Source organism: Stegodyphus dumicola, chromosome 7 (assembly GCF_044657685.1).
Source record: "Stegodyphus dumicola isolate Sdum_Otavi_A_Nest chromosome 7, ASM4465768v1".
Lineage (NCBI taxonomy): Eukaryota > Metazoa > Arthropoda > Arachnida > Araneae > Eresidae > Stegodyphus > Stegodyphus dumicola.
Genome location: NC_140774.1, coordinates 85313968 through 85458146, shown reverse-complemented (window position 1 = coordinate 85458146; position 144179 = coordinate 85313968). Strand labels below are relative to the sequence as shown.

At 32.4% G+C, this 144179-nt stretch overlaps 1 protein-coding gene across 2 annotated transcripts; it reads right to left on the bottom strand.

The window, feature by feature from the left end:
• Positions 1-73472: 73472 nt before the first annotated feature.
• LOC118182552 (uncharacterized) lies at positions 73473-137976 on the bottom strand. Of its 2 annotated transcripts, none has more exons than XM_085820551.1 (2): positions 137744-137976; positions 73473-80776 (listed from the first exon to the last, which is right to left on the bottom strand). In XM_085820551.1, the coding sequence occupies exons 1-2, from the start codon at positions 137783-137785 to the stop codon at positions 79580-79582; spliced, it is 1239 nt and encodes a 412-aa protein (XP_085676677.1). In that variant the 5' UTR covers positions 137786-137976; the 3' UTR covers positions 73473-79579. The 2 variants fall into 2 exon arrangements, 1 of the variants encoding a protein (XP_085676677.1); XR_015042154.1 differs by lacking the exon at positions 73473-80776 and adding an exon at positions 113527-120783.
• Between the last annotated feature and the right edge of the window lie 6203 nt (positions 137977-144179).

Sequence of the window (144179 nt, the reverse complement as noted above, 5' to 3'; positions counted from 1 at the left end):
GCTGTAAATAAATTTTTTAGCTGAGAGCTAATCGCCACAGCGCACCTGAAAAGTTCTGTTAAGATAGTAAATGACGAGATTTATAAAACTGTGATTAGGATGAAATCATAGCTTATTGATGAAGGCTGCATGACACACTCTATCGAAAACCTTTTCAAAATCCAGGTAAGGTGCAATTAGCCCATTCTTTTCTGAAATTCTTGAGCAATATATTCTATGAGGTTTAGAATCTGGTGAATACTGCTGTCTTACGCTGATCAAAGACTAGAAAAACATTATATAGCCTGTAGGAGAAGAAAATTTCACTTAGATTATTTGCAAAACTGAGATCTATTTCTAGAACTGGAGGTATTTTCTACGATATATGCTTTACTGCAACATTTCATTTATTATCAAATTGTTTTAGATTATGGCAAATACTCGAAGATTATCTACTTAAGTGAATGTATGAATTCGCGGAGGGCGTTTTAAGGAAAACTGTCTTGTATTCACATTACATATACAGAAGACCACAAAAAATTTCATGGAGGATTATTTACCGAAATTTAAGCCTAGGTCGAACTACCAGTGTTCAGAGATTTTACCGCTTGGCCGCTGGTGGGACATTCCTCGTAAGTCGTGGATTCACATCCATAGCCTGAGATGTTTGATTACCATAAGTACAATCTAAAGCTTACATCCATAAAACACAGAATCCAATAGCAGTTGGGGCCAAAAACGCCCATGCGAATGTATCCGAAAATCTTTACCAGTCTCTCCCTGCTACCACCCACTCAAAAGATTTCAGTATCGTTTCCATGTACCCCTACTTCGAGCACACATGACAATCACAAGCATCTAAATCTTAACTGAGATTCTAACTCAGACCCATCAACTGTCACCGCAAAACACCATATCAGTCGGGAGCTTGGGATTGTTACCCGAATGAAATTTAAAAGATCGAAGTTAAAATAGATCAAAGTGCATTTCACGTATTATCGTTTTATATGGCCAATTTGTGTCCTTTGAGGTGCTCTTTTGCGGCTCTCAAGAAGGTTAGCAAAATTTATTATAGGTGATAAATGTGAACTTTCCGATTAGATTAATTTTCAGGATTTGTTTAAAATACGAAACATATCACTGAAAACTGAATTTTGTAGACGTTTGCTTTCCGTAGACACTTCCGCAATTCACATTAACTCTGCTCCATTTTAAAATTTAAAATTTAAAAATATCGATATGAGAAAAAAGAATATTCAAGATGGTATTTTATATTCTTTTATGTAAATAAAATCATATTCGGTCTTGATATTGTCAAATGTTAGCAAATATGATCTGAAATACATATTGTTATTATCTTGAAATGAATTAGATTTATTATTACAGGGTGTATTTTTAAGTGTGACCTCCACCCCACCAAATATACTACCCATGCCACAAGCATAAATCGTAAATAGGCTTTCGCATGAGCAGACGTTGCCCATCTACGTTAAAGGCGATGTAAAATTTGATGGAAGTAAGACTTAACTCCTAGAGACTTAATGAAAGCGATCTTTTTTTTTTTTTTTTTTTTTTCGAATAATTTATTTAAAAATAAAAATACTGAAGGGGAATTCGGGATATGCTGTTATACGTCTTAAAACAAAAGTGTAAATTTCAATTTGTATTTCGTTTGCAAGACGTGTAATTTCTTCAATAGACCGAGTTTTTAAAAATTCACATTTCGAAGTAATTTTAAAGATCTGATTACCTCTAAACCGTAATACGTAGATAAATCTATGTTTTTAATATCTAAGTTAAATCTGCGTTAATCAACGTAGTTAAATCTGTAGTTTGTTACTGTGTATGCAACTGGTATTAGCTTCATGGTTTTTACTGCGGGTGTAATTAATAATATATAATTTATATTTTCTAGCGTATTTTTGCGAATAATAGATTCAAGAAAGTATTTTTGAACCGCGTTTCCACATTGCAGCAACTTGAATTATCTGAGTTGCAAACACTTTTTAAACATAAACAAAATTTCAGCAGAGTCTTAAGTTCCCCCCCCCCCAAGGCATATTCTTTTTGTAAATTATGAACCTCTCACTGAGGTTCGTAATTTACAAAACCCTGATACGCATTTTAAAATCGTCTGATACGCATTTTAAAATCGTCTTTATAAAAACAATGAGTTCGTTTTATTTTCCTGTTTACAACTTTTAAATGTATGAAACATTCTGCTAAACGTCTTACAAAGTCATAGAACGTAACTTTAAACACAGAAACGGGATCATTATCGAACGCTGCTGCGTTCGCAGCGCCGTCGTAAAGATCGGCCATAATGGCCGCCATCTTCCCCGAATCGAAATCGCCTGCTGGCAGCGACCGCTAATGGCGCCTCTTCCGAAATGTCAGCAGACGAAAATAACGGTAAGCGCAGTGCAGCGGGCGTTATTAAAACCTCGCTTCGTCTCTTAGCAACAGGAGGGGAACGTGAACCACGTGCACAGACTGGCTCGGTGAGATAGACTATGTTAAAACGCTCTTTCGCTAGGATTCTAAGTAATTTAAACGGCAGTCGTCTGATCCTATATTCAAAGCACACTTTACTAAATCTCGATAAGTATACTTGAACTGATGTTTTAAAAATTAAGGAATCTTGATATTATTTTGGAATATGAAGAGGATTTTATTTCTTTTATGCGGCTAGGTATATAAAAATCCAGTAATATTATTAACATATAAATTTACTGAGATTAACATATTAATTTGCTTATTATTGTGGCAAAGTTATTCATTTAAATTCGTACATTTATATTTATCGAATCTGTACTTCTGAATATTTTGCAACAAGTATTATTAAATTTTTATTATTAATGCAATGAAAGATATTTCTAACCCCTGTACCCCAAAAAAACAGACTTTTTCTCAAACTCTTCCCTATTTGTATGCTATCGTCTACAACAAAAATTAAATCTAATTATATTTATTAAAATACGGTTAAATTCCGGTTCACGAACTTAATTGAGTACCTGAAGACCGTTCGTCAAACGTAATTTTCTTAAACCGAAATATTTTTCATATAGGAATTAACATGAAATTAATTTATTCCTGGACTATAGTAGATGATTGCTCATAAAACTTCAGTTCTTTGCACACAAGTTCCTAAGCTGACTCAACAGAAATTATTAAATATTAAGTCACCACGAGTATTAAACAAATGAAATTCAACGAAAACTTAATTTAAATTTATTGACACTTATACAAACAAGAATATGCAAACGAGACTGGCATTAATGGAAAATGATGAGGAAGCTGTAATTGTTTGGGATTCCCTTCCACAAAGACATCAGAAAACTGTCTTTATGAGGCATCGTCTTTCATCTTTTCTTTGTCTCTAAGCGACACGCGGCACTCAATTATGCTTCAGAGTCATTGGGCTTCAATTTCACTCGAAATATATCTAATGTGATTTTTTTGTTATCTATGTTTTAAAATGTTTCTGAAGTGTCGTATGACATTGACATCGAAACTGCTTATACTATAGCTTGCTTCTGTTTTATATTACTCCTGTTGCTTCTGTTTTATATTATAGCTTGCTTCTGTTACTTGAAGATTTTGCATCTTATCCTATTTTTCAAAAATTTTGTGAATCAGAAATTAAAATCATTCTTCTTTATTTTCTTCTGAAGACATTTATTCTACAACCGCCTTTGTTGCTATTTCTGAGATTGCTGAAGTTTTTTCTTGTTGAGCTCATTTTTATTGGTCCTCTAGTAACTTCTTTACTTCTTCATAGCTAACTTCCTAGCCCGTGGTTTTGTCTAGAGACACAGTATCATAAATAACGAAAAAGTGCTAACCTTTTTCTGCAACTCAAGCCGACCGTAATATCTTTCAGGCTGAATTCATGATCTTGTGAGTTAGTTGCTGCCAGGCTTTGTTAATGAGAGTTAAGAGCTGCAAAATATTAAAATCATGCTTACAGACGCTGCTGAATAATAATTATGTGGCATAGATTACCTTAAAATACAACAAAAATCATATGTTATCCGACTTGAATTTTCGTAACTCGAGAATCGTTCGTCTTCTCATGTGATATTTGCTCAGATAATTTGCTCGTGAATCGAATCATTCCTGAAGTGAAGCTTTTGCCATTTGAGGTTCCGTTGAACCATAGCAGCATATAGGTTTTTCAACTTATTTTGTTTATACTAGCTTAACTATCTATTTGGCGACTTTAGTAAACTGCGCCACGGGATTACTGTTGACTAGGAATTAATTAAATCTCTTTCAGGTATAAAACGTAGCTCATTCTTGAAAAACTCTTCGTATTTTGAATAAGGTGCCTTACTCAAGATTTTAGTTTCACTATTAAAGGCCAAAATTTCCCGTTGAGAATTATCTTATTAAAAAGAGACAAAATGAAAGGTGGTTAATACACTCGTCACAACAGAAAATGAGCACGGCAATATTTGGAAGATAGTTAAATTCTTTTCCATCCTTTATCAAAAAGCCTAGTTATACAAAGCTAAACTCTCTGTTCCAAATCCAAAATTCCAAAATTCCAAAAGAAAGAGGTTCCAAATCATTTCAACAACAGGGTCCGCATTAGGCACTTTTCCAACCGGTGCAATATCTGCGGACGTTAAATTTTGCTGCTCAGTGCCTCTTCTAAATTATACTGCTCGGCACTTTTCTAAATTCTAAACGTTTTGCCGATCTTAAATTATGCTACCCTGTTCGGCTGCACTGGCTTTGGCGCCGGCCCCGACTATCAAGGTCAAGCAATGTGCATGTTGTGTACTAAAGCAAGTCATGGCTAACATGAATGCTCTCCAGTATGAGAATTTTAATTTATTTTCTCAGAGGGATCAAAATGATTAACAAGACGCAGATACTTTTATTCTGCATGCCCTGGAGATACGTGATATATAATGTTCATAACATAACCTCTTTAAATACTCTCTAATACAGCTCAGAGTAATACAGCTCAGCTAAGAGAGTTTGACAAAACCGAAGTGATCAAACAACAGGAAGCACAATGAAAATTTTCAAGGCTCTTTCAGTCGACTCTAAACCTGCTGCCCGACTAGCAAAAAAACTGAAGGAGGTTCCAAATCATTTCAACTCAGTGCCAGCGATAGATTTTCCCATCTAAATGAAGAACCCTGCAGCATCAAACACGAAAATGCCGGAAGAAACCCAAGACGCCGACCAATCAGCAAACCGGTTAATTTCACCAAATTCTGTCACCTCACTAGGTAATACCACCGCTACTCGATCCGCTTCTGTCCAGACAAGTTTGCCAATACGAATGATTATAAGTTACGGAGTGCCTAGGGTTCAAAACTATGTACCTCCACATCAGAAAAATATCTAAGTAGGAAATAAGAAAACTGCATAACTGGTTATCATGATGCACCTTCTCAGCCAATGATCTCGTCAGCCTGCATGCTTCTGGCTGTGCACATTCAGTCAGCCTCCCGAAACAATGAAAGCCCCATCCATCTACATCGATAATTTAAACTTTCTGACTACAAGACCTTTTCTTCATAACCGGGCAAAAAATATTAGGGAGACCTAAAGGAAATTGTTTAAGATTACTCTAACCACACATTGATTCAGAAAATAATTGGAGAAAAGAGCATATTTTCTTACATTTTCGAATCACCATAGAATAAAATGCTTAAAATTGAAATACGTGGACTCTCTATCAACTCTACTGCAGAAAACATTAGTATTGAACTAAATAATCTGGATTATATCTAAAATATATAGCTCAATTTTACAACAGAAGAGAGCGTCAGCTTCGACCTCTTTTTCTAATCTATCTGTCTAAAACCGAAGCAAAGGAAAGATCTTCAATTGTATCCTAAGCTAAAATAAAAGTGGCTCTGCAGACAATCTAGCACTGTCCAATTCTACAGGTTCCAGGAATTCCAGCATACATAACCTTTTACATTGTGCCAGATCATCACGGTGCGTCCGCTGCGATAGAAACCGTAACACAAGAAAGTATGAAGCTGGCCGAACAGATCCGCCGAAGACTGTGCCTTTGACAGCACACAGCCAGTTTCTCAGGTTTTTCACGGAACCCAAGGAATTTCAATTATCCAAAGACCTTCAACAACTGAAGACGCAGACTCGAGAAGGGTTAAAATACCCTTTATTTTACTCAAGAATAACAGTCGGCCCCTTCTCAGGCTTACGGGAAGTCTCTACTCGGGCTTTAACTTAGAATAAGAAATAAGAAACTAAACTATAATTAACTAAAGGCGAGTTACCCGAAGCTAAACACAAGTATCTAACGTAGTTGACCCTTAATTTAAACTAGCCGGCGAATATCAAAAGGCACGTAATAATACGGCCGAGCGTAACAGCTTCAAGAATGACTTAGCCCGAAGGCAAATACTCGCTACTAAGGATTCCAAGCACTCTCTATCGAATTAAGCTGAACCTTCCTTAAATACTTCTTCTAACTCATTTGCATTCAACCCGATTCTAAAACCTCATTGTGGTAGGGAATTGTAAATGTAAACAAGAACTGATAGGAAAGGGCTTTGAAATTAAAATAACTGTTATAAAATTAAAATATGTCTTACAATATTTTTGCGATATGGGTAAAAAAACTTAAGCTTCGGATTTCTGCAGCCAAGACAAAAATCCTACAAATTGGTAAAAAAGTAGCCTACCAGTAAGAACCTGAAACGAAGCTCACCACTATGCGGTATACCCCTATTAAATGCAGGCCTCAAATATTTAGAATATATAATTAATAATAGGTTTTCCTGGATCCCACATCTAAAATAAATTAAACAAAATGTAGTAACGCTTAACAACTCAATGTAACGCACAACTGCCTTGAACTGGGGAGTACAGGTCTACCCGGGAAAATAAATAAATAAATTAATTAATTAAATTTAAAAAAAAAACTATTACAAACACAAACGGGGTACAAAACTATAACACAAAGAACCATACTCCGTGGTGTAGCGATTTGAGGATTGAGGCTGACATTACACATGAGAAGATTGTCGTTAAATATACAAAGACTACAATTGCTGATGATCTGCATAGGATATACAAGATCATCAACATCGGCATTTCATGTGTTGGCTGGGCTATTGTCCTATGGACGCAATACTACGGAACCTTAATTTGATCCACACGTATTATGGAACCTGTAATGTAACATCAATAGGTCACTCAACAACTCTTGACCTCTAAAATGATATTAGAATACAATATGCAGCTCCAAAGAAATATAGCATCTTGTTGTATAACGGATGGATCGAGATGTAAAAAAGGTACCGACAATGCATTCTGCTCACTAAAAGTAATATACACTTGGAAAAGAAGACTAAACGAAAGCAACACAGTCTTTCAAAATAAACTTGCCGTATTAAAAGCAGCAGTTATTTATGTAAGTAATAATATCTCAAAAAAAAAAGTTACCATTTACAGTGATCCTACCTACAAAACATTCCCGTTGGCTACACTTTGTTGTTCGTATATATTGACAGCTAAACATTCAATTTTCCAACTGACATCTTTTTAAATAATTCTAACATGTTTAATTAATCATAAAGTCCTTACTTAATTTAAACTAAAAATAAGCAAATTATGAAAACTTCCTACGTTTCCAGAGAAATATTTTAAATGTATTTTAAATGTTAAAATAAATAATGGCAACCTGCACTCTTTATATTATTTATTAACTATTTCTTCGACCCATTCTAAAAGTACATATGCCTTGTGTATAAATAATTATAGACTTCTTCCTTTTCTTATTACTGTTTGATGTTTGACGGCATTTCGATTCTGATAAGTATGAAGCCTTGGAGAGAAATTACTGGAAATTATCTTCATCGTGGTCTCTAGATGGTCATGGACCATTCAGGTTCTTATTAATCATGAACTGTGAAAAACAAAGCAGTTCAAAATTAAATGCATTTCCAAACGAAAAGATTATTATTAGCGTAAAAATGCATAACTGAGCTTATCAATTTTTTTGGCCGAAATCCGAATAAAAATCAAGCAAATCTGTGTCTTCAAATCTTTGAATAAGTTTTATATCTCATTGTAAATTAACTAGTTTCATTTATAGACTTTTTGGTGCGTTATACATATTCGTTTTAATGGTAATGAAAACAATGTAAATTCGGCTTTCAAATAATTGAAATTCTGAAATGTTTGCAGCGCCGCATTTGCGGTAAATGCATAACTGAAATTGAAATGCATTCTCAGGACGCATAAAACTGCTTCGAGGCTGTATGCCGTCTGTAGACCACCAGTTTGAGACACTTCTGTAGACAATTTTAGCGTAAAAATTTTTTAAATATTAAAAATTATTGCATGCATATTTTATTGAAAATTCTTTACTATACATATGCATCTTATCAAAATAAAAAAATTAGCAGAGACAGACTCTTCCCTTTTAGGGGAGAGCAAGAGTTTGTTTCTGCTCTGCATTAAAAACTTCCGTTCATTTTCCACCTTAATAGTCTTATAAAAATTATATAAATCCGCTTTAAAATAAACAACTTTCATTTCATATGTTTACTTATTTTAAAAGCAACAAAATCGAACAGAAATAAGCTAATATGTTTTCTTGTTTAGATTTACTTATTACACCCATACCACAAGCAACAAAATTATCGCGAATGACATACAGAATTAAACAATGAGCGATCTATGGATGCTTGTAGAAGTTACTTACCAAAAATTTAGAAACTAAAACTTATATACAGCTATCCTTGATTTATATATTCAGTAACTACCCGAAAATTTAAGCGTTTAAATAAAATGATGACTAGTAAAAGCATACACTACAAAAGACCGCAAAAGGGGCCTCACAGTCAGGATTGCCCACATAAAAAATATTCACATGGATAAAAATCCACATAGCATATACTATATCCATACAAGTATAGTATATGCCATGAAAATATAGTACATGATAGTGTCTCAACCTGATGGCTCCCGAAGAAATTTCCTGCGGACCCACGAATATATTTCCCGTAAATTAATGAACATTATTATGAAAAGAAGATTTAAGATATTATGAAGTCATGAAGAGAGGTTTACGATTTTAATGATTTCGAGTCTAATTTTACATAATTTTCAATGCAATGAAAAACGAGCAGCGAGTAAATGTCCCAGTAAATCTACAGACGTATCTAATTAATTAATACTGTGATATAAATCTTGTTCTAACATTTAAAATTACAGATTTGATTAATATTTTTTCGTACTTGTCGAAAGATAAATATCTTCAGTTACAAATGTTTGCAGGAAACATAATCGCTTTGTTTGGAAGTACATTTATATGTGGACAACATTGTTTTTCCACAGCTGATATTAATAAGTCTAAAATTAAACATTTTGCAATCAAAACACTTCTGTTGTTAAAAAATATCTGTTACTAAACATACTGTTACGAATTTTGATAATGTAACACGAAAACCCTGGAAAGAGTGAACTCTTCCGAAAAATTTCAAGGACAATTTTTTTCGCCAAATTTGGCAAAAGTCGCGAAACATAGCGACCATTTGGCGACAATTTGGTCCGGTCCCTATATCACTGTAATTGGTACTGCAATTGAATAATTGTAATAGCAAACCGATTCAACGGTTTAGAAAATGATTTGAGGGAAATGAACTTACAGACAAACCCAGAACCTATGGAAAATAAAACTAATGAAATTAATGAAAATCAACAAACAACTGAAACAACCGCGCAACAAAAAAAAAAAAAAAAAAAAAAAAAAAAAAAAAAAAAAAACAGCCCCTAGAGGGATGTAAGACAGAAAAAAGTCCCACCCATAGTGATAGATGACGTTCCTAATGCAGACCAGTTTCTGGCTACACTTAGTCATCAAACGGGAAAACGTATCACAGGCCAACTTAAAGGAAATAAATTACATGTCAGCTCTCCAGATCCAGACTCTCGTCATGGTACAAACGTCGTAAAGGAAAAAAAATAATAATAATAATAACTTAAATCACACCTTATCAACTTCAAGACGAGAAAGTTCTTAAAATTATCATTCGTGATCTTCCGTTCACCACAGATCACAAATATATTATACAAGAACTACAAAATCAAGGCTTCAGACCCTCCTTCATCACCAATTTAAGAAATCGGCGCGAAAACAAACCGATGCTGCTCTTCCTCACCCACCTCCCGAAGGAAGGACAAAGAACATTCAAAACATCGCGCATATTGGATACCTCCGTGTAACAGCGGAAAGTCTACGCAGGAAACTGGGCCCACCTCAGTGTTATAGATGTCGAGGGTTTTTCCATAGCCTCTCTTCTATGCACTCGAAAATGAGTCTGGGTCCGCTGTGGAGGACCGCACAGATCAACATCCGGCGAATGTAAGTTAAAGCCTGAAAATCCTGCAGTGTGTTGCCATTGCAAAGGCCGGCATCCTGCTTCATTTTTCGGGTGCCCAGTAATGCCAAAAAGCAAAACAGACAGTTTCACGCCAAGCAAACCTCCGGCAACTAACCCCTGGAATAATAATAGACTAAAAGAATTTTCACCACTAACAGAACAGCAAGACGCTGGCATTACGCAAGAGCCATTACAAACAAATAAAGACTCAAGCGAAGAACTATTCAGCATAAAACTGTAAAAGTATTATTTAGTGAAATATCTCAAGGAATAAAAAACTTGAAACAAAAAACTTCCATCCTCGACAAAATAGATGCCATAACAGGAATTCTAGAAAAAATCTGCCAATACATTTAATCTTTCTAGCAGAAATAATAATAGATATTATAGCATTCTCATCTGGAATGCAAATGGACTATTAAACAAAAAAGAAGAGCTAAGGGACTTAATTATTGATCTGGAACCTGATCTTATACTCGTGCAGGAAACGCACTTGAAGCCGGCAAAAACAGTGCTTTTCCAGATTATTTTGCTTATAGACAGGATCGGCGCATCGGACGTGGCGGCGGGGTCATCACGTATGTAAACATAGTTTAACTCACTATCATAGACGACACGACACACAAAGCTTCGAAAGTAATACAGTAATAGTAAACATGAATAACACTTCAGTAGCCATCACAAATATCTATCTTCCCTCCCAAAAAAATATTCTCAACACTACAGAGTTTGCTAGCCGGAGGTGACTATAACGCAAAACATCCCAGCTGGAACCCCGGCTGTGGAAATCGTAACGGCAATCTCCTCTTTGACATTATCAATCCAAATCATTTTTCAGTTTTAGCACTCGACGAGCCCCCACATTTCGCATTAAACAGAACCACCATTATTGACTTCTTCATGGCTCATAATTTACCATTTACACTCATGTCCATAAACTAAGGATAATGCAAAATCAGGCAACTGAAGAGTTAGAAGCAAAACAAATTTGACTTATTTGTAAAGCTTATTTATTAAACAAAAGGTAAAGAGCAAAAAAAGATGCTGTATGTTTGATATTATTAAAAAAATTAGCGATTTTTTCTCCCTGGAGCAAATTGGAAAAAAAAAAAAAAAAACTATTTACAAAAAACCAATATTACATGGTTGGTAATACATTGGTAATACATTGGTACGATTGGTAATACATTGTATGTCTCCCAGACGATGCAATACAGTCCGTACAACGCCTAGACATGCTGAGTATCAAATTATCTATCTGATCTCGGGGGATATTACACCACTCAAAAAGCAATGCTCTCTGAAGTTCCGGTAGACATGTAGGAGGAGGTTGACGGGCTGCAACTCGTCGGCCAAGCATGCCCCACACGTGCTCTACTGGATTAAAGTCCGGTGAGAATGCTGGCCATACGCCAGTCCATACGGGTGATATCCACCGATTGAAGGCATTCGCTTACGATGTTTGCACGGTGAGGACGGACGTTTTCATCCATAAACACAAATTGTGCGCCCATGGCGCCCCGAAACAAACGTACATGTTGTTCCAGAATGACGTCCCGATAGATTAGGCTTGTCATGGTTCCACTTTGAACCTGCAGGTCAGTTGTGAAACCCAGAATAATTCCACCCCAAACTAGCACTCCTGCACAACCGTAACGGTGTCGTTCAATGATGTTTTCTTGGTGGTAACGGGTACCTGGAGCTCTCCATATGAAAGTCCGGCGAGAATTATACTGCAAACTAAACCTGGACGCGTCGGAAAACATTACACAAGCCCACTGTTGCGGTGTCGACAATGCATGCTCTCTACTCCAGGCTAACTGCAGGGGATAGTGAGTTGCAGTAAGTGAACGCATCTGACAGGTCTACGAGCATATAGACCAATCTGCCCTAAGCGTCTGTACACGGTCTGCCTTGAAATTGTCGTACCAGTGGCTGAAGATATCCGACGAGACAGGTCTGCGGCTGTGCTCCGCCTGTTTCGTTTGGCAGTAACTGCCAAATAAAAAAGGAGACGACCTGTGCTGTAACATCTACTCACATTACCATCATCTTGGAATCGTTGCCAAAGCCTGGAGATGACACTCTGGGCAATTCTAAGTTCGTCTGATACTTCCAGTTGGGTACTCCCACATTCCAGACGGCTGATAATTCTGCTACGTAAAAAATCATCCAAATGCGTCTTTTGTGTCATAACTATTTGGTTATTGCACTGAAATGCTCATAAAGCGCCTGCGAACGATTTTACTTCTTTGCCTGTATTCCTTATATATCATTCTCTTACACTCTCGTCATTGTGACGTACCATCGGTGTCATCTGGTTACTTCCTGAAATTTGCATATGATTCTTGAAGATGTGTGTAGTGATTTTACAGGTGATATATTTATTTTATAGAGTTTGATTTCCGCGTAACTCTGAATTATTCTTAATTTATAGACATGAGTGTAACTATGATATTTCGTCTCTCTCTGCACTTTCATTCGACCATAACCCGGTTCTCCTAAAAATCTATTCGTCCATTCATCCACCCTCCCTGTTTCATACAGTTGGGGTAACGAACTGGAATAAATTCACGAAAATCACATCCAGTACAATACCCGGCAACCCAGTCATAAATACATGCAAAGATATTGACAATGAAATAATTAAATTTACCAATCAAATACATTCAGCCATTAATGATGCGACAAATAATTTTCAGATTAACAAACGCTTCCTCCCTCTCCCGCGAGAAATTAGGGAAAAAAATATTATCAAAATCGAATTCGCAAGCGCTGGCAAGTCACGAGAGACCCAGCAATAAAACGTGAACTCAACAATATGCAACACCAGATCAAACGTCCCATACAAAATTCTAAAATAAAAAATGAACAAATTTTCTAAACACACTAGCAACTGAGGATGACTCTCTTTACGACATTTCTCTCAAACTCAGAAAACCATATAAGCCTATTTCCCCCACTACATGGCCCCTCCGGCATGGCATACTCTGACACAGAAAAAGCAAACACATCAGCAGATGTGATTCAAGATACATTCACGCCAAATACCTCAACCTATGATAACAACCACATCAGACATGTGAGCACAACAGTACAAAACTACCTGAGCACACCTGGCCCACTTAATTTTACATTCTTCGCTACCCCGCTACTCATTGCTCAGTTCGTTAGTACTCTAAAAAATAAGAAAGCCTCAGGGCATGATCGTATCCCAAACAAAGCCTTTAAACGTCTACCAATAAATGCACTAACTTGTCTCACCAAAATAATAAACTCAATAATTAAATTCTCCTATTTCCCCTCCGTCTGGATAAACGCAACAATAATAGTTTTCTTCCCTAAACCCCATCAAAATAGTACCTTCGCACAACACTATAGACCAATAAGCTTACTTAGTAATCTCTCAAAAATCACAGAAAAGGTCATACTCTACTTCATACATAAAAACATCCCGCCCACACCTATAATCCCCCGTTCAATTCGGCTTTCGATACAGGCATAGCACAACACACTAACTGTTAAAGGTAGTAAATTACATCACAGATGGCTTTAATGCAAAAATTCCTACAGGTGGCATATTTCTAGATATTTCCAAAGCGTTCGATAGAGTATGGCACATCGGCCTCCTCTATAAAATTATAAAACTCAACTTTCCCAACTACCTTATCAGGTTACTGGCTTCCTACTTAGATAATATAACATTTCGCCTTAAAATACCCACCATCCGCCCCATTCTCGCTTTCGTTCCCCAAAGTTCCGTCCTCGCCCCTCTCCTTTATAACATATACACACACGACATTTCAACTGACACAAATATTTCACTTGCACTCTTCGCAGACGACACAGCAATTTTAACCAGGGCAATACACGCAAACAACATCAAACTGCAATTCCAAAATTATATGATCACACTTGAGCGCTGGTTCACACTTTGGCGGTTAGCCATTAATACTCAAAAATCGAATGCTATCATCTTCCGGAAAGAAAACTCGAACTACAGGCCTCCTCTCCTCCCATTCTTTTTGACGATGACATCGAGTGGATCTCCGAGGTTAAATATCTCGGCGTCACACTCGATTCCAGACTTACATTCAGGAAACACTTTGCAAATACTACAGAAAAATTCAAAATCACATCAGCCATTATGTGACCCCTCCTAGGAAGGAGCAGCAATCTATCAATAAAAAACAAACTTATCCTTTATAAAATGATTCTACGGCCTGCCTTACTTTATGCTTGCCAAATCTGGGGACAGGCCGCAAAGATAAATCTGAAAAGGCTACAAATTCTCCAAAATAAATTATTACGTGAGATCGTCAATGCGCCCTGGTACATTCCAAATCACACTACACACACAGATCTTAACGGCAGCACTATACAAGAATACATACACACACTAGCCACAAAATTTTTCCACACAATACAATTCTATCACAACACAGAAATTGCTAGCCTCGGATACTCACCTATTCCACATGAAAAGCACAAATACCCAGCTCATATCTTAGCACCATAACATTAAGTCTTTTACAGATACTTTTTTAAACTTTTACATTTCAACTTTTTCGCTAGCACCCGCACACACATGACTACGTGCCCGCCCCCCACTGAAAATCGCCGATCGATAGCGGACTCGGACATCTTTTCATCACTATACTCGAGCAGCATAATGATTACTCTACCTCACAGAAAAGAACTTCAATCGAAACATAGTAAACTATGTAAACTATGTAAAAGCATAAGATCTCATTGAATAATTATAATTGATCCCTGTGTAACTTAAAAAAGCATCCGGCCCTTATACATATCTTTAATCGTATATGCCTTCCAGTTACTTTGAGAAATGAAAGGTGCTGGAAATTCTTCGGCAACCTTCCCCGGACTACATAAGACCGGAGAGAGCATTAGTTCTCAGTTTTTAGTTCAGGGTCGACTTTGGAATACTGAGATACCTCCGTGCGAGTTCCGTTCTGTAGAGGTGTTTTCCATTGCTTTGTGTTTAACATTCTTAGTAGTTTGAACTGGTAGCTATTAATTGTATTGTGTGATATTGATAGCATACGAGTATTTTTGTGAAAAGCTTCACAATTGTAAAGCGTTTCTTTTGTGAAAATAAATTGTATCAAGCTATCATTGGTTGTATGTGCATTCAATCTATAACAATGTGAAATTATCACAACTTCGCAAAGGATGCTGTTCATTTCCTCATAACACACAGCATTTCCTAAAACGCGTCTAAAGAATCATTTAATCATTTGAACCATACACTCCCAAAATCCACTCCTCTAAGAAGCAGAAGGATGGATGTATTTCCATACAATTCTAAAGATATTGGAAGAATCCAAGTTCTGAAATACTTTTTCCGACCTTATAAAATTCTTATTGCAAAATGTTAAAAAACGTTGCTTTTAATTTTTTTTTTTTTTTTTTTTGTTTTTTGTTTTTTTTTTTTGTTTTGTTACGCTGATAAGTAACTTACTTTCATAATTTTAAAAAAGACAATAGATTATTGACTTGTCAATTGGAAACAATTTTATATTATTGTGAAGGCACACTTTTTACCTTCTCGGAGCAGAAAATACTATTTAAAGTGATAATTTTTTAAAGGCCTTTCACATTAAAACAGAATAAATCTAACTGTTTTAGTTCTGATCAAAATTTGTATATTCTATATTTTACGAAGCCGAAAGGCAAAGCGAAAGTTGCTGCGCCTGCGCGAGCATTTCATTACTAGCGTCTGCGCATACGCCTTGAGCTCTTAGAGTTTGTGGCATGAGATTATGAACTAAGAGGGTGTGAGAGAATTGGTGGCTTCGAGTGGTCATGAACGATGTAAATTAATGAGAATAAAAGTCCATTGTTCCCGAGTTTATTATAGTGTAGTGCCAGTGCAAAACATCGTGGTCCGTCCTGGGCCAGAGATCTATGGATTATGAGTTAATTACAAGTAACGAATAAGTCAGCAGTTTCGATTTAAAAATAAAGTGCCATTTTATTAGAGATGCTGTGTAAGAGTTTTGAGAAAATTTATAGTATTTATATACTGTGTTACTGTGCTTAAGTATTTGAGAACAATTACTTATTATCTTGTGTTATTTTATTAAGAGTGTAATGTTGATAAAAAGGTGCACTTAAAGAAGATTTAAAGCTATTAGCTTTAGAATTGAATATAGAATTAAGTGAAAAGATAACTGTTACAGATTTAAATTTAGCTATTAAAAGTAGCGAAGCTTTTAAATCCGATCCAAATTCGGTAATAGAGTTGGGTAATTCCATAGTATAGCATCGTAAATCTGGAGAAACTAGAGTATTAGACTTAGAACAAATTAAATTGGAGAGATCTAAAACAGAACTGGAAATTGCTCGGTGTTGGTGTATTTAATTATGGCAAAGCACACTAGGGCTATCTGCCTAAGGGGAGGGATGCCTTCGTGGAGGACTTTCTAAGGGAAACTGGCTCGTATACACGTTACACATGGGGAAAACCACGAAAACACCCATGCAGCCAGCCCGTTCACGGGATTCGAACCTCGGACCGAACTACCAGTGTTCAGCGACTTTACCCCTCAGCCGCTGGTGCGCGGAAATTGCTCGGCTGCGTGCTGAAAGCAAAAGTGATAATAATGATCAAAACGGGGAAACTAAAGGAGAAAATTTTCGATTCCTTAGATTCCTTTATTTAAAGTATAAGAACACTAACATTGAAGGTTCAGAGTAAACCTGAAAACTGGAGTTAATTTTTCTCGTCTTTAGAAAGAGCTTTCACGGCAAAAAATGTTCCTAAGAAATCTAAAGCGGAAATATTGTTAAACTTGTTAGGGGAACGGGCTTCGAATATTATCGTGTATATTAGAGATGAGGAGCTAAGTGACTATGAAAAAGTAAAAGCTATTGTTCTAAAAGAATTCGAACCTACACCACAAATTGTTTTAGAGAATTTTAAAAGGGCTCAACGCCTAAATAAGTCCCATGTGCAGTTCGTGTCACGATTAACGATAAATTTTGAATATTACTTAAAATTGAGGAAAGTGTCTGATTTTGAAGCTTTGAAGCAGTTAATAATATCAGACAAATTGTTTGGGACATTAGATCGAGAAACGTCAGCCCATCTTTCTGTAAGGCAAGCTGAAAGTTGGTTTCCGCCTCAACAAATGGCAAAGGAAGCAGATTTATTTCTCACATCTAGCGGAAAATCCCTTACCGAAAGTGTAAACAGCTTTCAAAAATCACGCTACAATTACAAAACTTCAAAAAATGTTTCAAAGGTATTCCTTGCCGATGTAAAAGTCTTTTGTGAGGAAAATCATTTTTTTTTTTTTTTTTTTTTTTTGGCAAAATGCCCAAATTTCTTGAAACAACCGGTGAATGATCGAGTTGAAATAATCAGCAGTAATAAATTGTGCTTTAATTGCCTAGCATTAAATCATTCTGTTAAAAAGTGCAAATAAAAGTTTTCGTGTTCCTTTTGTGGGAAAAGACACCACGTGACACTGCATTTTCCAGCAGAAAATAAATCATCGAAGGTGATTGAAAAAAATAAAAACGAAACAACGAGAAGTTCCAGTGTGCTTTCCCCCCTCGCGCTAGACTTCCTGTCTAACAACGGTAATGCTCTGCTTACAGCGACTAGTGTAAACAAAAACAAAAATGTTCTTCTGAGCACGGCTATTTGCTTTATTAATGATGGTATGGGTAAGCTACATCCAGTCAAAACATTACTTGATGGCGGGAGTACTTCATCGTTTATAAGCAGAGACTGTGCGAATAAATTCAACTTTGAGAAGGTGAACATCGTGATTTCCGGATTAAATGATTCCTTGTTTACAATTCGAACGAGAGTTTCGGCATGCATTAGCAATAAAGATAAAAGTTACGTGAGACATTTAGACTTAGTATAGTTCGACCGTCTGAAGCGCAACCCTGTTTGGCATTTTCCCAAAACACATAGACTCGTCCAAAAGGGGCGGTATTACTCGCTGCGACGTGAAAGGTCTTCTCGTCTCCAGAAAGAGCTATGCTGGAGTGAAAGAAAGTCCCATTCTTCCACCCTATTTTGAGAATAATTTGGTCCGAATGGCGCATGCGTGTTTTCGCTCATGGTCGCAGATGAGGCGGTCGAACTATAGTACCAAAAATTGCGCAAGATTTGATTCCTTCAAAGAAAATTGATACTAAAATGCAGGATTTTTGTAACATAAAATTAGCCGATGAGAGTTTTAATGTTTCAGAACGTATAGAGATGCTTTTAGGAGCTGAGGTTTTCTTTGAACTAATTAAGTCTGAACAGATTCGCTATGAAAACTCGAGTCTTATCTTACAAAACAGCGTGTTCGGGTTTATTGTGTCGGCGAGCGTTACATCAGAAGAACGGAGCCGCGTACATTGTGGGTTAATGAAAATATCTGATGACTTAGAACAAACAATGAGAAAAATTTGGGAAATAGAGAATGTTGAAACAGAAATAAAGAAACAGCAATATGTGAAGAACACTATGTGCAAACTCATAAGCGGAATGAAGAAGGGAGATACACTGTAACAATGCCACTAAAGGAAGGTCCTATTTGCTTAGGAAATTCAAAGGATTTTGCCCTTGAAAGATTAAATTCATTATGGAAAAGATTAGTTAAAGACCCTAATATTTAAGTCTGTATCAGGATTTTTTAAAGGAGTATGAAGAGCTAGGGCATATGACTGAGGTTAAAGAGAAAAATGAGCCTAGGGTAGTGTACTATATGCCATATCATGGGATATACCGATCTCAAAAAACAATAACTAAATTGAGAACAGTGTTTAATGCACATGTTTGACATCAAAGGGAATTTCGTTAAATTCTTTAAAACGTAATGGAGGTGTTATTCAAGATGATTTCTTTTCCATCATGCTTAGAAAGTACCCATTCGCATTTACGGCAGATATTAGAAGAATGAATAGAATGATTAAAATTAACCCTGAACAGAGATGCTTGCCGCGAATCCTGTGGAAAAAAGAAAGTGATGCCCCTGTGAAAATCTACGAGCTAAATACCGTGACTTACGGTACAGTTAGTTCGCCATACTTAGTTATGAGAACTCTTAAACAATTGTCAATTTATGAAGGTCCCCAATTTCCATTAGCTGCGCCAGTCTTACTTAAAAATTTTTACATGGATGATGTGCTTAGTGGAGTGGAATCTTTGAGTACAGCCAAGGAGCTTAAATTTCATTGCAATACTGAAGAGTGCAGGAATGACATTGCACAAGTGGTGCAGTAATCATGCTGAACTTGCGGAAGAAGATCACACCTACCCCTTTTCTAATGAAGAAGAATCTATAACACTTGGAGTGTCCTGGAGGTCTAGAAAAGACTGTTTCTGTTTTAGAGTGAAACTCGATAATGACATAGTTGTTACTAAACGACAGATATTGTCCACAATTGCAAAATTGTTTTACCCGATTAGTTTACTAGGGCTAATCATAAGTAAAGCCAAAATATTTCTCCAACAGTTGTGGTTGTTAAAGCTAAACTGGGATGAACCACTACCAAAAAAGGAAGCTGGTGAATGGAAGAAGTTCTCTACTGAAGAAGTGGAAGTTATAAGTAAAATAGAAATTGAAAGGTTTATTCTTATTGCAGAAGTACACCATGTGGAACTTCATGGATTTGCAGATGCCTCTGAGGTAGCATACGGAGCAGCCATATATTGGGCTGTTCAAGAGATGTAGAAGTGAAGACAAGGCTAGTGACTAGTAAATCCAGAGTCTCGCCTATAAAACGAGTTACAATCCCGAGACTAGAGCTTTGTGCGGCAGTCCAACTTGCAAGGTTAATTGTTAGAGTAACATCTGCATTAAAGATTCCTGTGAACAAAGTGTATCTGTGGAGTGACTCCAAGATCGTGCTTTCGAGAATACAAAAAGAGCCTTATCATTTGAAGATGTTTGTTGCAAATCGATTGGCAACAATTCAAGAGTTGACTAATGATTATCAGTGGCGTCATGTGTCATCAAAGGAGAATCCGAGTGATCTTATATCCCGAAGCTTTAACCCCAGTAAACTTCTACAAAATAATATGTGGTGTAAACGACGAACTCTCTGTTCCTGAGAAACAACGAGTATCCTAATAGAGAGATTCCGGTGGAAGTCATTGTGAAGGACTTTCTAGACGAACTTAATATCCTTAGTGACTCTAATATTTTTCTTAATGTGAAAGCTAACTCTTAACCTTTAACCTTTCTTAAATTTAAGTAACAATTACACTAAAATTATTCGTGTTTTAAGTTTGATTTTTGGGTTTGTAAACAACTGCAAGGGAAAGGACAAGGTTTCAGGTCCTCTTCAGAGCTCAGAATTAAAATTAGTTGAACTTAAACTGATTAAGCTAATTCAAGATAGTGAATTTAAAAAATAAATCTCAATCATTGAAAAAGAAGGTAAGGTACCTCCAGATAGCAAGGTAATAAATATTTTTCCATTTTTAGATCAAAATGGAATTCTACGAGTTGGAGGCAGATTAGCTAATTGTAAGTTGAATTTTTGATAGAAAATTTCTAATAATCTTACCAAAAAATCATAAGTTGACTAAGCTAATTATTGTGAAGTTTCATAAGAAATACATGCATATTGGCCCACAAGGCTTACTGTCTATTGTTAGACAAGGGTTTTGGCCCTTAAACGGGGGCAACATTCGCAGAAAATATAAAAAATATAAAATAAAATTTGAACTATAGTAATTTTAAAGACTGATAATGTTCCTGTATGTAACTGGCATCTTGGCAGAACCGTAGAGATATTCTTAGGTAAAGACAATAAGGTTAGAGTAGTTTCAGTGAAAACGAAAAGCGGTATTTTTAAGAGCTTCATTAATAAAATTTGTCTTTTACCTATGCCAAATTAAACAAAAAGTATGTTTGTAATTAATTATTGTATTTTCTTATTATAGAAGTTGATTTATTATTTGATGTTTACAATTATTTACCTGTATTTCGTATTGTCACATTGTGTAATTTTTTATTGTAATATTTACAATTTTGAATAATTACATCATGTCAAGGCGGGCTGTATGTTGCGCCTGCGCGCGAGCTCTTAGAGTTTGTGACATGAGATTGTGAGCTAAGAGCGTGTGAGAGAATTCGTGGCTTCGAGTGGTCATGAACGATGTAAATTAATGAGAATAAAAGTGTGATATAATACAGTCCATTGTTCCCGAGTTTATTATAGTGTAGTGCCAATGCAAAACAAGTCATGTTTTTAAAAACAGGCAATAAATACATAAAACTTCTTCAGTTTTCATCATATTTTTTTTACGTAATAATTATATTTCTGCCGCATTGCTGTTAAAATAAGTTGGTTAAAAATAACTAACTGCCTATTTAAACAGCACTTTTAATGCAAACTTTGACTACATAGGAAGGTTAATTAAATATAGCTCAATGGAAACATCCCGAACGAAAACATATTTATAAAAGCAGCTGATAAAGTACTACCGTCTGCAAAAAAAAAAAAAAAAAAAAAAAAAAAAAAAAAACCATCATATAAAACATGCAATAATAAAAGAAAGCAATAAAATTTCGTTATTACTATTAACGGTGTTACAGCAAGTTTCAAGAAATTGACTATCTGATATTTTTTGACTCCAAAGTTTATTTGCATTTCACAATATAATAAATATCTTATGCAGCATCTTTATTTTACAGGAGGTTTTATTTATCATCGGCTTACATCGGAATACGTAAGTATGCATTCCAAAAAAATTCTAAACTCTGCTTTTGGAATCACAACATTTCACCTGTGATGCCAATATGAGAATCGTAACAATAAAATTAAATTGTTGATACGTGAAAATGAAAATACTACATGGTTTACGTAATGCTCCCATCTTTTGATCACGCAGCTTATAATATAAACAAACCTATAGTTATACTTATGTAAAACTCACAATTAGTGATAAATCTTCTTAAATCCTCCTGAGAAGGCTCTATATTTGAAGTTTTACTAGAACTCATATCTGAAGAATAGGGGCTAATTTCCAAAGGATATTTGCTTTTGGCTGGCCGTATAATATCGTCCGTTGAAGTCTTTACACGCACAACAGGAATGTTCCCATCTTTTCCAGGATACATTTCAATAACCTTTGCTAGAACCCAGAAAATTCTCTTTAAATCACTTTCTGTGAGAACAACATCGCCAGCTTTTAAATTATAGCAATTGTCCTACTTTTAAATTGTGTCAGTTGCCCGAGGTTGATTCAAAGTACCCAATCGGAATCTTTTTCTTAGATGTCTCTCAGGGTCTGTTGGTATCTGCAACTTTTGAGCACATCGACCTTATGCAAATGATCGGGGATTCCCTCCGTCGAATTATTCTGCAAAAAACATTGCAGGGGTTAAGGGAGTCAAATCATCGAGGTCCTCCGATAATCAAGTCAATGATCGTGAAATTCTCACAATTTTACAATCGCCAAAGGATGCTTTCATTTCCTCATAACAGACAGAAGAATTTCCTAAAACATGACGAAAGAATCATTTAATCATTTGAACCATACATTTCCAAAATCCACTCCTCCAGGAAACAGAAGGTGGGATGAATTTCTATTCAATTCTACAGATATTGGAAGAATCCAAGTTTTTAAACACTTTACCCGACCTTATACAGTTATTGACGTTATCTCTATATACAACTTTACAACTTTGGGCATACTCTGCAGGCAATAAATCTTTTAAGACTAAAAGAAAAGCCTTACTGGAAAGAAAAAGGATGAGCTCTAATGTATAGCTCGGTACACAGTGCATGCGTAAAGAACAGTTTAGCTTTTACCACGAGAGTGAACCTGTTTGTACTCACTGTGGAAGTGTTCTGACAGGCGTCAATTTTTAATTGACTGTTTATATTTTAACACACTTCATTAAAAGTATTTTAATAACCGTGACTTGCCTCTTGATCGAATTATCGGGAAAGAGGTCAGTACTAATGTATTTCAGTATTTGAAAGAAACAGGGTTTTATCTTCTAATTTGACAATATCCTCTTGTATGACAATACCCTATTACTTTAATATCTCATGTTTTAAGATTTTATACTTGCTTCACATTTCATATTTTTATATAAATCAGTAACTTCATTTCAATATTCATAATTTTATTACTTCTTATAATTTTATATATCTGAAGTTTGTGCTGATTTTTAATTGTTTTGTGTGTTTTATTACTGTATTCTAAACACATGTCTGGTGCTAATAAACTTTCCATGTTGTGCGCCATATAAACATTAATCCAATCCAATCCAATCCAGCTTTTACCACCTTCTTTTAAATTAAGTGGACCAGTTAACATCCACCCCGACAATTTTAAAGACAAAAATCTCTCTGTCAGAAAACTCTATCGGCTGAAATGCGGTTTAGCCAAAGCCCTCTGAAGATAACAGTTTGGCTGGGAGGCCTTCTGTTTCAGGCGGTTTGGGTTTAGTCCACTGCTTGGCGATTTTTTTTTAATGGGCAATAAACGCGCCAACATGGCTAACCCCATATTTTGAAGCTGTGTTGTTATTCTGCTGCCGCTAAATGTTATCGCCCTATGTTATACTATTTAAAGGAATTAAATATTGATAAATCTGCCTAAATGTTTCTCGCATTGTGATAAAACAACGGTACCTAGAGCCATCAAATTTTGAATAACATACATTTCCAACCGAATATGGGCATCTGGAAGCCCAAATTTGGAATTTGTTTTATTATCTGTTTCATATATTGTAAAACTTTAACGAATTTTTGAGTAATAAACTCAAGAATTTTAAAGCGAGTAATGGCAACACTCTACGGGGGGGGGGGACCTTTTCATCTCCAGCGCGCGGAACTATGTATCGGAAATTCTAAGGATATGCTCACTTTAAAATTATTTTGAGACATTGCTATTGAACTGAATTTTATGGTTTAAGTCCAAAGAACATGATATTTAATAAGTAAAGGTAACACGCAAAACGTTAAAAAAAACGTCCCTTTAAGGTCCGTCCATACGAGTACGCTCGCGACGTAGTTGACGCAACTTTTATGACGCCGGCGTAAATTCGCGTGACGCAGAAGACGTAAAACTGAGTTCGTTCCTGTTCAGCTTTTTCGCCCGCGACGCGCGCGAATAGCCAATAGCCAGCCGAGTTCTTATCACGTGTATTAATCAGAAAACCTTCTTGCTTACCCGTTTCAATATGGCATCAGAACCACACAGAGATGAGTTTTTGCTTAGAAATATCATAATTGTATACAGCAATAAAATAATCAGCATTGTTCACGCCATCTTCAGATTTCTCAAACCGTATATATGGGTATAAATTTAAAATTCTCATTAAAGGGGAAAACTGTACATTTATAAAGCAATGATCCGACCAGTATATCCATATGCTTCACCTGTTTATAATACCGTAAGTAATAGGAACCTAAATAAATTACAGTTTCTACGAAACCAAAGTTTCTGCCTTACAAAATTCTCCTTAATTATTATAAATATTGGCTATATCATGTGTAATAAAAAGCTCTATAAATATCCCCATATTAAAAACACCAAAAGCTAACTTCAGCAATATAACAACTTCTAAAATAAAGCAGTTGACTGTGAAAGAGTATTCAATAAAATACAATTACGAAATTTTGGAGGAAAGTTACAACTTGTGTCATACAGCAATCATTTATTGAAGTTAAATTAAGTTACCTTTGCAGTGACTTCTGCTTGTTACATTATTTTTCAAAAACACTGCTATCACAGATAGCTGAGTGGTCAGCGCGCTGCTTTGCAAACGGAAAGGGGGCGAGTTAGAACCTCACCCGTAGACAGTATGTAATTTCAGTTAGATTTTCTCATTTTTAAACGTGTTTCTTATATTTAATCATGAATCATTATATTCTTATTTTACCTATTATTATTATTATCGTTTTCATTTCTTATTTCATTCATTATTATTATTGTTTTTAATTTAGTTTAAAAATGTGCATTGCAAATAGAAACACTTATGTAATAATATATCTGTATCTCTTTATCATATATTATCTATAAAGTCTCTCTTTATTTTTACTTTATTGCATATTTTATTACTTTTACTTTACTTTACTTTTACTAGATTACGCAAAGCACTCGAGGGCTATCTGCCTTAAGGGAGGGATGCCTTCGTGGAGGACTTTTTAAAGGAAACTGGCTCGTATACACGTTACACATGGGGAAAACCACGAAAACACCCATGCAGCCAGCCCGTTCGCGAGATTCGAACCTCGGACCGAACTACCAGTGTTCAGCGACGTTACCGCTCGGCCGCTGGTGGGCCTTCATATTTTATTATGCACATAATTTCTCCTAAACTGCTCAAAGTTTGAACCTCATTCTAAATTTAAAAAAAAAAAAAAAAAAATCAAGGGAGGGGGAGTTAAAAATATATGAAGTTGGTTTTACTATATGGTGGATAGAGAATTAAGTAATTTCATTCTCTTTATATACTGTATTCCAAACCAATTTTATAAATCCTAATTTTCATACGATATAGAATCTGCAAGTCTGTCAAACTACTCAATACTCATCCTGAAGTAATTAAAAAACAAGTAATATACAACAAAAAAAAATGAAGTCAATTTCTACTTAGGTCCACAAAAAAAAATTTAAAAATTACAAAATAAATAAATAAATAAAAATACAAACAGAATTTTTTTTAATTAAAAATTTAAAAAATTTTAATATGTGAAAAAGCTGTATTAACATCAAGTGTCATCCACTGCAAGTTTAAAAAATTGTATTTGAGTGGATGAAAAAAAAAAGTATTTTATCAACGACTGAAAATTTGAAAAAGATATACGGAGAGTGTGAGCTAATAGTAGGAATTTAATAATTCCGGATATTCATTTCGCAAACGAGGCAGTGAAGAAAAAAAAATCTCTTTAAACAGGTCGCTCTAAATAAATCTTTCGGAACCATTCTCGTCATTTTTTTGCGGTTTTGCCTCTGCTTAATGAAGTAAAGTTTCAGCTATCAAAAAAATCATCTGATTCGGGCAACTTGCCGCAAACATACGGCTCCGTTGACGCTACATTAAAGTGCCACGTGATTTTTGCGCAAAATAATTCTATCGGTTAAACGCACTCTTCGCAAGCGTACTCGTTTGGAGGCTTTTTCGCTGGTAACGTAAAAGCGCGTTCGTCAGCTACGTTTCGAGCGTAGTCGTGTGGACGGGCCTTTAGACGTAATGTAAAAGCTGAAACCTTTCACTTTTTTTTTTTTTTTTTAATTTTTACTTGTTAATTTGAGAAGTTAATTCAGTTGCGGTTTGAATGTTCTTATGTGATGGTTCTTAATCGAGTGTTTTTTCCCTTGTGGGTTTTTTTGCCATTTATCTGCATATATTACGGAAACGGCAGATAAAACGTTAGTAAATTTTCTTAGAGATGGGGTGGGGGCAAAAGGGTTTCTTAGAGATGGGGTGGGGGCAAAATTCAATATATAAAATCCCTCAAAATGACTACATTTTTCCTGAAAAAGGTAAGTGAAAAATTTTTCCTTGTATGCTTCCCTTTAAAGTTACTTATTTTTAATATTTTGTTATCTTTTTGGCTCAATCCTAGAAGATGGGAAAAGCTGAGGTTGTGCAATTCTCTGATGCTTTTTAAGTGAAAATAGATCGATGTTTACATGCGCAAAGCCAATGCAGTGTGCAATGCCGAGGTTGTGCGCGATGTCGAGTTTGTGCAACTCTCTGAATTTTACTTCCTTGTACGAAGTAAAAAGGAACTATTGTAATCGCGAAAAGTTTCAAGCAGCATATTTCAACGAAAATATATCCATTTTGACCGCTATCGAATGCAATTTAACGATGTTTTTGCGTGATATCTGTACGTAAGAACAGAATAAAATACTCTTTTCCTTCAAAAAGATTATAAAACTGCTTTAAAATTAATTCTGAAGAGAATTTTTCGTGGCGTCTGTACCAACGTATGTACGTATGTGCGTACGTACGTACGTATCTCGCATAACTTGAAAACGAGTAGCCTCAGAACGTTGAAATTTTGTATATAGGACTGCTATAACATGTAGATGTGCACCTCGTATTTTGGTTGCAATCGGCCGCACCAAACGTATATAAATATATTTATATATATATATTAACTCTATTACCTGGCTCAGTGATCTCAGTCTCTTTACTCTTATATATTTGTAAATTGTACATTTTTTGCTTTAAAAATGATTGAATTATGTTGTTTTTATCTTCCGGTTAAGGATTCTATGCCTTTAGTAAATCTGTGTGCAATATTTTTAGAATTATCAGCAATTTTAAAGTTGTTTAATTGCCGCTAAGCCTGTTTTTACTCGATGTTTACATTTGAAACAAGAGACTAGTGGATTTGTTGCCAATCTAGAGAAACTTAGCTTCGCAGCAACAAAGATAACGCATTCATTTATTATTGCCAATTAAATCATGCTTAATTCTTTCTGGAATTTTTTCGAGGAAATAAGTGTTTGAGATTTACTTCGTAATTTTTAATATAGGTATTTTGAGTTTTTATGTATTTTTGCCTTCTCGCGAAATGAGAACTGAATTAATTAAATGAGAAATACTCAATAGTCTGTGCAAAACTGTTTCTTTTTTGTTTTGTTTGCTTAATTTCTTTTATACATCATTCTAGCTTTATTATAGTATTTGAATAGAACATGTGGCAACGATTAGATAATTCTATTCTTTAAATGATATAAATTTTGTGCATTATGAATTATAATATGAAAAACTGTTTCTTTTTTGTTTTATTTACTTAATTTCTTTCATACATCATTCTAGCTTTATTATAGTATTTGAATAGAACATGTGGCAACGATTAAATAATTCTATTCTTTAAATGATATAAATTTTGTGCATTATGAATTATAATATGAACGAAGTATATACGTTAACTGTTATATAATTATTAATACTGTTAAGTGAATCTAGCGCCAGAGTGTCGCTATGGTAAACAAATACTAGAGTGAATTTTAAAGAATGCATTTATTCTATTGTGGTTTATGCGCTGTCGGCGAAGTAGATTTAATTCAATCCAATAAGTTTAAATGAAATGCAAGAAAAAATGCGTATAATTCAATATTCCAAAGTCATGTGGTGTACACATCAGATTTTTTTTAAAAGTGAAAATAGATCGGTGTGCACATGGTAAAAGCCAATACAGTGTGCAATTCCGAGGTTGTGCGCGATGCCGAGTTTGTGCAATTCTTTTCTTTTTTTTTTTTCTTTTTTCTTTTTTTTTTTTTTTTTGAGTGAAAATAGATCGATGTGTACATGGACAACAACATTTTGCAATTCTTTGATGCTTTTCAAGCGAATACAGATCATTGTGCACATGGGCAAACCTTGAAATTTATGCCGAGCAGTAATGTAACGTATTTTATATGCAATGTTTAAATGTATCGTTTGTGTATTTCAAATTTGTACTGTTGATGATGATCTCCGTGTTTCACCTGATGTCCGCAAGAGTTGTTGTTTTAATATCAAGTTATACTTTAGACATCTTTTTTTCTGTATTTAAATTGTATTTTTAATTGTTTGGTTTTGATACGTTGATAATGCTTTCCGAAAAATATCGATAATCCGATGATCTACTCAATAGTGGCAAAACTGTAAACTTTGACTCTATAAATAACTTTTACTTTGTTATTTTAATAAGTAGTATTTGCTATCGCAATTGAACTTGATGAGTTCATTGATAATATGTGTGTGTGTGTGTGAAGCATTGCTTAGTGTTCCAAATTTGTAGTGCTTATTTTCTTTCATTGTGAGAAATTAGATTTTTTTATCTGTAGAATGTGTAGAATTCTAGTATGACTACAGAGAATATGGCGTGATTTAAGAATTTAAGAAACAGTGATATAAAAGCTGTGTATGATGTTGATATGTATTAAAAATGTTTTTCATTTTTTTATTAATGTAAAGTTTAAAATTTTAAAAAAATAATGAAGATTGTCTATTTACTAGTATCTAAGGAATTGTGTCGTTACGTAGCAACAACGTAATTTCTAAAAATGATAAAATTAAAATGTTCGATAATATGAATTTAAATTTGTTGGCAACTACTCCGGTAAAAGAAAAAGAAAAAATAAGAGGAAAATAGTTATTGATTCGAGCGTTTTGGCAACAAAGAGAAACCAGACGAAAACCGTAGAACTAGCATTTTTTTTTTAGAATTTGAACTCGATTTTTGGTAGTTTTTGAATCGGCTGTAATCGGATATTGTTGTTTAAATGATTATCCTTTTAAACTAAAAATGTAAATAATATTATGTCAATATAAAACTAAGAAAAAGCAAAGTCATGTGTATGATTAATTTTACGTTATGAATGATTCACAAAAGAAGACATTAGTTTTTTCCTAGCAGCTATCCTGAATATAATCCAGCATCAAGAAAATCATCAAAGGGGGGGGGGGTAAGTCTTGAAATTTATTGAGCCCTTATATTAATAGATTTAACACAAATTGGAGTAAATACTATTTCATTTAGAAAACACGCAATAATTTGCAACATTCTGATATGATTGCCGCAATAAATTTGATAAAAATCTTTTTGTATTTGTATAAATTTTAAAGCTTAAAAATCTTTGAAAATACTGAAGCTGCATGAAATAAAAGTATGAGAGACTGCGACGTTGTTTACCGTTTTAATAACTGGTACAATTCACGTACTGTATTATTATAATTGAAAATATAAATAATTTATTATGCTTATTTCTATATCTATAGAAAATACATTGTGATGTCACAAGTTTAGTCCCACCCATTTATGGACATCACTTAGCTCCACCTTCGCAACTTTGTTTATGCAACGTATTCTGAGATTTTACTGGCGATTTTCAAAAAGTCGCCACTACTGAAAATTGCCAAGCAGTGGGTTAAAGCACATTTTTACCATTGTTCGTTCATTTATTTCAATATCTACATATTCCGCATCATATTCCTCGTCCCCTTTAATTTCACTTAAAGTCTCGTTATTTATTTCTTTAAGTTGTGCAAAGAGACATTTTAGTGTAGCCCATATCGTTTGTACGACTTCAGCGTGTGTTGTCTTTTTGTTTAATTCTTCAGATAGACATTAAATTTCTACTAAATGATGCTCTAACAGGCTTACATTTCCTTAGTAATTCATTCTTTGTTTTACAATGAACTTAATTACTTTCAATTCGAATTGTAAGAAAGGCTGCTCTATTTATCTGACTCCAAAAGATCACATCCGATTCACTATACTGTTATAGCGAGTTTCAAGAAATTGACTATCCGACAATTTTTGTCTCATGGACTTATATAACGCCATATACATTCAAAAAAATTCTAAACTTCTGCTTTTAGAATCAAAACATTTCACCTATGTATATGTTGCCAATTCGAGAATCTTAACATCAAAATTAAATTATTGATGTAGAAAAATAAAAATACGATATAGTTTATGTAGCAAACGCTATATAGAGTTTAGTAAAGATGATTTGCAGATTGGCATAACTGAATATTTGGAAAGCAGAAATAAGTTTGAATTAGTTAAGCCAATATTATTTTATGTGTAAAAGATTTAATTTAATTTACTACAAATCTAATTGTAAGCAAATAAATTTCGATTGCATAAGACAATCTGATCGCAGCTTAATTATGATTTTTAGTTGTTTTTATTTCTTGCTCGATAGAAAAATAGCTCAAAACACATTATTTGAATTAAAAATTGTTTTCTCTTATTTTAAACATCTCAAAAAGAACTTCGTTTCCACTTTGACAAGAAATTTGTTTTCAAACCGCATCGCATAACATCTTTTGTTTGCCTTTTAAAATAATAACTGTATATTGCTTATCAGGATAATAAATTTGAGCTATTTGAGAACAATATTTATTTCTTAAACTTGTATTGACCTTCTTGGATGGCAATTTATATCGCTAGCATAGTTAACAAAGGCCAATTTTAATATCATACATTAAGATTAGTGTATGATATTAAAATTGTAGTAGTTGCCATTTGATAAAACATACTTTGGATACTATATTATTACGCGACTTTAACTAACGTATGTGTCAAAAATAAAACTTGTTGATAAAAATATAATTCTGTAGCAATACATAAATTGCAACCGTCTACATATTTATTTCTTTTTACAGTTTTACTTTAAAATGAAAGATCGGGTTTTATCAAATGGCAACAGTGTTTTTAGCACCAGAAGTGCTATTAGTCTCGAAACTCGCTTTTTGTCCGCCCTACTTTTGTGTCCGAATCACTTTTCAAATATTTGCCACCAGACGTGATCACGATGTGTTATCTTAAATAGAAATCAAATAATGAAAAACCTGTAAGTATGTTCCGCGTATTATGAAAAAGCGAAGGCCTTTTTGAGCCACCGAATTTTTAATACACGTAATCCTCCACCTAAACATGGGCCCCTCGAAGTGAATTGAATTGAATTGAATTTCGAAATTATTTTTGATTTAATTCATATTTTTCACAAATTTCACAAATTTTTATTTAACATCGGCGATTTTAAAGCGGGAAGTGGCAGTATTGCTGCAAATAGAACATTTTTAGCGAGCCAAACTGTTACCATTTTTCAAAATGTAAGATATTTATCTTTCAAATTTAATCCACAAATTCCGCTATTTGAAAGCAACGTGTTGCCACTGCCTCAGATAGAATACCTTTTATTTCCAAGTACCAGCGTGTTGTCATTTAGCAAAGCTTGAGATATTTAACTTTCAAATTTAATCTTTGTGTTACTGAGTAGCAAACGAAGTGACTGAAAAACAGTAAACTTAGTTCCTAAAAATATTTTTTCTACTTTTTAATCTGATTGATTTAAATAAAAATGCATTTAAATAACGAGATGTCTAATTAGAAACACTAAATATTTTTATGAAATCACACTAGCTAGATTCATTATAATAATTATGTACTTTTTTCTTTTTTATGATAACACTTTTAAGTGGCTGGCAATTCGAAAGGCTAGTTTTCATAGAATATAGTGAATATAAAAGAATGTATACCAACCCCTAATACTCTCTCAGGAATTCTAAAAGATATGATGTTTTTAAATATTTTGTGATTTTACTAATAGTGCGTGGCGTAAGTGCGAAAAAAAGCAATGCTCAATAACAAAGCTAAAAGGACAAAAAATTGTGTTTGCAGGAGTGAGTCCAAGGAAAGGTTAGTAACTGCGCTGTTTTGTGAGAGTACAAGAAACCTTAAGAAAGCTTTTAGTGTTAAAATCTGAGACCTTTCAGATTTTTTTTCCTTTCTTTCTTTTTTAATAAAAAGGATACACGAAATATTTTAATTTTGTGCTATTTTGGATTTCATGAAGTTTGGTTCATAGACTTCGTAATCTTTTTTATTCCTATTCATTTAACTTGATAGTTGTATATCAGTAGAGCTACGATAGCTATCATTTTGACCTCCATAAAAAAACTTTTATTTAATTGATTAAAATTTTCAAAAATCGCTTCAAATTACTCTTAAATTGTCTACTAAGCAGAAAAGTGAACCCAATGTGAGAGGTGCAGGTTTCGAAACCTAGCTGTGGGGGTTTACTTTTAAAACTCAAACAATTACATAAAATTTTTCCATCAGAAACTGCTATATTAAATTAATTAATACAATCAACCTAAAATGTGATTAATAATTAAAAAGACCAAATAATGAAAAATACTAAACAAAAATTAATGTCATCTCTAACACGTGGTTCAAGAGGTCGTAGCCACAAAAAAAATGAGCTTTGAAATCTTATTATGGTTGCCATAAAATAAAAACGAAACTTTAAAAAACCATGACGTCGTTCAAGTCACTTCCGATTGTCGCAGGATTCCAAGATGCCAGCGGCCATGTCTCTTTTCTGTGACATCACTTCCGCCATACGAGTACGGCTGCTACTACTCATATCCTATAAATCTGTCTGCGAAACGGTGCCTACACAGTTACATGATAAAACATTTTTATGCGTACCATCACATCCTAGTGCATCCAGAATACCACAGCATCGCCTCCAAAGATGATCATCCAATCATTTCAGAAAGAGGAATATCGTCGTTAATCGATAATTAAAATCTGGAGCTGAAATTCGTATTCATTCAATGCATGACATGTGATTTGCTTTGAGGGAGCAGCAAAGTCTAAATTCTAAGATTGCTCCCAGTGACAAATTATGAAATAAAGGTTCCTCATCGTAAGAAAAATTATGTGTTTAATATTGTTTAATCAATTATGGAGGCCTTTTAAAATGATGGGCCCTTGCGAGCCTCACAAATCCTTCGCTTTTGCACCTGTTCAATGAGCGAAGGAATCAATAGAAGTAAAATGAATAACATTGGAAAAAGTAATAGATAATAGTTGTATAAAGGCCATGTCACACGTTCAAAGCATATCTATCTATTCAGGCATTGCTGCGAATATCGCGTATAGTGTAACTTGTCAGCTCATTATATAATGCCTCAGGGGCACTTCAGGTAAGTTGTTTTAAGTTTCCCAACTGGAAATCTGAATTAAGGGATGAAAGTGTGGATGCCATAAAACCACTAGCCTTAAAAATTCTGAGGCCAATTAGAAAAGAAAATTAACAGAAAATGAGCTGGAATGCGTGTGTTAAATAAGTCGGAATTTTAAGTGGAAGTATAATAAAAACCATTACCTATTGCCATATATGCAGAGTACTGACCTAGAATGAAATATCAATAATACAGAGACTACATTCGGAGCATTTCCAGGACAAATGTTAAGCACAATTTTTCTACTTTCTCAAATGTGTTAAAACAGCCAATCACCACGGATCACTTTAGAGTTATCAAATAAAGAGAAAACTAGTTCTCTTTTATATGATAGTTAATGATAGGGGATTCGATTGGAATTGATGATGGGGGGATAACTCACTGGTTATTGAAAACGAACAGCTTACAAGTTTTTACAAAGGGATGGAAAAAAATGTACATCTTTCTTTCAGTTTTAAAGCAGGTAGAAAATTGTTTGAAACAGTTGTTCGACCGAAGCAAATGAGTGTGTGATAACAGTGGTTTCGATAGCCTGGAAAATTTCCTGTAAAATAATGAGACATTAAACAGAAGTACCTTGAGTTAAAATCATAAGCAATACCGATATTTCAAATCCTAATCTCTGGCACTATATGCGTATACGCTTTTAAAAGCATTGAAACTGTATACGTTACGTAAAGATTTTAAAAGTGTGATATTATAAATAGAGCGACACTATTATCCTGGGATTTTATAGTGAGGTTTCACTGTGTAAGTCATCTAAACACATTTTCGAAGTTATGCTAAAGTGTGATACTACAACAGTTACTACAAAATTTTCAAAAGATTTTTAAGTTGTTAATATCCATAGCTCGAGAAAGAACCTTCTAAATCTTAGTTCCATTCCCTCATTTAGCAAAGAAGAATTATACTCCGCAAAACGCTGCCTCATTCCCGGTTACTTTGTTATCTCCTGCATTTTTGTTACTTTTTTATTTCAGTATTTTTCCTTATCCCCTTCCTGATAGGCCGATCGATATGCAGCAGTCTCGAGGGAGGAAAGGCTGGCTCCCTGGAAGATTTCTACACTATCTTCCGAATTGAAGATAACGCCATCGAAAGGACTTCACAAAACTCGCGGAAGCGAATTTAACAGCCCCCGAATACTAGAAGGTTGACGAGTTTCCATTTTTTCGGACATGAAATCAGCTGTCGCCGCTAATGATTCATAATAATCTTTTTCTTCTATACTTATTCATAAACTGGTTTGAAGCGCCCTCTGACGGTTCCTTTCCATTTTAAACAAGCGCCGCGATGACGCTCGTAAGTTGAAGGGAGCATCGGCGTTTTCCGCTAATTAAGAAAATACTAGAGCAGTGAAAGTTGATAAGTTAGTAAATTTGCGAACATTTCCGACTAGATTATATCAGTCTCAACTGTCTATCAAGCTACCCCTCTGCAGTAATCTAACATTGTACTTTAAATTAATTATTCTCTTCCATTGCTGAATTGGTAAGGTTTCCATACTTTATGAAAAATTAATTTCGATGTTAATAAAGCCTTAAATTTAACGCGACATTGAAAAAAATGACAAGAAGTAATAAACGTAAATTAAAAAGCAAGGAACTCGAAGCAAAAATTCTCAAAATGTTGAAAAGTAGTCTGTATTCTTCGGTGGTTCCGTTGCGAAGATATATGAGATATAAATTTGTATTTATGAAATTACCTACTAAAATTATCTGATTTTATCCTCAAATAACTGCATCCCCTAAAGATTCGCAATCTTTCCTCCCACCTATAAATTAATAAATTTTTCTTCTTCAACTTTTCTAGCTACTCCTTTAAAAATCCTGTAATTTTTTTCCAGCCAGGAGAGAGAGCCCTGGTAATAATTAGGAATACAGGATTGTCCGAGACAGTCTGAGTCGCATCGCAACTCTGATATATATACATATATATGTATAATCTTAAATTCACTTAGTGCGAAATCGAGTTATTCTACTACTTGCGCAATAGCTGCAAAGTAAGGTAATAATAATTTATTTACAAAAGAAATATTGATTCTATTACCTCCTAAGATTAATTTTAATAGAATTATCTAAAAAGAATGAATCCATAGTTAGTAAGTTTAATTCCGAAAATTGTTTTAAAGTAACTTGAATGTAAATTGTTAAAAATGTTTAACGGGGACTTGAATTAAATCATGAATAACAAAATTTCAATTGTAAAAAGAAATTAAATTAAAAGCAAGTAATTAAATTAAAAGCAAGCAATTAAATTTAAAGCAAGTAATTAAATTTAAAGCAAGTAATTAAATTAAAAGCAAGTAATCATTGCCATTGATCGGAAATTAGTTGACTTTTCAAGGGGAACAAACCAACTCCCGTTCAATGAACAATCATTAAGAAATAAATACGAAGGTGTTTCGTCCTTTACTCAAGTAATAAGGCGATGCCAGACTGGCAATTTAAGTTAGGCCAAATATTACCGTGAATTGAAGGGATGCAGAGCACTAAAGAACACATTCTGATTAAGCATTTTCGCTAATTCAGTTTTGAGTGAAAAGCAATTTATGCAGTAAAATTGATAAATTACTTCAGTAATTGTCATTGAGTAATTACAGTACTTACGTAGATTCTCATCACCAGCACATAATTACTGGGAACCTGAATATCATACAAAACCATCAACTAAAAACACTAATGAGTTATGGTGCAAAATTTAGATCAGTCAGAAACATAACTAAAAATTACTGTTGCAAAACTTTCGAAAACAAAATCAACGAATTTATAGTTAAAGCAAGCTATCAACTGAATTTACCTATAGATACCTTTTTAAAATGGAAAGATGAAATTCTTCAACGCATATCCACCGACATCAATCACCTCAAGTTTAAAAGTACATTGAATTGGTCGCAACTTACATCAAATATTAAAAATTTAAAAAAAAAAAAAAAAAAAAACTTTTTACTATTACAAAAATAGATAAAGCAAATAATAACTTCCGCATTATATGAAAACAATTCTACGCAGAAATTATTCATAAAGAACTTTTCAGTGCAACTACTTATCAATTAGAGCACCTTACAGAAACATCTATAATAAACAGAATTAAAACTTTTCATAAAAAACTAAATATTACTTTAAATCCAAGCTACAACAGATTTACTAATCTTTATGCAATTCCCAAATTCCATAAAACACCATTAAAATTCAGATTTATAGCAAATGGAACTAATAATTACGAGAAAAATGTAGACTATTATTTTTCAATTCAACTTAAAAAAATCTGTAAATTTATTTTCAACGACTGTAACACTAATCATAACTATTGCTGGATCATCCATAATAACATTCTTGTCATTAATGCCATTCAAACAATTAACATACAGAATGTTAACTGCTATGACTTTGAAAACTTATATACCTCACTTCCTCTAGAAGAAATCTATACTAGTCTACTAGATCTGCCTAAACTCTTCCCCTGTATGCTCACGATTATGAATCTTAACAAATGGAAAACCTACCTAAAAGGCACACTTTTTCATAACTACATTAAATTAGTTTCAAAATCAAATTTTTAAACAAGTCAGAGGTCTTCCAAGGGGGTCCCATTCCAGTACCTCGTTCTGTAATATCTTTTTATTTATCAAAGAATTTAACTTCCAAAAAAAACTACAACCACAAGAATTAAATTACTACAAGCACACTTACAGATATATTGATGATCTTATTACAATTAATAATTTTAATAAAATTGAATACTCTGAGATTTATTCAAATTGCCTTACACTTAATAAAACTAATAATTCACAAAATAGCATAGACTATCTCGATCTTCAAATCATTAACTACAAAAAAATTTTACTTTTTGACTAAACAAGAAACTTCAGTTTCAATACTAACAAATTAATAAATTGGAATTCCAACATATCCAAAAAAGTAATTAACAATACAATAATAAATCAAATACAACGAATTAAAAATATCTGCACAGATACGATAGATGTACAACGCGAAATTTTGCTCCTCATTAAAATTCTCAAAAATAATCTAATACCTAATCAATTTATTAACCACTGCCTTAAAAGAGCAGGCGTTAAATATTCATTCTAAATCATTTAACTGATAGGGATATGTTAATTTGTTCCTAAACCTGAGAAGGCGGTATAAGTTGGATGACTATCAGTTAAAGGATTTGTACATAATGTAATTACAAAGCTGTATATAATGTAAAAAGCTAATTGTCTTCAGATTTTTCTTATGCTGTTACTAAAAAACAATGGGCCTATTTCATAATCTTTAGTCTGTCAAAGAGCTCTTTGACAATGAAAATTCATTTTTCCTTTTCTTAACTTCTTCCTCGTTACGACACGACAATTAGCCAGAAATTAATTAATTTCCATTCACTATTATATTCAAAATTTAGCAGACGGTTTCACTCACATAAAAACTCCACAACATACGTCCCTCAAGCATTCTTAGTCCCTCCCTCTCCCATAAATTACTTCCCACAAGTTTCGCAGACTGAAATAATTCAAAGCCCCTGCTGCCGATAAAGAATTTCAGAAACACAACCCTTCTGAGTAAGATGCGAAGAAAACACTTTGCCCACTTCCCACTAGAAAGAACGTAAATTAATTAATGCTTTTTCTGGCCTTTTATATCTTCATGTACATTCCCTTTTCTTATTATATATATTTTAAGTTTAAATTTTTATTTTTGGATTTGTTTGTGCAAAGATTGCATTATATTTCGTAATTTTCTAATGTTTATTTCAATTTACTTCGAGTTCTGTTTCATAATGCCAATTTCCAACGTTTAATTTTTTTACAAATAGTTTTTAATTAAAATGCATAAACACGAGGGTGTCGGGGGACAATTACTGAAGTAATTTATCAATTTTACTGCATAAATTGCTTTTTACTCAAAATTGAATTAGCGAAAATGCTTAATCAGAATGAGTTCTTTAGTGCTCTGCATCCCTTCAATTCACGGTAATAATTGGCCTAACTTAAATTGCCAGTTTGGCATCGCCTTATTACTTGAGTAAAGGACGAAACACCTTCGTATTTCTTTCTTAATTATTGTTCATTAAAGGGGAGTTGGTTTGTTCCTCTTGAAAAGTCAACTAATTTCCGATCAATGGCAATGATTACTTACTTTTAATTTAATTTCTTTTTACAATTGAAATTTTGTTATTCATGATTTAATTCAAGTCCCCGTTAAACATTTTTAAGAATTTACATTCAAGTTACTTTAAAACAATTTTCGGAATTAAACTTACTAATTATGGGTTCATTCTTTTTAGATAATTCTACTAAAATTAATCTTAGGAGATAATATAATCAATATTTCTTTAGTAAATAAATTATATATATATATATATATACGCAAACCGTACTCTCGATTATCCGGACTAATATCGGAGAAGTAGATCACGGATAATTTAAAAGCGTGGCTAATCCAAACTATCAGTTTTCAAGCATATTGTATGGATACATTTCTTTAAAAATTAGTAACTTTATTTTTGAGAACTTTCAAATATTTATTAAATATTCGTTAGAGTTGTGGATTCAATATCTTTATTGTCGATTCGCCATGTTTAGATATTTCGATTGATGTAAGTTTTCATTTTAATGTTAAAACATTTTTCTGGCACTTAGTACCTGCATCTGTTCTTTATTTATTTCTTGATTTAAAATTTTTAATTAATGTTTAACGAAATAATAAGAAAATATACATAAAAATGCGTATGAAACAAAAACAAAAAAAAAAAAAAAAAAAAAAAAAAAACCCAAAAAAAAAAAAAAAAATCCGTGTGATCAACCGAAACTATGCTATCGACTATGGACATGGAGAAAACATTGTACGAGATAATTGCTGAAACTAAACCTAAAAATGAAATTCAGAGGTTTCTAGAACATGTTCAGACTTGATGGGGTTTGTTTTTTTACACACCCTGTCGCATAGCGTTGAGTGTGCTTGCGTGGGAATCGCCACACCGTGCGTGGGCCCATGTATATGCAAACCGGATAATCCGCACCCGGATAAGCGAATGTTCACTGTAATATTAATGCGCAACTAGTTTTCTGAGCGCTATACCGTCAAAGAATAATAAGAATTTTATTTTAGAGACCCCTAAGACACGCTTAAACGAAATAAAGAATTAAATACACATTTTTACAAAGGCATTTACTTTATATTTGCAATTATTAATTACACTAAGCAATCAAAATATGAAAAACTGTTAAAAACAGTACTACTGTTAGATGTTAAAAATTATTGGAACTAATTAAATTAAATTTGTAACTTTACTGTATGCTAATTTAACTTTCTACTACTGGTATCGAATAAAAAAATAAATAAATAAAAATAAATAATAAAACAAATAAATAAATAAATAATAAAAATGTGAAACTGATGATTGACTAAAATTAATTTCATAAACATGTTATCTCTCATTAAAATACTATAATCTTAAGTCACCAAAGCTAAATACACAATAATTCTTAACTCCCTAGAGGTAGCAACAAATTCATTTCTTGAAAAACAGAACCCCACAAAACACCAGGGATGAAATATCCATACATAATCAAACAAATATTTAACAGAAATAATAATAATTCAGTTAAATCAGTTATAACTGAAAAACTACTACCCTCTAAAAATAAAAATGTTTCAATAAATAATCTAAAAAAGGTATTGTAATTAGTACTGCGTTATGTTCAAAACTTTAAAAATATAGCCAAAGTTCTACATAAGCTCAAGGTCTCTAAAAACCTTACGGTTCAAACAATACCGGTATTACGGTATTTGTAGAAAATTATTGTTATTTTTTTTTAATTCGACGTTGCCAAAACATGAATATTTTCGTATTTAAAACACTTCTAAAGTGGAAAATATACGACTACGATCCGCGATTGTGAAAATAAAGGCCGGATAAGGGGATGAATATACACGTTTGGTACTGCCGATTGCAATAAAAAAAAAAGAGGTGCACAACCAGATGTTATAGCAGTCCCATATATAAAATTTTAACTGTCTAATCGTTTTTGAGTTATTCCAGATACGTACATACTTAAGTAAAATCCCTTTAGAATCTATTTTAAATCCATTTTACAATGGATTTTGGAAAAAAAAAAAAAGTCAGTTACTCTGCACGGAAAAAAATTATCCAGATGGAATCGGGAAAGGTCAAAATAGATATTTTCGTTGAACTATTATATCCGAGATTTTTCGCGGTTACAATACTTCTTTTTGAAATAAATAGTAAACAGGATTACATACCTAAACAGTATAAACGACCTTTTTTTTTTTTTTTTTTTTTTTTTTTTTTTTTAAGTTGTAAGGATTATGTTATTTTTATTAACAGTTAAATTTTGAGTTAAACTTCTTTTCCTATCGCTTCTTAATTTCAACTTACCACTTCCGGTCAGAACGTAGTTTTAGAATCACTTCCGAATGTAAATTGAGGAAGAATGATATTTAACCGCGAAGTTCTCAGGACTTAGAAGAGAAGGGCTAGCTCCAAGGTTCTTTAATATACTAAGGTTAGGCCAGGAACGGAAAAAGCGTGCCATTGGTTGCTGGTAGTGACGTCACCCGGGAGACAAGAAACATCGGCCGACGCGTCTGCTACATGATTTTGGTAATGGAAAAAATGTAAACTAAAGCAAAATGATCATTTTATATGTGGTAGATACACCGGAAATACCGGGTATATACTTTCCGATTAAATATTTTGTTAAAGAAAATGTTTATTTTATGCACAGAATTCGTACGAATGCTGAAAATAATTGTAAACATTAAATTCTTTTCGTAAAGGAAAGTATTAGAAAATGAAAAACGATATTTAAGTTAATTAAGGGAAATAAATATTGTAAAACAAGGTATTTTTCAATATTTTTTCGTAGTATTGTTTGCACTAAATAAATCTTGTTGAACAGAACACATGATGGCATAACTGCTAAGACCATGGTAAAAACATAATCAAAAAGTATTATTCTATTTATTTTCATTGCTCATGCACTTTTTTTAATACAAATGAACTTTGACATTCCATGAGAAATATATGATCGTCATTTTCAGTTTAAATTACATATCTCAAGCAAAAGTATATATAAAAAGATTTGACTTAACAAATTCATATTTAAATACCATAAAATTCTACAAATTTCTTAATATCCGTCATTTATACATTTAAATAGTATACTTATCGCATTCATTATAAAGTGAAAAGTCACTTCATACTGATTCACTTCAGACTTTAGCGGAAGTGCGTATATTTTCAGTATAATCTAGAAGTACTCTTATAATCCCTTACACTGCCAAGATTTCTATATAACATTTATCCTGACGTGATTATTTGCTATAGTAAATAATCTTCGATATTGGTATCCTATTCTTCCTTCCATACATTAAAAATGGAACAATTAAAATACATTTTCTTACACATATACGCACAATAATAATAATAATAAACTTGCCCTACATCTTAGTTTCGGCCCACCAGCGGCTGAGCGGTAAAGTCGCTGAACACTGGTAGTTCGGTCCGAATCCCGCGAACGGGCTGGCTGCATGTGTGTTTTCGTGGTTTTCCACATGCGTAACGTGTATACGAGCCAGTTTCCCTGAGAAAGTCCTTAACGAAGACATCACACCTATTACGCAGATAACCCTAGTGTACTTTGCCATAATTAAATACACCACCACATCTTAATTTCAATTCAGCCTGTACACAAATTAAATATTTTTAATTACTAATGTATTTTTATCAGGTTGTTTCTTAAAATACTTTTGTTATACTCGAAATATGTGTTCAATATTGAATTATTTTTCTTTCTCTTATAATTAAAAACAAGTTATAAGGAATCAAAATTAAAACATATGCAGCAGTTAAATAACACTAAACAGAATATCTTACTCTTTCGCTATTTGTATTCTAGCATTATACATAGATTTGTTTTCCTTCAGGTTCAAGCATGTGTAAGTTATATCAATTAAATTACATCACACATACCTGTATGCATCAGTTAAATAACACTGAAGGAAATATGTCACTCACTCATTCGATGTTTGCATCATAGTGTGGTCGAGAAATTGTTCTTTCCTCACGGTGAGGCATGTATCAGTTTACTTAGTTCGCAAAGCTTAACCCAGACGCTGCTTCAATACATAGAATTACGTTTGGGATGTAAAGAAAATAACCAAAACATGTGAATGAAGTTGGGTACGCGAATTTATTAACTAATCATTCAGGTACTCAGTAATGGTAAACATGACATTGAGTTTAAATATCTCACTACGATGTAAGTCTCATACACAAAATGAAGATTATGATAAAAAATGATTTAAAATGAGAAATTTTTCAATTTAAATGTAAAATAGCAGTAAAATGAAATATAAATGTAAAATTACATCACAGTTTTGTATGAAAACTACATAAATTCATTAAAAAAATAGTTATTTTATCTGGTTGTAAAGAGTGTTTTCCGCCATATAACGTATTAACATGTATAATTCTGACACAACGCTATAGCACAATTTGCCACTTCCGCCTAGGTATAATAGCAAATTAACAACAGAAATCAAATCAAACTGTTGATGCAACGAAAGTAAACAAACGCCAAGAACTAACGCTGTCACCCACATGACGTCATGCGTATGTGGCATAACTTTCTCCCTGCACTGCGCATCGCTCTTGGGCCCCCCCTGGGCTAGCTCCATGGAGGTAGGAAGTAAGAAGGAGTCGCCCTAAACAAGTTTCTCCGTACCCTGCTCTGAAGCACCGGCGATCCCTACGTGGTGACCAAAACATTGGGTCATTTACCATTCAGTTCTATGGGATTTGACGCGTTCGGGTGTAAATATTTTGTAATTACGTCGCAAATATACATATAAATGTATATATTTTCTTTTTCTACAACACTTCAGAGTCCTAAGTATGTGAAAACAACATATTTTTAAACAACATTTCATTCTGAACGGAATTAAATGCTATACTTTTCTCAGAATTTCTCAGAATATTTTCACAAGTTTTCGTTAATTACATTAGAAAAAAAAATTAAGGTAATTCGATTTTATTCGGTTAAGGTACAAAAATTAAGATCAAAGTTTATTGTATTATTAATATTAAAATTATGCATTATTTCTTTTCTATTTATAGAGCTTCTTCCTAAAATACTTTCTTAAATATGACATGATTTTTTGGCTTCTTTTAAATCGAAAAATGTAAGTCAATTTATAATTAATGCTCTATTCGGTTCATTTTAAATTAGAGAATTATTAGGAAAATAGTATTTGACTTTCTCTGAACATTTCTGAAAGGGAATAAAATAAGTTTTTTTTTTTTTTTTTTTTTTTTTTTTTTTAAGTATTATTTAAAACTTGTAACTGAGTTATTATAAAATGTAAAGGGAATAATTCTTTTAATTATACTTATCAGATTTTTTTCTTTTTACCCTTCATTTCAACAATACATATTCCAAAACTCTTTATTACGTTCTTAAGTGCGCATCTCATAGCATTTGCTTTACAATACCTTTTAACAGATTGCTTTCCAATACGAACAATTCTTGCTTAAATAGTTTTATAACTTATTTGTCAAGAGGATTTCAATTTATGTTTACAATTCAATATTAAGGTTATTATATATTTAGATAACATTTATAATCATTATAAATTAGATACATTTAATCATTAGATTTCTTCACAGTACTATCACAGTTGTTTATAAGTGAATAAATTCTTCATTTCAAATACATTTATAAATAATTTAATGAATATTTAAGTATTTTGTCAAAGGCAGATACATGCTTTTTGCAAGCACATGCATAAATACCCATACATATTTCCTATTTATCATTTCCGGCATGTGCAAATCTTTAATTTCTGTGCATTCACTATATTTTTCGTGTAAAGTAATTTACACTAATTTAGCATACACCCGAAAGTTTTACATAAAAAATATATATGAATATAATTTGAATGAAAATTATAAGTATTATTTTTAATACCCACTCAAAGGTCAGTTTTTCTTCAAAATTCCTCCACGATGGCATCTCTCTCTTTAGGCAGATAGCCCTTGCATGCGTTACTCTATTTAATAAAAACTTAATCTGACCTATGTGCCTAATTACAAATATTTTAACATACATAATTTTATATTTACATTTAGCCATCAAGTTTCAAACTTTTCAAATCTTCTAGAAAATAAATTTTGGCAGATCTCTTTTAGCAATTTTCTTAAAATCTATATTTTTGTAGTGCAACAGCTTAGAATTTTATAAAACAAATTCATAATCAAAATCGCTGTTGTTAGTTATCGAAAAATAACCAAGATGTGATTTTTGCGTAAATGTCAGTAAACTATACAAATTGTTATTATCCATCACACTATGAATGTTTCTTTCATGCGAGAGTGTCCCTTTTTCGATTTCTATGGAACTGTCGTGTGTCGAAATACTATCAGAATTTTGTCAAGCGAGGTTCTGAATGTAAACAAAAAACACCCCGTCTGGTGACCCAAGCTTCAAAGCAGTGCTTCACTTCTAGCGCGGAATGGCCCCTCCTCCCTTTCCTACCCTACCCTTCCTACCCTTTCCTATTTTTCGATAACTAACAACAGCGATTTTGATTATGAATTTGTTTTATAAAATTCTTAGCTGTTGCACTACAAAAATATAGATTTTAAGAAAATTGCTAAAAGAGATCTGCCAAAATTTATTTTCTAGAAGATTTGAAAAGTTTGAAACTTGATGGCTAAATGTAAATATAAAATTATGTATGTTAAAATATTTGTAATTAGGCACATAGGTCAGATTAAGTTTTTATTAAATAGAATAACGCATGCAAGGGCTATCTGCCTAAAGAGAGAGATGCCATCGTGGAGGAATTTTGAAGAAAAACTGACCTTTGAGTGGGTATTAAAAATAATACTTATAATTTTCATTCAAATTATATTCATATATATTTTTTATGTAAAACTTTCGGGTGTATGCTAAATTAGTGTAAATTACTTTACACGAAAAATATAGTGAATGCACAGAAATTAAAGATTTGCACATGCCGGAAATGATAAATAGGAAATATGTATGGGTATTTATGCATGTGCTTGCAAAAAGCATGTATCTGCCTTTGACAAAATACTTAAATATTCATTAAATTATTTATAAATGTATTTGAAATGAAGAATTTATTCACTTATAAACAACTGTGAAAGTACTGTGAAGAAATCTAATGATTAAATGTATCTAATTTATAATGATTATAAATGTTATCTAAATATATAATAACCTTAATATTGAATTGTAAACATAAATTGAAATCCTGTTGACAAATAAGTTATAAAGCTATTTAAGCAAGAATTATTCGTATTGGAAAGCAATCTGTTAAAAGGTATTGTAAAGCAAATGCTATGAGATGCGCACTTAAGAACGTAATAAAGAGTTTTGGAATATGTATTGTTGAAATGAAGGGTAAAAAGAAAAAAATCTGATAAGTATAATTAAAAGAATTATTCCCTTTACATTTTATAATAACTCAGTTACAAGTTTTAAATAATACTTAAAAAAAAAAAAAAAAAAAAAAACTTATTTTATTTCCTTTCAGAAATGTTCAGAGAAAGTCAAATACTATTTTCCTAATAATTCTCTAATTTAAAATGAACCGAATAGAGCATTAATTATAAATTGACTTACATTTTTCGATTTAAAAGAAGCCAAAAAATCATGTCATATTTAAGAAAGTATTTTAGGAAGAAGCTCTATAAATAGAAAAGAAATAATGCATAATTTTAATATTAATAATACAATAAACTTTGATCTTAATTTTTGTACCTTAACCGAATAAAATCGAACTACCTTAATTTTTTTTTCTAATGTAATTAACGAAAACATGTGAAAATATTTCATTCAAATTAAACCATTCTGAGAAAACTGTCCTGTGAAAAGTATAGCATTTAATTCCGTTCAGAATGAAATGTTGTTTAAAAATATGTTGTTTTCACATACTTAGGACTTTGAAGTGTTGTAGAAAAAGAAAACATATACATTTATATGTATATTTGCGACGTAATTACAAAATATTTACACCCGAACGCGTCAAATCCCATAGAACTCAATGGTAAATGACCCAATGTTTTGGTCACCACGTAGGGATCGCCGGTGCTTCAGAGCAGGGTACGGAGAAACTTGTTTAGGGCGACTCCTTCTTACTTCCTACCTCCATGGCTAGCTCATACAGCTTTTCCCCCTGAAACAGAAAGTGAGAAGTGATGACGTAGTAATGATGACACTGAGCGCGCAGATGCAATTCACAGCTTGAAAATTAGCGATTTTGAACCAGCGTTTGAAATGAGCTGTGTGTGAATAATAGCTATAATTTGGAAGAGACAATGTTACTGCTTTATGCATTTTAGACTGAACCATTAAAAATTTAATAATACTTACTCAATTTTAAAATAATAAATAAAATGTGCTACTCTTTTAACATAAAGTTCCGTAGTTTTTTTTTTTTTTTTTTTTCTTTCAATTTTTATTTGCAGGTTTTTTATTTAATGAACGTTTATTTCTAATCATTTCTTTATCTGCATATGAGCTGAGAGAATTTTTATACTGCTTCTAAGATAACTATAATAGCAGCTATTTAAATTTACTCAAAAAACAATTTTGCATTGACGTAGTTTTAAACATATATGACATATATGGCAACATTCTGTTAACCTACGTTTGATTTTTTGCCTAATTGTAAATTTTACATTGTTATAATTCTCTGCCGATTCAATATAATAATTTTTTTAAATAATTTTGCAATTTATACTTATATCTATATTACAATTAAATAAATGTATGTAAGATTGTTAGCTTAATTTTGACAAAATAGCTTTACTCAGAGTACCTAATACAGTTATTTAATTTTTCAAAAGTGTGAGTAAAGGAAGCAAGTCTTTTAATGCCAATTACTTTAATGTTTTATACTATTATATTTTATCTAGAATGCTAATTTAGCACAAAATCTAATCAATAATTAATTACAAAGGATACAATAAGAATAACTTTAACAAGTACTTAACAAAATTAGTTTGTTAAATACTTGTTATTCTTGTTGGTACTATTCATAACACCGAAGATATTATAGATTAACTCATAGAAGTCAGATGCTTTTTGATTTCCTGTGGGGTGGAGTATACCTTTTGCGGTACTTTTTGAAAATAATGTTTTCTCTGGAGCGACTTTTTGTCTCTCGTTTCCCTTGACCATTAAATAATTCGGTTTTAGTTTGTGACATAATTTTATTTCTTCTCAATCTCTATTTAAAACCTCTTTAATAATAACAATATTTAAAACAGTTCCATCTTCTAAAACAAATCCTTTATCTAAAACGTGGTTTCTCAGTAATTTGAGCAGAGCGCGAAATGAGACCTCTGATTAAAACAAACTGCACATTTTGAAAAGAACCGAGAACTTGGTACAGTTTAGAGTCATAGCAGAGTTTTCAATTTATATGCATTTCGTCGAAAATGAGAACGCATATTTTTCTACAGAATACAAATATTCGCCTCTTTCCTTCTTTAGAGTAAGAACATTACTTTGAATTCTTGGAATTCTTGGATTAATTTGCTAATACTAGGTAAAGATATTCCAGTTTTTTCTTAATTTTTTTTCTTTCCAAAAATCATAGCTTTAAGATGACAGAGCTCTTATGACAATGCAACGTGAAATATCTTCAATAGTCCACCTGATTTTTTTCCTTCTTTTTCAGTAATACATTAATCTGCGTCTTTATAAAAATAGGCTTTAGACATTTTTTCAAATTCTCCGATTTGTGCTTCCCCCCCCCAAAAAAAATTTCGCTATTTGAGATTTTAATTTCTGATGACAATTTCTGTCTAGATGTCGTCCACCTTCTTTGCCGCTGAACAAACATTCTAAAATTTTTCTTTTCTCTATTTTGCAATACTTTAATACAATTTTCTAAGTATATTATTTTGTTCTTCAAATTATCAATGCATTCTTGTTTATTCTTAAACTTAGGGCATTCAGGAATATCTACATTTTCATTTGTGAGTTTTTTTTTCAAAATCATTAAAATTTGATTTACTATTGTCATCATCAATTTCGATTTATTATTGTCATCATAATTTACTTTCAGCACAGCATTCCATTTCAACAGTTTCTTTTTGTGGTTATCTAAACAAGCGATTTTTCATATCATCTTCATAAACACTGCATAGAAAATGTTCGCTGCAGATTTTTCCGCTCTTCGCATTAATAGAATCTTGTCTTTGACATTTGTGTATCCATTCTTTCGTCAAAAGCAAAACCTCATTTGGATCCGTTGGTCCCATGAAATAAAATATCTCATCCTTTCGTACTTCTGTAAGTGCTACGGCAAGTTACTACAGCGTAAAAACGCGGGAAACGCGTAAAAATGCGTTTAAACGCGGGAAATCAGAACAAGTGGCATCACAGTGACGTCAGATTACTGCCTGTTAATTTTCCCCATTAGGCTCGCGTCGGCGAAGAGTCGAACAAAGAAATGAGCTAGCCCTTTCTATTTATCTCTGGAAGTTCTACTATCTTAGAGAGAGAGATACCAGATATTCTGGCTAGTACGCGTCCGCCTTTTTAGGTGACTCTCTCTTAAGCTATGGTTGCGCTCGGCCGTACTTTAGGTCCTTAATAGCTTCTCAGTCAATTAGTGTTAATAGTCTAGTTCTTAGTTTTCTAAGTTCAAGCCCAAGTGTCGGCTTTATTGTAAAACTCCACAGACAGAGTTCTGTTAGACTTTAATTGGAATAATAAAGGGTTATTTCACCCTTCTCACTTGTTGTTTTCTACCTCACGTACTAAAGCGATTATTCGCTTACTAGTTCTTAAAATTCTTCACATTCAACTGTAACAGAGTACACAGAACAGAATCTTTATAAAGTTACTGCACGATTATTTTAGTTAATAGACTATCGTTTCTCGAAACACGTAAATTAAGTCCATTGATTTATGGTAAAATACAATTTTTTTCACTTGATAATAGCGTACAATAATATAAAAAATACAAAAATCAACTCACGGCAGGGGTCAGGGAGTATTCCAGTTCATTTACATCTTGAAGAAGAAAGCACGTAGATGTAACAATTTTTAACTTCCAAAATTATTGCTATTAATCTAAACAATTTCATTTGAATTAAAAAAACGTAATACACAATTAATTTAAGTTCATTAGCGCATAATTAAAATTTTGGATCACAACACTAGCACGTCTTGAAACAAAACGTAAGCACTATTAATAAAAATCTAAACATTCTTTGCCTAATTTTTTTTTAGTGGGAAAAATATGTCGCAAAAAGGCTTCACATACCTCAAACGAAATCATCTGCAATAAATACTATGCGTAAGCTTGCAGCATTTCGTTTTATAATACAGTAGGCAAAATTTAAACTATTATCTTTTCGAATTCTACAATCTTAAATTCTTCCGAAATTTATTTTCATGGTTGCTTCCAGAAAAATTAAGCGATTCTAAAAATTATATATCTCTTTGATAAGGCGAATACTTGTCTGTGCCATATTAGCTTGGGCAGTGGCTCTCATACCCCAATGGAAATAAAAAATCTGATGTAGATACCACATGACTTCCTTGTACGGCCTATTAAAATACACACATTTTTTGCTGCACTTCATTTAAACTTATTTCGTTCAATTATTCTAACTTGAATAACCGATCGCTCAAGGCAAGTTGAAAATGACATAAAATATTACAATTTCTGAAATAAAAATCCGGGCCACTTTTTGCGTACGGGAGTCAAATTTCTTATAATTTTATTTTTTCATAAGAAGTCCAAAACTTTCCCAAATATATATATATATATATATACAGGAAAAGGGAGTCCGCATTAAAAGTTAGATTTCGTTATTTGTCGAAAAGTAATTTTTTTTTTTCAATTTGACATTGCAAAACATGAATTTTGTCATTTAAAACACTTCTGTAGTTAGAAATACATGTCTGTGTGACCAACGATTGTGAAAATAAAGGCCGGATAAGGACTTTTAAACCGGGTGAGGGTAATCTATTTCTATATAAACAACAACAAAAAAATTATAAAGAAAAAACATAAAAATCATTTCAAGAATTTTCGCGCATTATGCCCCTGAAAATTGATGAGTAACAATTTTTGGTCTATGTGAAAAATTGGTTATATGCATCATACACACACACAAGTTTGGTACTGCCGATTGCAATAAAAAAGAAAGATGTACAACTAAGATGTTATAGCAGACCCATATAACAAAGTTTCAACGTTCTACGGCTAATCGGTTTTGACTTATGAGAGATATATTCATACGTACGTACGTAAAATTCCTTTTGAATCCATTTTAAATCCAATTTCGGGGAAAAAAATTCCTTTACTCTGTCCGTACATACAGACCTTTGAAATCTTAACATTAGAATTATTTAGATTGCACCAACGCACTTGACAGCATTTGGGATTTGAACCCGAATAGAATTACCAACGATCAGCGATTTTACTGCTTGGTCGCTGGTGGGCGCAAACATTAACATTATTAACCGCCTGTACTTGTAAAACTCTATTATTTCAATCTAATGAGGGAGATTTCAATTAAAAATTTCAAGGTGGAATAATAATTTTAAAAACATTAAAGATTTTAAATTAGCACATCACTAAAACAGAATAAGATAAGAATTAATTATAGATTAGAAATAAAAGAAAAGTTAAAATTCAAATCATTCGACAAAAACAAAAGCGGAATACACCGCATCTTTTACTAGTCGCCTAAAATTCAGGGTTTAACAAGAAATTAAGAAAGATGTGGTTACTAAGCAACACACCAATACCAAGCAAGAAACAAAGAAAGCGTTCCGGGTGAAGTAAAATAAATACAAGAAATTTCTGTGCAAACATTGACAGTGGGATTATAATAATTTACACAGTCTCATAAAGAAAATAATATTACTGAGAATTTGAATTATATTGGTCAAGAAAATTTTATCTGGATAATTTACAATGCATTTTTAATGATACAATGTCATCCATGTTTCTTGTCTTTTTAGGACTCTTTACAATTTTAATTATCATAATAAATTGAAATATCTTTATTAACACTTCTTATTTACTCTAACATTGCATATTAATTGTGCAGCACAAATATTTTTGTATTTCTAGTTTGTGCTTCGTATTAAAGTATGTACCGCATAAAAAACTTTTACTTTTAAACAAGCGCTTAGCAATCGAGCTAAAAGCATTCCACGATATTAAAATACTTCCTATAAAGTTCTAGCAGACATTTTCAAACCATTTTTTATACTTCTCCTTTTAATAAATTGATTGCATATCGAACTGGGCCCACCAGTGGCCGAGCGGTAAAGTCGCTAAACACTGGTAGTTCGGTCCGAGGTTCGAACGGGCTGGCTGCATGGGTGTTTTCGTGGTTTTCCCCGTGTGTAACGTGTATACATGTATACCAGTTTCCCTTAGAAAGTTCTCCACGAAGGCATCCCTCCCCTTAGGCAGAGAGCCTTAGTGTGCTTTGCCATAATTAAATACACACACGCATATCGAGCTACTTTTTCCCTTCCTTTTTATTTATGAAAAAAGTGGTGATTAGAAACAAAATTAACTCCGTACTAAAAATGCGAAAAGCATTAACACCAATTACAGCAATTTTCAGTGAAATCGGACAATTGAAATCTGAATATGCTATGATAACAATGAATTCAATTGTTCATCTCTTGGCTAGATATCAGTACAACGAATTAATTTTTAAAAAATTTTATTAAATTAATTTTTAGCTATTTACACAGTGTTCAGAAAAGGTTAAAAGCTTTTATTTTTTAAATATAGATCAATTTATTTCATTTATTCATTCACGTTTCATTAGCTGAAAATAAAAAGTTCCGTGTACACTCTATGTGAAACTAACGGACATATTCAAGTATGGATTTACTGAATGAGGTCATTTCTCCGTGTCTATTAACCATACAATTTAAGACGAAGCGACGAATCCAAAATATTTGTTTAGGGTAGCGATGATTGGGATAATCAGGATTCGTTATTAAATTTGTAGCTGGATCCTCCAAAACATTTTTTTAAAAATTATAATGAATGCTAAACATGTAACTACTGAACATCTCATTTCGTAACTAATTAAAACAAAATGAATCTTTTATTAATTGGAAATTTTGCTCTGTGAAGACCACATGTAAAGCTTTTACGTGCACTCGCAATCACAGTATGGAAACTATTCTCGTTAAAACTTGTTTTCCTGCGTCTGGTGAAAGTTAAATAGCCGAAAACCTTAACAGGCGTAAAGCGAATTATCGCTATGTCTCTAGTAACTACAGAGACTTGAAAAGGTTTAAACAAACCTTTTTAAACAGAACTTTGAGCACGAGTGCATGCTCTTGCGCTAAGAGAATCAACCACGACTCGTGGCGATGCTACTAAAATTTGTGTGTTATTTATTTATTTAGTATTTTATTTCTATGCATTATGTTCAAACGACCGGCCTGAAACTAGACATTAACTTATTATTATGAACTAACTACAATTTATAAAACCTTTATTTAATTACAGTAAGCGCAAAATGAAGTATTTGTTCTAAAATGTGCATAATATATATTGTTCCGTGCGTACGAGTTCGTAGTAGATTGAATGCACACAGAACCCACAGTTCTTCACAGTTTCCATAAAAATACTGGTACAACTCTTCACAGTATCACAGAGCACAGTCAGTAGTTACACTTCGAACTACTAAGAACGTTAAACACAATGCTAGCCCATCTAAAAGGAGAAGTTTTCACGGATATCTCAATACTTAAATCGCTCTGAACTAACAACTCATAACTACAACTCAAAAACTGGTACTATTTAAGGTATTATATAGTTTTTACCCGGCCGCCGAGATATTTCTAGTACTTTCTGCTTGCCGAAATTACTGAAAGACACATAAGGGTGGACTACGGTTACAATTACATAGATCATAAATTGCAGTTATTCAATTACAATACTCATTACAATTATACAGGAACTGGACCAAAATATCGCCAAATTTGGTGACATTTGGCACCAAAACTGTCCCCAGCTCGGAGATATCTTGTCAATTTAGCGAAATAACCATTTACTCAGTGTTAAATAGACTTCCCCTGTATTCTTATTTTTCCCGCAAAGCATCGTCTCTCTAGATTTTCATGTTTCGTTATACAGAAAAATTCAGCAGTTTTATATACAATTGAAGTAAAATCATCTGTGTACAAAATTAGTAACAATATATATAAAAAAACTAAGCCTTAACAAATGCATGTTCTTCAAAGTATTTATTTTTTATGAAAGCATTAGCTTTATTGGACTTGTATCTATCTTATCGTTTCCTTGGATGTAATGTTGTTTTCTTACATAAATGCCACAGATATATCCTCAACTGACGCGAAATCTGTTTACGAAATTTGATTCTATATTAACCCATTCGCACCAGTTGAAGAACTGTGGTCACGAGCGAATGTTTTGCCTATAAATCACGTAAGTAGCACAGTTCGTAAAGCTCGCAAAACTGAGGTGGCAATAAAAAAAAGTATTGAGAAACAGCCTTTTACAACGAAATCCCGAAGCTAGCGATTTTTCCTCAAATGAATCCGAAGAACCCTTGTATAATCAATTCCTCAAGTTTATTGTACAGCATTTAAAATTGATGTGAATGTATTAAAAAAAGAACTGACTTTCATTAAGCATTATCGGAACATTCATAATAATATTTTAAAGTAACCAAACTTAGGATTTTATCTCTGGCAATTGAATAGGCTTGTTGCATTAGGTTTCTGTATGCGTAATATAAATAGTTTAGCTCAGTGTTTGATTTAATTAAAGAAAAGAACTCGAAAACTATCTGCCAAGAAAAGGGACGCCTGCCTGAAAAACTTGGTAAGGAAAACTGTTTGGCATTCACGTTACTAAAAGGGAAAATCACGAAAACTCCATGCAGCCAGCTCATTCGTCTTGGATTCGAACTCTACATGTTCAAAAGTCTTATTCACTGGGCTACCAATGCATTTTGTAATTTTTGTACATGTTCAATAGTCTTATTCACTGGGCTACCTATGGATTTTGTAATGTAAATAGGGATTAGTTTGCTTTAGGAAAGCTCTCATGTATGTCTCCCTTCTTACAGACAAACAGTCCTCCCATGGTGTGTCATATGGACACACCATGGGAGGTAAAGGAGGTTTCTTTGTCTTGTGGAATAAATTTAAATTGTTGTATAATTAGAACACATAGATATGATGAAAATGTAGTTCGTTGCAGATAATAATTTGATATTATATGAATGCTTGACTAAGGAAAACACCAATTATTTTTCAGTCGCAAGTGGACTGAAGTTATCAGAACACAGAAATGTCGCTTTGTAGCAGAAGATGCCGGGAACTTCTGAAATATTACCCCCCCCCGAAAAAAATCACTTGATATTCCAAACATATCTTTATTACTTATTTATTATTCTATGGCGTGTTGCATCCCAATCGGGACAATCTGCACCCCTACAATTTTGATTATGACGCGCAGCATTTTAGCACTGAATAGAAGCAGGCAAGCAAGAAGCGTCCTTCAGCTAGCAGGCATGAGCACCAAAAGAAGAGGCGTAGTTAGTTGCAGTAATAGTTATCAGCTTGAAAATTCTTTGTTTTAGTAGTTCTGGATAGCGATTGGGCAGAAGTTTACAGCAATGTAAATACTGCAGGAAAATCGCAGATTTTCTTCTAATTTTGATATCAGAATTAATATTTTGGTATTAATAGAGAATATACAAATGCAAATTTACTCCTATGAAATGTGAAGTGAAATTTAGATAGCAGATATGTACTATCGTGCAAATTATTCCTTGGAATTTGTAAATAATTAAACTAGAATTGTTAATTAAAATGCAAGATTAAAGAATAAAACGAGGGAACTATTGCTGATTCCACAAAAAGATCACGAAGAGAGAAAGATCACACAAAAGAGCAAAAAACCACAGAAAAATCATACAAGAGAACGAAACACAAGAACATATTCTTTCAAGTAATTTTAATACAGTGCGTAATCCACATTTTAACAAAGTGCGTAAGCTTATATTTAAATACACCAAATTTCAAAACGCGCCAAAATGTAAATTCACATATATATTACGAAATTTTGAATAAAAAAATTTTAATTTTTTACAGATATGCTTAGAAATAGCATGGTGCAGGTAACATGCGCCTTGGATTAGACTTCAGTGGAGTACCATGCTTTTTTCACAGATGAATCCAGATTCAGCTTGGACACTGATTATCGGCGTATCTGTATCTGGAGAGAACCTGAAACACGATACCAGCCCTCACTCATCAGTATAAAGGATCATTACGGCGGTGGAGGTGTAATGGTTTGGACAGGCGTTATGTTGGACGGTAGCATAGCTCTGCTTGTGCTTATGGGCGTTATGTTGGATGGCCGCACATCTCTGCATGTGTTTGACAAAGGCTCCCTGCTATGATGTAGAAGGTCTTAGAGCCCAATGATGAACTTTTCAGGGGCGCAGTTGTAGATTTCTGTTAATGGACGACAATGCTCGTCCCCTTTGGGCTCAGCGCGTCGACGATTACCTGGAAAGTGAGGATATCCGCGCACGGTTTAGCCAGCCAGATCTCCTGATTTTAACTCTATAGGGAATGTTTAGGATCCACTTCGGAGGCAATTTCATCTTGCCATCCCACTCGGAGAACCACCCCGAAATTGAAAATTACCTTGCTGCATCAGTGGGATCGACTGCCACAGGGACTCCTTCCTGCCAAGTATGCCGTTACCCTTTGCGACTTTTCTGGCTGTGAGAGAGGACCATACCCGCGAACATAAAACGACTTTTGAATTTTTGAATGATACACTGAGCAAAAAAAAGGGGGGACAATCTCCCGCTCTACAGGGTCGATTGACGAAATTCAAATTGCGTTTTTAATGTCTCGAAAGCGCCAGTTAAGCTATATATTAGATCTGTATGTATCATTATTCTAACATAGGTATTTTGAAACAAAATCGGATTTTTTATGAAATAACATATCTTTTTTTTTTTTTTTTTTTTTTTTTTTTTTTTCATATTTCGATTCTACGACTAAAATTATGTCTAGATATTAAATTTTGTAATTTTTGGTGAGAAATTTATGAAGAAATTTAAAAGTTTATCTTGACGCATTTTCTTTTCAGTTTGCGCCAAGAATAATTCACTTGGCGGAATTCTTAATTTATAGTAACCTACTTACTTTCCTTTTTTTTTTAATGCATTAATGCACGAAAGGAAAAAATGGTCCATCGTTCAATTAAGGTTCAAAGGTTCATCGTTCAAATAAAGGTTCAAATAATTTTAACAAAGTGCGTAAGCCACATTTTCGTTATTATCGCTTATATTAAATTCGCCAAATTTCAAAATGCGCCAAAATGTAAATTCTCGTATCTATTAGGTAATTTTGAATAAAAAACTCTAATTTTTTGCAGATATGCTTAGAAATACATCTACTTTATGAATACGATGATGTTAAAAATATTATAGGTTATAATACAAAAATGTTTTCAAAAAATTTATAAAAATTATTTAAAAATGCAAATTTTAAAAATAAATCATAAAAATGTGCGAATTGTATTTGGATTAAGCTTAAATTTCGAATTCTGGAAGAGAGAATCAAATATGTTTAATAAAAAAGAGATATTAATAAATATATATCAATTTCAATTAATATTGAGGAGCTAAAATTTTGAGAGGTAATTTTTTAAAAAGTACTCGTGCTATTTTTACAAAACTCAGCAGTTTGGCATAATTTGAGTCGTAGAATTGAAATATTGAAAAAAATTGGCATGTCATTTCAGAAAAAGTCCGATTTGGGTCAAAATACCTATATTAGAATAATGCTATATATAAATCAAATACATATCCTAATTTGCGCTTTCGAGACACGAAAAACGCAGGTTGAATTTCGTCAATCGGCCTAGTGGAACGGGAGATATAAACTGTCCCATTTTTTTTTTTTTTTTTTTTTTTTTTTTTTTTTTTTTTTCGCAGTGTACATCTTTTTCTCTGTTATAAATGTACATGCATGCCAAATTTCCTCAAAATCTGTCCATTAGCTCTTCATAAATTCAACATAAAGTGCAAATTCTTTTAATTTTGCCCACATTATGTTCTTTGGTTACAAACATTATCAAAATTTTGATCATGTTTAATTTCTTCTAATGATAATAAATTAATTTGTAAGCGCAAATGTTGACAAATAAGATTTTTAGTTAGCATATCAGCTTTAACATTACTAGGTAAGAGGTAATAGAAGAAGGGGACGTCAGTGCTTTGATGACATATTGGAGAGTTACACAGGCACTACGCTTCCCGCTGTGCTAAAATCCGCTTCACGTTGTGGTTTCAAGGAGTAATAATAGCAGTGATAATTTAGTTTAAATATCACGCTGAATAGCAATGAAAAACAAAGTTCAACATTAAGAATCAGCGTAAATTTTTAAAAATTTACGCTGATTCTTAATGTTGGACTTTTTTTTTGATTGGCAGTGATGTTTAAAAAACTGCATATTGCAATGTGGATGTACTGTGCGACTGAAAAAAGGGAGAAATTAAGTGACATTACACAGATTCAGCCCCTGTGCTGCCAGGATATTCAGGATAGCCTTGATTTTTATGACGGATGCCTTTTATTTAATGATATAGCGTTGGTACGGGATTCTGTCATCCGTATTGTGCAGAAATCTACGATGGTGGTTGGATGTTAGTGAACTGCTCTACGGGTAATGTTCGGAAGTGTCCATGAAACCTTCGATACACTGGTCCGTATTGCTTAGGAATCACGTATAATTATAGACTGGAAACGGGCCATGACCTTGTAATATAGCGTGTTAACTGAGCAGAGGAAGTACACTTTTTATTGCTAATTTTGGGAAAGAAAAGTGAAGCACAACGGCCTTGCGGTATATAGTCCAATTTCTCTTGCCATTTCGCTTTAGACAAATAAACGACGACTCTTTTGAGATGCCAGTATGGTAGGAACAGATGTTACGAATTCGTTCCGGTATTGCGAGCTGCCTCTTTTGCCAGTGAATCTGCTTGCGCATTTCCTTTATTTCCGACTTGTGATTTTATGCAGTGGGAGTGGAAATTAAGGCGTCTGAAGCCTCTTTGAATGCTACTAAAGGTACATGAGAACTACGGACGGTTTTAGGATGGCATATATCAGGCTATCGCGGTAGAAACTGGAGTTGTAGAGTCTATTCCTTACTGCAATTGTTAGTGAATGCGCTTCTGCTTGGAAGATGCTATTCTTGGGCGAAAGTTGTTATGGGTGTCTATTTGTGCATTAGTGTACTAAACAGAGGCACAGCCAGTTCCATTATCTCGTCCTGAACCGTTACTGTAGTATGAAAACCTAGAGTTAGAAGGGGTAGACAGTTGTTGCAGATCTGTATTTCTATTGCAAACTCCTCTGACAGCCGGGTGAATGTGCAGCTTGGTGTTCGATGCTTCATGTAGATGAGGGAGGAACCACGTTTTGCGGAACTGCGTGAGTTTCCGTAATTGAAGCAGAATCTGCAGTGTAGCTGCTTTTTTAATATTATAAAATATTAACTTAATTAAATTAAATTTTAATTTTCCCCTTTACATAATTTGAAAATTTGTGTTGTTTTTAGCTTTATGTTTACGTTTTCTTCCCATGCCCTTTAAGATTCTTAATTTTTAAGCAATTTGCTGAGAGAAAGATAAAAGAACTAAATGTATGTTGACCAAGACCTTTAAAAGCACTTCAGTTTCATTTTCAGTCGTATCAAATTTATAGAATAGGAACTCCACTGAATTTTCTGACTTAATACATTATCATATGGAACTTTGAAAAAAATTCAAAAATAAGCTAAGTCAACTTTAAATAAATGTACAGTACCGCGATGCAGAAAATTGGCCTTTATCTTACCTAAAAAATAAAAAGTGCTAAATTCATTGATAGGCAACGAACACATTCTTTCAATTGCATGTAAAGCAACCGCATGCATTTACTCGAAATTCGTTCACTTTGGGGGAGAAAAAGAGGAGAAAAGTTCCTTGTGTCCGTATAAAATATTTCGACAACGTGGTGTAACTGGAAAGTATGCACAGGAAAGAAAGAACATGACAACGCTCAATTCGTTTTGTTTTGAATTTCTGATTCTAAGTAAAACCCATGATTCACTGCAAAGCTGCATTTTTAAAATAATTAAGTAGGACTTTGCAATGCGATTTAGTTAATAATAACTCTTTTCGTACAATTTTAAATTTATAGACCTGAGCCACATGCTTTAAGACGATGGTCCTGAGGGGGAAAAAAAAAACCGACAGAAAAAACAGTGAAGGAAATAAAACCACTAGCTTGGAAGGTAGTCGAGAAAATAAGAAGTCTATACCATGAATCTACTAGTGGCGACAAACTCCCGTAAAATACCACCTAGGAAAGTAACCTTGTTTCTAAGAATATCAATGTTGGTATTGAAAATAACCTTTACAAAACGACCATTTTCTCAGACGTCTACAATCACCTAAAATACTAGTTCGTAATCATTTTACAAAGGGTTCACTGTTATATGCTTAACTGCTTTTTCCTTTGTATTTTTATTGCGCAGCGTATTCTGTCTTTGCAGTCACTTTCTTAAGGTATCCATCTCTGAAAGTGACTAGTGTTATAAATAAACATCGATATTGAATGTATCTATCCAAGCCGATCACCTTATAAGTTTTCATTGGACTTAATAACTCGTCCACGGTAGATTCTGAAATTTCTTATACAGTGGGTAAAAAAAGTATTGTCAATTGCTTATAATTGATCATATTAACTAATAAAGGAAATGCTCGACAATTTTAGCAGGAGATAACAAACATAGGAAGTAATAAGTACACAAATAATCAAGCTTTCATTTTAATGTGTCTTTATACAAAATGTACAACAAAAACGTAAATTTGCATATCAAAAAAGTATTGGCAAAGTTCTAACTGCTATGCAAATTTTATTATGTTGAGGTCACGTGTTTAGACTGATTAGAAACCATGTTAGTATAAAGCCTGCAGTGCATTTTTAAAACGTTATTTTGCTAATACTGTGATAAAATGGCTTCGAAATCGAAAGGGTTAGACGTTAATGTTAAAAACATGATTATTCAGCTCAGAAATGAGGGTCTAACGTATCGTGCTATAAGAATACAACTGAACATAAGTTTATTTACTGTTAGAAGTGTCGTAAAAAGTTCAAAGCGTCAGGATGGACAGAAAATAAGATTAGAAGTGGACGGCCTCGAATATTTTCTGCAAAAGCAACAAGGCATTTTCAAAGAGGTTGAGAAACCCTAAAATAAGTGCACCCCGGTTAGCCAAAGATGTTGCTAATACTTCGCATAAATCTTTTAGTGTAGAGACTATATGGAATCTTTCACATGAAGGAAGTTATTATGGGAAGCCAGTTAGAAAGAAACCTTTCATTTCAGAAATAAACAAGAGAAAGGGATTAGACTTTGCAAAATCTCATATTAATTTAGCAGACGAGTTTTAGAACCGAGTTAATTTCCCCGAAGAATCGAAGTTTAACATTTTCGGAAGAGATGGACGATAGTATTTGTGGAGAAAGCCAAGCTCCGAAATGGAAAAATAGCATTTAACACCGACTGTGAAATATGGAGAGAGAGCCGTAGTTTGGGGCTGTATGGCAGCCTACCACACACACCCACCACTCCCAAACAGAGCTGGTAATCTGTGCTTCATTGATGGTATTATGACAGCACATGTGTACATTGACGTATTGCGCCATAACTTGAAATTCAATGCCTCAAAACTTGGCTTAGAAACATCATTTGTGTTTCAACAAGGCAATGACCCTAAGCATACAGCGAACCTCACCTGAGAGTAGTTACTCTATAACACTCCTTGCCAGTTAAAAACACCGCCTCAATCACCTGATATAAATCCAATTAAAAATTTGTGAAAATTTATTGAACCTAGAAGTTAGGAAACACAAAATTTCGTGTAAAGATGAACTTAAGCTTATACTCCTGCAAGAATGACACAAAATTCCCAATAGTACAACCAAGACTTTTCCAATAGTACAATGTTTTTCTCTATGAGAAATAGATTTAAAAAAAGCTGTTATAAATGCAAGTGGTATGAATACAAAGTATTAAATTTTTTTTCCACATTTTTGCTGTATGATCTTGCCAATACTTTTTTGACATGCAAATTTACGTTTTGTTGTAATTTACGTTTTTGTTGCGTAAAAAGTATATTAAAATGAAAGTGTCATTAGATTTGTGTGTTTATTACCTCCTGCGTTCTTTATGTCCAGCTGAAATTGTCAAGTATTTCCTTTATTAGCTGATATGATAAATTATAGGCAATTGTCAATACTTTTTTTACCCACTGTATGAGGCACTTACGAATTAACGCTTCATGCTCTATCTAATAAAGAGTAAATCTGCTGAATCCAGATTGCTTCTGACAAACTGAAATTTGAATGTAAAAGGTTCTTGGACTTTTCATGAATATAGCAAAAGAAATCTAAAATGAAAAAAAAAAAAAAAAAAAAAAAATAGCATTTTATATTTATGATTCCACTGATTCCTTGAAAACCTTCCTTCGTGTAATCGCAGAATTTCATCACATGTATGTCGTATATACATATGCAAAATATACACAGAATGTTCTCTTAAAATATAATAATCTATGATAAACGAGTGAATTTTCAAATTATTTGTTTATCATAAAGCACATGATATCTCAAAAGATCAGCGAACGTTTTCTGAGAGGCCAGTTGCGGTTCCAAACGATTATGGTTTTTTGTGAAAGTGGTTTCGTTACAGAAGCGTTCTCCAGTACTGTTGTTTAATAACATTCACATGAGTTCCAATTGTTTTTAGAGGTCAAATATGTCATTCCTGTTCTGAGATATGTGCCACATATGTTCTAAGAAATGCTAGTCACTTTCAGTGGTGGCCAGTTTCAGGAAGATGAGTTCTCCACCAAGAGCTACTACAGTCATCAGCTTCCTTTTTTTAAAGTACTTTTCTTTTGTCGGTGGTTTTTCTTGTCGTTTTTATTTCCGTCGTTTTCTTTCCCTACCATTTCCTCCCCCCCCCCGCCTACCGCCTGTAATAATTCTAATCGTGAAATAACAGTATACATATTTACAGGCATAAGCGACGCACTTCACTTGCCTAATACCTTATGCTGGTGGTCACGCTAAACATCTTTTGCTTTAAAATAAGTGGACAGTGTCATATTATTGTGATCTGTTTCATTGTCCATTTCTGTTTGCCTTATTGGCACAAAACATCTCAGTATGACTTGTAAGCGCCCTCTTTCGGTTACTTTAGGAATCAATTTTTTACGCATGAGGGAAAAACATTACGAATTTTTGAAGTTTTCACGAATTTATAACGCGCCCTGTATATTAACTGCAGCGTATAATGCGGATAATACAAGCATCAGTAAACTTTGAAAGCAATTTTTCCTTTCTGTCTGGAGGCACTGTTCCAGGCGACAGGGCCGGTGCCAGGATCGGTCCGATGTGTTCGCAACAGACGGCAGAATTTAGGGTTGGCAACAATTTTAGGGTTTAGAGAATTACCAAGAAGCAGAATTTGAAACGGCATAATTTTTCAAATTTAGTAGAATTTAGGATCTTCGGAGATTGTACCGGATGACAAAAACCTAGGGTTGGCCTTCCCATGCGAAGTGGGAAGTTTTCAATGATATTTCTCAGCATGTTCTGTGGAAGCACCTGCAGTTTTGCTGGAATTGAAATAGTTCAGCAGTTCAGCTGTCTTACCAACAAGTTTACCGATTTTCGTTATTCCTCCGCACTAACCACTGAGCATCTGTGGCAGAATCTATGCTGAAGGCTTCCTCTGCCGCAATCCGCAACCGTTCCGGCCAACGGTCTATGACATAATAGGTGCAAAATAACACATTTGTCTGCTTATTCTGTCTATTTGATCTTCTAATTCACCACAAATGTAAGTATACCACATATGCGCTCGCGCCTTCTAATAATGCTGTTAACTCAGAATGGTAGATACAATACACGACGCTCTAGAGATAAAAACCAAATTTTATTTCGTCATTTGTTTATTTAAAGTCGAACCTCCGTTGATGGATAATCCCCATTTTTCCTGAATTCTCAGACCTTCATAGGAAGAGACTGCATTTACAGTGGAACCTGGGAGAACATTGCTTTCCCTCTTCAAAGGTCTGGGAATTCAGGAAGATCAATTATTTCATATTATTCCAAACATTTTTTTAACGTGAATTCCATACCAATAATGGCACAAAAATTAATTAAGTTTTAAACATTTCAATAATACAATGATTGCACACTTTAATAACATTCCAATAATACAATGACATGTTTTAATACTTTACTAGAATACGGTAGCTTCCGTAACAATTATCAGCATGCTGCGGAAAATAGCAAAACAAGAGAAAAAACCCGTTAGACTCCTTTATTCTAGTACCGTGATGCGTAAAGAAGAAAAATAAAAAATATCGTATAGTTGATATTTAGCGACCTGTGTCAAAGGTGTTATCGGTCCTATCTGAGTGCAGACGGCAGTAAGCTTGCAATTCACGAAAAAATATTTGCGTGATGGTGTGCATCTTCGCAAGATATAAGTAATCATATACTATATTTCTCGACAACATTAAATAATATCCAAACTTAATTGTTTCATTGAAAATTTTCCCTGAATAAAATTTCTTGATTAAAGCAGCTAAATGTGAAAAACAGATTGTGTTCGCATGTATGTATGTGTGTGTGTTCGCAACAAAACGAATTCTGATAAAAGTATAGTTTTCGTTATTGCTCAGTCTGATAGTTCTATTTTAATTACCAATCTACTTCTTGATTATCAGAACAACGGGGTGTATCTTAATTTTGGTAAGGGAATATTTTCTTAATTCTTTCGTTCTGATTACCAAGTCCGTCGTTTGCTTTTGTCGAGGTGTAGAAAGAACGCATTAGCACTAAAAAGCACAAAAGTCCAACTACGTCAGACTTGATAGATTACGTTAAAAGAGTTATATATTCTCTTTATACAATCACCTTTTTTAATTTTTTTTTTGGGGGGGGGAGATTCTTAGCTTTAATCTTTGGAGTTCAACTTCTTTTACATTGCTAGGTTTCTCTAAAGAATTGCTTTTTCTATGAAGAATAACTTTCTTCAATTATGAGATATTTATTTCTATTTTTCAGTTTTCCATTGTGTAAAAAATTAGCTATGATCTTGAACCCTTTGCTGAGCCTTTCCTTAGACTCTCGAAACAGAATTTTTGAAGTCTTTTTCCCTCTTTTAAGACAGTAAATTATTTGCCTCCTATTACAATCATTCAACTACAACCATTTTTCAACTACAATGGCAAGAAGTTACCATTTTCGACAAAATAAATTATTTTCGTAAAGAATTTAACATCTGATCTTGCGCTTCGCCACCTGTCCCAGAAGACTATTTTCTTGACATTTCTTGACTGTTTCCTTGATTTTTTTTAGCTTAAATCTTATATGTATATATATCTTTCTTCACAACAAAGAACGAGATTTAGAGCTGATAATATTATTAGCTTAGAAAGTTGATTTTCTTTTAGACTCACAGACTTCATTTTTGAAAAATATCTTTTCAGGATAAAAATATATAAAATAACTTTTCAGGATAAAAATATATAAAATAACTTTTCAGGATAAAAATTTCTAACTCTGTTCCCTATAGAAAAAACTGATTGTGATTGTTACCGAGATATTTAAGGGCACAATAAAAGACTATCTCCCCCAAAATACTTTTATTCCCTAAGAGATGAAATTAACTATCCTTTTTTTCCAATATCCTGTATATTACACTCACGTGTAAATTTGTCTTTACATACCCAAAACTAATGATATTCCATGAAATATCCAATCGATGTCCTCCATTTTTGCAGGGAATATGTGAAAAAAAAGCCTCATTAGCATTATGCAATCAAAAGTGATGGATTTTAATATGCAAATCAAGGTATTATCTCATGTGACGGTGAACCAAGCGTTTTGCGCAAAGCGAATATCTGAGTGAATTTCTGCAATACAGCGTTTGACTTCAGTGTGTAAGGACTCAAAATGGTTTGTTACGACTCCGAAATATCATCTGGAAGAATCTGCGAAGTAGCGAATCATTGACCATTTTCAAGATAGACACTCTCTACGCTATGAAAACAATTTCAGAACTCTGGAACTGTAGCAGAGACAAGCACGTAAACGAATCATTAGGAATAACTGCTTCTCAAGATCGATATATCTGGGAATAACTGCTCATCATTACAGAAAGTCTACTGCGTCACAGTTAAGTTCAGAGCTTGCAGCGGCCATTGGAACTACCGTATCACGGCAAACTGCATACAGCAATTTTATTGAAAAAGACATTTTTGCCAGAAAGCCAAAGACATGTGTTTCACTATCTTCACAACAAAGGAGGGATCGGATCGTTTTAATTAATGTGAAGAACATCAGAACTGGAGTGAATACCTCGGGTCCTATGTTTTATTTATGTTGTTGTTACTTATGCTCATTTGTCTGACAGTAACATCAGCCCAAGCCCACGAAATTCCTCGTGGCAAGGAGCGTAAGATACGCCTGTTGTTGGCAACAGCCTTGAGCACCTTACAGGTGACAGTGCGATTTAGCTCAGTTCCGTCTCCAATTTTTGATGAACAGTACTCCAGGCGAGATGTGTCCGAGGGTCTCCCACCCCTTCCACGAAACCACACGAGAGGACTTTCGGCTTGCCATATATTTAGAGTGTCGTCCTGCCTTCTCGGATATTCGAACTCGGGCTTTTCGGCACGGTAGTCAGCGACGCTAACTACTATACCGGTTGGACGGCATGTTTTCTTTATTGATGAGTGCAGATGTATTTTAACACCTGATTCTAAACGTGTTTACATCTGGAAGAAGTCAGGAACGCGAAAACTTTCTTTGAACATTATGGCACGTCACCGTTTCGGTAATGCAGGTATGATGGTACGGGGAGGGGATGACCCATGGATGTACGCTCCTACATGTTTTCAACAGCGGATCTGTGACCAGCCAGAGATATCTTCGAAATTTAATTAAGACTTTTCAGAGGTGCATATGGATTTAACATTTTATAAATGAAAAATAATGCTTGTTCACACTCAACCAACCTTGTTGACGAATTCCTTGAAAGTGAAGACCTTAAGCGAATATCTCAGCCACCAAAATCTCATATTAACCTGTTAGAAGACATAGAACTACCTTGGAAAGCAGTAGCACGGAGACATCCTTCTCCCAGAGATGTAAATGCCTGACCGCACTGCTGGAGAAGTGGAGCTTAATTCCCCATACTGCGATTAAGAAAGTTATTGGCAACATGAAAAATACATTGTGATATATGTGTACAAATCAGGGGATGATCATTCAGATGTATCATTTCACAATATTTAGTTTAAAATTATAGTTCACAGCTTCTGAGAAATGCATAATTTCATGCATGCAAAGATAAATTTTGACAGGAATGTAGATTGATAGATCATCAACTAACAAATCCTGCCGTTTTTTTTTTTTTCAATTAGTCGATATTTTAACCTCTTTCTGTATAATTTTGATTCACAACCTGCAGTATTCACTCTGCCAGAATTTCATTTATTATGTAACAAATGGCAGCAACTGTACAGACTAAGCCCATTTTCGGCATGTAAAGCATTGAAAAGGGGCATCGACCTAGCGCATATGATGCATACATCTAAACAACGGCGGATGGGGCTATCGGAAATTCGGAAAATTTTCCAAGGCGTCTTTACCTATGATGCTGCTTTGTTACTTCCTGTCGATGGCTTTTTAAAAAAAGTAACATTAATAATAATTTTAGAATTCATGGAGCAAAAACGATAAACTCATAGGAAGAAAATGATTTAATGATAGTCTGAAAAATTTGACAGTTCGATTCTTGATGATATTCTAAAAAATCTCAAATAAAATTCAATAATCTCAAATCGCTAATTCGATTTTTAATGATATTCTAATAAAAATAAACTAATGGTAACCGAATTAACTCCGTCAATGTTAGCTCGTCGCAAATTTATAATTTTGTTGGATCGAATTCTTTAGTCTACCGTTACTCAAACTATGGTTCGCGAACTACAAGTGGCTCTTGAAGCATGTCCTTTCGCAGAAATGTCCTGCTATTGGTAAATGAAATTAACAAAATTTTACATCATTTCTTGCTGATGGCATGTGGCTAAGTACACTGGCATATCTTTCAGATGTATTCTCCAAATTGAATGAACTAAATCTCTCTCTATAAAATAAGTTTTTGATTGTTCTGAAAATCCATGAAAAATTAAAGGCTTTGAGAGAAAACTTGATTTGTGAATTAGTTGTGTAAAACAGAGAAAATTTTCACCATTTCCAACCTCAGAATCTTTTTTTTTTTTTTTTTTTCTTTAAAATTATATCGGTATTAGAAAAGAATTATGCAGTGACATATGTTTGCATCTCGAAGTTCTGAGGTCATAACTTGAAACTTATTTTCTAAGTGCGGTAAATATAAACAGTTCAAGTGCTGTTGATACTTTCCATTGCCAATTTTCAAAATAACAAACTCGTCACTGAATGACCAGTTAATGACATCGATATCGAACTTAAAATGAAATTCTAAGTAGAATGTATTGTTAATTTCTGGACCTCATTACTGCTGAAAACGGAATGCAGTGGGTGGACTATAGTGTTTTAAAATTATGGTGCTTTTGATTCAGTTTGCTTCAATGTATATGTGTGAGAATGAGCTTTCATCACTAATTCAAATAATAAACAAAGGACTGAAATCGACTTAAAATACATGATCATCTCAGACTTGTGGTTGTCAGCATATATCTAAACATAGAATTGGCATTTCAAGCGAAGAACAGCTGTCGACATATCGACATGTTCATCCAATGTTATTAATGTGAGTACCGAAATTTGTTTAGTTTTAGTTAATCCAGACTCTAATAGCCTTGAATTATTAAAAGAAATACAACTTTTACTAACTTAATTGATTAACATCAAAATAAAAATAAATGAATTTTGATTAACTGCATTTTAAAAATATAAGTATACTAGTTGTAACAGATGCTAATAAAATTGCTTTGAAGGGGACAAGAGTAATGCGGTCAACAGAACAATCTAGTTTATAAAAATCATCCCCACCTGAAAGAAAGCTTGAGGAAAGCGCCTTTACTTCATTGCATGAAAGCAACGAACTTCATAAAGATGAACTTCTGAACATACTGAACTTCATAAAGAAACGGCACCTCGTGCCTTGGCGAACGATGACCATCTTGAAAAGAAGTTGGCAGCAGATCTCGCATCTAAATTTAAAATTATAGAAACGCAATTATTATTTTCTAATTCAGTATGATTATAAAATCTTAACTACGTTTCATACGCAATTAAGCATTAGGGTCAGATCTCTCCGCAAAATGAGATATCTGACCCCTAACATTTATGCTTATCAGCTTGAGTAAGCATAAACGTCGCGTGATTTGGTGGAAGGGGAGAGAAAAGCTCTACCTCAAAATTGGGGTGGCAAATAGAAGTCCAGCCTCTCTTTGGAGTGGGTTCTGGCAAACGTTTTCCCATGCTATTGCATGGACACGACAACAACATAAAAGTATATGTTGCGAGCTGTATTATCTTTTACTTTTCGTCAAGAACTTATATGAAAGGACTGTTATTCTTTTGTAGACTCGGAAAAGATATTCTTCAATGAAAAAAAACTGTTTCAGTGATTCCGCTGATTCACCCCTTCTCAACGATACCTCGAATGGTTAAGCGTTTTCCTTTCAGAAAAACTGCGTATTGTTGACAGGATAGTCATTAGTGTCTGAAAATTTCAACATGGACTGCGTAGCGCACGCATTTCACCTTCAGAAATTGTGACAGGGTAAAAATAATATTTCTCAAACTAAAAATTTTGGGTTACTAGCACATGGCAGTTTCGCGACTACAAAGAACCCAGCGAGTATCCTTTCATGGGCTTTAATGCAGTTTCATTACGTTTTGACTACGCACTCTTAATTTTCAATAATCTGAGGTTCTTAGATAAATTAAGAGTGTGGATTAAGGATGAATCAGAAATTTCAATATATTGTCAGTATACATTTCAAAACATGAATAGTTCTCGGCCATACTAAATCAAGTTTCCAGCTTTCCATATTTAGACTATCAAGCATAAATCTTCAGTTAAACTGATAGAAACGGGTATCTATAATGCTTTTATAACGAAGCCATAGTAAAAAAATGATAACATTTTAAAAGGACTTGACAAACTGCGAAATGTCTCTCGCCAAAACAAGATGAAAGAGCCGTTTAGAGACCATGATGAGTATACAGATTCAAACAAGGAAAATTATTTAGAATTAATTCCTTAATGTGATATTATGCTTGACTATCACTTGAAAGAAAGTACAGTTTTGAGTGCGACATCCTCTAAGTATGACCTTCGATAAAGTTTTTACCATCATCTTAAAGTAGATGTATTTATAACCATACCTGGAAAATACCAAGCACAAGAGATTAGTGAATTGACTAGAAAAAGTACCGATGTTGAAACAGGACAAATGTGCACCCTATAACAAAAATAAAATCGACGCACCAAGGAGTTGTCCGATGGAGACAAAAATTGGTGGATAGGAATAATTATGTACGGAATAGGAAATGATTAAAGTTTCAGAACAATTAAAGGATTTGCTTCAGATTTACATAGTTACGAAGTAACGAGCTCAATAAGGTGTTGACGCACTTCTAGCCTGGATGCAAGCTGCCACACGGCGTGGCATAGACTGATAGAGCTCCTAGATGGTCTCCTGCGGTATTTCTTGCCAAATTTGCTGCAATTGTCAAGCTGTCCTGGTAGGTGCAGTCTCCTTCCCATCATATCCCAGACATGCTCGATGGGAGAGAGATCTGGCTGGCCAAGGAACTGTTTGACAAGCTGTAAGACAGTTCATAGCAACACCTCCCATATGTAGTCTGGCATTATCTTGCTGAAAAATAAGGCCAGGGTATTGCAAAAGGAACGGTAGAAAAAAAGGCCTCAGAATGTCGTTAACGTACCGCTATGCTGTAATTGTCTCTAATGACAACCAAAGGGGTCCGGCTATCAAGGAAATGCACCCCAAACCATAACTCCTTTTTTGAGGGCCTGTGTGACGAGCAATAGTGAAAGCAAGATCGTCTGCAGACACGTCTTCGATGATCGTCATGACAAAGTTGGACACGGGATTCGTCGCTAAAGACAATACATCCCCCGTCAACAACATTTCAACCTGATCGAGCCAAGCACCACTGTAATCTGGCTCGACAGTGTGCAGGCATGAGTGGCAGGTGGCGTAACGCTCTCTACGAGCGTAGATTTCCTCCTATCAGCCGTCTGTCAATGGTCATGGTGGACACTCATGTGCGAGTCTGTTCATAGCGATGAATCAGCCACTATGACAGCTGATCAATCACTCTGTCCTCCTGATCTGTTATGGCTCTAGGTCGACCGCTACCATCATGACAAAATCTGCCATTTTCCTCCCATTCTTGTCAGCATCTTCTAATCGCCGCATGGCTTCGACTCATATGACGAGTGATTCTCCGATGCCCTACCTGCCTCTTTCAATCCAATGATACGACCTCTTTCAAACTCCGACAGTTGCTCGTAATGAGCTCGAATCCTGTGGCGAGGCAATTTTTCAGTCGTTGAAAAGTATCCTAAATAGCAATGCAACAGAAATTTTTAACAACAGTTAAGAACAGGTACTTTAATGCAATAGAGTACAGCACTCATTAGAGAAATTAAGAGCACTTTGGATATTATGTATTGGAAAACAATTTCTGAAAGTTTAAGCATTGCTCTAATTTTATGAAGATGGTACAATTGAATTAATTCACTAGAAAATAATAGAAGGGTAGTGGTATTCACATTTAAATAACTGACAACTGTGGTCTTTTTTTTTTTTTTTTTTTCCTTCCAGATATCTTATTCTGTCTTAGGCCTTTAGGCCCCATTGTTATTTTCATACACCAAATAATTTATAAAGCTTAAGTATAAATTGATTATTAATGCCTGATTTTATAAAATTCATTAGAATCCATACCTGGAGAGTTTAAAATTTTTAGCTATTTATACTATTTGTGTTAATATATAAAAACATAATAATCAAATATTAAATATGCCTCATTCATTAATAGAGATATAAAACTTTTTTTTTTTTTTTTTTTTTTTTTTTTTTAAGTTAAACAGCATGCCCTTAACGAAAAGAAATAAGCCCCTGCACGGAAAGATCATAAACCTTCACATTACTAGGTGAAGAATGGTTTTCTGCTTCAACCATCATAAAAAAAATAATAAATAAATAAATAAATAAAAAAGGTTACATCACTATCAATCACTGTTATTGCATTAATTTTTGTAAATAGGCACAACTACTGCCAACACTCAAAAATTTTATTAAGCGTATGTGCAATCATCTTAAACATCATCAATGTAACAATGTAAACATGATAAGCAAGATTGTTGACAAGCCAATGTATGGCTTAACAATTACATCACAATTTTTTTAATACCTCAAATCATAAAAAAAAGTACTTCATTGATCAGAATTAGACAGAAGAATATTTGAAATTAATATGAATAGATTAACTTTAAAAGTCTGTGTTCCTGACATAAACACAAAAGTAGCAGTTTATGACCACTTTTAAACAAAATATAACTGCATAATACTAGGGCAAAAATTTAAACACAGTTGTTATTCATTCCTCATTCTAATCCAAAAAATACATGCACTTCAATGTTTTTGGATCAAATGAAGCTCCCAGTAGTTAAATATTATTTCAACTACTATATTCATTCATAAAATAACATTTCATTCTAACAAATGTAAATTAAAGCAGATTAATAATTTAAATATGGTTCATAATATAAATATTCTGAGTCTATCTGACTGTAATTTTGTTGCAATAATGTTATACACTGTTTTCCTTTTTTGTTGCATTTTACATAACAGTTTTAGCCCTTATTTTTGTGTAATCAAATTTATGGATATGTGTTGTGTGCGAGTTTTTATATCTTGTGCAAAGTTGCAGAACTTTAAAATCTAAAGTAATCAGTGCTCAAATTGTGATTAATAGTTTAATTAGAAGTCAAGATATAAGCAGAAACTCTCATAAAAGGCCTTGATTACATTCCGGAAGTTTTCAGAAAATGCATTTTTGAAGCTCCAGAGTGATTTTCCCCAAAGCTTCCAGAAGGCCAGGTAACACATACAGCTCCACTGTGTCATGCAATCTGCTTGCATTACAGATTTAATTTTGTTCAAACAGTTAGCCGAGTGAAACACGTGAGCTTTAGAGTTTACTCTGAAAGTGATATCAATAATGTGTGATATTTCTTATGGCTAAGGAGAATTTGCTTTATGTCTATGCTCTCCTTCAACTATTTATTTTGGTGCATGCTACTACTTTTTTCTGCTCATCGTACCATAATTGTTAAGATGTCTCCATGAATCCACAAATCACAAAAATTATGTACCATGAAATAAAGAAGCAAAATTATAAATGTATATATTTATTAATAACATAATACATATCAATACAAAATGAAAAATAAGAGCTTTGCTTGAACAATTCTCAGTCATTAATACAAAGTGTATTTTTTGACATGAAAGAATTCTTCCAGCATAAATAACGAATTCTGTTATTAATTTACGATCACATAACAGTCTGAAAATTAATGTAGGCACAATAAAATAAAAAGAAACAAAAGGAAAGCATGTTTCTAATTGCCACAGTTATTTTAATGATGCTGACAATAAAAAGAAATTTAAAAAAAGGAGAGACAGAGAATGCAATCTACATGCTTCATCTACATTACTTTGATTGCTGCATCAACAATTTATTGCAACATCTAAACTTATACTCATTTTTTACAAAATATTAATAATTACAAAAAATTGATTTCTGTATATGCTTTCCAGAGTGTTCTCTAAATAATAAATTAAATACATACTAAATGCATGTCGTAAAAATGCAGTTTCAAACAAATTCTCAACAATTTTTGAAATTTTTATTTTTAGGTAATCTAACAATAATCATATATTCCTTAAATTTAGAAATATATCTTCTAAAAATTCAAATTTACAGAGAAATTTACTACCAGCATTTAAGGGGGAAAGAACAGTTCCAGAAACAACTGTTTAAGCTAGATTCCAGAAATTTGGAAGACAAAACTGTTATCCACAGAAGTTTGTCTATGACACCTCTTAACAAACAGCCAATATGCATAATATATTTTAAAATGGACAACAGGCATTTAGCATGTATACTGCATTAAAAAAAAAGACGATTAAAATATTTCCATAAAAGAAATTTACATCTTCGAATGGCAATTGCTTGGCTTTGCACAAAACTCATAACACTGGAATTTAAAATCATAATTAATAAAATATTAATTTATATATAAACTAAAAATTTACAGAGATAGTCATATGCATCGTAATAAAAACTTTTAAATTACATTTCAGTATATCACTTTTTGGGAACAACAATATATATATAATATATGTATATATATTAAACTTTTAAGAGAAAAACTATACTTTATTTAACTTTTATACATAAATGAAAGCAAAATTACATTTCAGTAAATGATACATTTGATATACACCTATATACATTCTAAAAATCTAAATCAATAATTCTAAAAAAAAGTGTGCAATAAATTGTGCAAGAATGCTGAGCAATGGTTAAATAACATAAAATAATTTGTTATATAGCAACAACTTAAATGTGAAAAAATTTTTAATTTGCACATCAGATTTATTGCTTGAAAGAAAGTCTTACATTCTTTTATATAGATAACTTATTTTCTCTTCTGACACTAAGTTGCTTAAATGTAGTGATATCTAATGAAAATTGATTATTCTTAATACTGTTACTGCAGATAAATATCAATAGATGTTAATAAAAATTAAATTTAAATATAAGTGTTAAAATTAATATATGATTAGACTAATTGTTATGCTGTAAAATTCCACAATCTTCCATTTTAGTTAAAAAGATGAATATCATTTTGTTATCCAATTTTTTTCAATGTAATAAGTTCCAGCTTAACATAACCTTAATACAAAGTTTTCCAAAAAATTTCTCGTTTTCACTTTAATATGATTTCCAAGCATTTTAAAAAACAAAATTCTCCTTAAAAAAAATCTCAGTGCTTTTTTTACGTATGTTTACGTTAAGCAACCTTTATTAAAAAGCTAAACTTTACTCTATTGTTCCATATTATCACTAAAAAGTGTTTTAAGGGAAAAAAACTGTTTTTAAAGATCAAAGCACAAATTCAATTTAGCCTACGTGAATATCTAGTGTCAGAAACCAGAAAAAAATTTCCGGAACTGTATTTTTAGAGAGAAAAATTTGCAATTCCAAACAATACGTATGCAAAATGCACATTTTGAAAACAAAATTTTTATTCAAGCTCAGTGGGTCCTACTGAAATGTAATTTAACCAATTATCACCATGAAGCACAATCAAAAGTTATTCAGAAATAAAGCAGAAACACGCTTAGCTTATGTATGTTATAATCTGAGGCACTGCTAAGCTTGTTATATATTGGCAATTCACAGTCCTCAAACTATTACTGCAAAACTGCAGAACAGTAAGAAAATACCTGCATTTTATTAGAGCTGTTCAGTTATACACTGTAGAAAGAAGTGGGAACTTTAAGGATTACTAATTTCCATAATGGCAAATTCTCTTTTTTAAGTCACTAAAACATTTTCTCCCCATAGGGGAGATATTTATGTACACTATGCAAGAATATATTATGATTTAAAAACTGTACATGCTAATTTATTTGAGCAAATTCCAATTTCCTCTCATGCAGTTCGGGATTCTGACATACATAAGATGAAAATATGAGATGGCACTAAAATTTCTTACTTCCTTACTTAAATAATAAACTGGACATTCCTTAAAAATATATATATTAAAAAATTACAAAAAATGAAGAAGGACAATGCATTCACAATTCTACTATTAGATTAAGAACTATACAATTGAAAAGTAAACAATCTTAAAAATAAGATTCATCATATGCTGTATTTAAAATAGAAAGAGAATTTATGTATCATAGCCAAATTTAAATAACAGATATATTATTTTTAAACAAGCATTTAGTATCATTAATTTTCATAAATTTTCCCTTTTTAATGTGCAAGAATGAAGACTACCTTTAATGTATTTACCAAATAATAAACTTAAAATGTATGTAAAATTACATAACAACACAACTATGAATTAAGTTTAAATAAATAAAACAATTAACAACTGATTTTTGGCATGAAATATTTAAGATTTTTAATACTGTTAAAAATCCATACCACCCCAATCACCCCTTTGCCAACTTCTCAAAAACTGCTTTGTAAGTCATACCATTTTCCACATTACATAATTATAGTAATATAAATTTTTATTTAATGCATAATGGATATAATAGCCTTCTCTCGAACTATAAACTGAATACTAGAATACTAGCAATATTTTCTTCCCTTAGTCCTTCAAAATGTATAATTGTGTAAAAATAGATGAAAAAGATTAGTTTGTGTGTAGTATGTTTATGACAAATTTCAAAAGTTAAATGTTCTGCAGATGATCATACCTGCATATGAGTTTTAATGAATATTTGAAAGAAAACTGAAAATGAAATTTTGATAAAGCTACTCACAGAAACATTTGCAAATCCATTTTTTATGACCAAATTTAAATATATTTTAATCACTAAAAAAGAGAGAGGGGGAAGTCCTTAAAATTCCCAAACTCATTTATTAAAACATTCTTATTTGTACGAATAAATAACTATCTAGATCTATTCATCTACAGTAGGAGAGTTTTTATTAAAATCTGCTGCTTTGTCAACAAGTAGCATAACATCTTGATTAAATGTATAAGCTGTGCCTGTACAAAATAAATATACAAACCATGTAGCATGGTAACAGTATGTACAATATACAATAGTCTTCCATTATGCCATTTTATTGTCTTTGGCTTCTCTTATTGCAACATAATTAAGTTCTCTCATTACTAATCACACACTCTGAAATCTTTTCTTGCTATAAAAATGATGCAAGACATATCACTTCTCAATTAATAGCATTCAGTTAACTAAAACCAGTGACGTAATAACAAGTACTTTTCAGAACTCACATATAAGAGCAACTGCTTTCATAAGTATATAATCTTTGGTTATGGCAGTAAGATGTCAAGTCATACTATGATGTCTAATCAAATGAAAATGTTCACAAAACTTCACATAAGGCTCAAGACAAATACAGTAATTTTTTCTCCTTGAAGAAATTAAAAAAAAAAAAAAAAATAAATAAAAATAAAAAATAAAAAAACTTACAACTGAGAATCAAATTGAAGATTTTGCAAATGACAGCAGAATCTATTTTATACATATCACAAAACACTACTGCTAGAAAGTAAAATAACACTGCCACTTATAATTTACAAATTATAATTTTAAATTATTTGGCTTTTATGGTATTTAGAACTCACATTAAACTGCTTTTTAAGCATTTATACAATAAGGAAACTAAACTAAAATATTTTCAACAAAATGTTACTACAGTGATATGTTTATAGATCAATGCATGAAGTTTATTCAAGAACTTAAAATAATAAATTTAAAAGTTATGAAGCAATAAAAGAATTTTTTCAGTCTACATATTTCCAAGCATACCGAGTAATATCTACTACAGAAAATAATTGAGTAAAGTGATAAATATACTTTTAAAACTTCTGAAAAGAAACAAATATTCTATTTAAGAATAAATAAAATCATTGTAGCAGAATCTGGGATAACTTCATATATATATAACAATGTATATATTTTTATATTACAGCTAATTAAAATAAAATTATAATAAACATAAGTGAAAGCAAATATGCCTATTGTTTTTCGCATTCAAATTATTTTAACATAAATTAATGAAACATACTGCATTTTAATAACAGTTATCACTTTATGCATTATAACGTTTTAACAAAAAATTACCTATTAACAAGTATTACTTTAAGAATTAAACTTCATACATATGCATGCAGAATACATAAATTCATTTTTATTATTTATCAAATGATTCTCTTTTGGTCCCTATTAAATGCCCCAAACTGACAGGCACACTTATTACACACTACATTACATTTAACTGTTCTTATAAATGACACAGTTCATTACATTATATCGGTTGCTGGGCTTCTTATTAATTCTGATAATGTTAAAAAATATATTTACCCTTATTACTAAAAGATGTAATTGTTATTCACTAGTTATAGAACTAGTCTAAGTGATTTTCTAGAAATTCCTAATTACTTTATCATCTTGCTTGATAAAGCTCCATCCTGAGGTACACATAAAGGAAAGAAAATTGAAATTCCTTCAACTACTGGTCCATTAACATCACAAATGCTAGTTTTGGAATTTCAATATAAAATGGAACTGTTAACATTTAGCAGCACTTTTAATTTTTAATACAATATATGTCATTTGAAATTAACAGCCATTCAAGATCTTAAAAAGTACATGTCATGTTAGCACTTGCTTAAAAATAGCTGATGTAAATTGAATTATCAAGAAGTCAAATAATACTTTAATAAAATAAGTCAAACATTCACTTTAAATAACCAAATAAGCTGGATACACTTCTCACTTTACAATTCAGCTTTCTGTAAGCTATGAAAATACAAAAATTAGGGAAAGAAATGCCTTTTTTTTAAATGCAATACTGTTTACATTTTTAAAGACATTATTTTTGAAAAATTTATTTTCATATGTATATTATTAACTAAGTTTTTCACATTAAACACATATTTACTATTCAAAGTTGCACATATTATATGCTTCTTATTTTTGTTATTCATCAATAAAATAACGATTTAAAAATAAACTTTGATTAATAAAATTCAGTTTGCAGAGTGTAAGTTAAGAAATATATTTATGATAACAGAGATAACAGAGGAATTTAAATAATTAAAGTATCTTTTTCAAAATGAATGCTTATCTTTAGTTGACTTCTTAACAAAAATTTTTAAACTGCAGTATTGAAAAATTTCACTTTAAATAAATAATGATAGAAAAACTTACATTTCCTAAATTGCTTAGTAAGAAAAAACATTAAATATAACTATAATAAAATTTTAAACATTTCAATTTTAAATGCATGAAAATAATTTTATTCTTGCTAAATAATTTTTTTAATAGAGTTGTTATTTACGTAGAAATGAAACTTACTGAATTCTCAGATATGCTTTAAATAATGATACATGAAAGCTGCAGCAATTTTAAGATAATCACATTTAAAATAAAATTTAAAAACACAATAAGTAGTTTAGAATGCACATTGTTTCTTTCATATTTTAAAACTTAAGTCAAATATTTAAGTACATATTTAAAAATAAATTTTGCTGCATGAAAATAAATATAAAAGATAAAAAAAAAAATCTAAATAGTTTTGTGCTAACTTAATTGTTTTGTTACGCATGACAGTAGAGAGAAGTGTGGCAAACATGTAAAATTTACATTTGTACAAATTTTAAATATTGGCTAAAATTTCAAGACTGTCAAACAAAGAAATGTCATGAGACTTTGTTAACATCATGTACGAACAGATGTTAAATGATCCCTATCATCATTACAGAATTCTTTCATATAATAATTGCTAGTGGGAATTGAATCTTCAGGTTTTTGGTCATTGGAAAGTGACCTCATCAGTTCTTCAGCACTGATAGGGGCCATTTTGACATTGGGCGGAGATAATGGCATGAAATCGTAATCATACAAATTTAAATCTACATCTCCAAAAATCTCATCCTCACTACTAGTTGGAGATGATCCTGAAGCAGGACTTGTATTTCCTGACACCGAGCTGACATTTGGGCTTGTTGATGAACTAGTGGAATAAGCACCCACTGTATTCATGCTTGTTGGAATTAAAGTAATTGCTGGCATCAGCGTATGAAGGGACGTTTCTGAACCTGACACTGTATCATCAGAAACTGAACAGTCACTACATCCACTACTACTGTTACTTGAAGCATCATAATTACAACTGATTACTGAAGAGTCTAATGCGGCTTCAGAATAAGGAGAGTTAACAGTGTTAGGGCTACCTGAATTAAAGTTAAGTACTGAGCTCCAGTTAAGACTAGTAAGCCTATCACTGTCATCTGTCCATAAGGCACCCGATTCTACACGTTCATATGGAGTCCGAACAAAAGGGGTCATTCGCCCAGATGAGGGACAATCAATATCCATCAAGCACCTATCATAATCAGATGAATAATTTGTTCCACCATTCACATTTCCAAAAATGCTATCACTTGGACTTTCTGAAGAGTTTATCACAGATGGTGTTGCAGTTCTTGATTCAATATCAATGGCATAAGGATTTGTTGGGTAGCTGACAGACTGGATTCCATCAGTTACACCATTTGTATTTGGTGGAGGGTCCAAAGTGGACACTTGGTGGTTCACTGCAGGTAGGAAATGTCCACCAGTGAATCCACCAACTTTAATGCCATCCCTTTCCAGTTCCTGCTCTAGATTGCGCATAGTGTTGAATATCAAAACGTAACGAAACAGGCTAGAGTCTGGAGTTTGCCTAAACTTACAGAGCTTTTCATATGTGAGATCAAGCATTTCTTGCCTCCTTTGGTTATACATCAGCTGTGGATGATTTGGAGTAGAAGGAGGATCTTCATCCTCTTCATCTTCTGGGTGTTTTCGTTTCAGGCCTCTTGGCTGGGAGTTACAAGACATGGCGCCTACATGAATGCTGGAGATGTGGAAACTCTATAAAAGAAAAAAATATTTTATTTACTCACATGTATATAACTGAAAATAATTCATAAATTTTTTATTTTAGATGCATTTTTATTGTTCCCTATAACATGATTTATTAAGCAATCTGTGATGTATTCCATAAACTATCCGGCTTGCAAAACCTAAATCTTTTCTGTTATCCCTCTATTTAAAAAAAAAAAAAAAAAAAAAAAAAAAACAACAACACTTTAAATGCCTTTAAAATTCTTCAATAACACAGAAAGTTATGTGAAGTTACTGTGCTGTTTATACTTTATCAAAAAATATATCAGTCAAAAGTATTATGATGGAAAATGAGAGGAAAAACAAAAAGAGGGAGAAATAATAATAATAATAATAATAAAAGATTTTATTATTTACTGTCGAATTTAGTTTTCAGTAAACTATGAAAATATAAAAATTAGGCAAAGAAATGTTTATATTTTAAATGCTTACATTTTTAAAGACATTATTTTTGAAAAAAAAATATATATATATATATATAATTTAAGAACAAACGATAAAAGACCTATGTGGTAAAAAATTTTGCACATTGTGCTGCAAAATTAAAGAAATTTAAAAATAAATTCTAGTAAGCACGCTAAAAAGCTGCTTAAATACTGTGGTTCCGTGAAAACTTTAACATAAGCAAAATTAGTTGCAATGAAATGTGTTAAAAGAGAAAAATACATTTGATTATTTACAAGCTTTTCACATTAAAAATAATTGGAAACTGAACATCAACTATAATATTTAAAAGTAAATAAGTAAAAACTATATTTAAAATAAATTACGGAAAAAAAAAAAAAAAAAAATGCAAAAAAGGTCTTGGAAAGAGTTCTTTACACTCTGTCTGGAGCTAGCCCTGAAGACCATACTCAAAGGGTTGACACTTTATATTCTTTGAAATAATATAATTGTGTGAAATGCATGTGTTAAAAATATAATGCAGGAAATCTGAATATCACTGGCTTGCACCACCTTCTTTTCTAGTCTGCATATTACATGATAGTGAAAGTCAATCTTTGCATGAGAAAATAAAAACACTTCAGTTACCTCTTATTGCAATGTATGTTGATACATATTTTTCAAAATTTAGAGTGCTGTTTTAAAAATTTTAGCAGTAATAACCATAAATTTTGTTTTGAAGATGTATGTAAAGTTAATTAATGGACTTCAAAATTACATAAAGTAATTGATTACAACTGATAAGGAATGGTTTGGTTTATTTAATTATGGCAAAGCACACTAGGGCTATGTGCCTAAGGAAAGGGATGCTTTCGTGGAGTACTTTCTAAGGGAAACTGGCTCGTATACACGTTACACATGGGGAAAACCATGAAAACGCCCATGCAGCCAGCCCGTTCGCGGGATTCAAACCTCGGATCGAACTACCAGTGTTCAGCGACTTTACCGCTCGGCTGCTGATGGACCTAATAAGGAATGAGGAAATGGATTTTAGTCTACACATTTTGTAGGTACAAGAAAATTTCGTACTATAGCTTTTCAGAAATGGTTAAAAAATTTTTTATAAATATTATGCTAAAACGTTAAAACAGTTAAAAAGAATTCAATCTGCAACTTCAATTAATTTTTGTATTGAAAACTTAAATTACTTAAAGCACAAACATAAATAAATAAATAAAAGCATGAAAATGTAAAATTAAATAAATTTATAAATAAAAGAATGAAAATATAAACATATGGTTAAAGCAGAAAGTTATGCTTTTAACAATCAAATGCTTAAAATTCCGGTACATATTTTTGTGATTTTAAACGATTACGCGCGAAAACAACTTTTCCTCGGCCTCCACAGACTGAAAACGCTCCCTGGCGGAGAGAAAGGGAAGTACAATCTGGGTCAGGCCACAGCGTAAGTAGATCGTAGCACAGTAAACAGCGGATAAGCACGCTTGCCAAAACCAAGAATTCGAAATTTACACTCGCCGTAGTCCATGTCAAAGAAAAATTTTAACATTTTCATAAAGATTCACCACCAATCTTTAATTGCCAGTATATTCCTTAATTTTTATTTTAAATACCCTTGCAACAAATTACTGAAAAATATACTTATTAATTATATAGTAAGGAAAACTTATGTAAGAAAGAAGGCACGAAGAATCGCATATTTAATTATTTTCTCATATTATTAATAAGAACAAGAGATATCTTTAAGGAGATTTACGATTATGTAAAAATCTATATTTTTCTAATTAAATATAAACATCTGATGAAGGTTATGAATTTCTCACTATTAATTAGATTTTCTAAGAAGTCAATTCATCAAAAATTTAGTACAAGCACCCCACCAAAAAGATCACATTTTTAAATTAACGTTTTAGATTTGAATACACTTCTCGTTTTGCCATTTTTTTAAAATAGCATTTAGAAGAATTGCGAATTACTATTTTTTGCGGAATATTAAAAATAAATTTTTATGCCAATAAATATCATTTATATTAACTTCATTCAGAATTCGAAAATGCAATGAGAATTTAAAAACAGTCTAGATACTTACCTAAATAAATTCAGTATTTCCTTCCACAGAAAAACTAATTTTTTTCGAAAATAAAAACAATAACCCAAATTCATTAGTAATTGCCAATCAATTACTTCAGCTCAAATGGATGTTTTCCAGAAGGAATTACAATAATAAAGTAAAAAGTAAATCCGATTAAAATCGAGAAGTAATTCTGATTAAGATACTGCCACTTGCAATCGTTAAGAAATCTTAATAACGTTAAATTACATAAATATTTTGATAATAATTACTGATTTTCGTTTTCAGCAGTATAAATGCGTTAGCAATAGTTTTGGCACTTGATATCACTCTCTTGAAAACTTTTTGCAACCTATCATAAGTCTATTCGAAGCGGACGCTCTTTCTAATTTCGTTTTTTGCACATATCTGTACTTATTTTACACGCTAAGTTCATGTACACATTTCAAGTACTAATACAGCGTTTCTGCTCCCTTAACCTATCGAATAAGCAGGGAACGTCTATACTGTGGTAATTATACTTAACAGGTCATTGCTACTAACTTCAAAGATAATTTATCAGAATTTTAGAACAAAAGTATTTTAAAATCTATTGTTACAAAGCGTTTGTAATATACGACGAATTCTCATTTTCTTCAACAGCAATGTTCCCTTTGGAAAACGCATAAGGATATTTTTATATAACTTACATTTTCCCGCATTGCAAACAACTTTGTCGTTAGGAACTTTTTTTTTTTTTAATTTTTTCTTTCGTACAACAACTTTTAGTTTGCATAAAAATGGAGCACTGAAAGTAAAATAATATTCTAGGATACAAATTTAACTTCGGCACATTTTTGCCTTACCTTCGGTCTCTACAATCTGACATTTACACTCAACATATTTGAAAATAATTACACGGTTATTCATGAACTGTAAACGTCAAAAAAGATATCCTTTTTACTCATCACAAATTTGTCTTCATTTAGAATGAACAAGAAGGGGGGGGGTAGGTATGTTCGTGAAAGTTATCGAAATAAAATTACAGATAATGAATATTTTCCCTATGAATTATCTGAAAAGTTTAAAAAGACGTAATCAGTATCCATCCAATATTTCACGAATCTTCAGATCGTTATTAATGTTTTGTCCTTCATGACAATTTTTTTAAATAGTTTCCTAGTCCATACGTCCCGCATCCCAACAGCGTAGTCTTGGCTTTACGGAATTCAGACTACTTCGAATTTCCCATTTGCTTTTTTTATATCATTTGTCTCCTGCTAATATTAACCTTACATTAATAACCACAGATTTAAAAAAAAAAAAAAAAAAAAAAAAAAAACAGAAATGTTTCAGATTTTAAATTACGTCCAAAGGGGCGTTTTTTTAACGTTTTGAGTGTTACCTTTATTTATTAAATATCATGTTCTTTGCACTTGAACCATAAAATTCAGTTCAAGAGCAATATCGCAAAATAATGTTAAATTAAGCATATCTTTAGAATTTCCGATATACACAGTCTCGCGAGCTGGAGATAAAAGTATTTTTTTTCTATATAACGTTGCCATTTCTCGCTTTTAAAGCATTGAGTTTGTAAATCAAAAATTCGTTAAAGTTTTACAAAATATAAAATCTATAATAAAACAAATTCCAAATTTGGGATTTCAGATGCCCATATACGCAGTAGGATTTCGTCATTCAAAATTCGATGGCTCTACGTACCATTGTTTTATCACAATGCGAGAAATAGACAATCATTTATGCAGATTTTTCATTATTTAATTTCTTCAAATATAATGCAGGACTCTAACATTTTGTGGCAACAGTTTGAAAAGTGAACCGACGTTCATGAGTCCGACGCAAAATCGCAAAACGAAAACAATAGTCCTTCAGGGACAAAGCCCCTTTGGACTAAAAAATCTCGGCTAGTTTTTGCTCCATATCCAATCAATAGAAACTACAGACGCTTAAATCATTTTGTTTTCATAATGCAATTATGCAGTCAAGACCTAGATTTACAATCACTGTTTCCAATGAACTACAAATCTCAGTAGTTACATATTACCTTAACTTTCTTCACATAACCTCTTTTTCGTCTTCATTAACTATGACTATAAAGACCAGAATCACAAGAGGTATTTTTATATCCATAACTAGAACATACGATTTCCAACTTTTACTTAAAAAAAAAAAAAAAAAAAATTCTATTATGGCTGAGACGGATCCAGCTTTCAGCGACCCTTAGGCACATATCCCGTAAACGACTGGAGAAATGAAACAAAAAATGTATGTTCGATTTCATGGAACTCGACAAATTTTTACAACTTTTTGACAGTAGAAATATTTTTAATAGCCTCCTTTCAGAACTATAGGGAAATGCGTCAACATGCCATTATTCAAGCGATTTAGTTGCGTGAGGCCGTAACGTGAACCGCTAAGATCTCAATCTTCCATCAGCCTTGGAAACAGTGTCTCTGAAGAGTGTTTGTTACCTTTCGGGTCTTGCTTAACAAACGGGATTTAAAATAATAAATGCACAGCTTAATTATTTAAAACTATTTATGATAATATAACTAATTGATAAAAATACAGTTCACTTATAATCTACCCAATCGATATTTTTTATGAATATTTGCGGCATTACTGTAATTACTATAAAACGTCTAATGCCATATATTACGCATCTCAGTACAAAATAGTTTAGTTTATAGAATAGTTAGTTCACAGAACAGTACAGAATCGTTAGATATCCCTGTTAGTCTCGAAATACGATTTTTCGTTGTTTCATTTTTCATGCAGTCTATTGCCATTGGGCAAAACCTAAGATATTATTCTTTCAAATATAATCTGTTATTAGCAAACTGAAATATTTAAAAATAGTGGATGCAGTTCTTAAGAATATTATTTTTTTACTCTCTAATCTGATTGATTTTAGTAAAAAATCATTTTTGTTCATAACTAATTAAAAACATCAACTGTTTCACTTTTAAAATTTACAGAAAATACATGTTCCTGTGTTAGTCTAAATGCATATTCATCTAATATCCTATACTAATAAACCGTATTAAACTTTAAAAGAGCCTTTTTGGGCGATCATTAAAATTTATACCCTTTCAAATAATAATAATCTTCGGCAAAATTGAGAGAATATGACCACCGATTCTGATGCTTTCACGTGAATTACTTCCCAAATGAATTTCTAACTCGTGCTGTGAAATCTTCACAGCGGTTTAGTTAATATAAGCTTATCTTCTCTACAGGAAAATACAAAACTCAATTTACAAAATATTAATTTAATAAAGTCCTTTCTATTCGAAATTTCCTTTTGAATTGATAATCACCTGTCATCTTTTATTAAAGAGGGCAATGACGAAATAAAAAGCGCTGAAAGACATACCATGGATCATGAACGGCAAGTTCTTTTACAATTTTCGTATCACAAACGTGCTCTATTTAATTATAGCACAGATTAAACTGGAGTATTTTATTTAGAAAAGCATATGAGGGTTCTCTAGCCCTGAGTTTCATTTTGATTTTGATCGGGTAGCCAGATTTACTTATCTCTTACCTCTCTTCCTGCATCTTATCTTTTCAAAAAAAATTATGTCTCGACAGATTTATTTTATGAGTTGCAAACCGCACAGATACTACAGGCACTAATCTCCATTACTTTCCCGAGATCTGAGCCCGCGCTCAACCAGGTGTTGGCTAAACGGTGTGCGATTAAGTCAGTTTGCGCTTAATCATCATACCAAAAACGAATATACCCCCCCTTTTTTATATAAAAGGATAAGCATTGCTTCATTAACACCGACTTCAGAAAGTTTTATTATGAATCTAAATCTATTGGATAAAAATTTTACTTTCATTTTTTCTGTTGCGTTAAAAATGCTTCGCCCGCGTTCACGGTCACAGCAAAAGTTTTTCACTTCATCGCAAAAAACTGATTATCTTCGAACTACACTCAGATGCCTCTATACATTGTCTATATAATATACATAGTGAAACATCTCTAAGATGATCATCCATGATTACCGCCTTCTGTGAAGCTAGCTGAAAAAATTATTATTCCCGACGTTCAGCAATAACTATATTCTCAGAAATATTCATTACTTTCAGAAGTTTATCTACACACGAAGTCAATGAGAATTTTCAATGTAAATTTTAGTTACAATACCGAAATATTACTCATTTATTGTTCAATTAAACAAAACGTAGAACACAGAAACTGGAAGGGGGAAAAATTAATTAATTAATTAAAATAATAAAAAATAATGGTTTATCTTTGTCAACAAGCCTACCATTTAAATGTATAAATCGTTGAACACTAGTAGTTCCGACTTGGGTTCGATTCCAGACCAAGGGGCTGGCTGCATGGGCGTTTTCACAGTTTTCCGCATGCGCAACGTATATATGAGCGGCTATAACAAATTAAAGCAAACTTTCTTTGTTAATGATTAAGACAGGCACCCCCTGTACGTTCGCTTAACGATAAAATGTTACCTTTTTTTGTGTTACATAAGAATCATACAAGTTATATCATTAATTCTGGAATCATGCACTTCGGAACGATTATTTATAAATATAGTACTAAGAAAGAACCAAATTAAAAGAAAGCTTGGAGGTTATCCTAAATTAAAACATTATCTTATTAAAAGAAAAGGCAACCCCTCTTTTTGTTTGTAATATAAGTCTTACCAACGACTGACAGTCTAACTGCGGCCAAGCGGTAAAGCAGCTGAACACTGGTAGTCGGTCCGAGGTTCGAATCCCGCGAACAGGCTGACTGCATGAGCGTTTTCGTGGTTTTTCCCATATGTAACGTGTATACGAGCCAGTTTCCCTTAGAAAGTCCTCCATTAAGGCATCCCTTCCCTTATCAGATAGCCCTCGAGGCTTTGCCGTAATCACATAAAACCAAAAATCAAATCAACCAATGACTGAGAGCTTAAGATCGCTGAATTATGGAGTTTGACCCAGAACGGGCTGGCTGATTGGGTGGTTTTCGCCATGTGTAACTTGAAAACGAGCCAGTTTCCCTACGACAGTCCTTCGCGAAGGCTGTCAAAACAACCTGCGCCGACCATTTTTCAAAAAGAAGTTAAAAAAATTAACATCTTCAATCTATAATTTTAGTATTTATAATCGAAATTGCTGCATTTGCTTAATTTTCTCATTCAGAACTTTGATATCATTCCAATCGCAAACCACTTTATAAATATAATAAAGCATTATTTTTATAACTGATTTTTAATACGGAATGACTGTAATTGTAATAACTGCAAATTCTTTCGGAAATAAAATTATTTTATTCGAATTCGTTCAGCGAAAATTTTAAAGCAACATCTACAAAATTTTTTCCCTCTTCCTCCCCTTCTTTCGGAAAATTCGGATAACGTTGCGTTCGTTACCACTTGGCAAATATTCGTAACGAACAAGTATAAACTGATACGCATATAAAGATAAATTCTGGATAAATCACGAGAAGCTCTTAACAGTCAGCAACGAAATAATAACAATTTGTTGGCAATTTATTTGATTGCCACACTATATAAATATTACGAGCAATTTTTAAAACGTTCACATCATAACAACGAAACTTTCAAAACAATATGCATAGGCTTACAGAAAAGTATTAAAAATGCATATTTTTTAAATAAAACATTTGCTATACAGTAACACTTTTAATGTTATTCAAAGCTTTAGAACGGCGAGGAGGGGATTGATAAAAATGTGCAAAATTTAAAGAAACATTTTTTAAACTGATTGGTACTCTGTTAATGTGCCAGTCGCCGAACGTACGCCAAAGGTGGTAGAATTGTTTACACTGCGTCATGAATAGCTGTGCAATGTTTTAAAGTGCGCAATCTAAATGTGTACTATTCTTTGATTTTTTAAGCGAAAACAGAACGCCGTGTGCATGGTAAGAACAACAGTTCTTGCCAGGTACACAGCGACCCCCCCTTTTTTTTGTCCGCAAATTTTGCAAGTAGTTTAGTGTATTTAATTTTTTATTAACAATTTAATAATAAACGTAACTAGGATCGTATATTAAGAGGATATAAATATTTAAAGAAATAAATCATTTTTCAAACGAACAGCATATACATACGACTTCGTGATATGCAATTTACTGGTGAGAGAGATCCTTTTAAAGAAATTATATATATTGTTGTCCTTTATCCTTCCGCGTTTTGACAGGATCTCGATCATGTCTACGAATTCATCATAGGTTACCAGAAGAAAGCGTCCGTCATTGGTTAAGCTTCGGGCATTTTACAGGCGACAGTCCAACTTTGCCCAGAAATATCTGAGACGGGACAGAATCCAGAAGTCTCCTTCGCTTTCCTTGCATTGTTAGCACGACAATACTCAATGCCTCCATACTGCAAAAAATATTATACGTTTACGAACAATCATGCCTTTTTCCGGGTTCGAACTCGGGCCCAATGATATCGCAGATGGCACTATACAAACTACGACCGGGAAATTATAAATAAATTTTATAAATAAACAGAAACTTGTTACTAAACAAAATATTTTTCTTGAAAGAACCAGTTTTTAAAATGCATACACATTTCAGAATCTCATACTGAAAATGTCTGTATGCAATAAATTAGCGTCCTTTCGTTAATGGGAGAACAGATAACAGTAATACAATAATATATTCGACACATTTTCTATTTATTAAAATAGCTCGGTACAAATTTCATCCAGTACTTGGTATCTTGATCCAAAAAATGAATCGACAACATTATATCATCAAATTCACAATATGTTTAAAAAAAAAATAGTCCTGACAAGCTTTTACACGCTTTTAACCTTGACTAAAAAAGGAAAAAATCTGATGTGTACACCACGACTTCCTTGTACGGAATATTAAATTATACGCATTTTTTCTTGCATTTAATTTAAACTTATTGGATTGAATTAAATCTACTTCGCCGACAGCGCATAAACCACAATAGAATAAATGCATTCTTTAAAATTCGCCAGCGACACTCTGGAGCTAGATTCACTTAACAGTATTATATTTCGTTCATATTATAACTCATAATGCACAAAATTTATATCATTTAAAGAATAGAATTATCTAATCGTTGCCACATGTTCTATTCAAATACTATAATAAATAATAATGCTAGAATGATGTATAAAAGAAATTAAGCAAACAAAACAAAAAAGAAACAGTTTTTCACAGACGATTGAGTATTTCTCATTCAATTAATTCAGTTCTCACTTCGCGAGAAGGCAAAAATACATAAAAACTCAAAATATCTATATTAGAAATTACGAAGTAAATCTTAAACACTTATTTCCTCGAAAGAATTCCAGAGAGGATTAAGCATGATTTAATTGGCAAAAATAAATGAAGGCGTTATCTTTGTAGTTGCGAAGCTAAGTTTCTCTAGATTGGCAACAAATCCACTAGTCTGCTGTTTCAAATGTAAACAATCAATGGCCGCCGTAAAAAAAAAAAAAAAAAAAAAAGAAAGAAAGAGAGCTTAGCGGCACTCAAACAACTTTAAAATTGTTGATAATTCTAAAAATATTGCACACATTTACTAGAGGCATAAAAACCTCAACCGAAAGATAAAAACAACATAATTCAATCATTTTTAAAGCAAAAAAATGTACAATTTACAAATATATAAGAGTAAAGAAACTGAGACCACTGAGCCGGGTAACAGAGTAGATATATATATATATATATATATATAAATATATTTATATACGTTTGGTGCGGCCGATTGCAACCAAAATACGAGGTACACATACACTGGTGTGCAAAAATTAAGGACGAAGTCGAAAAATTAGCATATCAGCTGAACGAAGAGGCAGAGCGGACAGAAAGATCAATCAGGAGATTAAGTAAGGTGATGTACGGTAGCACATGCGCAGATATGCAGGTAGACGTAATGGGGGAGTGTCTGAGTAGTATAAAGCATGTTGTCGGTGTAAGATCAGCATTTCTGGCAAAGAGATTGCACGCCGTATAGCAGTTAAAATCACACCGAATTGCTGCCTCAGCGAGAAATGGCGAATAATCAATCTGTTAGACGACACCTGGATGCTTTTACCCGAGATCAAACCATTGGGAAGTTGGAGAAGGCCGCAGTGTGACAAGTGTGGCTGCAGAGTTCGGAATTGCTCACAGCATCGTTTTACGACTTTGGAGACAATTTCAAACTACAGGAACAGCTATCCGGGGGGTTAGTAGTGGTCGTCCGCGAGGAACCACACCTGCAGATGACCGGTATATTGCCTTACAGGTCAGAAGAAACGGGCGGGACAGGCCTGTTTCTTCTAGACACACGACAGAGGCGACTGGACGACCGATATCGCGTTTTACCGTGGCCAGAAGACTGCACGGTGGTGGTCTGTTTGCACGACGCCCTGTACGGTGTGTACCTCTAACGCCTGCCCATCGGAGAAGGCGTTCTCTGTGGTGCCGGGAACACCGGAATTGGAGAGACAATGAATGGGGACGAGTACTGTTTACAGATGAGAGCAGATTCAGTCTGAGTAGCGATTATCATCGCATACTCATTTGGAGAGAGCGGGGAAGCCGCAATCATCCCTCGAACATCATTGACAGAGACAGGTATGGAGGTAGCGGTGTTCTCGTTTGGGGAGGCATCATGCTTGGTAGTCATACAGACCTTCACATCTTCGACGCAGGTTCAGTCAACGGGACTCGTTATTGTAACGAGATTCTTCTTCCATATGTGCGTCTTTTTAGAGGCGCTATGGGTCCGCAGTTCCTATTCATGGACGACAATGCATCATGTCATCGCACAGTAGCTGCCGAACAGCTCTTAGAGAGTGAGGATATTGAACGTATGGATTGGCCGGCACGATCTCCGGATCTCAATCCCATCGAGCAAGTATGGGTGTGTGTGTGATTATGGCAAAGCCTCGAGGGCTATCTGTTTAAGGGGAGGGATGCCTTCGTGGAGGACTTTCTAAGGGAAACTGGCTCGTATACACGTTACACATGGGGAAAACCACGAAAACGCCCATGCAGCCAGCCCGTTCGCGGGATTCGAACCTCGGACCGAACTACCAGTGTTCAGCGACTTTACCGCTCGACCGCTGGTGGGTCAAGCATGTATGGGATTTTCTAGGCAGACGCTTGGCAGCTCGTACCTTACCACCAGTAATGATCCCGGAGCTTCGATTGGCGCTGCAAGACGAATGGGCAGCAATGCCTCAACAACTCATTGACACCCTCATTCTCAGCATGGGCAGACGCTGTGAAACCTGCCTAGCAGTCAGGGGAGATCATATCCCCTATTAAAGACCGGAAGTTTCTTGCTGGACACCCATCACAGGGATGTTTCGGCCTTCAGTCGCATTGCTCTCCATGCTACTTTTTCAATAAAGCTTCTTTTTATCCCTCTGATTTCTCTTTTAGTAAGTGTTGCTTACATTACTCATGTCCTTACGTATTGGGGATCTTACGGTATTAAATGTGTTGATTTGGAAAGCTTTTGTACAAAGTTATATTGAAAAAACCGTCTCGTCCTTAATTTTTGCACACCAGTGTATAGCATGTTATAGCAGTTATCTACATGTTATACATGTTATAGCTATATACAAAATTTCAACGTTCTGAGGCTACTCGTTTTTGAGTTATGCGAGATACGTACGTACGCTCGTATGTACATACGTTCGTACAGACACCACGAAAAATTCTCTTCAGAATTAATTTTAAAGCAGTTTTATAATTTTTTTGGAGGAAAAGAGTCTTTTATTCTGTCCTTACGTACAGATATCACGCAAAAACATCGTTAAATTGCATTCGAGTGCGGTCAAAATGGATATTTTCGTTGAGATATGCTGCCTGAAACTTTTCGCGATTACAATACTTCCTTTTTACTTCGTACAAGGAAGTAAAAAGGAAAAGCCGCCAAAGCTATGCCAATTTAATAAGAATACTTAGATTATGACCACAGATATACCCATCTAACTGAATTAGAAAAGTACGAACGATCAAAACACCAAACAACACTCACAAGAACAAAAAATTCATATTGAAGAACTTCTGCTGCGATTTATTTACAGCTAAAATTACGTATTTCCGTGGAAAGAGCATGTATGTGTGTTGACGGATTTCAACGGAATTAAATTTTGTAAACATAAAAGTTTCTTTTTGTTTTTTAATAGTTACCACAGTTCATAATGATAACATCACTAGTATTATAAAACACATTCAGAGAGCTACATCTGCGAAGTTCACAAAGCGCAAGGAACAAACGTACCTGTACACGGCATCGCTTTTATTGGGAACAGCAATATAGGTCACACATCACGCGCGGGAGGTTTTCATGAAGATGCCAGAAAACAACGTATCTCCACCGTTGGTTATGGCAATGAAATAAAATTCATTGGGATATAACAGAAAGCAATAATTACCGAAGATCAGTGGTCATTTTCTAGTAATTAATAAAAGACTTAATTAATAAAATAATCATAAATATTCATACTTCTTTTCCCTGAATTTTCTTCACATTTACTTTCTAAAATCATCATCTAACATCTACATTCTAACAGAAAAAAACGACAAATCATGTATCATTATGAACATTACTTTTGTGACAAAATAATGAACTAATTCAGGAATAGAATTTTTCCACGAATAGAAAATTTGGCAATAAATCAGTCGAGCATTCTTAAGTAAACATTCTTCATATTTTTATTCAGAGCTACAGCTCAGTGCCTCTCAGCTACTACTATGTATGACGTCGGAAGTGTAAAAATTATTTTAAGTAGGAAAACAACTATTTATGAGATCTTATAACGGAATGGTTTGGCTTGATTACGGCAAAGCACACGATAGCACAGAGCTATCGGCTTAAGGGAAGAGATATCCTCGTGGAGAGCTTTCTAAGGAAAAGTGGTTCGTATCCACGTTACGTATGGAGAAAACTACGAATATGCATATATAACCAGACTGGAATCGAACCCAAGTCGAACTACCAGAGTTCAGCAACTTTACCGCTCGGGTACTGGCGGGCTATAAGGCAGGCAATGGAGAAATGGTTTCGGAAAAGAAACTTCTTAATTGGATTCCAAAAGTTCCAATTTCTTACGCGCGAATATGCGTGCCCTAAACAAGATTTCTTATCACTACATCTTTTTATGTTGCTGAGAGCGCTAGACGAAATTTAGTGGATTTAATACTACTGTCTTCATTCAAAATTACATACAACTGCTAGGCCTTTTTTCTTCGGGGGGGGAGGGGAAGGACAGAAAATCTGATATTTCTCCACGAAAAACATTTTGTTTGTCTTTCTGATCAAAAATGTACTAATGATATCATGGTGAGTTTTTCCCCGAAAGTTACTAAATCGATAACCTCTGAATTGGGTTTATATTTTATATATTTCCAAGGCAAATCATTTTAAATATCGCTCCCCCCCCCCGCCAAAAAATATAAAATTTTCTTTGACCATTCTAAGCTACGAAAATGAAGCAAAAGCCAACTAAATTATCAGGTGGTTTACACAACCGCATCGCGGCTTCATCGCCGAACAGAAACGGCAGCTCTAGAGTTTAGATTTCACATGCACTCGGAACACTCCACGCATGGCTGAGTAAGGAATGTTGCTGGGCGGCTCCCCCTACCGTTAAGGTTCCTCATCGTTTGCGATGCCAGTTTCAAAAAAAAGAAACGTTGAGTAGATCTAGAAGACCAGCAAATTTTACAAATCCAATTAAGACATATTTTCTTCTAAAGTTAAAGTTCAAGTTAAAATAGTATGAAAATCCACGTTGTGTTTAAATGCAAAATACCTTATGAAATAATAACATCATCTGCCCCTCACCCATTCTTTATTGTCGAAAATGACACTCGTGTGAGGATTAGTTCCGTGCTGTTATTCGATAGTTAATAAAAATTATCAAACAAATATACTCCTTTGTTGAAGAACTGCCAAGTTTTGAAAAGGAGTTAAAACGAGAAAGGGGGAGGGAATCCTCTAATACAACTTCTGTTCTGATGCTTTAATCTATTTTTAATATACTCGTACTTCTTAGTACAATAGCAGTTTGCTTTAAAAATCTAATAAGCATTTTTTACGCTTATTTTATTTCTCAGATTATATTAATCCAGTTTCATGTAATGATAGCATCGTTGCAGGTCAAAGAAAAATAAATCTGACTAATTTTGGCTTTCCTAGCATAACAAATTAGCTAAAACAATTATTCTTTTTTAGTATTCTTGGGATCGAATAAAATAATCAGTTAAATCAAAGTACAACACGAAAATCCATTTTATATGCAAAGTAAAACTTTTGAAGACACCAGTAACCACTAGTTTACTGGAAGACTATGTTGCGTCTTCTTATAGGTGGCGCCATTACGTTTTGCAAGTACCTTTCAGTAATTAACCGCGGTTTTAAAACGCAATAACAGGTATAAATTTAGAGAGGTTCAATTAGAATATTCAATGTTTCATAAAAAAGACGCACAGATACATCTGGATTTGCAAATATTCTTTATAAATCCCATAGTTAACCTTTTTTTTTTTTTTTTTTCGAATTAACAATTACGTTATTCGGGAATCCAAAAATCAGGTAATTAACCCCATTTTTACTTCCTTGTACGAAGTAAAAAGGAAGTATTGCAATCGCGAAAAGTTTCATGCAGCATATTTCAACGAAAATATCCATTCTAACCGCTATCGAATGCAGTTTAACGAAGTTTTTGCGTGATATCTGTACGTAAGGACAGAATAAAAGACTCGTTTCCTCCAAAAAAATTATAAACTGCTTTAAAATTAATTCTGAAGAGAATTTTCGGGGCGTCTGTACGAACGTATGTATCTCGCATAACCCAAAAACGAGTAGCCTCAGAAAGTTGAAATTTTGTATATAGGACTGCTATAACATGTAGATATGCACCTCGTATTTTGGTTGCAATCGGCCGCACCAAACGTATATAAATATATTTATATATATATCCACTTTGTTACCCGGCTCAGTGATCTCAGTTTCTTTATTCTTATATGTTTGTAAATTGTACATTTTTTGCTTTAAAAATGATTGAATTATGTTGTTTTTATCTTCCGGTTAAGGTTTTTATGCCTTTAGTAAATCTGTATGCAATATTTTTAGAATTATCAACAATTTTAAAGTTGTTTAAGTGCCGCTAAGCCTTTTTTTATGGCGGCCATTGATTGTTTACATTTGAAACAGCAGACTAGTGGATTTGTTGTCAATCTAGAGAAACTTAGCTTCGCAACAACAAACATAACGCCTTCATTTATTATTGCCAATTAAATCATGCTTAATCCTTTCTGGAATTTTTTCGAGGAAAGAAGTGTTTAAGATTTACTTCGTAATTTTTAATATAGATATTTTGAGTTTTTATGTATTTTTGCCTTTTCGCGAAGTGAGAACTGAATTAATTGAATGAGAAATACTCAATCGTCTGTGAAAAACTTTCTTTTTTGTTTTATTTCCTTAATTTCTTTTATACATCATTCTAGCCTTATTATTTATTATAGTATTTGAATAGAACATGTGGCAACAATTAGATAATTCAATTCTTTAAATGATATAAATTTTAAGCATTATGAGTTATAATATGAACGAAATACAATACTGTTAAGTGAATCTAACTCCAGAGTGTCGCTGGCGAATTTTAAAGAATGCATTTATTCTATTGTGGTTTATGCGCTGTCGGCGAAGTAGATTTAATTCAATCCAATAAGTTTGATTGAAATGGAAGAAAAAATGCGTATAATTTAATATTCCGTACAAGGAAGTCATGTGGTGTACACATCAGATTTTTATTTATAATATACTTATAATATACTGTAAATTATTGAAAATTTTACACACGGAATACGAAAAATATCTTTACCTTAAAAATTATTGCTTGTTCCAAATATTTTAGTTCAGTTAGTTTTAGTTTAATGATTTCCGAAGCAAGTTCTGATTCCCTTATTCTCAAAACGTACACTTAAGTGTACTTCAGTGCAAAACTTAAGCAACTTTTTTGATTTTGGCCGTAATTCCGCAAAACGTTAACTGGAAGACATGAAATTCATATTACAGAGGTAGAATATAGTACTTAAAGGATGACGAACGTAAAGTAGCAAAAAAATTAATAAGGCGCACACAGTACGGAACGAACAGAAATGGCTTTATTTTGACAAAATATTGTTGCTACAAAAAAAAAAAAAAAGAAAAAAAAAAGAAAAAAGAAAAAAGAAAACTGCCTGGTCTGGAAGGACAACAGCAAACCAAAGATCCTTAGTATGGGATATGACCTCCCTTAAAGCAAAGGTTGCGTTATACCGTCTCTCGGTACTAAATTATATAACAGTTCTTGAAGTAAGAGTTCCTAATTCGTCAAGGAGCATCGGTTTCAGCTGTCTGGTGTTCCCCGTGCCGCCAGGAGTCTCCCTGAAGTATCCCACGCATGTTCAATAGCATTTAAATCATAGATGTATGCTGGCCAATCCAAGCTTTCGACCGCGTCTGGCATGAGGGACTAATTTCCAAGCTGATCAATCAAAATTTCGAAAGGGAAATGATCCTTGAGCTTCTTTAATTTATTTCCAGCAGAACTTTTAGAGTCTCTGTAGGAGACATGCTCTCCACCGTGAGATATATGCAAAGCGGTATTCCACAGGGTTCTGTCCTTGGGCCGATTCTTTATTTATATTATGTTGCTGACTTCCCGAAAATCCACTACAGTAATAGTGAAATCCTAGCATGCTATGCTGACGACAGTGCTCTTGCAGTTAAGTCAGCAAATATTAATCATGCAATCAAAAAACTGCAAGACAATGTTCCTTTCATTGAAGATTCGTGCAAGCGCTGGAAAATGCGAATTAACGCACAAAAATCGCTGCTCCTCATTGTGAAAAAGAAAAAGAGAAATGACCCCCTAAAGAAGGACTTGCACTTTGTTTAACGAACCTGTGCCGATTGTCAGTAAACCTAAATACCTTGGTATCACAATTAACAGCCGGCTAACTTGGAATACTCATATCCAAAACCAAGCATTGAGAGTTATGAAATGCCCCTATCCAATCATTGGGAAGTACAGTAAGACCCCGCTTAACGCTGTTTCGTTTGGCGCTGTTTCGGTTTAGCGCTCTTTTATTTCAACCCGGGGATTCCACGAAATCGCTCGCAGCATACAGGGATTCCCCTAAATATTATGCAGCGATAGGTTTCAAATACATATCCGAAAGAGTGTACTTGTATTTCTTGTTTGGTGCGGTATTGTACAGACATATTTTGAAGGGGTAAATGTGGAAGATGTCGAAGAAATAATTCAAGAAGCAGTGGCTAGTCTTTCTAATGATGAGCTCAAGGAATTAAATGAACAAGAAGAAAACAAAAATGTTGACAGCAGTGATTCAAAAGAAGAGCAAAAAGAACTTTCGATGGCGTTTGTAAAAAGGAGTTTGTCTACCATAACTGAAATAATGGATCAATTCATTGAAAATGATCCGAATTTCGACAGGAGCTCAAAAGTAAGGCGTGGTGTTAGAGATGCTCTATCCGTTTATGAAGAACTTTTAAGAGAACAACGCAAAAGAAAAAGGCAAACAACATTAGATGCTTTTGTCACAAAAAGGCAGAACACTGAAAACGCGGAAGGCTAACTAAATATGACTGACTGAGAATTTTATTTGTTTTTTTTTTTAAGAATATTCGTTTTGTTATTTATATTTTGTTTTTATTTTTGCAAGAAATAATAATGTGGTATTAATTTGGGCTTTAAGAAATAAATGTTTGGTTTTATTTTTATTAAAAAAACATACTTTTTAAATTTAATACCTAACCAATTTCCTAGCCATCTTCCCCTAACCCCAATATTTACATGTAAAGATAGCCTCGTTTAGCGCTGTTTCGCATTACGCTCTACTTTGATGGAACGTATCCCCCGCGTTAAGCGGGGTCTTACTGTACTTCAAACTGAGCCTCCAGAAAAAGAGACTGATTTATCTTTCAACAATAAGACCGATAATGACATCTGCTGCACCTGCCTGAGCCACTGCAACAACAAAGGACATACACACTATTTTGGTCGGAATCAAGTGTTGCATAATGATTTCAATATTGATCCTCTGGAAAATTTTATCCAAAAAATCAATACTAACTTCTTTAACGGAGCAGTTAATTGCGATCATCTCAAAGACTTTGAACTGTTCAATTATGAGATTTTAGATGAAAACAGATTTCTACGCCCCTATGCTGCACATTTATTAAAGAAAAATCATGACTTTCCCACTTAGATTACTTTACTGCTGTAACATTCCTGCGAAGTTACAAAACTCAAGCAGCATACGTCTGAGACTTCACTTGGGTGGGTGACCACCCACGTGACCTAAGGACTCTATTATTATGTCTTGTTAACTTTCCTGTTGAACTTTGGTATTTGTATAATTGTAAATAGCACACAAGATTGTCAATTGCATTTATTTGCATTATTATTTCTTTGTTACTTGCTTTGATTTTTGTAAATATGTTATTTTAGCAGAATTTCCCTGGGAATCCCGCAACCAATGCCATGTCTGCTTACAGCTCATGTGAACAAGGTGTCTCACCCCTTTCACCATCAGCTCCTGTCTTCTTGGACCTACGGTTCAGACTCGGTCTACCTTCTGCGACCTTTGTGCAATCACTTGATGAGATAGCCGGAACAAATCATGCATTTTGCTTGATAATCACGGCAAATGAGGAACTTGGAACTGGCCAATCCACTCCGTGGATATCGTCACTTCTCAAAACATGAGAGCTATCTTCACTCAGCTCCTCAAAACATGAGAGCTGTCTGCCGTACATTGTCATCCATAGAAACAAAATTGGGACCAATGGCACACCCAGAAAACACGCATGTGGGGGTAGGATTACTTAATCACAGAAACGATCTCTAGTAAGTGAACTTACCGTCGAAAATGTGAAGCTCCATCCGTCTATTCATCGTAATGCCTTTCCATACAAGCACGCCAGGACAACTTCTGCGGTCTCTTTCCCGGACATTATTGAGCTGAAAGCGTGTCTCTACTTTTATTTATATCAAATAGAGCTGAGATTCGTTTGCCAGAAACATGACTGTCATCAGTAAATAGGACTTGACTTCACTGATGAGGTGTTGAGTTTGTGTGTTATTTAATTCACTGTAAACGGTGTCATTGATGAACTGCTGTCAGCAGCAGTTGTCTGTACGCAGCTTTCAGGACGATGAGCAAACAAGCCACCTTTATGAAGATGTCTGGCCACTGTACACCGGAACACCTGTCGTACGTTTGCCGTGCACCGCTGCTGAGCAGTGTTGTCTGCTGTCTAGTTTCGATTTCTTTTAGCCTACCAGGGCGGTATATCGGTCATCAATAACCGTTTTTTCCATGGCCTACCTCAACCAATCTTTCTCACAGAAGGAAGGTTTGGAAGGCTTTCGAGCTTGAGAGACAACACTTATAAATTTTAAATTCTTAGACGTCAAACTAAGCCCCTCCTCAAGCTTGCCATTCAATCTACCATGTGTAAAAGTTCCTGATGTTTTATTGTAGCCATACTGCACATTCAGTTTTCCGTTCACTTGCAGAAGAATACCTGAAAATACGCCTTCCTTTCTGAAGTTGCCTACTGTAGCCATGCTGCACATTCAGTTTTCCGTTCACTAGCAGAAGAATACCTGAATGGCAACTTCAGAAAGGAAGGCGTATTTACTACTGTGCGAGTTAATTTCCCGTGTTTTTCGCGTTTAAAATTATAAATACGTTTATCTACTTAGTTTATCGCTGTTAGAGCCCCATGCTTCTTGCTTTTGAGATCTACGGCTACAGAAATTCCACTCTTATTCAGATGAAATACCAGCATAAGAGCAGGTTTTCATATGCTCACTGATTAAAAATAACATTTAGGATTACGCTTTAATAAATTTAAAAAAAAAGGGGGACGCCATGCCCCACATCGTACACAAGGCTTCCCGTTTTGGTCGTCGTGAGCTAGGTACTGATGAAATAGATACTATGGTTTTTTTGGGGGGGCATGGGATTTTCTTCTCAAATACGTGAATGGAAATTTATTTCTAATGGGTCACATAGAAATGATGAATGCTTCTGCCTTTATTCTTAAGATGCAAAACAAAATCACTTTTTTTGTTCTACTGCAAGCCTCTATGGCAGTATGTCATTAACATTTGCTCTCACCTACTTGGCAGATTTTCAGCTACAATCTCAACGGCGTTTGGAAGAGAAAAGGAGCCAACCTCCAACGATAAAAATATTTTCTCCTACAACTACACCAATCATTTCCGTCTAGAGCTAGCATATGAAAAACACAGAAACTGCTTCAGGTGGCAAAAAAATTGCTCAAAATTGGTATTATTTCACATCTGAAATCTTGAGCGTTGAAAACCTTTCGCCCTTTTTATCTCCTTTTATTGAACATTCTTATAAACTAATTTATAAAACAATCAAATTTTCCATTTAAGTGCAGAAAATATTAAAAATTACTTCCTTACAATTTACCTAATAGTAAAGGAACGCGAGGAGCTCCGTATCATCCTTTTAGTCAAGAAAGATACTTGAAAAGTATTGCCGTAGTGCGCTATTCTACTGATTTTCAATGAAAAATTCCGTTAAAATGTATACTGCATATAATGGCTCTCAAGACGAAATATATTCATTAAATAATAAATTAGCGTTATATTTTCCGTAACCCGCTGCCATTTATGGGGCAACCTTTTCATCTTTTTCTTGCAAAATGTTTTTCAACAGCTATCCAAGTTCTGGAGATATGCTTGCCCTGCAAATAATCCCGCATCGTTTAATATTCTTGTTGGAAACAGATTTCTTATAATTCGATTCATATTCTTCGATTTACCAAAAATCCAGCTGCTTTCTGTCGTGCAAATTTTGAAACATACTTCCTTCCACTCTCCCTGTCTCTTTCTAATAACTCATGCGATACTCTAGAGTCCAACTTAACTGCACATCCCAAGGCATGAAATGAAAACCACACTTCTCAGGCTATTCAGGCCACAGTACCCTCATCACTTTCGATGCCTTTCACAGATTATTCCCTTTCATTTCCTGACGTTCTGATCTGGCCGTTGTTTGAGCTGCTTTTCATCATTACGGAAAGTCGAAACCAATATCAGAATGTCTGTTTACGCCATATGCTTCTGCCGCTCTCTATCTAAGCACTCAAATTTAGCAACTATAATTACATGGGCCAGATGGCGCAGTGAGTCCGAGTTCCTTTGAGTTGATTCAGTGCCTTTGAGACTGTGAACAAAGGTAAACGATAATTTTTACTAGCGCGAACCATAGCTGGATTTATATGTGTTACCTTCGTTGTTATTGTCAACTGTCAAATCTTCCTATAAATTTTTACCATTACACCAGTTACTTCGTACTTGTATATTCTGCATCTCGGGTACGTAAAATATCGAACTTTTAGGTTTTGCATGAAGCTATATCAGGCACATGGACCTAGACGCCTAATGCCAGCCAAGCTTGTTATTGTATTTCATTCGCGGGCGCTTTTTTTTTTTTTTTTTTTTTTGGTGTGTGTGTTTGTGTGCGCGTGTTATCAGCTGCCTTAAATATTTTTAAGACAATTTGAATTAGCTTTTATTTTTAATTATATAAATACGTACTACACGAGCTCATGCCCCATGCTTGGGGATGAAGTAAAAGCTTTTCGTGTGAAATGGGTTACCGACACATGCGGAGAAAATAAAATGTTACTTTTATTTTAAATACTCTTTCGATTCGTGTATACCCTTTAAACCAAAATTATATGACTGATCGAGATCTTCAGCTGGCTAGCTATACCAGTCTACACGAGAAAACTATCTCCGAATAAATATCTCTGGGTGTCTGCGGCGCCTCCGGCAATACGTCTACACAGGGAAACATTTCTGCGGGCGTCAGATACATATCTTCGACGCCTGCAACGGAGTCATGATGGGATATACCGGCACCAGAGACATAGTTGGTGATAACTTTAATAAAACACTGCGTATAAAAATCGCGTGTCCGAAAAGTAACGGCGGCTACTCTCTCTCAGCTGAGAATAGCAGCGATATGAATGACATAAGGCGCGAATCCTTTGGGGTTTTTGTTGTCATTTTAATAAACTTATGACGCCATATTTCTTTCGGATTACGATACATTCTTTTATAAATAAAATATTTTTTCACTTTGATACGTGTGATTTGCTATAGTAAACTATTACAGGAGGAATTCTCAACCAGGCGGAAATTTCAGTTTCAGGAGCGGCAATGAAATCAGCCTTTTATTTATACGTAAAATATTTAGTTTTAATTTTATGAAAAAACTTTTGTCCAAGTTTTGGTATTTATTGACACTTTCTATACTTTTTCTCGTGTAATTTATAGAATATATTTTTAAAAATAAACTAAATTTAAATAAATGTATATGTACTTTTCAGGTTTGGAGAGAAAGGCAGGAATAATCGTCTTAGTCAAGGCGAAAAGTGTGCGTGGGGGGAGGGAGCAAAGAAAACGGTTGAAAAACCACTGCTTATTAGAGCGATGTTATTTTTTCACCTCATCAGCAAGTATTAACTAAATCTGCTCGAATATTTCTTTTCTTTTTTTTTCTTTTTTAAAAGGGGGGGGATTACTATATTCTTGTGTTCTGAGCAGGGCTGTGGAGTCGAGTAGATTTTTGTTAAAAGGAGTCAGAGTTGGAGTCGCTAAAAAAACACGTCGACTCCGACTCTAGTTTTTGTTGAACAGTTTGAATTGAAATGAAATTAAGTGAATTGAAAAAAAGTTAATGACAAACTAAGTTAATATTTTTATTTATGGAATATATATACATTAATAAGTAGTTATTTTCCATTTTATTGACATATTAGTAAATAAATATAAGGGAGCAGGATGGACGTGATATTTGCCATTAATGATTAAACTGAATCATTTAGTTACTAATCTCATTGGTAAATTTAGGTAAGCAGCAAGAACTCCCCAAATTGATGCCATTCTTAGAAAGCGAGCAGGAAAAGGAGCAACGCAATGGAGAAGTACGTATTTGATGATACAGTGGTTGTTAGGATTAAGAACTTTTTCAGAAGATGTAAGTAACCCTAATATTTCACTAACAGAAAGACTGTGGAATGATCTTGCAGAATTGGAAACTTCTTTCTATACAGTATATAGCCACCAAAAAGCTACAATCTGAAAAATTAACAAGAGGCAAGACTGGAAGAATGTGATGTTTGTCCTTTCTGAAATGAAGAGTTTATTGCAGAAGGAATCATTTCTTAAATGAAGAAAAGAGAAACTAGTTTGATACACAATAAGATCGTGCTGGGTTCAATGTGTGTAGATCCAGATCGCCGAATTTTGTTGGATGACGAACAAAAAGGCAAAGAAAGCCATCTACGAACTTTCAATAAGAATGAAATTATTCTCAGAATATCTGGAGTATTCAAATCAGATAGTCAAACTGTAGATATTGCAACTAAGTCTCTATCATCCTCTTCCACTGATGAATTAGATTTTGGGAAATATTTGGCTAATATTGAAGGCAAAGCGAATGAAAAGAAATAACCACGAGCCTTAGATATAAAAATGAAAAAATAAAAACAAGATTTATAGACGGTCTTTGAAGAGTATATAAATATGATTGCTCTTGCAAGACACCTCTTTTAGAACTTATAAAAATCTATGCTGAAAAGTTAAAGGAAGTAGCCCTAACAGTAACAGCTCTTCTTACTCAAGTCAGTGTGGAAAGATTCTTCTCAGTTCTGAAGTTTATCAAATCAGATCTATGGTACTCTAACAAAGAAGATCTTGCCGAAGTTTTACTGTTTCTTAGAAATTACTAATGCCAGTTTTTCCATTTCATAATAAATGCTAATTAATACAAAATTTGCTATGCATCAATTTTTTTTCTGTAGCAATTATTACTTCTTTTACATTAAAAAAATAAACTGTACCCATGTGTATATGTTCACATATATATGGAGGAGTCAGAGTGAGAGTCGGAGTCATTAAAATTCCAGGAGTCAGAGTGGGTCATTTTCCCTACCGACTCCACAGCCCTGGTTCTGAGAAGTCTGAGAAACAAGAAAAGCTTTATTTTATCGTTCTGTTTGCATTTAATTATATTTCCGATTTCTATTGTTAATGAATGATCTTTCAACCACTGGTCTACATCTAATTAAGTTCGACCGCTTGGCGCATTTGCTGGAGCGTTTAAATCTTAAACTTTGGTTAGTCCGCGAACCAACAGATTGTGAGTTCGAATTCAGCTAAGCTATTTTCTGGTTAATTGTTTCTATAATTAACAGAGTTGCCTTAATATAAAAATTAATAAAAGTTTTACATGTAATACGTATATAATAATTTTTCGTTATTTTATTATACATAAAATGTTATTAATTACATTATTGTTACAATAAAAGTTAAGTATAATATAAACGTTCTATGCGAAAAATTCTACAAAATTTTTGAAAATAATTATCAAATTGCTTAAAAAATGTGCAGTTCCCAAAAAACTATGATTGAATAGAAAAATAATTTTTTTCATGTTCCCAAAGATAAAAAAATATTAGTTTGATTTTATTATTTGTTTCGAGCTGCTTGACCGAAAACATTTTATCAAACGCTTTAATTTATATTACCAAATACCAAAATTAAACCTTCAGAACAGTTTTAACACAATTAGCTTCTCAGTTTAGATATGAAATAACCTTCGTTTTCGTACTCTTCAACGCATCCCTTTCTTCAGTAACAACAATAAAGGGAGGAGATTTTAATGAGATAAAATATATGAAATAAAATGCTAAAATGAGTTAAGAAATACTTTTAACCTATTTCGATTAATTAGCAACAATAATACTTCGCTTAAGTTAAAAAACATGCGCGTCTTAAAATCGAAGAACTAATGTATTTAATCAAACGTTTCAGAGGGTTTTTTTTGGGGGGGGGGGAAGGCAGGCAGCAAACTTTTCAGACTAAACGAATGAATTCACATCTCCGCTAAGCGCCAACGAAGCGAAGCAAACATAACATTCAGAAAATGCTAATGCAAAACTGCAGACTGCTTTGCAAATATGTCCGCCTTTTAGCTGACATCACCAATATGTTCCACATAAGGTAACTAAAAAATTATGGTACTATTCGGTTTCGAGGGCCGTAAAAAATCGCCAAACTATTGTTGATGCCAATGCTGCCAAAAATAATTGCGGCAAGAAAAGAAGTATAATTGTAAATAACTATTTAAGATTGATGTTTTAATTTAGATGAAAGGTTAATTTCATATAATACTTTTTTATTATTATAATTTTTATGAAAAAGGATAAACATGACGGAATTGAAACATAAGAGTAAATAACTATTTCAGATCATGACGGAATTATAATTTATATAAAAATTGCTAAACATAACTGAATGGATGATTGCATCGATATTTCGCTACTGACCTATCGAAGCATAATTTCATCTCGTTGGTTGTTCAAACGTAATTTTCTATAATGACTGATGCCTTTTCTTTGAAAATATTCTCGGTAAAGTGCAGAATCGCTCACTTATTTGTTTGCCGCTTTTTACAAGGGTAAAAACAACTGGATTTTTGTCAATTTTCTTTTACTTTTTAAGTGAAAATAGGTCGATGTGTACATAGATAAAGTCAAGGGTGTGCGCGCAGTGCCATTTTTGTGCAATTCTAGGTTTTTTTTTTTTTTTTTTTTTTTAAAGTGAAAATAAGTCGATGTGCACATGGATACCGAGTATGTGCAATTCTTAAAAACGCGTCAAGCAGTGGGTGATTCTGCGCTTTACCCAAAATTCTATTGCCGACTTTTCGTCATGGGCAATTCCCAAATTGTTATATCCATAGCACATCAAAAAAGGATTTAAAATCAAAAAAGGGTTTAAAAATTAAACTAGTATTTCAATGACGTCTTAATAAATATAGAACTATATAAACTTACGCAATCTGAAATCAGCACGTACGCTAGATTTGGCGCCCTGTTAAATGGGCGCGTTTGCTAGATTTGGCGCTTTTGCGCGTACATATTCGCTGCAATTTTTTTACGGCCCTAGAAACCGAATAGTACCAAAATTACTTGTTAATTCTGCAAAGAATCACCCCCCTCCGCAAATGATCCGCCCTTAGTTGAAATTCATATAATTATCAGGTTTAAAATAATAGGTGGAGTCAAGATGTTGCGTGCATTAAATTAAGTTCATGCAAAAATTTTGGTTGATAGCATAGGTTCTACCTATAAATGAAAGTACAAACTTACGCCTTCATTTTTTATTAAATTAAGGTTTAATTAAATAAAGAAATCTAAAATTAATTTAAAAAATCACAACAAACCTGTAGCAAATTTCTACTTCCTAGACTGTTTTCAAATACAACTGAATATACGAAGATGACACATTAATCAACGCCGGATGGCTTGTTTACTTCGAAGATCGATAAATACTCAAGAATGCTTTCAAAAGAGAATTTAAGCCACATTCCAACGTTTCATTAGTTTTAATTCTGACTAAAAAAATTTCGGATTATTAAATTAAAATGATTTCATATTGCATAATCTGTTATACACAGAACCCGCTTCTCTGTATATTTTGAATTAGGATTAACGGATTTTGAGTGCCAACGATGTAAAAATCTTTCACAAGCCTTCAATTCACCCCCAGACACTTCGCATAACCTAATTTATATTAACTGGCTGTTTTAAAATCCATTACTTACATTAACTGGCATTTTACTATTGTCTGGATGCATGAAATTTCTAACGAGGTGTTTAAAAAATATTAATACATCGAAGAGTTACTATCAAGAAGTGATGGAAAATATGTTCGCAGAGTAAGTAAACACCATTTTCAGTGTTAGAACAGTCTGACTAATTAAATGAAAGTTAATGTCCTAAGTATGCGAACATCTCGTTTAAATAACAAGAAGTTAGGAACCAATTCCAAAGCTGGAACACGCGACCGCATTATTTCATCATCATCTGCGATAAAGGAAACTACACAGGTTACAAGCAAAATCATTTAGAATGCACACGCATAAAATAGGGGGTAGAAGAGAATTTCTGGTGTTAAATCGTAATCTAAAAACTAGATTATAAGTAAAAAAATTTAACTGTAAACTAATAAACACCTTGAAACGTTTAATATTTTATTACAACTTTCGAAATACCGATATTTACGTGATATTTACTTCACTTCTGTTATATAACTTTGCTATACCCCCAAAAAATGGCGAATAAAGATAATAATGGAAATATACGAGTTGAAATTTACCAACATAATCAAACTACTTCGCTAATTTTCAGATTCCCCTTTGTTTGCCAAAAGTAACTACGAATACAAGCGTGGTGAACGCATTTTCATCAAGCACACATTTAGTGCTCTACACTTCACCCCCCGAGGCTGTTAAATCACATTTATTATTTAGAAAAAACTTCACTTTAAGAACATATATTAAAAGTATTGGGGATTGATTAGGGAAAAAATATTTTTTTCTTCGTTCCAATTATGAAATTACCAAAAAAGGGGGACTGTTTTTAGATAATGATGCAGAGTGCATCATACCAAACTTCTTACGAAGCAAACGCTATACGCGTTCGGATAGAAGACATCGGCGAAAAGAGATTCGCAAAGGTCAATGCCATGGGCGTCTGGGGTTCGAAGCAGTAGGAGTAGCGTCGATAGCAAACTGTTGGTTTCCACAGCTGAACGAACCAACTACGCAGGCGCGGGATACTGTGAAATCAGCAGAGAGCTGCGGAAAAGAAATTTGCGAACTGCAAATGAAACTTTTCTCCCGCCCACCTCACCCAGTTTCGAAAAATTCAGGTTTTAACTCCCCTTCCCATTACAAACATTAATTTTGCGCTATAAGTATGGAATATTTTTAAACATCTGAGTACTCAAGAGCTCAAGAATGCATATCTGATCGCAATAGTTTAATACAGGGTTTCTTAAACTTTTTTTCAGTCGTGACCCCCTTTTATCACAGAGATTTTTTTCGTGACCCCCAGGACCCTATAATATTTACAAATATTTTGTCGGACCCCCATAATTATTGCGCAAATCCGACACACGCACGAATGAAACTGTCAATTTTTTTCACTTGTTGCTGTAATATACTACTGCAGTTTAAGGTCATTAACTTTAATTTCTAATTTTAAGACATTGAACAATGTGAAAATTTTAAATAAGTAACAGACTAAATGATAGTGTCAAGTGAAAATCAAGGAAAATTAACGTTCATATTATAAAAAGAATGCATCAAAACGTTTTTTCGTTTTTTCTTTGTCTGCATTGTCTTTATCTATTTTCAGATACATTGTGTAAAAATATTTGGTAATTGTAAAATTATTATAATAAGTAACATTAAAACTTCTAAAATTTTTGGCGACCCACAGTTTAAGAAACCCTGATTTAATATAATATCCGATCCAAAGCCCTCTTTTAATGCAATACTTGCTTCAGATTTTAGATAACCCATTCTCCAGTGCTGTATAAATACTCTTTAATAAAAAAAATAATCAAATAATTTTCAAAAACTACAAATACTAGATGTTATTGGAATAAATATAACTGCCAAAACGAGGAATAAGAACATAAAAAATATTTCAACAATACATAAGCGAAATTAACGGAAGAAATTAAGACAAACAGAAACATAGTATGCAATTTTTTTTCAAAAACAGTCCTTACCACAAAAATATAAAAGTTGCAACTTTTCTCTTTTCATTATTTATTTTCTAGAAAAAATTTACAAGAAAGTAAGAAGTATATATTAGTAGAAAATGTTTATATGTGACAAGAAAGTTCATCAGTTTTTTTATTAATCAATTACCAAATAAAATTATATATTGCAGGGAAAAATACATGAAATAATTTAGATGTTGGTACACAGTTTCTTTTTGATGAAAAAAAATACTTTTTTATTCTTAATAAAACATTTTTTGATGAAGACACAACTACCTGGGAGAAATAATAGAATTAAAGCAATTATTATCACGTCTTGTTCTTTAAAAAATGTTGTATTTTTTAAGATTTTGCAGTAAGTAAGAAAAGCAGAGATAAAACAATCCAGCTAGAATTAGAAAAATAAAGAACGAATGTATAGTGTTGAAGATAAAAACTTTGCGCTGAATGACTAAGCTCAGATTGCCTACACTAGCTAATATTAAGTTTTGGTTGCCAAATTTGAAATTATTGGCTGAAGATTAATTACATATTAACATCGCCTCCATTGTGCAAAAATCACAAGTATTAATTTTGAAATGATGCAGTCTCGAGAGATTTTTTATAAGCAATTACTGTTATTAGGGCAGGAAGGATAAAAAATCAAATTAAAATGAAGAGTTGGAGAATTACTACAAATCAAAATTAGTATTTGGTTTATATATTTTTATATTTTAATAAATGGAAAACCTTCCTTAATTATACTTTTAAATAAAGAATACCGATGGGAGCTTATACATCTAGTTTTTGTAATTGCTTTTTATTTCTTAAAGAATTTAAATTCCAGAAATCTTTACAAGAGGATTTAATTTTCTATACTAATACTTACAGATATATAAATGATCTAATTACTTTTAATAACTTTAACAAAATGGAAAATTCTCAAATTTATGCAGATAGCCTAATACTTAATAAAACTAATTTATCCCAAAAAGTTGTCGACTATCTAGATCTTCAAATAGAAAATTTTACTCAGATTCAACTATTTGACAAAACTCGTACCTTTAATTTGACAACTAATAAATTAATTTATCAGACTTCAAACATTTCCAAAAAAGTGACAGTAACACAATAATTAGTCAAATATATAAAATTAAGAATATTTGTATAGATGCACCTGATATTCAAAACAAGATTCTACTAATTAAAATTCTAACCAAAAATCAGGTGATAAATTTGCCTTAAAAAAGCAGGCGTTAATACTCAATATTATCTTTTTATTGGAAGGGTTATGACAATACTACCATAAACCACATTGGCAGGTAATGTTGGAGGACTGAGTTAAACGATTTGTATATTTTTGTAATTATTGCAAATGATATAAAATACTGCTTTCTTCTGGCATCTTTACTTTTATTAACAAAAGACTTGGTTGAAGCCCTATACAAGTGAAGATTTTCTGCTTTTCTACCTACATTTTCCGACCTTTAGACAGAAATCAATGTTAAACGAAAGAAATTTGAAAAAAAAAGTGCTTATGCAAGCTTTTTGCTTATTCATGTATTATTTTGTCTATCTCAAAATACAATTCCATTTTGGTAAAATTATAAAGCTAAAATTTATTATCTTTTTTATTTATTATTTTATAACTTACTGTGTTCCTTTTTATGTTTTATTATTATTCTTGGTTCAAGAATATTTAAATCTTTACTTAAATATTCACTTAGGTTTTGTTCTCGACTTGAACTATAAACCAATTATAGTTCCTGAATGCCAAGATGATAAAACATTCACTTCCATTAATTATTATAGATTAATCAGAAATTGATTTTCAGCATCGTTTGTTTAAAGTTCTCGCATATGCCGAAACACATTCACTTCTATTAATTATTGTCAATTAATCAGAAATTGATTTTGCCCCTTGAAAAGTCAGTTTCTGATTAATAGAAATAATTGTTTCAATAATTACTATTAACATAAAATTTTTACTTTTAATGAATTTTTTATTTTCAATAGACCATTCTTGAAAATTTTTTACTTAAACGAAATAAACCAAATACTACTTTAATGTATATGTGTGTGTGTAATAGTTACACCTTCTGCCCCCCAAAAAACAGAAATCTGTAATATCGCTACAAACTGCTAAACTTACTTTTTTATAGCTAAATAAAACTTATCAAATCTGAAAAGAGTAAAAGGTATGATTGAAATTTTCAAAAAATCAATGCCTGTTGATCATTAACTGCAATAAAGCAATCCTAAGAGCTGCCAAGCAAGTTATTTTCATAAGAAAAGGGTGGTAATAAATCTAAATTGTTCATTACGGCATTCTATTTGTTTCATTAAGAAACATAAAAATTTTAAGAAAAATATATATTTAAATTACTTCTCTTTTATTCGCTGTAAAAATTGGATCCCCCCCCAAATAAAAAAGCTAGATTTTATGTCATTCTGCTCAGTATTAGAGATAAATAGCAGAACAAATTTTCTTCACTATTTTGAATGAAATCTATCTTATTTAATTAAAAATTATATAAGTAATTTGATGTTCTTGAAAAATAAATAAAAATAAGAAAATAACTTTTGTAATTTTAATTAATTAATTAAAAGTCTACACTTTCCTAACATTTAGAACGAATTACAATAAAGAAACTACACGTACCATAACAAAATTTAACCCTCCGAGCAGCACAGCAATTTAGATCCGTCATGAAGCACGATATTTAAACAGCATTTATTAATTGACTTTGTATAATTACTTTTTTCAGTCCCTATTTTCATAAACTTACATTCATTAAGATGATATTTGCATTATTAAAGAAAGTAAGAAAGCAAACTATCTTAAATTATATGCCAAATAGCAAAACTTCTCATGACCGGATAGCCGGTCATAATGCTCAGAGGGTTAAAAACCTGTTTTCTAAATCCTTCTTATTACAATATGTAAAAGCCGATATTCCCTTCAAAAATATCTATTCAATGTGAATCATGTACATATACCAAACAAAAATTTTTTAACCCAAAGGGATGTTAGTCCAGAAGGGCTTATTAGTCTCGAAACGGCATTTTGTGTCAAATCACTATAAACGGCTATATCACTTTTCAAATTGGTGCCACCAAATATTATCACCCTGTATTGTATCTAAAGAAATTAAATAATGAAGAATCTGCATGAATGTAAGTACGTTTCTTTCACTGTGAAGAAACAATGATGCCTTCAACCATAATATTTTGAATAACAAACAAATCTTCCGAATACGGGTACACTGATGCTTCAATTTTGAATTTGTTTTATTATCTATTTCAGATTTTCTAAACTTTAACGAGTTTTTTATTAAGAAACTCGGTTTCAAATATGAAACCGTCAATCAGAAATTTTAAAGATATGCTGTTTTTAAACATCTTTAACCAAAGAGGATTTAGCCTAAATGCTCTCTAAACATATATGTATGTGTAAATGAAAAAAATGCCCCCTTGGACATAATATAAAATCTAAAAGCCTTTAGATTTTTTTTTTTTAATTATTTTTTGGTTTGGGTAAGAAATATTTACTCCTCTAACCTGTATGTCTTATGTAAACTAAAAGAAATTGAAATTTTTTTATAATGATCAATATTTATTCACAAATATATAGGATACATGAACTAATTAAATGCTGCAGATCGATTAAGTTTGCTGAAATACAGAGGCCAGCAAAAATTACAAACAAATCATTTCTCTTTTTAAATAATGATAAAAGGCCACAGTAACATCTAAAAAATTAGATTACTATGTACATAAATTGGCAATGTTTGCCTGATACCCCAAGAGCGAATGGGGCTAAGTATTTTCCCCCCCAATTTAGAATGCTTAATATTTTTATTCAGTTTTTTTTTTTAAATAAAAGAGTAAAAACCTAAAATATTAAAATTATTAAAAAGCCCATTATTTTTATTCAGTTTTTTTTTAAATAAAAGAGTAAAAACCTAAAACATTAAAATTATTAAAAAGCCCATTATTATTTTTAAAAATATCTATTACAAACTATATAACTGCAGAATACACTCAAAATTAGGGTTTATTTTTAAGATACATATGAAAAGGAGTTCCATAACAAGAGTTTGAAAAATCTTATTGATTTTATTTAATTATACAAACATAACACCTGTTGTCAAAAGTACAAATTATTATAAAATAAATTAGTTCACTACAATGTTAAGTGAAGCACTTTCACATTTGCTTTTTTACATATTTAAGTTCCAAATTATGTGAGTAAAGAGCATTCCTGCACTTTCCCCAAAAAATCGAATCTTGATTGTTTTTTGCTCATTTGAATGAAAATTTTAAAATTTGTCAAAAATTATGAAAGACTAGATGTTTAATAATTTATTAATTTCCTAGTGACAATTTTAACCAAAAATTATGGATAATAAGCTATAATTGCTAAAATAAATGTATTTCAATCATTATAATTTTCCATTAAGTCAAATAATTTAGTTTTTAATAATATGTGATTTAAAACTGTATTTTAGCTAAGGTTAAACAGATAATTTCAAAATTTACAAAACCACATTTCACTGCATTAGATAATCAATAAACATCAAGAACACAAAAGGAGTTTCAAATATACACTCACTAGGAAAAATATATCATTTACATAAATTTAAATATATCTTTGTGGGAAAAAAATAGAAATGTTATCTAAAAGAGACCACTTTTTTGGTTGTCTACATGCTTGGTAAATTTTAATTGCAACTGAAATTTTAAACAATCTTTTACAACAGTAAAAATAATTCAGAGCAAAAGAAATACAATTATTATTTGTGTACACTTCCAATTGTCACAGTAACATCGAAGCTTCATAACAATAAAAGGATTTTAAAAATTACACAATGATAGACGTTAAGTTAAATAGAAAATGAATGATTTACAATAAGTGTTGAGTAAAATTACAATGAAAAGTTCAATTAGAAGCTTATTCTTTTAAAGGTAGATTATTTTAACCATTAAAATCAATTAATATATATATATATTGTCTCATTCCTGCTTTCTCATTAAACTTTGGGAAATATACGAGCAAAATTGAAAATTTTATTTGCATCCTTTCAGAAGGCATCATCCTGGATCCAAATAGGACGATTATTTATTTGCTTAAGAAACTTAAAGGAAACTATTTTTGTCATTAAATCTTCATTGATATTTCCTAAATACTATATAGAATTTTTGTGCCAATACATACAAAACAGGAAATAAAATGGGCTTTTTCTATGCAAAACACTGCCAATTAAAAGATTAAAAAATTCTCTGATATTATAATGAATAACATCTTAATTTCAGATGTAGAATAAAGTGCATCATATAAATAACTTGAGCGCCAAAAAAATTAGAAATCTGTAAATATTTAAATACAGCTTAAGAGGAATTGGGAAAAAAAAAAATTATGTACAGTTTTCCCAAAATACAGGTGTATAATTTTGTTAAACACTGAGGGAAAAAAGTTTCTCATTTACAGGAAATCTTCATGACATTTATGATCAAATATCAAAATATGCAAGATTTCAACATTCAAATATTAGGTGTACAAAAAATATTTTGAATTTACGCATATAAACCATAAACTGATAATTTCATTAAAACAGGTTAGAATTTATAAAACAGAGCCATAACAGTCTTTTTTTTTTTTTTTTTTTTCTATATTCCTCATAAAATAAAAATTTACTCTGACAAAATGAATGGGAAAATTCATTTTAAAGTTTTGGAATAAACTTTTCCACATTGATATTTCTATAAATATATTTAACTAACTTATTTCCCAATTTCAAAAGAACTTTATTTAAGGGAATCTAATATTTATTTTGTATTCTATGTTATGCAATATAATATGACAATATTTAATACAACATTTTTTCCTAAGAACAATACAGCAGAACACATTACAGTCAAAAGTCGTTAATTCGGACACCCATAATTCGGAATGATCTATAATCCGGACCTCAAAACTAAAAACTTTCTGCGCATGCGCCGCGTTGACACATGCGCATAGGCGTTTACGTGTGCGCGTAAGACCTTTTACGACTGCGCATATGAGTGTGCGCAAGTGCAGAATACGTTTTCGCGTGCGCGTTTTATGTATAATGGACGTATAAGCTAAAATTATCTATTTCAGTTAATGTTGATGATTGCGTTGTTCCTTAATTTTCGAATTGGATCCGGCTTATTATTTTTTGCAGACTGTAAGAGCAATTTTATAAAAGTAAGCTTAAACTTTCGATTATATCAAATAGAATTTCCGATATATATTTGTTAACATGTAAAGGATCTAAAGCGAAAGTATGTTTTGAAATCCGAAATCTGTTTATCAATTTAACGCTGCTCGGCGGGGGGAACGCCGCGCGTAATGAATTGGAAGTTGATTTGTCAGCACTATCCTTATCTTGCGCAGATGTTTTTATTTGGCTTATAATTCCTTACCAAATGTAGTATTTCATCTCGATATGCTCCGTCTTTGATATGATTTAAAACAAGTTCCTCATCATTATAATTCGCTTCCGATAGCGAAGAAAAGTAACAGAGGTTGTTGAAAACGAAAAAATTTCGATTGACAAATTAGTCGGTGTTCTTGACACAGCAATTATAGGACTTGAACAGCGGAACTTTGTAACTGAACAAGAAATTATGTCTGTTTAATAGAATTAAAGAGAAAGTATTATCACATGAAACGAAGCAAAACTTAAAACAACTTACATTGAAAGAAATGTTTAATAAAGTAAACAAATAAATATTAAGCTTTTTCTTTTTGCAAATTTTGATACCCTTTAGATCATAATTGTTCTTTATTTCATAAATTACGGTTTCATATTTTTACTTTTAGAATTTCTGCATGCCATTTCACGAGATTTAAACTGATGATCTATAATCCGGAAAAATCGATAATCCGGAATCGCCGAAGTCCCGACGAGTCCGGATTAACGACTTTTGACTGTATCTAAAACTCAATTTATTCGTGGATTTTTAATTATGCTGATGATTTAAATGACGTGAAAGATAAACAAGTGTACATTATGCATTACATCACTTTCATCCGTCTTAAATTTAGCGAAAAAATAAGTTAGCCAGTTCTTTTTAAGAAAATAATAAATATGTCAACATATAAAAATTATCCATGGAAAATATGTGAAACCTTATGCAAATATTTGAAGAGAGTTCAAATACGCAGTTCATTTTCTCTACCACATAACATTTTAAAAAACATAACATCACACAGAAATTTATTTCTGTGCATGAATGGATATATAGGCTATTTTCTGAGACATACAGGCATTCTTTTAAATTATTTAAAATTCTTATTTGTGATAATTGTTATTTTCTAATAGATTTTAGGGTGATATTTTAATTTTGCTAAAGGATACTTTTAATTTTGCTTAAAAAATCAACTGCAACATAAAACATTATATATTGTTATTGATGTTTATGTGATTTCAATACTGTCAGCGATCTGAATACTAATATAAAGAAGGGGGAAGAACAATTATGTAGAATTATTGGTTATCAATTAAGATGTCTTTTCTTTACGTTATTAATTTACATAATTTTAACATTTGCCTTGCAGCAGCATGCATCAATATCTACCCATAAAAGATACTCTTTTTTAATTCAGTTTCAACAACTTTTTTAATTCAGTTTCACAGAATAACTTAAATCTTTCATATACTTTAAACTTATTTTAAGAGTACAATAACAATAATAATAAATTATGAATATGCTGACATTTTCAACAATTTTGATACAAAAGTGTTTAAAAAAATCACAGTGCAATAAGTATTTAATAAGGCATATATAACTTGAATTTAAAGAATATAGTAAAGAAATCTCGTACGCAATAGAGATGATTTGTGGCACCAGCTTACTACTCTTACATCAAAAATATCAAATTTAGTTATCTTCTAACAATTTAGATTAACATTAAGTAATAATCAAACAGAAGAAACTAAAATTTATGCATTTTAAATTGACCTAGTACTCAAGCAACTAAAATAATTATTAAAATAAACAATCCCTCAATTTTTTTAATAGACCAGTGCGTTTGTTTCCTAAATTATTGTTCCAAACTATTAAAAAGTCTACATTTTTCATGATAATGGAATTAATACTGTACAAATAAATATAATCCAATGATTAAAATTCATTCATACCCAATGATTAAAATTCAAACTTTTTTAAATTCCTTAATCAGTTTAGCCATTTTAATATGTCAGCAAAATCATATTTTCTCCCAATCATAACAAAGAATTTATGAATTTATAATTTCACAAAGACTTATTTATAAAATTATGTTAAACATTATTTTATTAATTTTAGCATAATTTTTATTTGCAATAATATTAATTATTATAGCCAGAAAATGAGACCACTTATCAAATTCGCATGCAAGTAGAAAGTTTAACAATACCCTCTGCTACTTCCCTCTTACACAATTATGTTTACTTGTTTTTTTTTACAAAATTTATTTTAATCATTTCTTAAAATGCATATTAAAAATACTTTTTAAAATATAAATTTAAACAATTATGCATACTTTTATGTAAGCATAATAAACGCTGTCACCAGTTACTTCTTACAAAACTCAAGTTTCACAAACTGTATTTTATTAAAATTAATGATCTAAAAATATCACAAAAAAAGGGGGGTGGGTTTTCTTAGTATTCAACATTCATCTTTTGCCTAACCTTTAAAATTAAATGTTAAGGCCAACATTTACAAAAACTTTAAACATCATTCGATGTAGCTAAAAATAATTGCGTTTTATATACTAGAAAATGTCAAGTTCAGTAGATTTCATCGTAAATGTAAATAAAAAAATTTGAATACTGATTAACAAATATATTTCTTTGAAGCTTCTGCAACTTATTCTAAAAAATAATCACTGCACATAAAATTTAATTCTAAGCAGTTTCAAATACAGTTTAGAAACTGTAAAACTGCATTATGAAAATACAATGAGATGTTATGGATTAAAAAACTGAATAGCAAACAAATGAAAGAAATTAAAAAATATTGTATAAAATTTAACTGAGAACAGCAATACATTTATACTGTTAAGGCTTCTAATCACCTATACTGATCAAATAAAAACCTTGATCTCCAAAAGCAAAGCTAAATTTAACAAAATTAAAACATCAAATATTTGATTAAGGAAAATGAAAAATTTTACATTTATTCCAAATCACCATTTGAAGAAATGAACTCAAATGTCATACATCAAAATAGAAAACACGTAACACAAAAGCTGAAAAACTAAGAGGGAACATGGCCAAATCCCTAGCTAACACAAACATGAACTTAAAATACATAATTCAGTAAACATGCAAAAATTTTATGAAAGCTGCAAAACTACTTGATAAAAATATTTTTTACAGAGGCAAAAATAATTATATTTTTAACATTTAACACATCTGATTTACGAAAGTGCATATATAATCATATGCAATTTGGTTTACAAAATGTCTTTAAAGACAAGAGGATGAAAATCAACTGAAAATAGCATGTTTACAAAACAAAACTAAGTCTATCAAAATAGAATAAACAAAATTATCCAGAAAATAAATTACAAAAATAGCACTGAAGCTACACGTACAAACATTCTTGGATCGACAACAAATTTTACAGAAACACTTCTGATCTCATCAAAGACACATTTTAAATTCCAATGTACTGATACCTTTTATCTCTTTAAAAAAAGAACAATTAATTTGAAGCAATAATAAGAGAAAAGGTATTCTTAAAATTCATAAGAGCATATTTATTATGCAAAACAGAACATCCACATCAAAGATTTCATATTTAAAACTTTAACATAATTAAATGCATATAATTTCCTTTTTATATTTACATGCCGATACTTCTTACCCCTCAAAAATTAAAATTTACAATTCTGGAAAATGGAATACAAGGTTTGTGTTAACATCCTAAATTTGTTTTATTTTATACAAGTCTTTATTTAAATTTCGCAAAATGCTTATTTATTAGTGATTTCCACCCCTTACCTTTTATGGTAATAAGATACAAATACCCTATACAATGTTCCCATACTTTAAACCAATATTTCTTTACTAGTCTTTTCAGACATGTGTATAATATTTTCATATGTCTGAAATCTTAGCTAAAAGTAATATCTTTATTTTAATTGAAGCTACATTTCAAGTACAGTGGCTAAACATTTTGAATAAAAAATATACAAGTTTTAACAGTTACCAGTAATTCTGAAGGTATGTTTTACATGCATATACGAAAACAAGAGAAATGCTGACGATGAATATACCATTTTCAGCTCCAATATTTTTTTTAAACAAACTGTGATATTTTTAAAGTACAATTCTATGACTAGTTTTCCAATTCCTTTATCTGTACTAAATGAAATATTTCAAAATGTACATGAAGATTTTATGATGCCAGAACATGTAATATACTGTTTTTAATTCTGGATGTTAAAAATTTATGACAGAAATGTGAATAATTTCTCCTGACATTTCTTCTTCCTTCTACAAAAAAGAAAACATTTAAGAGCACACAAGTCATCCGACCAGTACATGTATTCTTCAAAGTTATTTTACAGTCCTCCTATTTTTACATCTTGAACGGCAGCTAAGAATTCACTTGAGGAATTATGATTACACATGATTACCAAAACTATACCAACCCTATGCAATATAACAATAACTGACAAAGCAGACTTTAAAAAAAAAAAAAAAAAAAAAATTTCCACAATGCAAATTTCCATTAGCAATCAACTAGGGAAAAGTACTATGCATTAGTGTGCACAGTCATGGTTTTTAAAATCCATCGCTTGAGCTGGTTATCTCAGCAACGAGGTTTTCTGGAATAAGAAATTTTAGCATTAAAACTTCAAGCATAAAAAGGATCTACATTTTCTATGCTTAAGTATGCTAAAATATTCAATTAAAAAGTTTTCACTGTTCTTCAAGGAAAGAAAAGCATTATGCATAACTCATAACATTAATTTTATAAGATAAAACATTAAGAGGGTAATAATACCTTTGTACTGCTGCATATACTGAAATTTAAGGAAAAAAAGTTAAAGATACTTTTTACTACCTTTTTTACATTTTAGGTAACTGCCTTTAGCTCCTTTTTCTCCAAATTTCGTCCTCCAAATACTTACAGAATCACATCCATTTGATAATACAAATAACAACTGGATTACAGAATCAAAATTTTATGCATGCACAGGTTAATACTTTTTTCATGCAGCAGAAAATTAACCTATTACCTGGCCATAAAAATATAAATATTTCATTAAGATGTTGAATAACCCAATAAGAATTACAGGTGAAAAAAAATGCAGTTTAAATCATGCAGATCATGTGGGTGACAGCTTTATTTTTCAAATCAGACAAGATTTTAACAATAATTTTGAAGTTTGTAATAAAGCTCTGAATGTGTACATTGCTTAAGAGCAATTTACTTCTAAAATTACTATCAGCTTTTACCTACAAGTTTTTTATGCATTTTATTGTCTATCTTACAGCATTTTATTGTCTGCCAAGTTTTATTACTAAAAAAAGAACATTTGGAAATTAATAACTTCTACTCCGATGAGTATTAATTACTTATCAATCGTTTAATGCTGAGAAATGTGTGCATGTTTGGAGTAAAGTAATATGAAACTATGGGTCTATCATGTATATGATGACTTGAGGAATTCACTTGAGACACAGTAGATGGAGAAAATCACTCTGAACAAAAATTGAAGCATAGCACAGTTTGATGTTTGCACGGTAGTCATCATCTTCCAGATATGAAGCAAATAGAAGAATTCAACAGGCTTCACTACAACTGCATTAGATATATGTATTCACTGTGAACTACTTATGTCCTAGTATGATGACCTATGGCAAACCACCCCTGGACTTTGAACCAATGAGCCCTGAAGGAAACATGCTTAATTCACAATGGATATTCAAACAGGTTAACAAAAATCAAATTTGAAAGGTAATTAGAAATTTCTTAATACCACTAGTGCGACTGAAAACTTAAAAAAGCACACAGTTAGAATAATTAAAATGTATACCTCTAAACTAACATTTCATAATAATTTCCAATGCTATGTTTATTTCCAATTCCTTTGATTTTCAAAGGTGAAATAATTCCCTCTTTGACAATGAAAAACATCAATCTCTTCCACTGAAAGCAAAATTTAAATAACCTATTTCTGATATTAAAAAAATCCAAGTCCACTTAGAGGGATGTTTCTCTCTATCTGTCTAATATATAATTTTATTCACATAAATCATAGATATTGATTAAGAATATATTAATGCTTTCTCTTTGTGCATTCAGTTTTATTTTAAATACCTTTTAGCATGAGTTCAAGTACTCGAGGGAAATTTTCACTATGTATGTTCAAAATTAAAATTTGAATCAGAAAGATAAAAGCCATCTGGAAGTTAAATGTATTCAAAAGACAGCTGGACTCAGAATACATTAGATTCAAAATTTTTATATCATAAAACTACACCACATTCAAAATATTTGTATCTATATAAAAAATTTTTACAATTTTTAGTTCTATTTAGAAGAAAAAGAATGCATATTTTTTAATTAAATTCTTCTCAATTAAAAATCCTAAAAATAATAAATAGTGCATCCAGTTCAACATGCATTAAGTAATATTCTATAAAATTCCGTACTAGTATTAAAAATTTTTTCCCCTTCACAGTTTTTTCATATTTCATAAAACTATTCAAAAATATAATATAAAATAATGGTCGAAATTTTCAAATAAAAAGGTCATATAAAATATGCACAAACTTTGTATTAAACTTGCCTAAATAAGACAAGATACTATTGAAAAATAGAAAAAAAAAAGTCCCATACTGTTGAAGAAAATTTCAAATCATGAAGACAAACTAGCCAAAACAATGTTTTAATTTTATAATGCAACTATTCAAGTTCAAAATCATTCAATAAAAACCTGTTTTTCATGATATAATAAAAGAAGCAAAGTTAAATTAATTCTCTAAGATTATTTTAAAACACCATAGATAAGATTTGCATCTACTCAAAGTAAGAAATTAAAAGGAATGGTATAAAAATGGTAACCATACAATATTACAGATGCTAATACCAAAAAAAAGGGACATTAAAATGAAATAAATACTATTCGCAAATAACAAAATTCTATCTACTCTGTTAAGCTTCTCAATAATACATTGAATTAAACATCTTAATTAAATTTTGAAAAAAAATAGAATTCTTAAAACTGCCGCATTTATTGGCTGTTGGTTACACTAGAATTCCTACTAGACTATGCGTTATCTCATCTTTAGTTCCAAACAACTTAAATATCAAAATACATACAGAAGCCTACTATATTAAGCGGACGAAATTATTCAAATTTATCTATTAAAGTTTAATTCATTTGAATTAAAAAAGAAACTCAAAAATTCCTCTAAGCATACGCAGTCGGCTTTGGCCGATAATGATGATTTGGCTGTGCGACTTGCAAATGTGACGTCACGTTATTTGAAATGGAAAACTAAATGCAGTAACTTTCGAAAAATTCTAATACTTGGATAGCTATTAAGAATTCATTGATTATGTAATGCTTTAATAAAAACTTCCGTATAAAATTATTTTGAATGTAACTCGATAAAATGGCTGGTTAATTTGTTGCGGATCGATATTCTCCGCTTATGAAAGGGGATGAATTCGGCGCCTTGCGACCAATTCGATCGATATGAAAGTAGTGGAACGAAGATGATCTTTTTCTACATACTGCGGTATACACTTTTTCTGAACTTTTTTAACCGTTCATGGAACGCGGGGGGGGGAGAACTAACGAATCAGGTGCGTCACTACTACATCTTTTATTTCTTCTTATTACTGCATCCAATGATACACCACATACTGAAGTCAATACATTAATTTCTGAGTATAAATATCTTGGTATAGTAAAATGCGGTACTATAGTGATTATGGTGCTACTTTGGTAGACGGTTGCACGGATTTTTGGCGATTTACGTTGGCGCAATTTCTACAAACGTCAGCCATCTTGAAAAACGCTGGTTTTACGCATAGTAAAGTATTCAAAACTTAAAAAAAAAAAAATAAATATCGTTAGAAATAATGGATTAATTTTTTTGTTGAAAATGTCGTTTTTTAAGATGGCAGGCAAGTGTAAATAAATACATTTACTATGAGTATAAAATACTAAAGTAAGGTTATTATTACTTTCATATAGCAAAGAAGAGAATAAAAACACCGCTATAAAAACATTGTGCCAACGTTTAATTAGATTAAAATATTACTGAAATTGAATATCGAAATAAAAAACATCATCCAACATTTAAAATAATTAGAATATTATTAAATTTAAATACTTTAAAATACGTTATATAAAATATAATATATATATTATATAGAATAAATACATTTACTACGAGTATAAAATACTAAAGAAAGGTTAAATTATTACTTTCATATAGCACAGAAATAGAATAAAAATACCACTATAAAAACATTGCACCAACATTTAATTGGATTAAAATATTACATAAATTGAATATCGAATTAAAAACCATCATACCAACGTTTAAAAGAATTAAAATATTACTTAAATTAAATACTTTAAAATAAGTAAATAAGAACGCTTCGTACACTAGAGCTAAAATGACAGCAAGTTTATTGTCGGTAAAAAAGGAGGAATGTCTAATAATTTTCTTACCGTTACAGCGGTTATTTCTTCCAACATGACCACAATATCATATGCGGGCGTCTCAGAATCGGCTCTTCTAACGATCTTCATCTGTGATCTACATTTTCGCACTTCATTGAAGAAGCAATTAGCGACATTTCCTCCAAAAATTTAAAATAAATTTCCTCTGACCCTTGTAAGAATTTATAAATAAATCTTTGATTAGGAAAGCCAGGCTGGCGAAAATAAGGTCTCAAAGGACAATTTTTTGATTCCGAAACCAAAAATTCTTGGTGCTTATCAAAAACATTCATCTTTGAAGGAGACATTTTTGAAGGAATTCGAAGATATTAATTAAATTTTAAAATGGTGCGGTAATGCACAAATTTTCAGCAACCTATCAGGGAGCTGATTACAGCTCATTAATGCACAAATATTCTATAACCAATCAGAGAGCTTGTTATATCACGCCTAGAATTAAAATTATTTATATAATCATACATAATAAAATCATTTTAAAAAAGAAATGCAAAATTAAATTGTATTTTAATATTTAACAGCCATAAATAATGTTTAAAACATTAGATTAAATTTATAAATATTAAAAGCAATTACTTTTAAAGTAAGGTGACGTCACTGATTACATCATCCACAGCATAAAATTTCATAAAATATGATAAAGAATAAAATTTTTATTTCAAATAAAAATGCAAAATTAAATTGATTTTTAATATTTAGAAGCCATAAATAATATTTAAAACACGGAATTTATGCATAATAACACGCATTATTTTTTAAATAAAATGTCAACAAAGTATCGGTTACCATAAATAACTTATCCAGCAATGGGTTTACCATAAGTCGTATTACTCGCCAAAAGAAAAATTGCCCAAAACTCGCCAAAATCCGTGCAACCGTCTACCAAAGTAGCACCGTGATTATGCCGAAATTAAACTTATATAATAAAAATACTTGGTATAATAAAATGCTGGTGATGATAACATTAAATTTAGCTGGCTTTTAAGTGAATAAACTCATTTCTGAAGATAAATATCTTTATAGAATAAAATACTAGGGATAAAATGGAAGATAACACTAAATTTAGTTAGCCCTTCCCACACAGACACCAGCTCAGCCTAAGTGTTAGCCTAGAAAAGGTACAATCTCGAAAGTGCATTTTGTGTCAAATCACTATAAACGGCTATAACACTTCTCAAATTGTTGCTACCAAATAGTATCGCTATGCATTATATTTAAAAAAACTAAATAATGAAGAATCTACATGAATTTGTGTATATTTCTTGCATTGTGGAAAAAACAAGTGCTTAAAGTCATCAGATTTTGAATAACATAGTCCTCCACCCAAACATGGGCACAAGAGTCTGAATTTAGAATTTGTTTTATTGTCTATTTTATATTCCATATAATGAATTATTGATTAAAAACTCAACAATTTCAAAGCACGCAGTGGCAACACAGTTCGGAATAAAACATTTTTTTATCTTCACTGCACAAGACTGTCCATTAGAAATTCTAAAGATATGCCTTTTTAAATATCTTAGCCCAATTTGGCATTAGCCCAGATGTGTATGTGTCTGTAAATGAAAAAAAAAAAAAAAATGCCAGTTTGGATGTAATATAAAATTTGAAGGCTTCCAGATTTGAATTAATAATATAAAATGTGAAAGCTTTCGTTTTATTATTTTTACTTTAAAAAGCAATGAAGCAAACCTTATAATCATTTATGAATGCAACCACGTTACTAGAAGATGGCAAATTTTCAGACTGCATTAATCTCTGGCAACCATGCACATAACAGTTATTCAATTTTAACAAGTAGTGTCGCCATTTGCATTTCATTTTGCTGTATTCAAAGTTCCAAATTAACAGGATGCCCTGAATTTCAGAGTTGTGATTAAGCACTTGAAAGATAAGTACACATAGAAGACAACAGTGTTACAACTAAATATTTCTTAGCTTAACTCAGGGTATGTTTATTAAAATGCAAACAGTACATACAATATGTTTATTAAAATGCAAACATATTCAAATAAACAAAGAAATCAGATACGTTAGTCATGACCCGATAACTCCTGAAACATTCAGTAGTATAGCTCCCAACTCAAGAGTAGAAAGTAGACTATATATATATATATATTAATTCAGAAAAAAGCACAATGTGATTTTGTACAGAAAAAATTTAATACAACTAACACTTTGAAACAATTTCAAAGGGGGGAAATACTAAACTGAAAAAAAGAGACAAAGAAACTTGATTAACAAGAAAAGTACACACACAAAATTAGTTTTAACATATATAAAAGTAGCTTTCTAGGTTTTTCTGAAAAGAAATTCAGAAACTGTTTTATGACATTTATTTTGCTTGAATTTCAGAATATCATTTTTCCAAAAAAATTAACATATTCATTATTTAACAGATATTGTAATAATGCCATCACAATAATGTAATATTTTTTACAAAAATCATAATAAAATTATTCGCAAATCACCAAACCAAAATTTTTGTTCGAAATACATTCTAAAATGACCAAAATGTTGGTTAGATGCCAAACTGTGCTATGCACAATAAAAGAATTCACATCCCAAGAAGGAAAAAAAAAATTTTTTTTAAATAATAAAAAATTCAAAGAATTAAATACAGATTTCGCAACAAACTGCTTTCAAAGCAGTAATCTACAAGTCTATCATGAATACGCTCTTTAAATATAGATTTGGCAAGAAATCATTAAAGTGGCACAGTCTCATTATAAAAATTCATATACACATAACACATGGGGAAAATCATGAAAATGCTCATGCAGTCAGCCCATTCGCTTGGATTCGAACCCAGGTTGGAACTACTAGTGTTCAGTGATTTTACTGCTTGACTGCGAGTGAGCAACTTTGTTAAAAATTAAATTTCCGGATAAGAAACTACTACACAAAATTACAGTAGTTATTGTAAATATTATGAAAGATTTCTATGTTAGCAAATATGCAGTAAGTCTTTGGTGATAGTTACAGCTTTAACTATCGCTAAAGGCGTGGAATAGTCAATGATTTAGATAATTTTACTTTAGCACAGAAACCAATCTGAAACAGAATCAGGTTTAGCAGCATTTGAAATTTTATGTTTTTTTAAATATATATTTCAGAGTAAAATTATTCACTGCTGATTATTTTTCTAAATCTGTTACTGGAAATGTACTACAGTAGAAGTCCAGAAATCCGCAACGCTTGGGAACCAAGGTTGTGCTGATTTTAGGATTTTGTGGATTTCAGGACAGAAAAGATAATATTCAGACTAAAAGTGCAAAATACATAAGGGGTATTAGATACATTTAATTAAATTATTATATACATTAATACAATAATTAATTATATGCATTAAATTATTATTGCATATATAAACTGATTATATTATATTGTTCATTTACATTCGGCTCCTTTATTTTTAAATCAGCATGAATCTGCTTTCCGTTTTCTCTCAGTAGTCCTGAAATTAAGTACCCCATCACTCCGCTGCTGCCGGAACCAATCGTACAAGACAGCATCGAGGTTTGCCGGTTTTGCCTCATGTAAAGATTTCCAGTTTCGGATTCCGGTGTTAGAATCACTATTGCTGTAAAATTTCAATAGTTTTTCTTTATTGTTCCGTATATCCTACACAGTCCGTGTGGCAATTCCATATGATTCTGCTATAAACCGAGCAGTAGCAACTACCTTCATCTTTAGCAGAATTTCCACTTTTTTCATTACCGTCAATGCAACGTGTTTACGTTTTTGAACACTGCATGCAGTAAAATCACAATATGTTTCTTATCTGTCATTGTATTAAAAAATACTGAAATTTAAAATATTCTTAATTTATCCACAAAATATCAGAATTAAAAAAACATCACTAAACAATCTTGTGAAATAACACAGCTCAGAAAGTACAACAACGTGAAGCGTGAACTTGAAAGAAGAGTTGAGTTAATAGTCTGCTTTTTTACCTCGATGCAGATTTGAGGGAAAAAAAAAAACTCTTATTATAATGTCAATAATTTGGTATTTCCATTGGGACTCATTATTATTCTATTACGTCATTATCCAGTAAGTATTTTTTCTTCAATATTTCATACTCCATGTTGCAGTTTCCGGAACCTATAAAACTAAATGTTTATATTTTGAGAGGCACTGCGGATTTCAGGAGTCGGCAGATTTCAGGTATTTGACTGTAATAAAAATTCTGTATAAGGAGGTTTAAAAATAGCAGCATTCGGATTTCTGGATACTTAAAAAAAATCATACGATTTTCATTAAACATAAATCACAGCAGTTTTAACGCCTTCATGAAGCAAAAATCACAATTACTAAAATACTCATTGAGCTTAAGCAAGTTTAAAAAATCGACTGTAATTATCATTTAATACTCCTACTTGATCTAAATCCCACTGCAGTTATCATTTACTATACAGCAGAATCTTATTTATTCTGGAAGAAGACGCATGAAGGTGCTTTGTTGTAAGAATATCAGCACCCTCACGCTGATCGGCCATTGTATGCCAGAACAAATGTTCAAAAGCATGCAAAAATTCAAGGGTGTTTCAGAACAAAAATTCACGAACCTTGTTTCAGAAAGAGCAAACTATAGTTTGACTTCAGTCTCAAAACAATAATTTCCCCTCTACTCATGAGATAATAAAAGTTTATCTTGACAGTAGCAGTACCTTAAAGAACATTTCAGATTTATGTAATATTTAAATTTGTCTTAAAATTTTAAAAATAAAGCTTATAGCCATCTTCTACAAGTACTAGCATGGTTTTAAATCAGTGAAATAATTCTGTCCCAAGGCATATTAGAAATATTTTTTATTAGTTAATGATGCAATGTTCATAAATTATCTAGATATATGATAAAAATAAAAATATTTAAATTATTAAAAAATTATTTAATTGCTTTTAAGGCACTCTGCTGTTGAGAAATTAGAAAAATTCAATTTGAATGATAAAAATTAAAGATCTTATACAGTCAAAAGTCTTTAATCCGGACTCGTTGGGACTTCGGCAATTCCGGATTATCGATTTTTCCAGATTATAGATCATCAGTTTAAATCTGGTAAGATGGCATGCAGAAATTATAAAATTAAAAACATGAAACCGTAATTTATGAAATAAAGAACAATTATGATCTAAAGGGTATCAAAATTTACAAAAAAAAAAACTTAATATTTATTTGTTTACTTTATTAAACATTTCTTTCAAAGTAAGTTGTTCAAGTTGCTTCGTTTTACGTGATAATACTTTCTCTTTAATTCTATAAACAGACATAATTTCTTGTTCAGTTACAAAGTTCCGCTGTTCAAGTCCTATAATTGCTGTGTCGAGAATACCGACTAATTCGTCAATAGAAATTTTTTCGTTTTCAATAATCTCTGTGTCACTTTCTTCACTATTGGAAGTGAATTATAATGACGAGGAATTTGATTTAAATCATATCATAGACGGAGTACATCGAGATGAAATACTACATTTAGTAAGGAATTATAAGCAAAATAAAATCATCTGACCTGAAGATAATAAGGATAGTGCTGACAGATCAACTTCCAATTCATTGCGCTCCACGACGATTCCCCCCCCCAGAGCAGCGTGAAATTGATAAACAGATTTCGGAATGGTTAGAGAAACAAAGGATATGCCTTTATCCATTTTTTGGCAGCAATTCCACTTTTTGTTTGATGGACATTGAAACATAGTTTCGCTTTGTTGATCCTTTGGCAGCTCCAGCATCGGAAATTCTATTTGACATAATCGAAAGTTAAAGCTTACTTTTATAAAATTGCTCTAACAGTCCGCAAAAAATAATAAGCTGGATCCAATTCGAAGATTAAGGAACAACGCAATCTGCAACACTAACTGAAATAGATAAGTAGATAATTTTAGCTTAGCTTATACAGTCCATTATACATTAAACGCACATGTGTAAACGTATTATGCACATGCGCACACGCATATGAGCATGCATAAAAGTGTTACGCGCATGCGTGAACGCATTACGCGTTGACACATGCACAGAAAGTTTGTAGCTTTGAGGTCCGGATTATAGATCATACCGGATTAACGACTTTTGACTGTATTTCACTGAAGTTGCATGAATGATAAATGCTGAGTATAATATAAAATAGAAGTTATACAGCAGTACTATTAAATATATATCTAAGATGCATCTAAATGTAATAATATATAACAATGTTTGTCAATTAGTTGAATTTTAAAAAAATTAAGAATTCAAACTTAATACCTTAAAAAAAGGAAATCTCAAATATTACATTAATTCTACATTCCTAAAATTAGGATGTTATTTTATTATGTTTTGAAACTCCCCAAAAATTAAATTTAAAAAAAGTACAATTTTATGAAATCTTAACCATTATATTAATATAAACCACACAATTAACAAAATTTTATTATCTTTATATCCTGCAATTTAATGTAATAATACATAACATAATGTTTGTTAATTACTTGAATTTAAAGAAAATTAAGAATTCAAACTTAATACCTTAAAAAAAGGAAATCTCAAATATTACATTAATCCTACATTCCAAAAATTAGGATGTTTATTTTATTATGTTTTGCAACTTCCCAAAAATAAATTTAAAGAAAGTACAATTTTATGAAATCTTAAGCATTATATTAATATAAACCACACAATTAACAAAATTTTATTATCTTCATATCCTGCAATTAAGTTCAAACAATTGAAACACAACAGAAAATGAGAAAATAAGCTATAAAATTATGGTGCCTACACTTTGGAAATTTAACTGAATGTCAGGAACCTGCTTTAAAATAATTTAATGGCAACAACAATTTTAAAAAGAAAGGTCAAAATGTTAATGAATATATTTTTGTGATGATAAATGAAAACTGGATAAAACAAATTTTAAACTTTGACATTTGTCTGACCAAGACTTTAAATTCATTTTTCATTAAATTTATCACACAAAATTCTTCCACTATCAAAGAGAATTATCCTGGTCACATTTTAATTTTATAAATTTTGTTTTTGTTTTAAGAAGGAATGCTTGTTAAGTAAAAAATATATACTATACTCAGCTGCCTGATTAAATCAATTCTCTAGCTCTTCTCAGTATTACATAGAGTGGTTGAATTGTAGAGCCCGAATTCTATTCCCAGCAATGGAACAGGCTGCTCTCAGGAGGATTTTGTGGTTTTGATTGCAAATACTATGTAAATACATTAACAGGCCTCTATCAACTGCGATCTCTATTAACCGAGATGACAATCAGTTAAAAGAAATTACATGGATAATGTAACATTAAAAGAGTACAATTAAAATTAGGAATATTCCAGAATTCTCTTATGAGTGATTCATCTTCTGGTAATTTTTTTTTTTTTTTTTCAGGGATAGATCATACAATGGCCTTCCAATTGCGCATTACAATAAGAGGTAGGGTTCGCATATGTTTAACACAAAAGAACACACACATTTTGATACCAAGTGACAATGAATTCATAGACATGTTTCAAGAGATAAAAGATTGTGAAGACATTATGCAGATGTCTTAGAATAGAATATGTGGTACAACTCTGATATATGCCCTAATTTCACCAAATGTGGCGATATGTGTTCTGTGCTGGTTTTTGGCGCAATTGCGTGTTCTATGGCAAGCCTGTTGACATTGAAAAATCTTTCGCTGAAACTTGTTGATTTGCGCGTCTGTGTCTGAGAGGATGGGAGGGAAAGATAAAATGGTAGTTGTTGAAATGAAGTTCGGCAAAAGGAAATATTATTGTGGCCATCCTGTTAAGGGGTAGTGGGTATTTGGAGGTGTGGAAAGAGGGTCTGGGAGATTATTTTTAATGGCTGTGCATCATAGAAGTAGGGATTTGTGATTTTATTTATTTGTGAACCATAGTATGAATTTTCTGGAGTGTGCCTGGCTGTCATGTAAATACGATAGTGATTATGTGGCGGCATGTTAAAGGCGGTATGAAATTGGTATTTCTGCTGTTCAAAAAAGCATTACTTCATGGTAAGTGCATTTTATTTTATTCTTATTTTGTAGAATGTTATGTTCACTGGTTCTTTAGTATGAATTTCTGTCGTTATTGTTGTTTTTGAAACAGAATGCTGTGTACATGGTATTATTTGAAATTTATTGTTGTTATTTTATTAAAGCGAGGTGTGCGTAAATCGTAGATTCGTTTCCTTGCCTAAATTGTGCAATTCAGAGATTTTTTTTAAAGTTTAAACAGGATGCTGTGTACATAATATTCTTTGAAATTTATTGTTATAATTTATTAAAGCGAGGTGTGCATAGTTCGTAGCCTACATTGTGCCATTCGTAGATTTTTTTTTAAAGTTAAAACATGTCGCTGTATACATGGATTCTTGTCACATATTTTTTATTAGAAACTTTACGTTTTTGATATCTAAATTTTTTGTTTTTGTTTCGGATTTTTAGCTTAAATCGTGTGTTCAAAACGTAGTTTTTGCATGTGTTAAAACCCTTTTTTGGAGACATTTTAGGCTTAAAGTTCGAAATGTAGACAAAAAATTTAGATAGTAATATGGCAGTGTAAAGTTTCTCGCCAAAAATGTTTGGCGAGAAATTTGGCGACTTGAGGGTGCATATCAGAGTAGTTCCAAATATGTAAAAAAACAGCAAACCAATTTTTTTTTTTTAATAGAGCAATATCCTGGTGTTTTTTCCTATGAATCTTTTGTTACAGCATGTTCATGCAACATCAGACAGAAAAACTATCATAAAAAAATGTTGGTTGATCTTTACAATATGGTAACTGGTAGTTTGGCGACATTTTGGAGGCGATAAAGGTTACTACCTGGGACTTTGGTAATAATGTGAGCAGTACTCAGTTCCGATTACGCATTATTTTGCGTGAGGGAAATGAGAGATCATGGGATATGTCATGTGATATTAATGGACGAATTACGGTTCTTTAATCGGAAAAGGGGGGAAATCGGGAAAAAATCTGGAAATTTTGTATTTACCTTTATTCTGTGTTGTGTGAAACAGTGTTGGTTAATTTTTGGATCCCATGGCCCTAACTAAAGTGAATTCGAAATGGGTATTTAGGCATTGTGATAAAGAGAAGTTTGCTTTTTATTTAGCGGAGGAAGTATGGAGGAAAAATTCGCAGAAAAAATCTTTCAATAATTTTATTGAATGAATTAGAAAAGTGTATCCGCCACGTAATCAAGATTCTGAAGAAGATTAGGTAAGTTAGTATTTTTAATTATTTGAGGATATTATTTTTATGCATTGTTGTAAATGTAAGGTGGAAAGGAATTTGGTATTATTGGGAAAATTGTTATTAGCAATGATTTAGTTTAAAGTAATTAGGATTGTAAGGTAATTTTTATTAATTTAATGTATGTGCTCATTTATATTTTAAGTAGTGTTTTTGAATTTAATTATATTTTAATGAAATGATAGTTATTTTGTGAATTTTATGTTTGTAGGAATTTGGTATACGTTTTAGTTGAAGTAAACGGAAATAATTTAAATATCTGACACTAAGTATTTGTAATGGTTGCGGTATGAATTCGCTGGTGACGTTTATAATATAATAGATGATTTAGAGGTAAAAGTTTTTGGATATTTTATTTATATTTTATATGTGGAAATGTTCATATTTGGAAAGGGTAAATACTTTTTCGCGATCAGGTAATTTCATATATGTTCTTTTTACCGGGTTTGAAGATTGAGAAAATTGTCATGTATTTTCGTGAAATTTTTCTAATTTATGAGAAAAAAGCAGTGTACATGGATATAGTGAAGAGTGTGCGCAATGCCATTTTTGTGCAATTCTGGGATGTTTTTTTAAGTAAAAATAAGTCGGCGTGTACATGGTTTATGTGTATGTGTTATTTTGAAAAACGCGTAAGGAGTATGGTATTGTGCACTTTTTCCCAATTTTGCAGTGAATATTTGTCATGATTAAGCAGTTTTGTTTGATAAAATTTCTAACGTAAGTGTAATTCGGCTAGTAGATTGTTGGAAGAAGTGTTCAGTAGATAAAAAGAAAAGAAAGATGTCTTTACTTCGTGAAGACAAAATGGCGGCGGGGAAAAAATAGAGGGTTGCTGTAGGAGAGTTGGTTGCCAAATTTTCGCCAAAAAATCGCCAAGTTACCATAATGTAAAGATCAACCAAAATGTTTTTTGAATAATCATCTTATAAAAATACAGGTAAAAACCTGTTTGAAATTTTTGTAATTCCAGTTTTCATAAATATTTTTGCCACAATATAAAATTACGTACGGATTATTTGAAATTTATATAAAGGAAGGAAGGAACTGAAGGAAAAAAATATTTACATGTAAATTATTAAAATGTTAACAGTAGTACTGATGTATTTATTTTAAAATTTCGAAAAACTTTACTGAAACTAAAACTGGCATGTTAGTCTAACTAAGGCTCTGATTGTCAGAGGCAGTTATCATCCCATTTACCTCAGATAATCAAGTTTCTACTATCCAAATTGGTTTTTATTAAGAAAGGGTCTATACAAATACCCCCTTCTTTAATTGCTGACAAACTTCATAAACTTATGCTACAGCCAAATAACCCATTCTTCTACCATAACATGTTACATTTTTTGGTACTTTTCCGTTTTGCCGGCGCAAGCGATAAAGTCGCCAATAATGGTACAATTGATGCCAAACGAATATTCTCGCTGGTAACCTTTTACGCCTCATTCAGATAGTTCAGTTTTATGTCTAAGGCCATTTTCGGTAATTAAATCAATTAGGATGCAATCACAGCGCTTACCCGAAGCCGAAAATATAGAAAATGTAAAGTCAAGGGTTTAAATTCATCAATTCTAATGAGAATGCATTAGCGAAGTAAAGCACTGCAGTTTTACATAATTTCTGAGTAAGCTATTCATACAAATTGAAGTATTTCTTGCATTTAAACTTGGGTTCCAAATTAAGATTTAACTTGAAATTAATGTAGATAATTACTGAGAGCATTATATTTTTGTAGAGTAGTTTACGTGCGATGAAATCGCTTGGGGTCACGTGATATGAACCGGCGAAACAGGATGTTGAACCATGAAAGCATAGTAAATTCTTAAATTAATGTCTTTTTACAAATTTATTGTCTTTATTTATTGGCTTTTTGTAAAATTTTAAGCGATATTAAAATGTTTATGCCTTCAAAAAAAAAAAAAAAAAAGAGAATTCTTAGAACTAACATTTTTTTAATATTTTTTTATGTGTATACTGTATGATGTCGCCAATAAAGTCTGCTTGGCGAGATTTGCGCCGGCGAAACAGAAAAGTACCCATTTTTTTTTTTTTTCGAGAATTATGCTCCATTTTGCTTCGATAGTCTTCTGATATCTTATATATTTTCAGCTGCTTATTAAATTCTATTTTCCTTTCGCAGAAGAAATTCGGTATTTTCATTATTTCATTCATTACTACTAAAAACTTTATTTGTTATACCACTTCCCATAGAATTTTATGCCTGTCCAGAAGTAAACGAACTGTGAAAAAAAAAAGTACATAAATTTGTATCAAGATAAAACGTGTATAAAAAATATATAGTATATAATTTAGAAAAGAAGAACTATGTATAGATATATATTATTTATAAATTTAGAATTACTGTTCACGAATTCCAGTTTTGAGTAACAAACACCTTATTCAGAACTACCAGCACTATAAAATTCAAAATGAAATTTATAATTAGTGCATCTTAAATCCAATTTCACGAGCAATAAACGTTTCAATATTCCTTATAATTTTTAATTTAACAGGTAGACAAAAAACTTCAACTCGACATTTTCGTTTAAATAATTCGCAGCAAACTTATTCCAGGAATACGGCAAAAACGAAGCGTGCTGCCATCTATCTGCAAATACCTTATACAAAGTACTACGCAATAATATAAAACTTAATTTACAACACATATATTTATTAATAAGTTACATAACCGAAATCTCAATCCTGTTCAAAGAAAAGCATATTAGTAACAGTCCTTATTTCATTAACAATTACTTTCCAAACTTTTCCCAAACTGCTAAATCCTCCTCGCCAGAGACATCTAGTGTCGCTAAGCAAAAATCAACAACTTTTTTGAAAATATTTGTCATCTGAACTTTTAAAGCAGTTCGCCGGAAGCTGGATTCGATGCATACAATGTGAATAACATGTTATTTATGGTTATTCTGCTGCTGATACGGCCAGATATCATTCTATACCCTTAAAAGAAAGAATTCAGCTCTTTTCTTAAGAACGGGTTGGGGGGATCCGTTTCCACTGGAAGTGAACATAAACTATTAAATTTAGGAGGAAATTTACACAATTACTAACAGATAGTTAAACTAAGATCTATTCATGTTAATCTATTGAAATAACTAATGTTAAGATTATAATAAAATTTTCTGAACTTAATAAGTTTGAACCGAGGCATTACATAACATTTAATATCTAATGCGAACTTCATTAAGTATAAACAATTTTGTATAAGATAAAAAAATTCAAAACTTTTTTTATTATCATATAAATAAGCTATTCATTGTCTCTTTTTTCCCCTACTTACTTCCCCTTCCTTAATAACTACCCCATACATTAAACTAAAAAATATTAATCCCTAAGCCAAAAAAAAAAAAAAAAAAAAAATCAATAAATGTTTTGCTTAATGTTAGTTTACACATAATTAAAATGCAGAGATTCGTATCATACATCAATTATTTCAAACATGTTTATAAAACAGAAAACTACACAGTGGTTCACATTTAATAAATAAAATAATTTGATCAGTTATCTCCATTTTATATTTTAGAGCTCTCTCTTTAAATTGCTAAGACCTTAAATCTTATCTTATTCAATAACAGTTCAACAAGATTGCACACTTAACGGTTTGGATGAGGCAAGCACATGCAACTCAGCCTAGAGATAATTACAATGATTAACGTACAATATCAATAGAATTAAACTTTTTTTTTATCTTAAAACTACTCGCTATCCTTTATATTTTTAATATACATACATAATGGGCGTTATGATTCAGCAATACTAAGCACATGCGTCACATGAAGTTTACATGTAATAAAAAAAAAAGCGTTTTAAAACAAACCTTGAACTGTGCTTTGTGGACGGGACAAACTTCTACACCCATGCCATCAGTGTACGGGGCCAAAGCCTCTCAAATTTGAATCCTGAAATCTTTAAGCACCAACGTTGCGACAGAAAACACACTGACAGTACAGTCCACGGACGAGATTCAATCAAAACTTCTAAACATGGCGACTTTACGGGAGCGCACGACGATTGCTAACACGCTCCTAACGAAACAGCGGTCTCACTGAAATTGCGAATCATCAGGAAACAGGGTTACTATACTTTTCTCTCGAATCACTTCTTTGGCGACATATGAATCGTTGCCAACATCCATACACTAGGTTGAATAGCCTTTTCCTTTATCCCTACGAGGGATTTTATACAATTCCCTTTTTCCTTAGACACTACTGTGTACATTGAAAATGCACTTTTTGAAATGTATTCAAAAGATACGGAGTTTATCATGGACCTTTAATGGACCAAAGGGTTTATCATGGACCTTTAATGATTACTCATAATTATTTAGTGTGATGCTACTTTTAACATTATGCATTAGGAATATTTTTTTGGTGGTTTTTGGTGGCTACCACTTGGACTTTTTGGTAATTTGCCAATGTAATGTAACTTCTTGAAATGAAGATTACCAAAAGAATTCTAAATATTCTTCATTTCTTTTAAAGGAGGCGCCGAGAGAAAAGGAAAGAAAGTGCAATCTGATTTTCCAAATTACAGACAAACATCACCAGTCATCTTTCGGACGTGTTGTTATTGTGATTTATCTGACTTACCTGACAGTAATATGAGAACAGGTGAACAAATTTTACCAGGGTTAGGAGCGCAGGATTGCGTCCGACATTGATATGTTCCTTAGGCGCCTTATGACCCACTAGGGTCTGAATAGTTAAATACTACTGAATACTGGCAGTTGTTTCTGGGTTCAAACCCAAACGAACGGGCTGGCTACATGGTTGGTTTTCCTGTTTTTAGTCCAAAGAGTCTTTGTCCCTAAAGGACTATTCTTTTTTTCTCTCTCTCACTAAATAAATTCTGCATTTGCTGGTTTAGAAGTAATTTGAGATCATACGCTGTTTGAATGTATTTTTCGCTTACTTTTTTAGCATTGAAAAGTTTCCATTATTTTTGCTCACTTGAATTAAATATTTGTGTTTCTTTTTGAACAGATCTGTTTCTCCATAGGTTTCTTTGATTTTATTTGGAATACAAGTTTTCCCTTCGTTGATAACGTATCAGTAATTATCAAAGAAAATTGGACCTGCGGAACTTGGAATGAAAAATCATATATTGTTTTTGGTAATTCAGTACCATCTACTTTGTTGTTATTAGACATTCAATTAGTTTCTTCATTTTCTTTGAAACATACTGGCGTAATTTGCGTTTTATTAAAAGTTTTGCAATCTTCATGCATTAAAACATGCTTAAAATTGTGAATACGAGCCAGTTTCTCTTAGAAAATCTTCCACGAAAGCATCCCTCCCCTTGGGCAGATAGCCTACTTTACCAAAATTCAAATACTACATTAACTATTACTGTCTCTTTATTTACAAGTTCGTATAGGCATGAATTTCAGTGCCCGCATTCTAAATGATGTATGAATTAATATTTTCTCAGCAAAATATTTTAGCACCAAGATTTATAGTTGTAACGCTAATATTGCATCAGACGATGATGTAAATTTCTAGTCTGAAAAATTTATATCAGATTTTAAATCGTTGAGTTTTAATAACCGAGAAAATTCTAATAAAGCCAGTAAACTATTCTAGCGAGTTTTAGAATATAGCATCAAAGGCAGTTCAGACATTAAAAAAAAAATTTTTTTTTTGAGTTGTATTATAGTTTTTTAAAATGATTTGATTTTAGTAGTAAACAAATCAAAGTAGAATGGATTTGTTCCAGTTTAAGTTCATGCTCCTTTTATGAAAAACAATACTTTAGAAACAGAAAAGAAATATACATACATGAACAACGCCTAGCCAGTGCAACAGATGCGGGTGCACAGGTCGAAAAAGCTTTGAAGACATCGATTTGTTTAGTTTGATTTATTTAATTATGGCAAAGCACTTGAGGGCTATCTGCCTAAGAGGAGGGAGGCCTTCGTGGAAGACTTTCTGAGATAAACTGGCTTCTATACGTTACATATGGGGAAACCACGAAAACGCCCAAGCAGCCAGCACGTTCGCCGGAGTTAGAATCACGGACCGAATTACCAGTGTTCAGCGATTTTACCGCTCGGCCGTTGGTGGGACTTGGAAGCCATCGAACGACAGAATGAAAAGTCGCACCGAGCGGCGGCCAAAAACGTAGTGCAAACGTTTAATACACATCATACTGCTGTATGTTATTTACCGATTAACCAGAAGACGAAAAGTCAATATATAGGTTAACAAATTTTGATATTTGTTGTGATTTACCGGTTTGCTGGTATTACTGTCATTAAGTAATGCCTAATTCAAGGATGGTTAATTCATTGCTATTTTGTGTACCAGCTGATGGATGGGTGAGACTGCTCTTTACCGACAAGAATGTATAAAACCCCATTTCCATTAGAACGGTCCGTATGCGTTGTATGACTCTCCAATTCACGAAAGAACTGAATTTAATTGACATTTGTATTATGATGAAGAAAGACGGATAATGTGGAGTTGAACCATATTCAACTTCTATCCGTATGCCTGTAGAACTCTTTTAGGGTTGCGAAGTGAAAGAGGAATAATCAGGCGGTTTGAACAAATAATAATGGCGGCAGAGGCAGCGATGAGGGTGAAGGAAAATTTTTTTTAAATACTTAAATACTTCTGAGTTTTAGAAATACTACAGGCATTAAAGCGTGAAATCTGTGAAATGAAGAAGACAGCAATCAATTGAAACTAGTTTAGAAAAATTGTAACTGTATCTATACACTGCTACTTCTCATACAACGGTGATAAATGTTAAGAAATACAAGTACAAAAAATATATAGATATATATATATAATTCTTGTTCATGAATTAATGAAACTTTGCTTAAAAAGCATTTCTCAATCCAGATCAGAATACACATTTATTTTTAAAGGTGGTGTATTTAATTATGGCAAAGCACACTAAGGTTACGTGCCTAAGAGGAGGGATGCCTTTCGTGGAGGACTTTCTAAGGAAAACTGGCTCGTATACACGTTATACATGGGGAAAACCACGAAAACACCCATGCAGCCAACCCGTTCGCGGGATTCGAACCTCGTACCGAACTACCAGTGTTCAGCGACTTTACCGCTCGGCCACTGGTGGGCCTACTTTTAAATGGACTTTCGACTATCTTAAACTGCTGTAACAAATATGATATCGCATTAGTAGAAATTTTTTGAAGCAATCAGAAAGTCAAAAACGTGCTTTTGAAAATTTGATAGCCTTTTTTATATGCTATTTCATTAAATAATACATAATTTTTTTCCGTTTATAAATACGTTTTTTTGTTCGTACATATTCATATATATATACCTTTTATTTCGAATGCATTTTTTTGGAAATCTTATTGCAACTTCAATTGAAATGTTGTTTAAACTTTTTGAAGGGGGCAGTGGTAATGAAATGCATTAGAAGCTCAGTAACAAACAGTAATGAATGTTTTTAGTTGGTGGCACACTTAAATGAGACCAAAAAATGTAAATGAAAAACTCATTTGCGCAGTCGTTTATGTAAACCAAATTTGATTAAACTGTTTGTGTGTATTAGCAGCACGAAAGTAAAGCGGGCAGCGTTTTAACGATCGTGAGTTCTGATCCCGTGCTCATTTGTTTCCATCTTCTGTCTGTAGCTGCTTCTGCTTTGTGTTCCAACTAATGTGTGCTAATATGTAATAAGTTATTTACCGTATATTCCGACTTAACTATAATTAATACGCGCAACTATAATTTCAAACTACAGATTTAAATTTTTAAGTATATTCGCCGTATAACGCGTACCCTTTTTTTTACGAGGAAACGCGAAAGATACATATGCGATGCTCTTATTTTGTAGTCATCCATTCGAAGATTTTTCCCAGGCTTTCGAACAATGGTACTGAATTGACAAACGATAAGCGGAGCAATATATGTGACTGATGTAAAAGACACAAGAACAGTTGAAACAAAACAACAGATCACGAAAAATCTCACCTCATCGTACTGTTTTCCTGCTTTGCGGACGTTACGAAAATTAAAACCCATGGTTATTTTTCAAAGAAAGACGGTGACGACGGTGCAGAAATGTAATTTCCCAAAGGGCGTTTTTATTCATATTCAAGAGAAAAGATAGGTGGGCAAAAAAACGGTCTGAAATTGTGGATACGAAATGTTTGGCAAAAGCGGTCCTGTTGCCTTAAAGAATCCAGACAGTCTTTTAGTTTAGTTCAATTCTTTTCAGTCCCTGAGGGTTTTCGTTTTGCGATTTTGCTTCCAATCACTCCGAATGTCCGTTTCACTTTTCAAACTGTTGCCACCAAATATTATCTTCCTGTATTACATTTGAAGAAATTAAATAATGAAGAATCTGCATAAATGTATGTAAATTTCTCGCACTGTGATAAAGCAACGGTATCTAGAGCCATCAAATTTGGAATGACGTAATCCTACTGCGACTATGGGCATCTGGAAGTCCAAATTTGAAATTTGGAATTTGTTTCATTATCGATTTCATATTTTGTAAAACTTTAACGAATTTTTGATTAATAAACTCACAGATTTCAAAGCGAGTAATGGCAACGTTGTACAGAACATTTTTATCTCCAACGCGCCAGATTGTGTATCGGAAATTCTAAAGATATGCTCAATTTGAAATTATTTTGCGATATTGCTCTTCAACTGAATTTTATGGTTTAAGTGCGAAGAACATGATATTTAATAAATAAAGGTAACACACAAAATGTAAAAAAAAAAAAAAAAAAAAAAAAAAAAAAAAACCACTTTGGGTGCAATGTAAAATCTGAAAGCTTTCAGAATTTATTTTCTTTTAATTTAATTCTTTAGTATTTTAGTTGAGTTAAAATCCTATCTAACGGATAATACGAAGAAACTATTGCAAGAGTGTGATATAGACATCCCAGGCGGATTAACGTCATTATTTCAGCCTTTAGATCTGTGTATCAATTAACCATTCAAAGAAAATTTAAAACTCCATTGAAATACGTGGATGTTAGAAGGCGAAAAGCATTTAAAAAAAAAGAGAAAGGCGCAATGCCAGTCTGTAAATAGTGAGTGGATTAATAAAAACATGGAATGAAATGAAACCCGACGTAATTCAAAAGTCGCTAAAAAATGCAGTATTTCTAATGACCTACGTGGAACGAAAGATGATTAGTTATTTATGGATCACAGTGACAATGATGGTGAAGATTCGAACAGAATTCGATGATGTGCCTGAAGATATAAAGGGAAACAATGTGATGCACTTTTTCTTGTTATCCGATAATGAAAATTTTAAGTTCACAGGCTATGTCCTTTCTTTTAAATAAACTTAGGTACGCGTAGAAATCTAATTTTTGTGTTCTCATCTTTTCCTTATTTTTAAATCTATCATTTTTATATCCAGCATATAACGCGCACCTGTAAGTTTCGATCTTATTTTTTGTATATTAAAAAGACGCGTTATGCACAATATACAGTATATTTATATTTATGAGTTTCAGTTTTCCCGGTAAGAACTTATTAATTTTATTGAGAATTATAACTTAACAGGAATTTAAAGCTTGTTACTTATATATATGTTTTCGTTTTACTTTCATATGTATGTACGTGTATATATACATATGGTATATTTGCAATTACTTTGTGATTTTTTTATGTACATTGCAGAGACAGACTTTTTTACACTACCGTAAAAACATTACTTATTATGCATAGAAGTTCCTGTTTTTTTTTTATTTATTTTTCTCTTTTAAAACCTTATTTTTACTTCCTTGTACGAAGGAAGTACTGTAATCACGAAAAACTCTGGGTGCCATTTTTCAACAAAAATATCCATTTTGATCGCTATCGAATGCAATTTAACGATGTTTTTTTGCGTGACACCTGTACGTAAGGACAGAACTAAAACGACTTATAAAACTGATTTAAAATGGATTCAGAAGAGATTTTTTTCGTTGCGTCTGTACGTACGTATGTATCTCGCATAAATATAAAACGAATAGCCTCAGAACGCTGAAATTTTGTATACTGGACTGCTATCTCATGTAGTTGTGTACCTCCCTTTTGGTTGCAATCGGCCGCACCAAAAGTATATAAATATATAGAGATATATAAATACCCACTCTGTTACTCGGCTTAGTGAGCTCAATATTTTTATTCTTATATCTTGGTAAATTGTGCATTTTGTGCTTTAAAAATAATTTAATTAAGTATTTGTTATCTTCTGGTTAAGGCTTTTATGACTTTAGTTAATCTGCATGCAATATTTGTAGAATTATCAACAATTTAAAAGTTTAG

What these genes read in the sequence shown, in the direction of transcription:
- LOC118182552 (XM_085820551.1), bottom strand. Translation starts at nt 137,785, where the DNA reads ATGGGTGTAGAAGTTTGTCCCGTCCACAAAGCACAGTTCAAG. An exon ending in TCCACAAAGCACAGTTCAAG is followed by an intron (nt 80,777 to 137,743) that starts GTTTGTTTTAAA and finishes TTTCTTTTATAG; the next exon opens with AGTTTCCACATCTCCAGCAT.